Source organism: Abramis brama (genome assembly GCF_963993115.1).
Source record: "Abramis brama genome assembly, chromosome: 8".
Classification (NCBI taxonomy): Eukaryota; Metazoa; Chordata; class Actinopteri; order Cypriniformes; family Leuciscidae; genus Abramis; species Abramis brama.
Window position 1 is genome coordinate 19,333,865 of NC_139970.1, and position 133,290 is coordinate 19,467,154.

Here is a 133,290-nt window from a genome sequence, read left to right on the forward strand (position 1 = left end):
TAGCAAACTGTATTGCTATACTGAGATGAGTAAAAATCGACTGAAATATGTTGAAATAAAATGTAGGCTATTTGTATAAGCAACGTATTAAACTGCAAATTAACATTTATATGCCCTAATATTTCATAAAAACAACGGTACAGTCAGGCGAAATATGAAAGACAAAATTTTGTTGACTAGATTTGGGTACAGTTTTTACTGTAGAATATACTGCCACATCAAATAAGCTTTTGTTTAGCAATTTCTGCTCATATGTTATATATATATATATATATATATATATATATATATATATAAAATACTATTTTTGTCAAAAATAAAGTCATCAACTAAGATGTTAGCTGTTCCAATGTTGGCTATATTCAAACTAATGAATACATATGATTTACATTTACATTTACATGAATACATTTTTTTTACAAAGAAAGAGTACACTTGAAATATTGTTGAAATTGTAATTATTGTTGTAATTGTAACCTTTTTAATAAAATAGCAAAACATATTTACAAGATAGATGTAAGCAAAATCTTAAATGGTCAATATAAGTCTACTTCTAAATATATCTTTTGTCCTTGCATTGTGGCTCAGTCAGTGTCACACCTGAATGAATGGCTCATTATGCAGAGTGGGTGGGACATTGTATTCTCAGGTGTAAACCACTCCTCGTTCACGCCCCCCTCGCATATTGGCTTTCCAAGCAAAACCTGTTTTACACAATTTAAATCAATGTATTGTTTTATGTGAACGATAAAGCAAGACTATTTTCACATAATTTTGAAGCCAGAACTTGAAGCGACAACATCCATTAGTCAAAAGTCTTGTGGACACATATTTAGTATGAGTTTTGTGATCTTATTTCAGCAACTTTCATTTTTATTTTTTCCAATAACCACGCATAAACATTATTCTCTTAAAAATACAAACATCTACATTCATGTTGCTTACATATTATGGTAGCCCTGTTTGTGCTATATAGAGTGAATTTACACCTTTGCCATTATCATGTTTATAAATAACTGAAAAAAGCACAAATGTCAGGGCATGGCAAAACATCCCAAGGGCCCCAAAAACACCTTAGACCCCAGAGGGTTAAGTAGGCAACTGCTGCAATTGCCTTTACTGAGGCGTCAGAAAAGACGCATAGCTCTGTGCCTTTGGACCTAATCAGGGAACATGTAGCATAGGTGCGACAGATGTTCAGATCATTAAGCTCTTGCAGTGAGTCCTGCCACCGTTGCCACTTCTCAAATTTCTCTGGAGGCAGAGGTGTGTCCCAATCTGTACCTTGAGAGACTAGTTCTTGTAGAAGGAGCCTGCCCTCAACCGTCACAGGCGCCAGGAAGCCCAAAGGATCAAACAAGCTGTTGATCGTCGAAAGCACCCCTCTGCGCGTGAAGGGTTTCTGGGGCTTGGGAATGTTAAAGGTGAATGTATCTCTTGTCATATCTCAGGCTACTCCCAGACTGCGCTGGATGGGTAAGTCGTCAACTGCAAGGTCCAGAGTCTCCATACCCTTGGCTCGATCTTCTTTGGGAAAGGCATTTATAACATCGACCTTGTTTGAGGTGATCTTGTGGAGCTTTATGTTGTAATCTGCCAGCAGATTTTGGACTCTCTTTATAGAACATCAACTGCTTCAACCTCAGTCGGAAATTACCGCAAGGCGCCATCCACACAGAAGTCTTTCTTAATGAATTCACAGACATCCCTGCCGAAATCCTTCTCTCCCTCCTGTGCTGCTCTCCTCAACCCATAGGTTGCCACAGCAGGGGATGGGGAGTTTCCAAACACGTGGACCCTCATCCGGTAATCCACCACTTCCCTTTCAGGGTTGTTGTCCTTGAACGACAAAAAGCGCAAAACATCCCGATGGTCTTCCTGGACCAGAAAGCAATAAAACATTTGCCTAACGTCCGCAGTTATGGCAACCGGTTCCTTCCTGAACCTAAGAAGAACTCCCAGAAGACCGTTGTTGAGATTGGGCCCCTGAAGCAAGACCTCATTCAGTGAGACACCCTCGAAGCGAGCACTTGAGTCAAAAACAACCCTGATTTTACCGGGCTTGTGCGGGTGGTAGACTCCAAAAATGGGAAGGTACCACACCTCCCTTCCTTCTGGTGGTGGTGCCAACTCTGCATGGTTGCTATCCAAAATCCCTTGCCTGAACTCCAGGAAGTCTTCCTTCATGCTGGGTCTCTTCTGGAAAGCTCGCTGTAATAAGCCGTTGGTGTGCCTGCTGCCTGTTGTTAGGGAGCGGCTTCCTTGGGTTTCGAAAGGGCAAGGGCAAGTGCCACCCAGCTGCCACTTTCATCCTTAACAAACCCCTTGTCCATTAGCTGTAGGAAGGTCAAATCGTCGATTGAAGGTGCTAACTGATTGTCTTTTTCAGTTCTTTGGAAGACTGTTGCACCAAGGAGGTCCTCTTGCCGCTCCAGAGAACGAGGCCAAGGTGGAGAGCTGTTCTGCTGAAGGGTCTGACTGAAATTCTCCTTAATTTTGACAAGGCTCTCACAAGGACGCATATAACTGAACGTCATGTGGCTGCACTGCACTTTGGTCCTGCTCCAAGAGAGTCAAAGGAGCTGATATCTTACAAGGATAAAAAATGCGCCAAAGAGCAGAGCCATTGTCCATAATGCATGCTTTAAATGTGTTTACTTCTGTAGGGGTGTGGGCTCCACCCAGGCAGACGTCACTGACAATGACCCACCCAAGATCATGCTTCTGAGCAAATGGAGCGTTGTCTGGGCCATTATACTGCCGACGCACCTTGTGGACCTGGAGAATGTCCCTCCCTAACAGGAGCAACATGTCTGCAGCGTCATCGAGAGCAGGTATTTGGTCAGCCATAGCTCGCATGTGGCTGTGGTGGTACACTGCTTCTGGGGTTGGGATTTCTGCTCGGTTGTTTGGCACATTATTACACTCTATTAGAGTTGGAAGGGTGATACATAGCTCTCCTGTGAGTGGCTCAACCATGTAACTATGAGCTCTTCTACCGGTCACCTTGACAACTCCAGCACATGTAGTCAGGATGTATGGTATTTGTGGTCCTTGTATTTGAAAGGTGTCAAAGAATTCTGTCTTGGCCAACGAGACGTTACTCTGATCATCTAAGATCACGTACATCCTTTTACTCTCCTCTGCACGACCTTCAGGATAAACATTAACCAGACATATTTTTGAGCACGACTTCCCTCTGAAGCCTTTACCACAAACTTGAGTACACAGTGGTTTAGCCGCTAGGATTTGTTCATCATTGGGTGTGGTGAGTGGCTCCCCGCCATGAAACTCGGAAGGGCTTTGCTCTTTGGCGCCTTTTTTATCCTTGTAAGATATCTGCTCCTTTGACTCTCTTGGAGCAGGACCAAAGTGCAGTGCAGCCACATGACGTTCACTTCCGCATTCTGCGCATTTGATTGAAGCGCCACAGTCCTTGGCCTGGTGGGAGACTGAAGCACAGCAGCGAAAACACACTCCCTTATCCCTGAGGAATTTCTTCCTGTCATCCAAGAGCATAGCTCGAAAGCTCTTGCACTTCTTAAGTGCGTGTGTTTTTTTATGTATGGGACATAGCGTGTTCACATCTTCTGTTTGGTTCCCCTCTCTATCTGTAGTCATTTCCTTGTTGCTCACACTTGTCTTGCGCACAGACACAGGATTCTTGTAATTGAGATTCCCCATTCTCTCCTTTTTCAGAGCGGGTGCAACTGTATTGGTCACATAAAAACTTGGATCGTTTCTTGCCCTGGCTTGTCTCCTTACAAATTCAGAGAAGACTGAAAAGGGTGGGAAATGTACCCTGTGATCTTCCTTATATTTTGATCCAAATGTCATCCATTTATCCTGTAAATGGAAGGGCAATTTTTCTACAATGGGACTTACTCCCCTTGCCGTGTCCAGATAGGCTAATCCTTGGAGATAACCATCTTCCTTAGCAGCTTCAAGTTCGCACAGTAAATCTCCAAGTTCTCGAAGTCTGTGGTTATCGCGGTTGCCTATTCTTGGGAAGTTGTCCAGTTTTGCGAACAAAGCCTTCTCTATGGCTTCTGGAGCACCATAAAGTTCATCCAGTCTTTCCCAAATGAGGTTGAGACCCACCAATGGTTGACGGACGTTGGCAGCTTTCATCCTGCAAGCTTGATGACTCGATTCGGGACCTAGCCATTTTATGAGCAGGTCAATTTCAATCAAGTCCCTTCACAACACTTGTAAATGTTGACTTCCAGCCGAGGAAGTTTTCTGGCTGATCATCAAATTTGGTCAAACCCCCTGAAACCAGCTGACTTCTTATTAAGAACTTAGCTAAATCTGATGTGTTGCTATTTAGATCCTGGCCAGGAGAGGGATTAGGAGCATAGTGGCTGAACACTTGCTGCTTTTTATGATCTGAAGTTTCAACCTGTTGCCTTTCTTCAACCTTGATTTTTTTGATGTAGGCTTTGAAATTGCTGAATGGAACACTGCTGACTATCTAGCTTAGGGTTATGTTGGTAGCCGTCTGGCTGATATGACTCAGAGTGATGGAGATGTGCATGACGTGGGCTCGAGTGTTTTGGCATCTCACAATCTCCATAAGAGTGCTGAGGTTTAGGACCGAGAGACTCAAATGCTTGACAAATGGAGCCGTGTTCTTCATCCAACGTTAACAGGGCAGATGGCCTCTGTTGACTTATATAAAACTGCTCTTCTGGGTGAGAATCATCCCTTTGTGAGTGCCTTACCACATATTCACTCACTTTGTCGTGTGGACTTTGCGATGGTAAAGACTCAAAGTCCCGCTGGCTCCAGTGAGAGCTTAATTCGACAGCAGCATTTTCCATGGCAATGGCCTTTGCAATAGCTGCCTCTGCTTCTGCTTCTTGCTTGAGCGCATCTAATTCTGCCTCTAGACGAGCCTTTTCGATTTTAATGTTCATTTCCTTTCTGATGAAAGAGGCTCTGGCTTTCGCTGCTTCCGCCTCTGCCCGTGCTGTAGCAGCTGCCACGTTGACAATGGATCGCTGAGAGCGTGTAGATCGACGTGCACTAGATGACGTGTGTGATTTTGCATCAGTGGTCTTCATATTGTCTTGTACTTTTGGGGTCTCACTCATTGAAACTTGAGAATGAGGTTCTTTTTCCAAAACCATCTTCTTCTTAGAGGACGTCATTTTACTGTACTGTTCTCATCTGACATGAAACAGCAAGCTAAACTCATTCCTTCAAAAAGTTTTCCTCCAATGAACAGACGTTGTGTTGTACTTGGCAGGTCATTTTAATGATGAAAAGGTACAACTGAAATAACAAACACATAACAAAATACAGGTAAGTATTTTCTGTATTACCATTAATTAATAAATAAAGTATTTTTTCCCCTTTACAGGTTGCACCTTCAAAATGTCTTAATTAAGATACAGGCAAGCAAACAAATAAATAAACTCAGCACAAAACAAATAATATATTGCTCCTAAATTGGGTCTTAAGTTATTAAATTAAATATACACACTGACGATACCCCATGACCGAACAAAAGATGGATGGATAGAGATGGCATTAACTACAAAATGTGCTTCTTCAACATGACCACAACTGCAGCACAACAGGAAATGATCCCACCCACAAGAAATCCAAATTACAAAATAAAACACACACCTTCAAAATAAAGGTATTCTACAATAAACAGTCTCTTGTAACTTCTTAATTACACCACACCTTTTCAATTACAACTAATGTGCTAACTAGTTTTGATTTGGTATTGACTTTGAAGTGCTACCTATTGCAGTACAATATCGTCACTCTCTATAGCAACGCTCTCCCACATATTAAGCTATTGTAACTGCGCTTATTTCCGTCATTGGTATAAGTGGCAGTGGGTGGAATAGACAAGAAATGTGCAGTTTTCTACCATCTTGCTAATAACGTTTCTTTAGTCATTCGGCAGTCTTGCAGCTTGAACTACTGCAGGAATCCACCCTTACAACTGCATCACAGACACCAAAACCAGCCTTTTTTATCTGTTTACTGACATCACTGGTAACCCATTGTTTCCAATAGAAAGCTTTAATGTTATCTGACTGATGTGAAAGGCATCAGTATTTTTATGATCATGTTTCTTTAAACTATCTTGTTATATCTAGTGTATATATATATATATATATATATTTAAGTTAAGTTTTTTAAGTTAAATAAGTTTTTTCTTTCTTTTTTCTAATAGAGAAGAAACATGTTTATTTCAGTGATTTACAAATTCTAAACATTAGGCTACTGATGCAGCATGACATTAAATAGAGGTTTAAATAGAGGCAGTCACAAGAATAAGAAAATATAAAAAATGACTGACTTCCTGTTGGGCAGAGCTAATGTCTGTTGTGTGAAAGTTGTCTGGCTTGATGAATTCTATATATGTGCAAAGCTTGGTGACCATAGCTGAAAAGGCCATGGCAACAGTATTTAAGAGATCAAAAATCCATTTTAATCCCTTATTAGTGAAACATCTAAAGTAATTTAGTGAAAGAGGAAATTTTTGCTACAAATTTGCTACAAATGCCCTATTTCCTTCTGCCAGTTGGTGGCACTACAACCGTGACCCAAACTAGCTACATCAGTGGGTGCTTCTCAATATCCCTCCTCATCTCAAGGTTCAAGGTTCAAGGAGTCTTTATTATCCCCGAGGGGTAATTCGTTGTGAAGCAGCATGTGACATAAGTAACACACAGATTATACAAAACAACAACCATACAATCAGTAAAAAAACAAAATAAATACATACTACACAGAAGTCCACAACTCACATTTACTTATTTAAACAACCTAAAGCAGCAGGGACAAAGGAATTTTTATGTCTGTTTGTCCTGCATTTAGGCAGACTGAATCTGCGGCCCGACAGCAACAAAATGAAGCAGCTGTTCAGGGAGTGACTTGGGTCAGCTAGGACTGATTGTGACTTCTTGAGGGTCCTTGTCTCATATACAGAATTCAAGTCAGTCAGAGAATTGTGGGAAATTTTACCACACACATTAACTATATATTGCAGCCTATTCTTGTTTTTAAGTGTAAGGGACCCAAACCAACTCACAAGGGCAAAAGAAAGAATGGATTCAATAAAACAGCAATAAAACATCCTCATAATCTCCTTGCTCCTCCGTCCTCCATCCTATGACCCGGAAACCGATCGAGCTCAGCCATCTTGTAGGACATCTAGGAGGCGAGGATCGAGGAGTGAGGAGGCTTCCAGAGGAGACATGAGGAGTTTTATCATTGCGGAGGAGTTTTATCGACTAAACGTGACGCACATATTAATTCTCCTCCCCCTTCACATCGGTCACAATCATTTTAATTTATATTTTACCTTTGCAGTTTATATAAACCACACATCACACATATTTTAACAGGACATCTTGCTTTATTATTATTTATTATGAATTTCTTAAATAACCAAAACTTCAACATAAGGGCAGATCCCTTGAGCACTGCTGATGACGCTGTGAAGTGACGCTCGAGTGATCAAGTATTCCGATGTATAAATAAGCTTTCCTTCGATTCCTCCATCCTCAGTTTCTTTCCTTGCGTCCTTCCCTCGCATCCTACATGGGGTGGAGCTGAGACGAGAGGAAAGGAAGCGAGGAAAGGAAACGAGGATGCACAAATAAGAATTGAGAAGCACCCAGTGTGATTAGCCCACAAAGTCAAACATATGTGTCCAATCTGAATTAAATCACATGATGCTCGAAAACGATGTGAGACACTCCCTTTCCCTACCTATGTTTCCCTTTTTTGTATCTTTATCGTATCGTTAAGAGATATAAAACATATCTTTGCAGTTTAGCATCTTCAGTGTCATTAGCATGATTTTACTGAAGTTTGGTGGCACTTAAATAAAAGGAGTCAAAATCCACCAAAAATAATGAGAGGTTTATAATCTGGGTCTGTATAAAAGGTGTTTATAGTGAGAACTGGTGAGAATGGTACACTTGCCATTGGTTGACGATCGGGCGAGAGCGCGTCTGCAAACATGACGAAAGAGTGACGAAAGGCAGTGAGAAACGCGTGTGTGTTTAGCTTAATCATTTATACAAATGATTAACCTTGTATTTAGAATTCTCCGAATTCACTAACATCAGATTGATCTTTAAAACAAATTCATGTGTGTTCGTAAGTGTTGTAAATTAAGCTGAGATTGTTCGTGAAAAGTTCTCCTGTGCGTACACATACGAAAAAATAATCCAAGCAATTATTAGTGAATGACACGCAATGTCCCTACCAAAATTCGTGAATATCAGAAAAAATTTGTGGCAACCACAATGATAAATAAATTTGGAAATGTTAGGAGGCGCTATGGAGTCACTGGCCAAAACAAAAGAAAAAAGAATTGCTAAATGTTACTAAGGTACGGTACGGTACAGCTCGGCTCACTTTTTGGCCCTTTTCCACTGCATGGTACGGCTTGGTACGGCTCGCTTTAAATGGTATCACCTCTGTTGAGGTTCCAAGCATACCGTACCGATACTAAGATGTGACGTGAAAACACTACAGATCACTGATTGGTCAGAGAGAATCGTCAATACCAGTGTCATTGGATTTGCAACACGAGACACCAATCCTGCTAGATTTAAATAGTCAGCAACAGCCACCGCAGTTCAAAATATATTTTTATAAACGACTTGCTTGATTTTTTTTTTTAAATAAACTTGAAAAAATAAATGGCTGAATCGTGGTGACTGGTCAGTAGACGAGGTGCAGACGTTCCTCTCGTTGGTAGCCGAGGAGCGGATCCAGCGAGAGCTGGATATTGCGACCAGGAATGAAAAAGTATTTCAGCAACTTTAACGAGCAGTCTAAAATCCCACCCACTTTGAAGCGGTACTAAACTGCAGTGAAAAAGCAAACCGAGCCAAGCCGAGCCATACCGCATCGAGCCGTACCGTACCGAGTCATACCATGCAGTGGAAAAGCGCCATATGAGTGCGCATAATTTTGTGAGTTTTCGTATATATTCCAAAGGGATCAAATATGCATTTTCAAACTAGGTAGTGCTGTGGAGTTGATGAGGCATGTATCTCCTGAGTTGCAGTTTCAAATCAAAATATGTCCTAAGACAAATTTATCTTTTTTTAGATAGTTTTTAGCCATGGTAAGACCCTCAAAACAGTGCAGGAAAATGTAAAAATTGCACATTCCATCCAAGATGGCTATCTTCCTTTTGGGCTGAGTCAGTTAAAACCAAGTGAACTTTGTCCTATTTGATGTAGAGTTCCCTTTCGTGGTCACTACGAGTTACGTCGTGACGACGAATGGGGTTTCGCCTAGAAAGCTTCTCACCTTCGAGAATACAAAACGAGCCAATGGCAAGAAAATGCCATGGGTCTGCGGAATTTTGCTGAGAAAGGACCTCCTTTCTCAGGGACAGGGCACCCTATGGCACCCTCGTCCCGATCTTTGGAACCTCCACGTGTGGCTCCTGGACGGGACGGGACGAGGCAGGTTTGAGTGCCCTACCACCAGCAGTGGTGGCTACCATCACTTCCGCTAGAGCATCGTCCACGAGACATGCCTACGTGTTGAAGTGGAACCTCTTCGTCACCTGGTGCTCTTCTCGCTGAGAAGACCCTAGAAAATTCCTGATCAGTGTCATGCTTTCCTTCCTGCAAGAAGGGTTGGAGCAAAGGCTGTCTCCCTCCACCCTGAAAGTGTATGTTGCCGCTATCGCCGCACATCACGACGCAGTTGAAGGTAAGTCTCTAGATCATCAGGTTCCTGAGAGGAGCGAGGAGACTGAATCCTCCTCACCCTCCTCTCGTACCCTCTTTGGACCTCTCAGTGGTTTTAAGTGCCCTGCAGAGTGCTCCCTTTGAGCCTCTGCAATCAGTGGAGCTTAAGTTCCTGTCACTGAAGACAGCGCTCCTGGTTGTATTGGCCTCCATCAAGAGGGTAGGGGACCTGCAGGCATTTTCGGTTGACGAAGCGTGCCTGGAATTCGGCCTGGCCTACTCTCACATGATCCTGAGACCCCGGTCTGGATACGTGCCCAAGGTTCCCACCACTCCCTTTCGAGACCAGGTGGTGAACCTGCAAGTGCTGCCCTTGGAGGAGGCAGACCCAGCCTTGGCACTGCTCTGTCCAGTACATGCCCTCCGTACTTACGTAGACAGAACGCAGTGTTTCAGGACCTCAGACCAGCTCTTTGTCTGTTATGGTGGGAAGCTGAAGGGAAAGGCTCTCTCCAAGCAAAGGTTGTCTCACTGGATAGTGGACGCCATTGCTTTGGCATTCCAGCAGCAAGGTCGACCGTGCCCCCTTGGTGTGAAGGCCCACTCCACCCGGAGTGTGGCCTCCTCTTGGGCTCTAGCGCATGGCGCCTCGCTAACAGACATCTGCAGAGCTGCAGGCTGGGCGACACCTAACACATTTGCCAGGTTCTATAACCTCCGAGTGGAGCCAGTGTCGTCTCACGTACTCGCTTCAACCAGCGGGTACTAGGATGGGTACTCTTCGCTTGCTCGCCATGTGCTCGCCAGCTTTCGCGTCTGGCTAAGTGCTGCCATGTGCATGATTCCCCCCCAGGACGACCCCCACATGTGTATTTCCACTGTAAGCCTCTCTGAGCATGTGTCTTTCCCTTGGCAAGCCACCTTGCCACCCCTGGGGTTGAAATATTCCACCTGCGGCTGGACACCCCAGTGATTCTCCATATGCAGCCCCCTCCCGGGTCACATGTGTATTCCTGAGTAGGGAACGGAGACATTATGTCTCCCTGCCACTTCCGCTGTACCGCTGGAACACTGGAGTTCAGTCTCGACTCCTCAGCGAAGAAACATATCTGCATGTTGCCAGCGTACTTCCTTATATACCCACGACGTGGGGCGGAGTTACGCTATGCAAATTCCGCAGACCCATGGCATTTTCTTGCCATTGGCTCGTTTTGTATTCTCGAAGGTGAGAGGCTTTCTAAGCGAAACCCCATTCGTCGTCACGACGTAACGTCTCCGTTCCCTACTCAGGGAACGAGGTTTACATACGTAACTGAGATGTTTTCAGACATGACAAAGGCCAATAGGGCTTTAGCACTTCCGGTGCAGGCTGCTTATAAAAGTGTTCCAAACAACTCGTGTTGCACTCCAACGTCATTCCAAATCTTCTGAAGCCATATGATAGCTTTGTCTGAGGAACAGAGTGAAACTGTTAATTACTGAAAATATTACCTCTCTGTGAACACAATCCCATTTTGTTAAAAGAGACATCTGAAATTTAGCATCAAAATCATTGGCACAACACAAGAGAGCTATTGATGTTTGACATCATTGACGTCATGGTGGCTCTTAGGGGAGCGAAAGTTGACAACATAATGAAATAAGCACACAACAGAACATAATTAGAATCAATATAAATTCAACATTTGCCAAATGGCATTTCAAGTAATTCACAGAACAATGCAGATTTGGTTACAGTTTTCACATTTAATGGAATGGTCAGATTATTAGATTAATTGTTGACAGGCAACAGTTGTAAGGACTGAAATACAACAAAATAGTGGATCTGAAACATTATTTGGTTGGGTGACTGTGCAGCTGATTCAATATGTCAGTCTTGTGAACTGTTGCTTCCATTATCCAGGCTCATTCGGCACAGGTCCACAACTAAATTGAAGGTGACAGAGTATGGCAAGCCGTTTTAACATTTAATCCTTAGTAAACAAGCTCCATCGCACACCTGCAGGTAATAGGTGCGTAGGATAATAAGACCAGGTGGATCGTTTCAATAGACAAGCAATTCCCGCACACTATCGTAACTTGCAAAGAAGTAATATTTATTCACACAACGTTTCGGTCACACGACCTTCATCAGGAGTCTGAACATTTAATCCTTAAAACCAACTAGTCTTTATTTTTATGCTACTAGTACTTATTTTTTTAGAGACTAGTATCTATTCCATTAAGTACTAGTACTTATCCATCAGCTACTAGTGCTTATTCGTTAGGTACTAGTACCTATTCTTTAGATACTAGTACCTTTTTAAAAGATACTAGTAGTTATTCATTAGATTCTAGTGCCAATTAAATTGGTACTAGTAATTATTTCTTAGATACTAGTGGTTTTTTATTAGTTACTACTACTTATTCATTAGATTCTAGTGCCTATAAATTGGTAATACGTATTTATTATATACTAGTACTTATTCATTAGTTACTAGTACTTATTATTAGATACTAGTACCTATTAAATAGATACTAGTAACTATATTATTTTGTTACTAGTAACAAATGTAATTTTTTTTGGCATTGACTTCTATGGGGATCTGTCATTCAGATATCAACTATTCAGTTCTTATTATTATCTGATTTTAAGAACAAATCACGATTCACCAAAATAATTAAATCGTAATAAAATGTATTCTAAATTATGAAAAAATATAGTAACAACTGAAACCACACATGCAAAAAGCACTTACTCTGTACCGCCTTATCGTGTCAAGAAGTTATTTTTCATCCTAACACGACTATAATTATATTGAAGTATGTTGCATTAATTGTATTAACCCTCTGGGGACCAGGGTGTTTTTGGGGCCCTTGGGATGTTTTGACATGCCCTGACATTTGTGCTTTTTTCAGTTATTCATAAACATGTTAATGGCAAAGGTGTAAATTCACTCTATATAGCACAAACGGGGCTATCATAATATGTAAGTAACATATATGTACATGTTTGTATTTTTAAGAGAATAATGTTTATGCGTGGTTATTAAAAAAAATTAAAAATGAAAGTTGCTGAAATAAGACCACAAAACACATACTAAATATATGTCCACAAGACTTTTGACTAATGGATGTTGTCGCTTCGAGTTCTGGCTTCAAAATTATGTGAAAATAGTCTTGCTTTATCGTTCACATAAAACAATACATTGATTTAAATTGGGTAAGACAAGTTTTGCTTGGAAAGCCAATATGCGAGGGGGGTGTGAACGAGGAGTGGTTTATACCTGAGAATACAATGTCCCACCCACTCTGCATAATGAGCCATTCATTCAGGTGTGACACTGACTGAGCCACAATGCAAGGACAAAAGATATATTTAGAAGAAGACTTATATTGACCATTTAAGATTTTGCTTACATCTATCTTGTAAATATGTTTTGCTATTTTATTAAAAAGGTTACAATTACAACAATAATTACAATTTCAACAATATTTCAAGTGTACTCTTTCAAATCAAATCAAATCAAATCAAGTATATTTGTATAGCGCTTTTCACAATACAGATTGTATCAAAGCAGCTTCACAGTATTAAAATAAAATAATACAACAAAGTTTGTTTCTAGTGGAATTTATTGATTGATAGAATAAAATTAAATATCCCCAAAATATCCCCAACTGAGCAAGCCAAAGGCAACAGTGGCAAGGAACCGAAAAAACTCCATCAAGCGGCCTAATGGTGTCCTAAAACTCCATCAGGTGACCTAATGGAGAAAAAAAAAACCTTGGGAGAACCCAGGCTCAGTCGGGGGCCAGTTCTCCTCTGGCATTTATGAACTAGAGGCCGGATTGTAGTTTGAAACTGTGAGATTAACAATATTATATGAATGCCTGGCTGAAAAGATGCGTCTTTAATCTAGTTTTAAACTGGGAGAGTGAGTCCGAGCAACGAACAGTATCAGGAAGGCTATTCCAGAGTTTTGGAGCCAAATGTGAAAATGCTCTCCCTCCTTTGGTGGATCTGGATATCCTAGGTATGACCAAAAGCCTTGAATTTATTGATCTTAAAGAGCGCGATGGATTATAGGGTGATAGAAGATCCGTTAAATAGACTGGAGCTAAGCCGTTTAGGGCTTTATAAGTCAGTAGCAATACCTTGTAATTAATACGGAACTTTATAGGTAACCAATGTAGTGATGATAAAATCGGTGTTATATGATCATATTTTCTTGATCTAGTAAGAACTCTAGCGGCTGCATTTTGGACTAACTGTAGCTTGTTTATTGAGGATGCAGGACAACCGGCTAATAAAGCATTACAGTAATCTAGTCTCGAGGTCATGAATGCATGAACTAACTTTTCTGCATCAGAAACTGATAGCATATTACGTAGCTTAGCAATGTTTCTAAGGTGGAAAAAGGCTGTTTTTGTAACATACGAAATATGATTTTCAAAAGACAGGTTACAATCGAGTATAACACCCAGGTCTTTTACTGTAGAGGATAAAGTAACAGGACATCCTACGATGTCAAAGTTGTATTGTGAGAGGTTCTGTGGGCGGTTTTTTGAACCGATAAGTATTACCTCTGTCTTGTCTGGATTTAATAATAGAAAATTACGCGTCATCCAATCTTTTATATCTTTAACACACTCTGTCAATTTGGATAATTTAGCGTTTTCATCCGGCCGTGATGAAATATATATTTGAGTGTCATCAGCATAACAATGGAAACTAATTCCATGTTTCCTTATAATATTTCCAAGTGGCAGCATATATATTGAGAATAATAGAGGGCCCAACACAGATCCCTGCGGCACTCCATAGTTTACTGGAATTATGATCGATTTTTCTCCATTTAAATAGACAAAATGGTAGCGGTCTGATAAGTATGATCTAAACCAGCTTAATGCTTGTCCTTGAACACCAGTATAATTTTGTAGTCGATCTAAGAGTATTGTATGATCTATAGTATCGAACGCAGCACTTAGATCAAGTAAAACTAGTATTGAGAAACAGCCTTGATCAGAAGCTAAAAGTAAATCATTTGTGATTTTAACGAGCGCAGTTTCAGTGCTATGATGCGGTCTGAATCCTGACTGAAACTTTTCATAGATATCATTTTCTTGCAAGAAAGAGCCCAGTTGAGCGGACACAACTTTTTCTAGTATTTTAGACATAAAAGGTAGATTTGAAATGGGTCTATAATTTGCTAGATTATGCGGGTCTAATTGTGGTTTCTTAATGAGAGGTTTTATCACTGCCAGTTTAAATGTTCTTGGAACATGACCTAAAGATAAAGACGAGTTAATAATATTGAGGAGAGGCTCTTCTACTACAGGTAACACTTCTTTCAGTAGTTTAGTTGGTATAGGATCTAATAAACATGTTGTTGTTTTAGATGAAGTGATAAGTTTATTTAACTCTTTTTGTTCTATAGTTGTAAAGCACTGTAATTGTTCTTGCGGGGGGAAAATTGAGGCTGAATTATAAGGTGCGATTGAGGATTGAACGTTTACAATTGTGGTTCTGATGTTTTCTATTTTCTCAGTGAAGAAGTTCATGAAATCATTACTACTAAACTGTAACGGGATATTTTGTTCGGGTGACGTCTGTTTATTTGTTAGTCTAGCCACGGTGTTAAATAAAAACCTAGGATTGTTTTGGTTGTTTTCTATTAGTTTGCGGAGATGCTCAGCCCTGGCCGCTTTTAGGGCCTTTTTATAACGTGACATACTGTCTTTCCACGCGATTCTAAAGACCTCTAAATTAGTTTGTTTCCATTTACGCTCTAAATTACGGGTTTCTCTCTTTAGAACATGCGTAGTATTATTGTACTTGTTTACAAGGTGCTTTAATTTTCTCTGTGACCTTTTTTAATCTAACAGGTGCAACAACATCCAATGTTCTAGAGAGAATGGTGCTCATAGTGCTAGTTAGTTCTTCTAGTTCATCTGTTTGTTTGGGTTCAGGCAGCAGCTGAGACAGATCAGACAAGCAATTCCTTTTCCTCAATTTCTTTCTTTGTAAAAAAAAAAAAAAATTATTATAGGCCTACATTTTATCATATGTTTTGCTATTTTATTAAAAAGGTTACAATTACAACAATAATTACAATTTCAACAATATTTCAAGTGTACTCTTTCTTTGTAAAAAAAAAAAAAAAAGATTATAGGCCTACATTTTATCATATGTATTCATTAGTTTGAATATAGCCAACATTGGAACATCTAACATCTTAGTTGATGACTTTATTTTTGACAAAAATAGTATATATATATATATATATATATATATATATATATATATATATATATATATATATATATATATTTGATGTGGCAGTATATTCTACAGTAAAAACTGTACCCAAATCTAGTCAACAAAATGTTGTCTTTCATATTTCGCCTGACTATAACGTTGTTTTTATGAAATATTAGGGCATATAAATGTTCATTTGCAGTTTAATATGTTGCTTATACAGACATTTTATTTCAACATATTTCAGTCGATTTTTACTCATCTCAGTATAGCCAAGCATTTTAGTTGATTAAAGCGGTTTATTCTTTCACACACAGACACGCGATTCATATTTAGGTCAAACAGGCAAACATTCTGTTTCAAACAGGCAAACATTCATTCGCGGTATTCAAACGCAAATTCTGAGAACCCGAAGGGTACATATCTTTACAAATATGTACCCTTCATTCATCTACAGAAACGCGATTCATCTTTTTGCGGTTTACATAGGCCTACACTAACGTTATTCCATAACGTTATTCCACATTAACACTTGAGAAAAGATAAATTAGCCTACCTCACTCCTCAGCGGGATCTATTACTCACTGTTTGTTATGTAGGCTATATTATGCATCACTCGCGGCGCGCTGTGTTTACAGCTGACGGGCGTTTCACAGGACTGAAATGGTTCTCAGAATTTGCGTTTGAATAGCGCGCGCTCTCCGGGGTGTGGTCACATTACATTTGAATGAGCTCTAATGAGCTCAACTGGAATCGCTCTCTTTTAATACAGATTTCACAAGCTGGGAATATTTGTTTTTTACAAAAATTACTTCATTTAAAAGATGCCATCTCAAGCTTGATGCCCGTGGGTATGTTTGCCTGTTTGACTGAATTTTCGCGGAGTTACAGATCATTTTCGAACGCGTTTCAAATTGGAGTTCGCGGACAGAGAGAGTGCAGAACTCGCATCATGTTAATTTTTCTTTATTTGGCAAAAAGCAAAACACTTTATTTTTATTGTGAGTACACAGAAAAAAAATAGAAACTGAACAGGATTGATTGATGTATAACACGAAAATGAAAGATCAAAATTAACAGAGCATTATGAACTTAATTTACATTGCTAAAAAAAAAAACGAGCAAAACGTTTTTGGTCCCCAGAGGGTTAATATTTTATTATATAATCCATATATAAAATTATATAATAAAATTATTAAATGATACAATTTAACTTCATCTTAAATAGATTCCATCATTTAAATTTAAAGAGTAAGAAAAGCAGCGTTATAGCTTCAGCTGCAAGGTACTGACTAGTATGTATTCCAATTGTGACTAGTACATACTGTATATATTAGATACTAGTAGAGCCCGACCGATAAAGGATTTTTAAGGCTGATACTGATACAAATATTTGGTGATTTAAAAATCCGATATTCCGATATATCGGCCGATATATATATATATATATTTTTTAAATCCAGAAACGTGTAACAAAACATGAACAGATTTTCCCTAACATTAGTTATTTGTAGTTATTTAAGAGTCCTCAGCCTTACTAAAATAATATAATGCAGTTTAAAAATATTATTTTATTTTTTTAAATTAACTTTATTGTCACAACAGAACAGAATATATTAAAGTTCTGATAAATATAATGTATATTAAAAATACAAACTTAAGATACGAAACTTAAAGTCCTTTGAACAAAAAAAATCAACTATTATTATTAATATTGACAGTAATAATAAATAAAAAATCAATGATGATGATATTATTATTATCATCATCATTTGTATTATTATTAAACAAGACAAAGGTCACTCCTAATTCTATCCATCTATTCCATCAAGCTACAACAAACCATTTTCAATCATCATTTGCTGCCTGCATTCTAAAATCTACTACTTAGTGATGTACTAAATACATTATGTGAGGTAATTAACACATGGTTACTGAGTCGATCGTTCCCTGGGATGCGTTTTCATTAAAATCGAATGTAAAGAGTTTTATCTCTAAAAACAGATTAACGTTAGCTTATAACGCTAGTATATAAGAGTAAGTAAAAGTAATACCGTGTTAGTGTGAGGCTATTTTGAGCCTTGTTAGTGGTATTAACTAGCGATTTACTTTTACTTACTCTGTGCCCCATATACTAGCGTTATAAGATCATCTGAGATATAACTCTTTACATTCGATTTTCATGAAAACGCATCCCAGGGAACGATCGACTCGGTAACCATGTGTTAATTACCCCTACAGTAACGCACACTTGGATTTCACACATTTGTGAAAGAAAAGCTAACTTTTATGCACAGGCTAGCTGCTATGTTTGATACTTTTTCTCTCTGTCTAAATATTCACTCCTCGCGTGCCTAACTTACGTTTTACAATGCAGGGACTGGAACTACAGATATGCTAGTTATAAATACAGTAATCATTACTTTATTTAGGCAGAATAAGTTCGTTGTGATTTCCAAGCTCATTGATGTTAGCAGTATTCCTTGTAGAGTGCGCTCTGGTGGACAAACTATGCAGCGCCAACACTCATAACATGGTTGCAGGGTGTTTCGTCCGCTTTTATTTTATTTTTTAAATATTCATTTATCGGCCGTTATAAATGCTGATACCGATAGTTTGAAAAATGCCTAATATCGGCCGATAATATCGGCCCGCCGATATATCGGTCGGGCTCTAGATACTAGTAGTTATTCATTAGGTACTAGTAATTATTTTTTAGATACTAGTACCTATTACTAGTATTATTCAATACTTATACTATATTTATCCAATAAATACTAGTACTAAGCCATTAGATACTAGTACCTATTAAATAGATACTAGTACTTATTCAATAGATACTAGTACTTATTCATTAGATACTAGTACTTATTCATTAGATACTAGTACTTATTAATTAGCTACTAATACTTATTAAATAGATACTAGTACCTATTTATTAGATACTAGTATTTATTCCAAATGTTACTAGTAAGATTTTTAATTGAACTCTACAGTGGCCGTTCTGACTAGTCATAACATAAGACGAGTAAAAAAGCAGTTGTGGCTAGTAAAATAAGAATAGTTACTAGTAACAATTACAAAAGATACTACAAAAGTACTAGTATCTATTGAATACGTACTAGTAGCTAATTAATAAGTACTAGTATATTGTCACGGCTCGTCGCAATGAAGAAGAAGAAGATGAGAATAATTTCAAACACTTTAATAATACAAACTCAGGAACAGGAGATCAGGTGAGACATTGACAAACAATACCGGACACTGAACTGAATACAGGCAGGAACTTAATACACAGTGGTGATGAACACAAACGACAGGCAGCTGTGAGGAAGGTGATCATTGTCCATGGTAACAGATTGGTGGCGGGAAACAGACAGGGAAACACAGGTGATGAATGAAAACAACTGAAAGTCTATGAACTGAACATAATGGTGACATATATATTTAATAGGAGCTAGTATCTATTTAAAAGGTACTAGTATTTATTGAATAAGTACTAGTAGCTAATGAATAAGTAATAGTATCTATTTAATAGGTACTAGTTTCTAATGAACAAGTAGTATCTAGTAGGTACTAGTATCTAAAAAATAAGTACTAGTACCTAAGGAATAACTACTAGTATCTAATAAATATGTACTAGTCACAATTGGAATACATACTAGTCAGAACTGAATAGTTGATATCTGAATGACAGATCCCCATAGAAGTCAATGGCAAAAAAAATTAAATGTGTTACTATTAACAAAAGAATAGTTACTAGTCACTATCAAAATAAGTACTAGTATCTAATGAATAAGAACTAGTATCTAATGAATAAGTACTAGTATCTAATAATAAGGACTAACAAATGAATATGTACTAGTATCTAATAAGTAAGTACCAGTACCAATTTAATAGGCACTAGAATCTAATTAATAAGTACTAGTGTCTATTTAATAGGTACTAGTATCTAATGAATGAGTACCAGTCTCTAAAAAAATAAGAACTGGTATCTCATGAATCACTACTAGTATCTTTTAAAAAGGTACTAGTATCTAAATAATAGGCACAAGTACCTAAAGAAGCACTAGTACTTAATGGAATAGATACTAGTATCTAAAAAATAAGTACTAGTAGCATGAAAATAGATACTAGTAGGTTTTAAGGATGAAATGTTAAAACGGCTTGCCATAGACAGAGGAGCTTGACCCCTTGCGGGTTAGACTCTATTTCAGATAAAAATAACCATTTCCTCCCAATGTTTCATTACAGTTCTGTTAGTGAAATGAATAAATGCATGTCTTCTGTTAAAAGTAAGCTGTGTTATGCATAATTAACTGTATGTAATGATAGATTTCAGTAACAAAATTTAGAATCTAGAAATATTTTTTATATTAATATTATTGTAATATTATTATATTATTGTAAATATCAAATATATTTAAAAATATATGAATATGTTTAATGTGCCTGCTAGACAAGCTGAGTCTAACCTTGCCTGACACTGGTCTCAGTGAAGCTTCAAGTTTGTTCAGTCCCTTGTCTCCACTTTTGAAATGCTAAATGCCAGAATGAATCTGCGGATTTCTGCGGCAACACTAGTGACGCTCATCTAGATGGATGGGGCAAGTGCTAACATGTAATAATGACAAATTTGTGCAAATGAGGTTCTTGGAAAATACAATGTTTTTGTTTTGTGTTCCACTGGAGTGTCTGTTATCTTTTTTTTTCGTCTCATGGGTGAAATTTAACTCTACATTAGTATTAATTTCGTTAACAAAAACTATTATAAAACTAAAACTATTATATAACTAACTAATATACCTTTTTTCCATGAATAAGACGAGACGACGATGAGACAACATCCACATCATTAAACACTATGACTATATCAGCATGTAATATTGTTGACAGAAAAGACAAGACTAAAACAGCTTTTGCTGTTTCCTGTGACTAAATCTTATGGTTGCTGAATAAATGCACTTACGCAGCCTTTTTTTGTTGTTGACTTTTTTTGTTGTTGTTTTAATAGAAAAACATTAAAGAAATGCAGAATTATTGGAATTACAGTAAGGAATTTCACTGTTTTCTAAAACAGACATTTGACACAGGGATAAAGCTAAATTAAAAAATCTATCACTCCATGCAGCTCACGAAGGAGCAGATTAATAGAGAGAGACAGGGAGAGTTAAGACAGTTAAATGAGTACAATTATTGTAATTGCACCATTATTACCGCAACATAACAACAGCATAATATTCACCGTCAGATAACCCCATACATAATTCATACAGGACAGAACAGGTTCCGATTGAATTTATAATCAGACACTGTATCATCTTAACTGAGCACTTTATCAAACAAGCCCTGGTCAGAGATGAGGATCTGCTCACCTTTTCTCCAGGCCCAAATGAACAGAACGAATGAGCCCGAGCGTGGAGAAGTGACATCATGAAAGGTCACCTGTCAGTTTGGGCTGTGTGGATGAAAGGGGTCCCCTAAATAATGAGAATCACTGCTGCTTCAACAACACCCACCTCAATCCTCTGAGCACTGGCCGCTAAATGAAAGGAGAGAGGGAAATGTCAGATTTGTTCCACCATGCGAGTTACTCTCAAGTGGAATGCCCCATCATGAATTTTAATGAGTCCCATAAGTCATTAATAATTTCACTTATCAAATTGGATAACCATACTAACTCCATTTAAAGGCTTTTCAGTTCTGACTGGTTGAGCGGAGATAATGTGCAAACCACACAAAAAATGAACACTTTGGCTTTCAAGAGTCTTTATTGTCTCAGGTTCTCTGTTACAGTCTCTTTTAGCTCAGAGGCAATTTCATGCAGACCTACAATTCACGAATTTACACTCACAAATAATCAGTATTTGGAGTATTTGGCGTACTGTCCAAGGAGAGGGTTCCGAGCTCAGTATTTTGGTGGTGGAGGGATACTGAAAGCTGTTGAGGAACATAGGTGAGTGGGCTACGTATATATAGGCCTTCTCTCATGCTGATTGGATAGATCATTTGAACATGTTCCTCCCAAACTTTGTTAATAAAACATCATTTCACAAGTTTACACTTACATATAATCAGATTGAGTAAAAGAAGTATGCGTATATGGTGTGCTATGCGGGGAGAGAGCTCGGAGCTCTGTATTTTGGCCCAAACCCAAAGTACTCCCCCAAAATTTACAAACCAATGCAGGACAGCAGCCAAGAACATTACTGGCAACCCCCAAAAATTGTGGAGTGCAGGGCTGATAAGTTCGGAGGGTTGAGGCCGTGGAGACGGCGGGGTGAAATGGCTAAGACGGCTGAGCTTGCTCCGCTAGCGGAGGCAACCTCACACTTGGGTGAAGGTATTTGTCGAGAGGGGCAGGCAGTGTTGTGGCGCCGGGGAAAGCCGCGGTGTGTGGCTGAGCATGGGAGGAGGAGAGTGGGGCCTGGCAGCGGCGGAATCTGAGGAGCAGCCCAGAAATGTATTCTCAGTTCCCATTGTTTCCATGCTCCCTTCCTGTGTTTGGTATCTGTTTCCCTCGTTGTCTTGCCTGCCTTCTTTTCTGCCATAGTTAACCTCATTAGTTCCCATGACTACTAATCACTGACACCTGTCCCTCTTCAGTCCCTTGTTAACCTATCTGTTTAAACCTCTGTGCTTCAGTTGTTTGTCGGTTGTTGCTCCTGTATATGTCTTCTTGTTGTGGCTCTCCTGCCTTCTTTGTGTGGATTTCTCTCTTGTTTTTAGATTGGATTATCTGCGTTTGTGTTTCTCAAATAAACTGGCGCTTGCATCTAGATTCTCGCTCTCTGCCTCGTTCCTGCTCACGTTACATATATATTATTGTCACGTTCAGTTTTGGTTTCTGTTTCTATTTTCGTGGACTTTTAGGCCACGTACACACTGTAATGTTTCAGGAGTGAGTGCCCTAAACTATCGTTCCATGTGTGTACTGAACATGATTGACAACAAGTTAACAATAGCAACGTTCTGGCATCTTGCATCTTCAATTCTGACCAAAAAAATATTACAGCAACAAAAGTTCATCCAATATTAATTAAAGCACAGGCAAAGGAGGCGTCATATTTTGCTTCACAGATCACACTCTTGCAGTGTTGCCTTGCCCACTTATTATAAGCGTATTTGAGCTTGTTTAAGCTTGGCTAATAAACCGCATTCTACAACCGAACAAAAACTCCCAAAAACTCCCAAAAAATGCAGGTAGTGACAACCGCATTTTGGTGTTTCTGCAACTACGGGCACTTTTAAGTCCCAGTAGTGAAATTTTAGATTTATGTTAAAATTTGTCATTTGATGCTTCATAAATATAAACGTAGTGTCAATACACACCTTGACATAAAAAATAATGAATAAATAATATGATTTAATGTAAAATTATGAAACATTTATAGGTCCAAACATCATTTTTGCTCATGTCCCACACCCATGGTTTCAATGTTGAGATGCTTAATTAGCTCATTCTTTTATAATATGACATTATTTCAAATGAATTAGTTTCATATACATATGATTTTACACCATCTTTAAGTTATTTTTTTGTTTACTAATTGTTTATATGATTTTTTTTTTTTTTATCTAAATAAACCTGTCCTTACCTCAACACTGAAAAAGACTCTTAATGACATTCGTTCAAAGCCAAACAAATCTAGTTTCTATGGAAACAGAAATTAGCATGTGAGCACATGTCTGACAGATTGGTCCATTATCACTCACAAGATCCAGAAAAAATAAGATAAAGATCATCTTTTCTTCTTAAATATTTATTGTGCGTCCTTACCATTCAGCTTAGTAATTGTGTATTTTGAATTACATTTTAAAAATTAATTTATATTACTGTTGAATACATATATATTTGTTGCTAAAAGTCAAAACTGATGTATCAGACCTTGCTGCCAGTTATCTGCAATATTAGCAAAAATGTCATTTCCGCAGCACGTCTTTACCACAGAATTTTTAGGTGTTGTGGTAGAGACAAATTCAAGGTTTATACTGTATATTACATTGATCAGCCACAACATTTAAACCACTGATAGGTGTGGTGAATATAATTTATTATATCAGTACAGTGGCACCTGTCAAGAGGATATATTAGGCAGCAACTGAATAGTCAGTTCTTGGATTTCATGAGTTGGAAGCAGAGAAAAGAGTAAGTGAAAAAATCTTGAGTGACATGGACAAGGGCCAAATGGTGATGGCAAGACAACTGCATCAGAGCATCTCCAAAAAAGCAGGTCTTGTGGGGTGTTTACGGTCTGTAGTGGTGAGTACCTACCAAAAGAGGTGCAAGGAAGGACAACCGGTGAACAGGGTCATGGACGCCCAAGACTAACACATGCACATGGGGTGCAAAGGCTCGCCTGCCTGGTCCGATCACACAGAAGAGCTACTGTAGCTCAAAAAATTGCTGAAAAACTTAATGCTGCCCATGATAGGTGTCAGAAAACACAGTGCATAGCAGTTTGCTGGTTTGCAGCAGACCGGACATAGTGCCTATGATGACCCCTGTCCACCACCGAAAGTGCCTACAATGGGCATGTGAGTGTCAGAACTGGACCACCCGACCAAGAGACAGCAGCAGGATGCACTATGGGAAGAAGGCAGGCCGGTGGATGGAGTTTGATGCACAGGGCAATGTTCTGCTGGGAAACTTTGGGTCCTGGCCTTCATGTGGATGTTACTTTGACACGTATCACCTACCTTAGATTGTTGCAGACTGTGGCAATGGTGTTCCCTGATGGCAGGGGCCTGTTTCAGCAGGATAATGCACCCTGCCACAATGCAAAAATTGTTCAGGAAGGGTTTGAGGGACATGACAAAGAGTTCTAGGCGTTGCCTTGGCTTCAAAATTCCCCATATCTCAATCTGATTGAGCTTCTATGGGATGTGCTTGATGAACAAATCTGATCCATGGAGGCAGCACCTCACAACCTGATACCACAGGACACATACAGAGGTCTTGTGGAGTCCTTGCCTTGAGACATCAGAGCTGTTTTGGCAGCATGAGGGGAAACTACATGATTTTAGGCAGGTGGTTTAATGCTGTGGCTGATCAGTGTATATTGCAAATATTAAATCTATTGTAAACTAAATATAAACATGTCATTTTTGCAACCCTTGATGATACCAGATTAACCTACAATAAGATGACAGAAGAGGGGTAATGAGAAAAGACCCAAACAGATATGAAGAGTTATGGAAAAAAAAGACAGTGGAGGATAAACAAAAGAAACCAGATGACAAAACAAAATACTGAAGGCCTCATATTAGGTTTGTTGTCATCTGTTGTTATCTATAACAAACTGTCATTACCGCAGCAATGATTTATTTGAATTATTAATCAGATTTTTGTTTGCAAAAATTATTTTAACACTTCAGTAGAGATGATTTACACATTAAAATGATAATATTTGTCATCATAAAAAGCTAAATGTTTTATCTTTGGCACGTATGAAAGGTTAACATCAACATTTTCCACGGCCTAAAGAAAATCATAAAACCCCCTAATTTTAAATTACTTTTTAATATTAGTTTTTACAAAAATCTTGAAAGTAACTATGTAAATGTATATTTTTTTTATAGAAATTAAAAAAAGAAAAGTTAAAATTGAACGTTATTGTAATGTTGCGGTAAGGACATTTTGTAAAAAGAAGATGAAAACCATAACATTTACATTTTACATTTATTCATTTAGCTGACGCTTTTATCCAAAGCGACTTACAATTGCTATATATGTCAGAGGTCGCACGCCTCTGGAGCAACTAGGGGTTAAGTGTCTTGCTCAGGGACACATTGGTGTCTCACAGTGGATTCGAACCCGGGTCTCTTACACCAAAGGCATGTGTCTTATCCATTGCGCCACCATCACCCTAAAAAATAAATATGTTCCAGATTAAAACCTTAACGACTACATTCAATTTTGTCTACATCTTTTTATGTAGGCCTATTATGGACTGTGATGGTTAATACTGAAATTCATAGGGTTTTATTTTTTTTTTAATTTGGGAGAGTCAAAAGTGTCCGTAGTTGCAGAAACACCCATTTACAAATAAACTCCACAAACTCGATTGCTGTATGAGTCGAGCTTAAACAACAACTCCAAAAAAGCGTATAATAATGGCAACAGCCTTGCATGAACTAAACTCGACGCCTCCGTTGACTGTGATGCTTTACTTAAAATTGCTGAACACAACAAGTCTTTTGTCACTGTAATAATATTTTGGTCAGAATAGCAGATACCAAACATGCAAGACGCCATAACGTTGCTATGGTTACCACGGTGTCAATCATTGCATTTGTGGGAGTCAGTCACGTTCCATACACACTGAGAATAGAATGATCATTTAGGGGACTCACTCCAGCATTTTGCGATTGTCACTCCAGAAATTGTACAGTGTGTACATGGCCATGAAACCCTCAGTTTGTTCATTTCTTTGTCTTGTGTTTATACTGCCACATGTTTTGCTCCTGTTATCTTATGCCCGATACACATTGTATGATTTTAGGCTGTCCCAGACGAAAGATGACCAATGGTGTGTTTGCTGCTATGACCTACGTCTACTGAATTGCAAGTAAAAATGCAACATGAAATAGCGTATTAATCAACGTGACATGGTGCTAAAACTTAAAAATACTTACCTCAAAATATACCAAATATACCATTTATAATAAGGGGTTCGGGTTATAGAATAATTTGACACGTACTTGAAAATGTACTTCCGGTTAGTAAAATGTCTGTTGGGGGACCATCAAAATAAAGTGTTTATAGATATTAAGCAGACAGTCTACTAATACTCTAATGACTGGTAGTTGGCATGTAGATTAAACGTTACTTATAGGCTAGTCAAGAGAATGTCTAGGGGACCATCAAAATAAAGTGCTACCAAAAGTGTTTCTGTTGCTACATGAAAGCATCTGTGTTTGACAAATATTGTATCTAATCCACTTCATCTGTAATAAAGTGTGCAAACACTTTCAGGAAGCAGAAAGTCTCAGTTTTCAACTCCCCCGGCTGCAAGTGGCAGACCTCGCTGATCGGTCAAATCGAACACTCCTAATATTTTAATAATTTAACAACATGTTCACGATTCTCTTATGCTAGTTAATGGTCACATAACATGCAGATAATAAATAAAATATATATATAAAAAAAATAGAAAATATTTGATTGTTTTTATTTTAAAGTTATTTGTTTTAAATTTTTATTTTTATGATTTATATATTAGCTTTTCATGAACTTTCGAACCCCTATTTGGGAAACCCTGTTTAGAGGCCATAGCTTTCAGAATACTGCACTTTTATACACAATTGTACGCAAGGTGCTGAATGTTGTCTTCATGGTTGTCCTAAAGTAAAATATGACACACAGAGGTTTAGTTAACAAAGTAACCTATTTTTTTTTATTTTTTTATTTTTTTTTATATTGAACCAATAAAATCCACAAAGAACCTCCAACACCCCAATGTAAAAAAACAACAAACAAACAAAACTTTGGTTAACCTAATTTTAAAGGTTAATGATTAATTATAGCAAGACCGTGAAAGTAACTGCTGACTCAGAACGTGATTGTGAGAGGGTCAATCATATTCACCCATGGCCAATTTTCATTGTAAAGGAATATGAATTAAATTCATTGGTGTGATTTCAAGAGTATTTCTCCACATGATTTCCTTTGAGGGATGTGTGAGGGATAGCTGTTTATCTCAGAGTCACTCCAGCAAACACTTTTAATCAGTGTAGAGAATTTCCTGACAGCTACTTTTATCAACAAAATCAAATAAAGAACATCCACTACAGTATCACGTCTCTTTCATAAGTATTCTCTCCAACCAGCTACTGGACAGAAAAATAGCATCCCTTAACACTTCCTTTATGATTATTTTTTCACATAATCTCACATAAGATGTCAATTGTGCTGTAAATTTACTGTTAATATCTATCATTATGGAATATTTTGATATTCATTTTTAATTTCCCACATGTATTTGGCTTACTGCCCAGTGGCCAAAAGTAATGTCCGGCCTAGGAAAACTAACATCCTTACCCTATATTAAAATATTATTCATTTTCTTAATTTATTTTTTATTGTAAGCATATTTGGAGTCAATTGTTTTATTTGCAATAATGCAATGAAACATGCCAAATTGTGCCGACATAATTTTTGGACAGGCTGTTATACAAAGAAATTATGAACACATGCAAAAACAAGAGAGAACCAATAAAATGTAAGATTTTTCCTGTGAGCTGTAGTTTGCCCTTTTTGCCAAATAATTTTGTCAGATAAATACCTTAGCCATGATTAGTGTTGTGTTCTTCCTTCATATTTAAAATATTTAAAAAATATAAGATATTTTCCTCATATTTTGACGGTTTAATCGAACTCGTAGGGTGATTAAAAACAAATATCACTTTCTGTTCCATAGTGGTACAAACCAGTACAAACCAGTAAATTCCAGTAAATCAGACACAGTCAACAGCTCCATAATGGAAACCCTGTATTGTTAAAGAGTCACCGGCTTATTCTTTCCCCTGAGGTCCACTTATAAAGTTTGTTTGCACCAAAATCAGTCATAATCTAGTTAATTAGCTAAATGAGACAAGCCATCCAGAATATCAGAAAGAAATATAAACGATTCTTATGTTGGCTGTAATGAAGTGTTCATTTTATCTTCTATATTTCTTTACAAAAAATGTTAAACTGCAAATTGACACTGAAACTGAAAAGAGAAAAGCCTTCTCTGAGGGATTACAACTAATAACATGAGCGTAATATGAAAATAACTGTTTCTACAATGCATCCACTATGGTACTACTGTGAGCTCTTTAGTTAGTATCCACACTAATGACGAATGAATCAATATGTTCAAAAATAACAAAGATGACAACATTATAATAGTGAAAAGGAAATATATTTAAATTGTGCTTATTTTGTAGAGCAGTGTGTTAAGTAAGCAGGCTTGATAAACCCTCATCTTAGTGTTAATTGTTTACATGGAGTAATCCCAGACCCTCTTTGCCAGGCGAGCCATTGCTGTTGCTGCCTTTCTGATCCGTATGTTCAGCCCGGCATCTAGAGAGAGATTGCTGGAGATAGTAGAGCCGAGGTATGTGAAATTCTCCACCAGCTCAATGGTGAGGTCACCAATAGAGATGCTTGGGGCACTGCTGATATCTTGTCCCATGATGTTGGTTTTGAGGAGGTTAATAGTGAGTCCAAACTCAGTGAGTCCAAACATGTGTGAAGCAGTTGATGAGGCGCTGTAATGCTTTTTCATAATGTGCAGCATTGTCTGCAAATAGCATTTCCCTTATCGTTACTTTCTGTAAACTGGTCTTAGCTCTAAAACGTGCGAGGTCGAATAGATTATCATCGCTTCTGGTGTGGATGTATAGGCCTACACCATCCTCTGACTAACTGTGTCAGGTTTGGCATAGACGAAGCAGGCAAGATGGTAAGTTTGATATTTTAATAGCAGAATGGATCGGACACAGCGTGAAAGGTGAGTAAACAGGAAGTAGATAATTGGATGAAGCTTAACTGAATGATAACAAAGTCTCTCTTTCTCTTGCAGATGCAGATGATGAAGATTATCTGAAGATGGACTGAAGACAGGCTGAAGAAGATCGGGATCAACGGTAAGTATGCAGGTAGGTGTAGGAAGGGAGTCTGTGTGTCTTGTATAGACGAGACCAGACCATGACTGAAGGTTGAGTGCTGAATATAAAGGGGTGAGAAGACGAGGTACAGGTGATGATGATAATTACTTAGAGGAGAGAGAGGAGAGTGAGTGCAGGTGTGCGCCAAGGAGGACTCTGGGGAGTGTAGTGCAAAGACAGATGAGGAAGACAGACGGTGGATGTGACAAACTGAAGGCATACGACAGCAGCAGAGAGGAAATGCCAAAGAGTGTTGGTGCCAGAAACTATTCTTGTTTCACATTCTTGGAAAAGGGTCAGAGGATGAGCCATCATACTGGATGGTCCCATGCATGTTTTAATGGAAGATTCATGAAAATCCTCTGAAGTAAATTAAAAAGGCTATTCCTGTTGACTGAGTCAAAAGTCTTGGTCAGATCAATGAAGGCAATGTAGAATTGTCGTCTCTGCTCGTTGCACTTCTCCTGCAGTTGCCTTTCGAGCTCCGAAAGAACACCACCATGGGAAAATCTCAGAGTAAACCTGGGAGTTGTAAAAAATATGATACACCGGAGTTTTGCCAGATGAGAAGTTTATCTATGTATCATCTTTTTACTCTTTTAATTCATTTTATAACTGTATCATATATCTCTTTTAATTTCTTTTATAACGGTTTTAATTTTCCTTGCTTTTATTTTGTGATTATTTTAATTATTTTCTGTAAAGCACTTTGAATTGCCATAGTGTATGAAATGTGCTATATAAATAAACTTGCCTTGCCTTGCCTTGCCTTAATGAGAAGATCATGTCCATTGTTGATCTCCCTGCTCTGATTCCAGACTGCGCCATAGGATATACATGTTCTACGAGTGACGGCAAACTGTAGAGAACTACGCTGGCAAAAGCCTTCCCAACAATGCTGAGAAGGGATATCTCTCAATAGTTTTTGCAGTCACTGCATTCCCCTTTATTCTTATACAGCGTTATGAAGTTTGCATCACACATGTCCTGGGGCACTGTCCCTTCCGCCCAACACTGTAAGAGAAGTTTATGGAGATGACTGAGGAGAACGCTCTTCTTGTCAGCCTTGATGACTTCTGGAGGTATGCCATCGTTTCCAGGAGCTTTGCTGTATGCTAAAGATTTGATGGCTTTGCTGAGCTCTATTAAAGAGGGTGGAACATCAAGCTCCATGACAGGCAGGAGATTTATGTTCTCATCTGCTGTGTTGGTAAAAATATTCTGTTTCGAGTAGTTCCAGATAGTGCTTCGCCCATCTCTTCATTTGCTTGCCACGGTCGGTTATGATGTCACCTTAGGTGGATTTTAGGGGTGGGATCTTGATGATGTTTGGGCCCTACCTGAATGCAGCCAGTGTTTTCTCTGAAAGCTCCTTTTTGTTCTTAACCTCTTAAGCTTCACAAGGATAACGGCACATTGAAGCATTATTTGTTTATATTAGTTATGTAAACGATTGTAATTACCTCGATGAACTATACATCATATACAAGATCTAAGACTCAAGCTTCAGTTTTTGACTTCTATTTTATTCTGAAAATCTGATCTGTCAGGACCTCTATCGTCAAATACAATTGGAAATTGCATACAGTTAGGATTGGCGGTATGGTTCTGTTCTGGGCAAGAACTCCCTGCGCATCCATGCAGCCTAGCATGGATGAGGGCAGAGTGAGTAACAATAACCCCCTTAGGGTAAAATAACAGAACCAACATGAATGTATTGCAGATATCATTAATTCACGATTTTAAAGTACAACATAATTAGAGAATTTATTCTGATTCAAGGGGAATCTGAATGACATACTGACTGACGAGAGGAGGAACTGGGGATGGAGAAGGGTAATTAGCTCCTGAGAAACGCGATAGCTGCTGATAATACTGAAGGAGCTTATACAGTGATAGGCGTCGTATTCCTATAGGTAGACGTGGATCAGCTGAGAGTCACTGATGCGAGCTTGACTAACGTGACGTGCCAGAACTGATGCTACGCTTTAGTTAGGCTAAGTCTTATATTTGTGTCAGGAGTTATGAAAATGAAAAAAGGAGTCGACACCTTTAATATGAATTATGACCGTCTGCCCCTCCCATTCAGAAAAAAAAACTCATGTAACGTCCCTCAGGGCTTTTAGTTCAAAATTGTGCAGATTTGGAGAAATATTGATAGATTCTCATGTTTACATAAAATTTCTATAGAGAGGAGTAATATTTATTAAATTTTTACCCAAAATGCGGTGCTTTGACTGTGCAGTACCATTTAACACTTTAATGTACTGTTATTTATTCATACTGAAAACTGGAGGACACTCTATGCATGTTTAATCCACAAACAAGACTTGTGTTGAACAGCCATATCATGTGATATTCTAGAAAATCCTTTAAATAAATAAGGCTTCCAGAGCTTGCTGTAACATGCAGATAAAGATGTTTTGGAGACAATAAACACCACGATTGCAATGCTATGTTCTTCAAGTCATGTCGGGTATTTTCATAATAATAAATTATTTTTATAATGCAATGCTAATCGACATATATCATTGAGCAGAATAATACAAAAGAATATATTTTCTGTCCGATTTTTTTATCAGAAGCCACATCAGATTCAGATCACAGAAGGTTATTTAAAGCACTTGACTTGCGTTATAACGTAAGTTTGGAGCAAAAACATGGTTTTAATCTCATAAATTGTTGTGTATTGATGGTGTGCCAAGCTAACATGCTAGCTAGCCCTACAATCATGGTTCGAATTACGTGGGAGCCAGTGGGAGCTGAGCTCCCATAGAGAGAGGATGAGCTCCCATGAAATCAGTAAAATCATCCACCTGTGGGGGTCTCTAAAAATCATCAGCACCATTATTTTAAATTAAAAATAAAGCACTTTTTCCTTCAGACTACTGTAGCATGACTTAAAAGATAGGACAAGATGCCAAACACATGGATCTCGCGGGATCTCGGATCGTCATCACACTACGGTAGCCTACATCCTTATGCTTAAATCAAGTGATAAAAGTGCCGCTGCGATCATTGGCGCGGATACTGTGTTTGTTTGTGGCTCGCGCACAGTCTTCACTCGGGCGCGCTTCAATCCGTTGTGGAGACTCTCTATTCGTTCCAGTAAAATTACAAAACAAAATGCACACAAACGTGTCTCTGCCTGATATAGAACCACTTATAAACATAATCGGATTTGATGGAAAAAAAACAAAACTTTTATAAGTGCGGATTCGAACCAAGAAACTCTGCCGCGTTAGACAAATGTTCTACCACTGGACCACTGAAGTACACGGTCGAATCTGTCGGATCTATCTCTTTACTCACGTGAAAAACGACAAATTAAACCAAATGTACTATTTAAATTGAATTGTTTTACCAACGCTTTTTTTATTAAATTTGTATTATATTTACAAATTTTTATATTTTTATATTACATTATTAAGCTACCGCGCCTGCTCATAGGCTACTTTTTTTTCTTCTTTTTTTAAAGAGACCCCCACAAAGATGAAATCATAATTCGAACCCTGCCTACAATACACCTGCCACCTAGCTGAGCAAATATGTTATTTTTATTAATAATTTTGAAAAGTAAAGCTTACTGAAATGTTTATTTTTTTTTTTTCAAGAAGGGCATTTGATACAGTTATAAGGAGAAGTCAGAAGTTTGATTTAAAAAATTAGGGATTAAATCAGTGTAAATAGAAAGTCATCTGTAGTTATAATGAAGAAATGTTGAAAGTTACAATGTTTTCATGGTACAACAAAGTATTTTACCTCAAAAGATCAAGGGCAATTTTATTCCTTATGATATAACCCCTTTAAAGAAAACAGATTTAAAGTTGACATCTCATATTTCACATATGGTGTGTACCAGCTCAGGGGAGATTTACCACAGCTGTGGAGAAAAGGAATACAAGTCTGAGAGGACTAGAGCAGTTTTTATAACCCTTCTCCAAAACCCTGTACAGTAACGTTCCCTGTCTTAAACTATTTTATTAATTCTTAGTTCTGACTTTACTTCTGACTTTTTGGGACTTTACCTTATTCACAGTATCCCCCAGAGTTAGATAAGTCCATACACACCATTCTCATCTCCGTGTGTGCCGTTACTCTGTCTGACGCACCCACCGCTAGTCTAGCTTAGCACAAATACTAGAGGTAAACGGCTCCATCTAGCCTACTGCTCCCAATAAGTGACAAAATAACGCCAACATTTTCCTATTTACATGTTGTGATTTGTATAGTCACAGCGTGTACAAATAAGGTCACATGAGACACATCCATCTTCTAACTGTATACATAAATGGGAACTATATTCTCAGAAGGCGAAGCACTGCTACTTGGGCGGAGTGATTTGCTCGCAGCACCTGAGAAGCCCCATGGTGAGGAGCAGAGAGTTCGCTCAGAGTTAAAATAAATCACTTCGCAGAAGTAGCAGTGCTTTGCCTTCTGAGAATATAGTTTCCAGATCTGGAGAGCGTTTGCAGGGACAAGGTCCGTCTTCTCTTAACACAACTCCGTTTTGGCCGGCCAGAGTATGGTTCGTGGATCTCGTGTGTCTCCTTGACGGCTCTCCTTGGGAGATTCCGGTCAGATGGGACCTTCTGTCCCAGGCTGTCCCAGAGAAGTACAAGTGTGATGATTTTTTTTCAGAACCATTTAATCATTTTTGAATCATGTCCATTACTTTTTTTTTTCTGAGTTCCCATAGCAAGTGCCAAAACCTTTACCAAGTTTGTACCAGTCTGATGAACATAAAAAATAAAACATAAAAAAAAATTAAAAATTGTTGTTTACACCCCTGGATGGTAATTGACACTATTTAATGAACTTGCATTGAATTTGTTTAGAAGCCCATTTAAAGAACTGTTTGTTCTGTTACAGGTGCTTTTTTAGTTTGTGTTGAAAATAATCTTTACAGCTGCATTGGATGTGTTACAAATGACTTTAAATGAAAACAATCTGTCAGGTTGGCAAGTATCATAGAGATGTGCCAGGTAGTAAACTGGATTGTTTCTTTGATTTTGGCACTTTTTCAACTATATTTACCCAGTATCTTGAGTAATACTGATTACAAAAATAAAATGCTTAAATGTTAAAAAGAAAATAAACATTAAAGATATTTATTTATCACAATCATTAACCAAATGTAGCCTACTTCAATCCAGTGAAATAAAATTACTTTATTGTATAAGAAGTTGTACTTTGTAAAAAATTACATGCATGGACTGCTTTTACATACAATGCATTTATAAACACTTCATTGCACTTATTTCAAACCTGTCAAAAGATAACAATAAGGAATGTAAACAAGTCTCAAACTTACTGTAAACATAGTCTTTCATAATGTCATTTTTTCATATTATTATTGAGTGGAACATGCTGTACTCAGTCACTTATGCCCAGAGTGTTGCAATAGTTCATCATCAAATTTTTCCATTTCAAACTTGATCTCACTGTTTAGTGTAGACAGCAGCCTGGTCTAAACAGAGGCCTCAGGATATTGTCTTGCGGTGGTGTGGGATATTACCCAGCCATGTTGCCATCCTGAAGATATCTGATAGTTTATCTTTGATGGCTGATCTTAAACTTTGGTGTACCAGCCGTAGCAGGTCCAGTGTTCATCTTATTTCCTAGATAGAAACTCAAATTCTACAAATCTTTTTAAATATACAAATAAATAAATAAATTAATAAAGAAATAAATAATTTTAACTTACAGTTTTATGTATTTATATGTTTTACATCTTTTAGCGTCAAACCATTACACTTATGCATAGACAACAGTTCGGTACATTATTGCATCTCACTCCTTCTCAGGGTTATTTTCATTAACTAAAACTAAAACTGTTCAGAACATGTTTATTAATTGAAATAAAGGTTAAATAAAATAAAATAAAATAAAATAAAATAAAATAAAATAAAATAATAAATATTATATGGAAAATATTGCCTTGGCAACAAACTAAAATATATTTAAGCTGAAGCACTAAAAAATAACTAACTGGAAATAAATATAAACTAAAACTGGACTAAAACAAACCACAACAACATAACTAAAAATTTACTTAACATAAAAAATAAAAAATAAAGATTTTAAAATTAAAATTAATTCAAAATAGCAAATGCTGTCGGAAAAGTGCTTATCTGAAATATTCTTATTTAACATCATGATAAATGCTTGATTTTAGACATGTTTTCAGCCCTTGTTGAATTAAAGAGCAAAATGAGTTATTTACCCTTATTTAAATCTTGTTTGCATCGAATGAAATCTAGTTAATAATTTATTAAAATAAACATTTCAAAGAAAAGTTTGCATTGGCTGCATGGACATTGAGATTTTTATGTATGCATTTGGCGGACACTTTTATTAAAAAATAAAAAGTTATCTTATCTATAGTATAAAAGTATACTTATCAAACGTTGTATCAGTTCATGTAATCCTTAGAATCGAATCCATGACCTTGACGTTGCTACATGAATTCTTTATTTACCCTTTATAAGGTGTTGTCATCATGGTGTGCTTTGATTAGGTGTGGTAATCGGCCTGAAGCAGTTGCTGAAGAACATCTGTTCTTGATGGAATACTAGGACTAAGTTTCTGTATGTGCAACAAAAGCCAAGAATGTTCTTGGTGGATTATGGTTATTACATCATATTTGATCTCTGATCTGAGACAACAACAAAAGCAGTAAAGCATTCTGCACTCATTTACTTCTTAGAATTTAAGTGCCTTATTTTCCATTACTTTAATAGGGAGTTCATTAGTCAAATGCTGTCAAGGCACCATGAAACCAGATGGCAGTGCCACGTTGGCAGTCTGTCATGATTCTGTCCTCTAGTCCTCGAGTTCTCTAGTTCTGAGACAGGATCATGGCAGACCCATGTTTGTGTACAACACATGGTCTTTGGTTTGGGCCATGTGCTTGTGTCTCGTTACCTTACCCCGCCCCCGTTATCCTCGTTTGTCATGATTGTCTAGTTAGCATCACCTGTTCCCCTTAATTGGTTCTCCTATTTAGTCTCCTTGTGTTTGCTGTCTTGTGTCGGTTCATTGTGATCTTTACCTCTGTGTGATCATTGTGAGTTTTAAGACTGTGTGATATCCTGTGAGTTTCCTGTTCCAGAGTATTGTCTAGTTATTGTTAGTTATAGTCTAGTTTAGTCTCTTTGTGTTCTGTCTACATTTTGCCCCCTCGTGGGTTTTGTTTTCCCTGTTTGTTAGTCAATAAACTATTTGTTATACATCCTGTTTGCGTTTGGGTTCATCCGTATTTATCGTGATACAGTCCTGTTATCTGGGACTTTCACTTGCGACCATGGGGGAATGCTGGGAGTTTTTGTTTTGCTCTGTCCTATTTTTTTATTGTTTTCTCTCTTGGAAGTTTTTATTTTGAAGTATCTCGTGTTTAGCATGGCCCTGTTAGCTCCTGCTGGTAGATGCTAGAACTTAAGCAGTAAATTCTGATGAAAACCATATTTGTGCAGGCAACATATAAATCAAAAATGTTTCTTTGTTATAGCAGATGTTTTAACAGATAGTAACAATGGTAGATGTTTTTGTGGGCTCTTGAACACAGGACTTTTTGGATATGTATCCCTGTCTTCTGCATTTGATGTCAGAACTCAGGATTGATGCCATTGAAGGGTTTGAGACTGTGTTTTTGTGATCTCATCAGAAATGTATGCTTTCTTGTGGCTCCAGAGTGATTACACTTGTGAAAAAGAAGTACACTTTAGCATGCTTTAAAAAAAGAGTACTTTATACAAAAAAAAAAAAAAAAAGTTAAAAAGAATATACTAAACTCTTGTAATGCATTAAAAAAACTGTACCTGTTGCATTTCCGGATGTCACTGGTTGGCTGTAGCTTAATCTACAGATGATGCGTGATTCAGAATGAGCAAGAAATATATATTTTAATTATTTGACGCATAGAAGTGGACAACTATTCAAAAAGTTTTATTTTGTGTGTTTGTATGAGTTTTGATGGCATAGCTGCACTGCACATCAACCTCTACAGAGGACACTAGTGCATCATCCTATACATTGCCACCAAGTGGCAAGCCATTGTACTGTATGAGGAATTTTTTTCTCCAAACCAAGATGGCCGATGGCCAGTCAGAAATGCCAATTTGCTCCAGAATATCAATCCATTTTTTTTAATCCTAGGAGACTCTTGCAGGTAAAAAAATGTTGTAGCATCAAGTAACATCTAAAGCCCTATTTGGACGGGATTAGTTTAACATGGAGAGGTGGGGTAAAGTAATTATTACCAGAGCTTCTCTGTGATTTTAGTCCCGTCCGAATGTGCCATCTCAGTAATCATTACGGACAATGTCAGTAAAGATTAAGGCGGCTTTTACCTTCTGTAAAAAGGTCCGGAAAAATTACCTCAGGTAATACTAATCCTGTGCGAATAGACTGCTGTAAATATGTACTTAAATATTCCGTCATTTCCTGTTTAAACGTAGTTTTCTGCGGTTTTTCAAGTATGCTTGAAAAAGCAGTTGCATTCTAGGCGGTGGGAAAAGTCTGTGGCAAAACTCAAGTGTTTTCCACATACCATTCAGATCAAAAAGAAGGTCCAAAGCACTTGTTAGAGACATGAAACTTCTTTTAGTGTAAGGTCAGTGCATAATACCAACATAATCCAATCTGAATTTAATCAATACATCGTTCGACCGGACCTAACTGTTTTATATATATATCCATCCATCCATCTTCTACCGCTTATCCGGGGCCGGGTCGCGGGGGCAGCAGTCTAAGCAGGGATGCCCAGACTTCCCTCTCCCTAGACACTTCCTCCAGCTCTTCCGGGGGGACACCGAGGCGTTCCCAGGCCAGCCGGGAGACATAGTCTCTCCAGCGTGTCCTAGGTCTTCCCCGGGGTCTCCTCCCGGTGGGACATGCCCGGAACACCTTCCCGGGAAGGCGTCCAGGAGGCATCCGGAAAAGATGCCCGAGCCACCTCGACTGACCCCTCTCGATGTGGAGGAGCAGCGGCTCTACTCTGAGCTTCTCCCGAGTGACCAAGCTTCTCACCCTATCTCTAAGGGATCGCCCAGCCACCCTGCGGAGAAAGCTCATTTCGGCCGCTTGTATCCGGGATCTTGTCCTTTCGGTCATGACCCACAGCTCATGACCATAGGTGAGAGTAGGAACGTAGATTGACTGGTAAATCGAGAGCTTCGCCTTGCGGCTCAGCTCCTTCTTCACCACGACAGACCGGTACAGGGACCGCATTACTGCAGAAGCTGCACCGATCCGCCTGTCAATCTCCCGTTCCATCCTTCCCTCACTCGTGAACAAGACCCCAAGATACTTGAACTCCTCCACTTGAGGCAGGAGCTCTCCACCAACCTGAAGCGGGCAAACCACCCTTTTCCGACTGAGAACCATGGCCTCGGATTTGGAGGTGCTGATTTTCATCCCAGCCGCTTCACACTCGGCTGCAAACCGTCCCAGTGCATGCTGGAGGTCCTGGTTTGATGAGGCCAACACGACAACATCATCCGCAAAGAGCAGAGATGAAATCGTGTGGTCCCCAAACCTGACCCCCTCCGGCCCCTGGCTGCGCCTAGAAATTCTGTCCATAAAAATTATGAACAGAACCGGCGACAAAGGGCAGCCCTGCCGGAGTCCAACACGCACCGGGAACAAGTCTGACTTACTGCTGGCAATATGAACCAAGCTCCTGCTCCGGTCGTACAGGGACCGGATAGCCCTTAGCAAAGGGCCCCGGACCCCATACTCCCGGAGCACCCTCCACAGGCCGCCGCGAGGGACACAGTCGAATGCCTTCTCCAAATCCACAAAGCACATGTGGATTGGTTGGGCAAACTCCCATGAGCCCTCCAGCACCCTGTAGAGGGTATAGAGCTGGTCCAGTGTTCCACGACCAGGACGAAAACCACACTGTTCCTCCTGAATCCGAGGTTCTACTATCGGCCGGATTCTCCTCTCCAGCACCCTGGCATAGACTTTCCCAGGGAGGCTGAGAATAGCTCCCTATAGTTGGAGCACACCCTCCGATCCCCCTTCTTGAAAAGAGGGACCACCACCCCGGTCTGCCAGTCCAAAGGTACTGTCCCCGACCGCCACGCGATGTTGCAGAGGCGTGTCAGCCAAGACAGCCCCACAACATCCAGAGACTTGAGGTACTCAGGGCGGATCTCATCCACCCCCGGTGCCTTGCCACCGAGGAGTTTCTTGACTACCTCGGTGACTTCAGCTTGGGTGATGGACGAGTCCGCCTCCGAGCCCTCAGCCTCTGCTTCCTCAATGGAAGACGTGACGGCGGGATTGAGGAGATCCTCGAAGTATTCCTTCCACTGTCCGGTGATATCCCCAGTCGAGGTCAACAGCTGCCCACCTCCACTGTAAACAGCGTTGGTAGGGCACTGCTTCCCCCTCCTGAGGCGCCGGACGGTTTGCCAGAATCTCTTCGAGGCCGACCGATAGTCCTTCTCCATGGCCTCACCGAACTCCTCCTAGGCCCGAGTTTTTGCCTCCACAACCACCCGGGCTGCAGTCCGCTTGGCCCGTCGGTACCCATCAGCTGCCTCAGGAGTCCCACAAGCCAGCCAGGCCCGATAGGACTCCTTCTTCAGCTTGACGGCATCCCTTACTTCCGGTGTCCACCACCGGGTTCGGGGATTGCCGCCTCGACAGGCACCGGAGACCTTACGGCCACAGCTCCGAGTGGCCGCGTTGACAATGGAGGTGGAGAACATGGTCCACTCGGACTCAATATCTCCAGACTCCCTCGGGATCTGGTCGAAGCTCTGCCGGAGGTGGGAGTTGAAGATCTCTCTGACAGGAGATTCGGCCAAACGTTCCCAACAGACCCTCACAGTACGCTTGGGTCTGCCAAGTCTGTCCAGCTTCCTCCCCCGCCATCGGATCCAACTCACCACCAGGTGGTGATCAGTTGACAGCTCCGCCCCTCTCTTCACCCGAGTGTCCAAGACATACGGCCGGAGGTCGGATGAAACGACCACAAAGTCGATCATCGACCTCCGGCCTAGGGTGTCCTGGTGCCATGTGCACTGATGGACACCCTTATGCTTGAACATGGTGTTCGTTATGGACAAGCTGTAACTAGCACAGAAGTCCAATAACAGAACACCACTCGGGTTCAGATCAGGGGGGCCGTTCCTCCCAATCACGCCCCTCCAGGTGTCACTGTCGCTGCCCACGTGGGCGTTGAAGTCCCCCAGTAGAACGACGGAGTCCCCAGTCGAAGCACTTTCCAGCACCCCTCCCAGAGACTCCAAGAAGGCCGGGTACTCTGCACTGCCGTTCGGCCCGTAAGCACAAACGACAGTGAGAGACCTATCCCCGACCCGAAGGCGTAGGGAAGCGACACTCTCGTTCACCGGGGTGAACTCCAACACATGGCGGCTGAGCTGGGGGGCTATAAGCAAACCCACACCAGCCCGCCGCCTCTCACCATGGGCAACTCCAGAGTGGTGAAGAGTCCATCCTCTCTCGAGGAGTGTGGTTCCAGAGCCCAAGCCGTGCGTAGAGGTGATCCCAACTATCTCTAGTCGGAATCTCTGAACCTCACGCACAACCTCAGGCTCCTTCCCCGCCAGAGAGGTGACATTCCATGTCCCTAGAGCTAGATTCCGCGTCCAGGGAATTTGGCCCCTTACGGTCCCTCCTGCAGGTGGTGGGTCCACGGGAGGGTGGCCCCATGTCGCTCCTTCGGGCTGAGCCCGGCCAGACCCCATGGGGGGAGGCCCGACCACCAGGCGCTCGCATACGAGCCCCAACCCTGGGCCTGGCTCCAGGGTGGGGCCCCGGCTGCGCCATACCGGGCGACGTCACGGTCCTCGTTATTTTTGGCATCATAAGGGTTTTTGAACCGCTCTTAGTCTGACCCGTCGCCTAGGACCTGTTTGCCTTGGGAGACCCTACCAGGGGCATATAGCCCCAGACAACATAGCTCCTAGGTTCATTCGGGTACTCAAACCCCTCCACCACGGTAAGGTGGCAGTTCAAGGAGGGGTTTATATATATAAATATAGGTTATATGTGTTTGCGCACATGAAATCAGGAAGGTAAATCATGATATAAATCGAGTTACCCCTCCCACTTCTGCTAGTTTTACTGAGATATCTTATCCCGTGTGAATTATTATTTCATTATTATGACCGCCGCTAGCGTAGCTAGCGAAAGCGGTCATATAGGGATTGTCAAAGTTTTTTTTTTTTTTTTTTTTTCGTCATCTACTGAATTTTTCGTCAACGATACCAGGGACACCGGAACACCGGGGAACATGAAATTTGGTGGGCATGTAGCCCCACTAGACTTTTACGGAAAAATTTCGTTTGGTCCCCGGGGGCCACTCCCCCCCCGCGCTGGGCCCCCCCAAATCCAAAAAATGCAGTTTTTCCTAAATAACTACCTGAACCGTGGCACCGAGGATGAAGAAATTTTTATGGTATGTTGGTCTTAAGGGCCCACATCAACCTAGCCCATAATCGATTGTCAAAGTTTTTTTTTTTTTTTTTTCGTCATCTACTGAATTTTTTCGTCAACGATACCAGGGACACCGAAACACCGGGGAACATGAAATTTGGTGGGCATGTAGCCCCACTAGACTTTTACGGAAAAATTTCGTTTGGTCCCCGGGGGGCCTAATTTATTTGTCCCTTGCGTGACCTCCCGTGTCCCGTTTTTTGACAAGCTGATAAACCACTGACTGATACGACAGCAACAGCAGCAGTGCTGACCATGACACTTGAGAATGATCACCGACACCTGTCATCATCCAATCACAGCTTTTTTTAATCACTGTTTTGAGACAAATCATTGTTTGATTTGCGAACATCCTCTGCCGTCTGGTCGCTTCCGCTTCAAGCCGGACTCGTCTCGCGCTAACGGTAATTTCCTTTCACTGTCCACGTTTTGATTTCGGCTAATCAATTTTGGCGAATGCAAACAACGTGATTATTGTTCAAGAGTCTAACATCCAGCCACGCAAGAAAACATGTAATCTACCTGAGGGAATAATATGCTCAAAAAACATTTCTGATTATTATTAATGTTTTAAAGCTTTTAGAAAGTACATAGAAAGCTTTTGTAACATTATCTTAACTGTCACTTTTGATTAATGTAATGCATCCTTGCTGAATAAAAGTAGGCAATTACTTTCTTTATTTTTTTCCCCAAAAAATAATCTTACTAACCCCAAACTTTTGAACTGTAAGCCTAGTGTATAATGTTAAAAAAGCTTTCTATTTGAGATAAATGCTGTTATTTTGAACTATGGTTTGTTTGTAATGTGACTTTTTTTCATGTATGACATTAAAATTATTTTTAGAATTAAATACATAAATAGGTTAAGCAATACAAATGTGTTTATGTCTGATAACCTTTTAAACACAAACTTAACTGCAGACACTGAAATGACGTACACTGTGTGATACAGTACAAATATTTTGAGTGTCCCTCATTTTCCTATAAATAACCACGATTGTCCCGCATTTTCCTTTTCTGAAGTTGGCAACCCTAACTGTCACACACACACATGCAGGAATACAAACAAACGCAAGCATGCACACACACTGACATCCACACGCACAGACACACACCCATACACACACACATACAAATCCACATGCACATGCACAGACACACACACAAACACACACGCCCACACACATGTACGCACGCATACATACACGCACAGACACACACACACACACAGACACACACATACACAAACACACACACATACACACACACACAGACAGACATGCACATACTACTACTTGTTTTAGGTATATACATAAACACGCAATACAGCCAAATTGCTCCACGTCATTTCTTTTTGTGGAAAGCCAGTGCAGGCCTGAGCGGCGGTCATATTTTGTACCGCCATGCGGTACATCTAGTTATTACAGACATCCTGTGGTAAAATTGTGGTAAAAAAAAAAACGAATCCCATCCGAATAGGGCTTTAGCCTTGCTCTGTTCTCATTGCTCAGGACAAGGGCCGAGCAATGCCTTGCCACAACCGTATTTCTTCAATTAAAAACAAATACTGTCCACTCAAGTGGACATCTGAAAATCTCTTTGAAAAATATGACATCACACTTATTTTTTTACAAGGCTTACAGCTTACAGCGTCAGTGATTGGCTCAAAACAACTTGGCTGAAAAACTGAGCACACACAAGCATAGATGGCAGTTTCGAATCCTGTCAAGCAACTGCCAATGAGATGGCAATAATTTCTCCGGGTATTATAGACCTCTTTTATTATATAAAGTGTATAACCTGTTTTATGTATTATTTTACTGATCTTGATTGTATCATGATGTCCCTGGTGAATCTGAGCTTGAATCTCTAAAGGTATCTTGATGTAAGTCCCTGTTATAATGATCATCCTTGTGTTTTACTTCTGAACTGCTGCACTTTATGTTTGAGTCATGGTAGTCCATTAGGTAAAATTAGGTCACATCTTCATTCTGGTCTCATAACATTGGATGTCTCATTGACCATGTCTCATAACAATGGATGGCCAAGGTAAAATCTCTCGGATGACTGGCTCCTTTTCCTCCAGACTACCATTTCTTACGATATGACTTAGAGACAGCCTATGTGAATGCAGATGGCCTCTTTAAAATGTATGGCCTCAGGTCAGATCTGAAGAGTGCTAATCCGCCTTACAATTTCCTCCTCCGCTGTCTTTTATCTTCTGGTGTCCAGATGCTTTGGGAGTATGAACGTAAATGTCAGGCCGCAGTGCACTATCATCCAGTGTTTCACATATTCTCCCAGTCTTCGTCTTTTCAGGTCTCTAACAAGGTGGTTTGATGACATCCTCCAAATCTTTGATGTTTGTGATGTTTTGGCTCAAGACTGCTCATTTGATGTGCAAGTCTTCTAAGCCAGGAAAGTTCAGAGATAATGGGAAAGGACACATTCTCATTTTTACTTTTGGTGATGTTTTCGTCACTGTGTCTGATCTCCAAAAAGCTTGATAAAGACAAGTGTTTGATGTGTTTTCTTCTCTTGAACTCGCAATATCTGATCTCCTTCAGTATCATTAAGTCTCCAAGCTCCCTTGAGGAGTTTGTGTGTGTGCATGCTTGCGTGCGTGTGTGTTTGTACAATGCTTGAAGTACAAAATATCTTCCAACAGTATAAACAGTTACAAGTTATAAAGCAGATTTCATTTTCATGGCCTTGAACATTGCGACCCTCATCTAATCTTACATGAAAAGCAGGACAGGCCTAAAACTATTTATTATATTTTATATATCTGTGATATTTTATTAGCAGTAAAAGTAATTTTTCAAGTATGACAATTATTTTCTACTGAATAGAAGCATTTACTTAGTACCAAGTAGACCGTCTGCTTAAAATACTGTATGATAACACTTTATTTTGATGCTCCCCCAAAATACATTCTACTGACTATAAGTAACTTTGCAACTACTGTATATGTCAACTTATTCTTCTAATCTACTCTAATGAGAGTTAGTTGACATGTAATTGCAAAGTTTTTTTCTTTGTGCTCAAATGGGTGCATTACACTCTGTCCACTTGTTCTAGTTGTATCAATCAAAAGTTTGATCCAGAACATTTAGTGAGGCAAAACTGCTTAGATGGCATAACATTGTTTTGAGTGTGCATTTTCCTCTATAATCCTTTGGGGCATGAGATCAAAACCTTCTAGTACTTTAGGGTCATATTTGCTGTTAGAGGGAGTGAAGTAATCAGCTAGAAATGTACAGCAATGCTGTTAGTTTGAAATATTAATCAATATCCTTCTGCATCTCTTCCTCTCTGAAAGGTTTTGATGCTCAAAGTGAAGAACATAGTAAACAACTTCCCGATATGACACAATGGAAATTACTCTTTAATATCACATACCCTTTGCCCCTGTCCATTAAAGCTTGTAAACATATACCGCTATGGAATTTATCTCTTATTCATATCTTCGATTTTGGCAAACGTACATTTTCTGATAAGCTCCAAAAACAAATTCACAACCTTGAACTTAGTGAACTTTTCAACTGTTTTGAACAGAGCCAACAACTCAAAAATAACCAAGTTCTGAAGTTATCTATTGTGTTGAGAACGTTTTTTATTATGGTAATCTTCACAGCAGACACTACAGAGATGATAAGCTTTATTATTTGTTATATTATTTATTATTTGTATATATATATATCAACAACAACATACACAGCATCAGTGGCCCCAGACGGACTCACTGGTTCACATATTCATTTACACGCTGTGAAAGCAACAAGCGTCATTCTCTTGGGTTTGCAAGCGCAATTTATACTCGCAGTGGAAATACAGAAAGGACATGATTCTGCAGCTGAAGAATATTGAGACTATGAGCAAATATGCCATATACTGCAATATTATTAAATTGAGTCCTCATATACTCGTGTCATTACTTACTGTTTATACTCCTTCATGGTGTTAGATATATAGAATGTGTCAAATATATATATATATATATATATATATATATATATATATATATATATATATATATATATATATATATATATATATATATATATATATATATATATATATATATATATATATATATATATAATTATAGCCATATTCTTTGTATATACTCTCTCAAACAAACTTTTATACAATTCTGGAGAATGAACTATTCACCAGCACAGTATAGATTTAATTCATTACTTCTGAATTAGCTTTTTTTTCACTGTGTTGAAGGAGCATTGAGATAAACCATCTTTCAACAACCAAGGCAATAACACAAATGGCTGTCACAACAATCATAGTACAGATTATTATAGATTATAAGTAATATCAATACAATGAACACAAGCCTAGATATGACATCCTTTAAAAACCAACAAAGCAAATTCACGACAGTGGTAAACAGATTCTAATGTTCAATTTTCAAAGAAAATAAAAAGAGATCACAAGCTCACGAAAAACTCACAAACACATATAATATACGTTTTAAGGCATTGGTGGCCTAAAGTCTATAATGTTTCACTTTTTCATGTAGTCTTGTTTTCTTTTCTTTTTTTCTAGTCTTGTTTACACAATACATAGATCAAATTTGAAATCATTTTAAAGTATCATTAAATCCTATTATAGTATTACACAAAAGTAATGAAATGTAACCATAGAGTAGATAGCATTCATTCATTCATTCATTCAAAAAAATAATAAAAATAAATAAATATTAATCTTCTTTGAGTTGTACAACCTGAAATACATTTCAGGCATACAGACCAGCATAAATCACTGCAAGCTGGAGGGAGGGCACATTTTTTTCATTTGCTTGGTTGCTTTTTTTTTCTTCTCTTAATCAGAAACACTAAGCCTTTGTATTTCAGCAATGACTTGTAGGTAGAAAAATCTAAGTCTGTGACAGGGTAATGAAATAAAAGCTATATGATGTACAGTACATACTGCAACACTAGTGGAGGTAGTGAGTTTTCTCCTAGGACTCTATACATAACCTACACAGAGACCCACTTCCGTAGGGCATACAGCTATGGGCTTTCCTATGCTTTGGTGGCAGCATCCATCTTTTAATTCAGGATTTGCTGTATGGAACATGTCACCACAGTTGCTGGGGTGGAGATATCAGTGTATGAATGTCAGTAGATGTAATAACTTATTTTATATGTCTCGCTTCAGCTTGAAGCCTCTGGAGGTGGTTACACCTTTATAAAACTTATTTGGTTTCACTTTATTATGATGATCCCTTTAACACATTCTGTTGACTATAAGTAACTTTGCACCTACATGTCTTCTAACTCTCATTAGAGTGTTAGTAGAGTATTAGTAGACTGTAGGGTTAGAATAAGTTGACTTAGTCGCAAAGATAGTCAGTACAATGTCTGTTAGGGGAACATCACAATACAGAGTTAGAAGATATTAAGCAGTCATCTAATACTCTAATGAGAGTTAGTTGACATGTAGTTGCAAAGTTACTTATAGTTAACAGAATGTTCAAAAGGAACCATCAAAATAAATTGTTACCACATTTTGACCTCAAGAGCATATAACATTTCTGGATTAGAGTCACTTTATTAGGCATCTAACTATGTACTTACACATAAACATGTTAGGTAAGCTACAACACACTTTGCTGCTATTGAGGTGGGATACGCGTAAGTTTAGGGATGGGTTTGGTGGTATTAAGGATTAAGGGAAGAGTCAACTGTATGCTCGATGGTGTTTTAAGCCCCCAATGGCTCCTTAGAGGCAGCTAACCCTACCCTCAACCTTAAACCTACCCATCCCCTCGCTGCCTGGAAGGCGCCGTTGGGGGCATAAAACACCAAACACCCAACTGTATAATGATACAGAAATTAATAACAGCTGTAATTACATGCAGGTAGTTTTTACATACAAGTACAGTGTACAATGTACACAATAAGTGCATCAAATCATTATTAATATTTATTACATGGCTTGGTTGAATTCCAATGTAGAATGCGGTCTGTTATTTCTTGATAACAGACCGCTGCAAAGTATAACACACCGTTGCCATGAAAAACAGAGCGTTGCTATGGACGCAGAACAGACTATTTTCTTTAGCGGAAGCAATACAATCGTTTTTAAATCAATAAACTCCTTTTTAAATCAATATTTTGTGTCAAATTATTGATTTATTTTGTAGGTAGCCATGTAATAATCGATATAATGTATAGCGAGGCGGTTGTTATAGTGAATAACAACCCCTTCAGGCTGATTCAAGTCCAGTTCAGCCTGTCGGGGTTGTTATTCGCTATAACAACCGCCTCGCTATACCTTATCCCTTACATATATATATATATATATATATATATATATATATCAAATAATTTAAATGTTAGTACATAGTAAAAGTAATATAAAATTGGGACCACATTTATTTTACTACTACTTCTTTAATATATTAATTGTCGGTTATTCTATTAAGAATAAGTATTTAGCATATTTATTTATGCATGATTAACATTTATGTTCTGTTGAGATTTAGAATTTATTTAAAAATGTATATATAAATATGATACTGTATGTAATTTAATTTATTTCCTATTAAGTAAAATCTTTCAAGTTATTAAAATGGCCTTGTGATATAATAGTACACTGTACATTTTTTTTTTAAATTATGATGGATCTCTCCACCAGTTGCTTTGCTCTGTACAATTTATTTAACAATCATTCACAAGGAAAATACAAGTCCACTAAATATAGAAACTAAGAAACTATGATTATGAAAGATTAAATTAACATATGCTCTTCATTTGTTTTTATTTAAAACTTTTTGGTGACTGGGGTGAATTTTGGAGAACGTCACTTTAATTAAATGTATAAAATGTTGACGTGGTGAGCATAGGTTTGCTATTTGTTTTAGAAAGCACAATCTGTCATCAGTTTTCATGAGCCAGCAATAGATCATGATGCTTTCTGAGTGAAATCTGTCCACTGCCTTAGTAACAGATGCTGCTTAATCCTGGTTACAAGGTCATGCCTGCAAAAGAGATGAACGTTTTAATACATCATCAAAAAAAAAGGTTTAAAAGGACATTTTGGCTCGACCTGTGCACACTGCACATAAATCAAATCCAATCTTTCAGACTGACCGTCATTGTGTAGGTGATGTAATTTGATTTGTTTGTGCAGACAGTTTAGTTCATATCCAGTGTATCTAAATCATCACTTGCTATAAGTGTCAAGAAAACCTAAAATGTCCATCTGCTCATGTCCATCATGACATCTTGCTGTTATTCTGAACTCCTGAGGCACATCAGAGCGACATTTTGAGTGACATTTTATACATTCATGCAAATACATATGTCCAAAATCATTGACTTGATCAAAATAGCGAATGTCATATAATGGGAAAAAGTGAGAGCAAAGTCTATAAGCACAATATTGTATTTGTTTTTTTCTGACTACAAATGCTCATCTGACTAAACACATTTTAGGCAAGTATGCCAAAAATCTGTTTTCTGTCTGTGTGAAGTTCTGTCTGCCTCTGTGTTTCTTGTCATCTTGACTGATGATGCTGTTAAACTTGTATGTTCATCATGCTAACTTTGTCCGTACAGAAGTGGCAAGGTGAAGCATTTCGAGGAAAGACTACGCAGCATAGCCGAGAAGAGCTGAGAGGATGTGTATGTAATCTAATGAGAACACTTGAGTTGTCTGTTGGTTTAACACCATGAAGAATGTGGTTAGTTTAGGCTTCAGATTATATCCTATTAATCAGAAGAGAGCTGTGGGCCACAATAGCACAATGTGTTCGAAGCTCTCGCCGTAGACTTCTCAAACACACCTCAGGGAAATCAATGTTTTACAGCCTTACCATTTTCAGCCCTAGCACCCAAGTCTGAAAGCATTAACAACAGTAAAACGCCTCCAGGCTGAGGCAGGCGTTATGATGTCCGACTAATTAAAGTGTCCCTCAGCTCATTTATGAAATGACTTTTCTACAGTTGTTTGCCATCTCTAAATGCTTATTGTTTCACTGGATTAACATGGCAGATGTTGTTGCTGTCTGTTCGGACGTATTCATTTAAGTGTTTAGAGTTTAATTGATTCCATGTTCCGCTAATCCAAAAACATTACGTCAAATGTTTTCTTCATGAGAGTATTTCCTGAATGAAACTAGCCTGTTTTGTGCAACAAAAAAAAAAATTGTGGGCTATGAAACATTGAATACACAATAGGGTCGTATCCATATTATCTTTCACAAACGACATATGTGCCACCTACAGCAGGCTGTGTTACATTTTACTATTGCTTTCACACTTCAAAACGTATTCAAACTTACCAAGTTATGGTTTTTTCTCTTGCTTTGTGGACTTCTTTATACTATTAATAAGAAAGCATTTTGTAGCATGCCAGTTGTTTTTCAGAGGGAACACATGGTTTTAGTCTGGATCCAAACCTGACGTTTGCTTCAAAACGTCATTCACATGAGGATCTGTAACACTGGCTATACATTGGTTTCATTGGTCTCATAAAAACGGAGTCATGGTGGGCTTGGAAAGGTCAGAACTAAATGCATCTGCTGACCTAATTTCTCTTCTAATTAGAATAAAACTGAAACATCTGCCGAACAGACATCCATCCAAACCCTCTTGAAGAGTGATGCAATGCAATTTAAAGATTGGGTCATATAAAAGTATTTCGATCCTTTTTCAAAGCTTGCAATCAGGAAGAGTTCAATTGGTCAGTTTCAACCACAAATGCCATCACCTTTTCCGATTTCAAAATACTAATGGGATGCTGTTTAAAAATGTCAGAAACAAGCGAATCTGACAACATTGTCTGGGGGATCCAATAAAACTAATCTTTGTGTGTGATCCTGAATACCAACCCATTATCCAAGGCATGAGCAACGCAGGGGAAGGATGCTATTAAAACCCTGGCTGGTGCATCAGGGAAAGTTTGGATGGCCAAGCAGCATACATTTAATGGGGGAATTGGCAGGTTTAAAAGGGGTGCTGTGTGATGGGCGGCCATCAGGGCTGGGGAGGAGTGTGGATAACAAGATATCAGTACATTATTGACATTGTTCACTGCAAAGTAGGTTCAGAGAGCAGATGCACATTGATTAGAATGCCAAGGGGAAAAAAGAGAAACATATAAAGCAGGGAAGAAAGGGACAGACATTTGGAAAAGAGAAGATAGGTGGCAAAATAAACAGAAGGGAGAGTAATAGGAATATTCCAGGGAGCATGTATGCCGGTTCCTGCTCGGTTAAGATCATGCTCAACTGGACCTACGGTGTAAAGAAACCTTTTGCACATAATGATGTTTGAAGTGAGCATGAGCAATGTAAAGTACACAGACAGAAGTAACTCAGTGCCATTTTTTAAAACCAGAGTTTCCCAAGCATTTTTGTGTTATGTATCTCAAAAGCCCTATCAGTAGAGCTTCATCAACACCAAACCAGAAATGTGAATTTTGGTGAAAACAAGTCTATGAAAACCTCTATAGTCATCAGAGTTGTAAAACAAGTCTTATTGCTGAAATGTATGCAGTTCAAATCAGTCGTGTGAGAATTGTTTTATGACCAATTTACCTACATTGTTTCATTAATGGTGCCTATTATTTGGTTTTCTTTCATTATAATGGAACTGAAAAGCATCATGACATGAATCAAAATTAGCTATTCTAACTAATTACTGCTTTATATGTTTAAAAACTCCCCTGGGATTGGCTTACAGTCAATGTGACTACTTACTAATACGTTAGTAATAATGTGTTATGTTTGGATGCGAATTGCAGATGAATAATTTTTCAAAATAAATGGTGTACATGCAAATTTATGAATAATTATATATAACAAGATACCATAACAAGTATGTCATAACCTCCTACTTAATTTCAGCTTAATTTTCTTAATTTTTTCTTTAATTTTCAAAGTGGCTGAGAAAGTGCAACATACTTATCACTGCAGGTTCTCACTTTGGCAGTAGTTTAATTTTACTTAAAGGCAGCCATGAATTTGATGTTTTAAATTTTAGTGGCTTGACCATTTTTACTGACTCAAGTCTCACCTCCCATGGGCATCAAAAATATCTGACATTAATTCAAGCCCCTCTCTCTTTCTCTAACCTTTTTTTTTTTTTTTTTTTTCTAAAAGAAGGAGAAATGAAACCATCACAAATCAGGTTTGAATGATCCTATTTGAGGACCATATATAAGGACCTTAATAAGTTTATATCTATACAATTTATGAGAGCATGTAAAAGCAGTCATAAATCAGTCTGTGAGATTATGACAGATCGGCATGAGTTTAACCTAATCAGGTGTCTTACGTTCTCGTTCAGTTGAAGTGACCTGCATTTACCGCAACTCAAGACGATGAGTCACAGATTGTGAAGGCAATGAAGGACATATTTAAAAATAAAACAAAACCTCTTTGGCTCCAAAAAATGGGATGAAACCAATTGCCAAAATAATTGTCTTGTCTAGCAACAGACCATCATTAACCACCACATTAGGTGTTTGTAATACTGTAGAATATTGTGACTACAAGCATGCTACCTCAGACTTTGGAGAGCTGTTATATGTCTGTGTTCAAGAGTTCTGATCATATCACATAAGTGAAATATTTTACATTATGCGACTACTACTCTGAAGAAAACCTTGAACTCAGAACAGATTTTAAAGAATTATGCAGGCACTTAAATCTACAACAAAAGGATAACTTCACATACAATGTCTAAGGCGTGCATTCCACTAGCTATTGTCAGTCATTTACATAGCTGTATGAGAATCATAGGAGATCAGTGCATGTAGCCATCCCTCGGTGAGTGCTAACGACTCCAGAAACTCTGCTTCCTGCTGAGTTGATGGTCTAGCTGATTCTGACAATCGCATTTTTGACATTATCATTATCACGATAAGGCCGACCAATGAGCTTCTTCTCATCCTGAAGAATCGTTGTCAGGTTTGAATCTGATCCAAACTTCCTCTCAGCAAACTCTAAACCACATGCATCAAACGCTGCTTGTTATTCATTGTGGTTGCATAAATGAGTGTTTTTCTGGGGTTCTGCAACACCAAAATGACTTCCTAATTCAGTCAGAAATGAATGTTTCTTCATTTAGTCTTTCTTTTGCATTCTTAATGAGTGAGAGTAACAAGTAACAGACCTTCAACAGAAGAGGATGAGGTTGGTGTAACCGCTCCTACCGAGTTGTTTTAGGTCGGACTGTGGGACGCCACCTTAATTATATACATTTATACAAGTCTCTAGCGAGTTTGTCATGGATCATAAAACAACGACCAATGATGACGTAGCACGTGGTTTGCTTGGTTGCAAGTAGGCGATAAACAATCTAAGTCTGTCCATTTGAATACAGCCGCTCCCTTCTACCAAAGTGTAAACCCTGACAATATGTCAACATCAACCCCAGTTCTCCTCCATCTTTCCCAGCCTTGGTCCTCTGAGAATCAGCACGGCCCCATTGTGCTGACAGTGGTGTAGTTGAACTTAGACATGGACGCTCCGGTGGCAGTGACCTCATCGTCACCTTCCCTGAAGCCTCTTCTACGGCAGGGCCAGCAGCAGCAAGAGAAAGTGGTGAGAAGCGCCTTTCGAAAACGCTTGTTCATAAAGCAGTAGATGATGGGGTTGACACAGGCAGATGTGTAGGACAGGAGGTGGATGAACGAGATGGGGGCTCCAGAGAGAGCCCTGTGGGCGGAGGGAAGGTCAAACGCTTTCCAGGTGTTAACGGAGTATAGGGGCATCCAGCAGATGAAGAACATGGCCACGATGACGATGAGCATACGGATCACTCGCTTCTTTGCCATCAGTTTAGCCTCGGAGGTATTGCTACGGGGTCGGTCCACCTTTGCGGAGCCCGTTGGGGTGAGGGCTGACATCTCCATGGAGTTGGGCCTCTTGGACACCTGGATGTAGCAGCCGTCTCCATCATCGCTGGGACATAAGACTGTGGCGCTAATACCATTTTTCATTCCTGTAGAGAAAACATTGCATTTTCCTTAAAAAGAAGCTCTGAGTACTCAGATAAACACACATCAAGAGAATGTTTACATTTTGAAGCAGATTTGCATTTGCTGAATGTACTGTAGTTCTAAGGTGGCAGATATAAAAAAAAAAAAAAGTGTTAACGTTTTAGGTAAGCTCAGGTTTTAGGCTTTTTTTTTGTGAATGAAATGCTGCATCAAAACCGCTTTGTTGTTGTCATGACATGCAGCACACATCTTGTTTTCTATTGGTCATGTACAAAAAATGACCATCTTTGCAGTATAAATGTGGCCATATATATATATATATATATATATATATGCTTAAATAGATCCAAGAAGGAAATAAATCCCAATTCAGTATGCAAAAAAAAAAAAAAAAAAAAAGAAGATAAATATCATATGGTCATTGTTGGTTTCACTTTTTTAATGAATGCATGTATCAATTTAGATCAATCTGAGACTTTCTATTTGAATTAATCATAAAATATAACATTTATGATGTCTGACTTTACTGATAAAATGTCATTTAAATTTAGGCAATGTGGTAAGCAGTGTGGGTGAATTAATTGGAGAATTTTTTTGGAGAAAAAAATGAATACAAATACACTTTCAAAACCTGTAATAATGATTTACTCATGATCAAATTACTCTTATGAACTGTTATTTTTAGACAAAACGACTCACAAATCAGTCTCAAACTCTTTCACCAAATTTTAGTCTGAATTACTCTATAGAGGTTCACTTTCCTGCAGAGTTTTGCTCCAACGTTGATCAAACTCACCTGCCTGTAACTTTATGTTAATCCTGAAGACCTTGATTAGTTTGTTGAGGTGTTTTATTAGGGCTGGAGCAAAACTCTGCAGGAAAGTGGACTTCAAGGGCCAGAGTTGAGAACCCCTACCTTAAGGAATCGTTAAATGGAATCATAATTGTTACATTTCTTATTACATTTCACAGCTCTTGTTTCTTTCGCTAAACAATAACATTTATAAGACCCTACAGCAGGTTGTATTTTGACATTCTTGAGTTTCCATCTTTTGCACAAATTATTAGCAATAAAAATGGGAAAAGAAATTTCATTTTGCTAATTCAACTGAAAACATCTTAATGGGTAGAGTGGCGACTCATCACTGGAGAGTTTGAATGCTAGATTACTGCAGCCCAGGGGAAATGGGGCATTTTTATAACATTAATAGAATGTGATTTAGTTAGAACAGCAGAATTCAGGATGGGACATAATCAAAGCAATCCAGCATATATTAACTTCTAAGGGCTCCATTAATGAGCAATTTCAAGGAAATATTCAAGTCGATATTGCCTCCTTTTTTCCTTACTTTTTTAGGGGCAGTTACGGAAATTTTTCACAGCTGCAATTATCTTTTTGAAAGTCCTATAGGTCACATTTCATTACTTAGGACTGGCCACGAGACAATTAAATCCTCAGGGCAGGTCATGCAATATGGTCACAGCGACTAGCACGGTTAATACCCTTTGGGATGGTCTGGGGCTTACTAAAAAAATGACACTAAATCAGATTGTACTGTGTTATCGCCTCCATAGGTCTCACCGCACTGTCCCTTCTTCTGTTCCAATTCAAACTGTATTCCACGGTAGAGCTCACGAGATATGAGCCCATAAGCGATGATCATCACCACTCCAGGAATGAAGAACAGAACAAATAGCAACAGGATGCACCTGAAACAAAGATAAACCTTTTGAAACTCCCAATCATCACAAGCTTGCTCTTCAACCTACATTCTCTATTAGACTTGAAAAATCTTTCACCCGGATAATTCAAAAGATTTTAAATTATATACAGATTTATTCTAATTATAATTATTTTAAATATAAGTAATTAACATCAGAAGTGCATAGCCATGCATCCGCACATCTTGAAGGAAACATATTTGTGCCTAACAATGCCTATTACAAAATCCCATGCCTAGCCTATATTCAGAAAGAATAAGGAAAGTGTACAAGCAAAAGAGAGAGAGAGAGAGAGAGAGAGAGAGAGAGAGAATACTGTTGTCATCCCTTGCTGTCTACATAGCAGTAGCTGTCATAAAACATGAATGTGTCGCAAGAGGCAGCCAGCTGATTAAGACATTGGCTCCTTCTTTATATGTTTCTCTGTTTTTGTCTTGTATAGAGACAGACACAGACAACCAATGATGTTACATTATGAGTAATAACGGGATGCTTTTCCCATTAAAGGGATGTTCCAGGTTCAAAACAACTTAAGCTCTATGGACAGCATCTGTATCACGCTCTCAATTACCACAGACAATAATTTGAATCTGTATGTCAGTTTGAGAACAAACATTGTGTTTACAGGTATGCAGTTATAGTATAAGAGAAGTATATGCGGGCAATGCATTCTGGAGGCTTTAAAAACAGAAATGTGCAACTTATGTTTTAAATAAAGCACTTTATTTTGAAGATGGTAACATCTGATGTTCTTGTACTTTATCAGGTGAAAGTAAAAGGGTAAAAGGGTTTAGCAAATGTACGTCATGACTGGAGCTGGATTTAACTTTGCATAGACAAGGTTAGTAAGTGATTTTATCTTGTTTAATGCTTAAAGCTGAAGTGTTTTTTTTTGTTTTGTTTTTTTACAATGTTAAATTATTTTTTTCTTACCCAACATAGGGCCAGATTTACTAAACAGGGCAAATTAGCATGAGAGCGCAATTCCAAAAAAACGCAGATGGGAGTGGAAAGTTCTGAGTGTGATCTACTTATGACGCAAATGAAAGAACACAGACGCAGCTGGATCATTTCCATAATGACCAGCGTAATATACCAAGAGCAGTGCAAATTAGCGTCTGGTTTAAAACATTACACAAATTGACGAGCGCAAACCTTAGTAAATCACCTTGCATTATTCATTTAAATACTTAAATTTTGAGTCTGAAAGGGAAACTCCTACAAATGCAATTAAGGTGCCTTTTCAGCACAGATTTTTCACTTCGTGTCTGTATTTGTTCTTTAACACCAAAAGAGGGTTTGCGATGGCGCAAGCTGTTAGTAAATCTGGCCCTTAGTATGTGAAGACAACTATAATGTGTAAACTAGGCAATTCTCTAAATGTACACTACTATTCAAAAATTTGGGGTGAGTAATATATATATATATTAATTATTATTTTTTTATTATTATTTTTTTTACACATTACTAATCGCCTGCCCGTGTTGCTGCGATCCTCACAGTCGTAAAGGAGATAAAGCTAGGCCAGTCACTCACTGTGAAACCGTTCCAGATGGCAGCTGCATCCAACTTGATTGGTTATATGGAGGAAACATTGGTTATTGTCCCAAGGTCCCGTGTTAGAAGCTCATTGTCATCGCGTCACACTCATGACAGATGCTTCTCTCATGGGCTGGAGGGTAATGGAAGGCCGCTCACCTCAGGGTCTTTGGAGGAGTCATCATGTCTCTTGGCACATACAATGCCTGGAGATGATGGCTGTCTTCATGGCATTAAAGCACTTCTTCCCAGACCTGAGAGGCCATCATGTGCTTGTCCGCACAGACAACACATGGGTGGTCTCTTACATAAATCACCAGGGGGGTCTGCGTTCGCGTCCACTATGCAAACTGGCGCACCAGATCATCCTGTGGTCCCTAGGGAAGATGCTCTCTCTGAGAGTGGTATACATCCCGGGGTACCAGAATGTAGGAGCAGACATCCTGTCGAGGCAAGGGCTGAGGCCCGGGGAATGGAAACTTCACCCCGAGGTGACCTTGGACCACAAAACCAGTCATATGGGTAAATTTTCTGACATTGAGATTTATACATAATCTGGAAGCTGAATAAATAAGCTTTCCAATGGTGTATGGTTTGTTAGGATAGGACAATATTTGGCCGAGATACAACTTTGGAAATCAAGATACAACTGGAATCTGAGGGTGCAAAAAATCAAAACATTGAGAAAATCGCCTTTAAACTTGTCCATTTATGTTCGCGATTGTGCTGCATTCACTCATAAAAATAAATGTTTTATATTTACGGTAGGAAATGTACTAAATATCTTCAAGGAACATGATCTTTACTTCATAGCCTAATGATTTTTGGCATAAAAGTAAAAATTGATAATTTTGGACCATACAATGTATTGTTGGCTTTTGCCACAAATATACCTGTGCTACTTGTGACTGGTTTTGTGATCCAGGGTCACATATAGGAGGTTTAGGGCCAAGCTGAAGTGGATCTGTTTGCGTCTCAGGTTACGCACTGTCCACTTCTCCCTAACATCCTATTGCTCTGGTCCGCCACCAATTGCTCTGGTCCGCCGGGACGGAATAAGTCTACTCCTAGTAGAACCGTATTGGCCAAGCAGAATATGGTTCGCAGACCTAGTGTTCTCCCCTAGATATTCTGGTCAGGAGGGACCTTCTGTCTCAGGCGGGAGGTGTGATCCTTCACCCCTGCCCTGAGATATGGAACCTGTGGGTTTGGCCTCTGAGGGGGCCCAACATATAGACTCAGGTCTCTCAAATGTTGAGACCATACTTCACTCCAGAGCTCCCTCCACAAGGAAGCTTTATGCCTTGAAGTGGTGAGTTTTCACTTCTTGGTGCAGTATGTGACAGTGGGATCCAATTAACTGCCCGGTTGGTTCAGTACTAGAATACTGGGCTATCCCCTTCCATACTAAAGGTGTATAAGGCAGCCATAGCTGCTTACCACGTCCCTTTGGCTGGTGTATCTGTGGGGAGGGACCCGTTAATAACACGTTTCCTTCGTGGCACTTTGAGGCTTAGGCCTGCAATTCGTACCAGAGTTCCAGCTTGGGATCTGGCTTTTGTGCTAGAAGGTCTATCTGCGGCTCCCTTTGAGCCCCTTCAGACAGTTTCAGAAAAGTTTCTGATCTTAAAAACTTAAAGTGTTCCTTCTAGCTATATCTTCTCTAAAGAGAGTAGGAGATCTTCAGGCCCTGTTGGTATCCCCCAGGTGCCTTGAGTTCAAGGTCAAGGCATTCCTATACCCAAAGTCAAGCTATGTCCCCAAGGTGCCGACCAATGTACCTCTGTCTAATGTTCTGCAGACCTTCTGCCCTCCTCATTTCGGAGATCAGGACCAGGAGAACTGAACCTTATGTGTCCAGTAAAAGAGCTGGATACTTGTGTCCACAGAGCTACCCTGTGGAGGAAAACCGATCAGCTATTTGTTTGCTTTGGATCATCCTAAAAAAATTTGTCTCTCTGTTTATCCAGAGGTTTACTGTAGTTAGCCGGATCCGGGCCATTTCCAGATCCGATGGTGGACCTGCGCCTAGACACGACCAAAACGCATGATGTAGTCAGCCAGATCCGAGCCGTATCCTGATCCGATGGTGGACCTGCGCCTAGACACGACCATTGATACATTTTGATAATAGTGTAAACCATTGATACATTTTATTTCAGGATTCTTTGATGAATAAAAAAGTTCAAAAGAACAGCATTTATTTGAAATAGCAATATTTTGTAAAATTAATGTCTTTACTGTCACTTTTTATAAATTGAATGTGTCCTCACAGAATAAAATAATTTTATTTCATAATAAAAGTATTCAATATTTAATTAAAGTATTAAAAAAAAATCATACTAAGCCCAAACTTCTGTAACCTCTATGGCTCTATCGAAATAGTGCTTCAAAATATTGTTTGCATATCAGAGCTGTGGTGTAGTGGTCTGTACACATGTTCTGGACACTGTTGACTCAGGAAGAACCAGATATGAGTCTGACTCTGGTCCTGTCCTTATCCCACTCAAGTGTCGCATGTGTCAACACACTAATTTTGACAGACCTAATTTTTATATAATTAAACATAAACATATGTATTTGTTATATTCCTTTGCTCACTCGGTTCCTCCCTGTCCACACCTGTGCTCTAGTCATCAGTTGTGTCTGTATGCTGGCTCGTTGGCTCGTCATTTTCACCAGTATCCTCACCCTCCACACTTTGTTTTTTAAAGTAATCAGCTATTGACCTTTTCATTTTTAGACGACATTCGTAAATTTTCTGAATTCCTAATTTGTGCATTTTATCATTTGTGCGCGTGTACATGACTGATAATTGGGACTTTGAGCAGCAGCTGCTGACACAACGGCAACAGCGTTTTGGTTTTCTGTTGTGCATGCATGAATTTAACAACTACTTTTTAACTCAAATGCGACCACATCAGATTTTGACTCGCTCATTCTCAGAAAATGGTCGCAGTCTGAAGCCCTGATAAGTGTGTTACTCCACACATTAGCACTTACCACGCTTGCTCCACCTCGATCTTCGGCCAGTCATGGCGGCACATGTGAGCCGTGATGTTGTTGGGTTTGGTCAACTTAATCAGGGTGCTGAAAATGGGATAGGGTATCATAATAAGGAAGGACAGAACCCAAGTGGAAGCGATGACTTTGTAGGCGTGGGATCGGGTCTGCCATGCACGTGACTTCAGCGGGTTGCAAATGGCACTGTACCTCTCAATGGCTATAGCCACCAGACTGAAGGTAGATATGCAGACGGAAATTCCTGTGATAAAGCAGAATGACATTTTTGATCAAAATCGGTACATTTACAATGCGCAAACTGCAGTCAAAAGCTTAAAGATCGTATCTAAATAGTTTATCCACCAGGTTTTCTGATTCAGTTGCTCTTATCGTTACATGTATTCACTGCACATCTGTTATTTTTTCCGATAGCTTGATGCATTGCAAAATTGAAAGCGACAAATCCTTAATACGTTCTCCTAAAAGTACAAAGCTTTGTGAAAAACATTCCGAAATGGCATTCTTGTTGGTGAACGCCGTAAAGCGAGATTTCTGACAACCCCTCATGTTTGAGGAATTACCCCGATACCCCAAGAGCTTTGATCTGATCTCGCCCTCCGCACCAGAGCTCATCCCAGGGAAATTGTTCTTTGCTTTACAAATCCCCTTCCTTCTCCGCCTCATCAAAAAACAAACAGTGGGGGGGAGGTTGTGTTTGGCACTGCGTGTTGGATGTGCTGCCCTGTCGCACTCCGACACTGTGTGGGCCGCGGGCCGCTCGCACACACTCGAGCAAATAAGATCTGCTCTCTTCTGAACTATGTCATCTCCAGGGCCTGTGGACAGTGACCATAATTCTGGAGAAAAACACCCTTTAGAAACTCTATCTGATCGCCATGCGTGCAAGGACAAATCATGACAGTGTAATTGTTTTCGAATCACCATAGCTGATTAGTTTCTTTTGACTTTGTGCCCATGATTTTTTGCAAATATGCTACAATATACAGTAGTCCGCTGCTGTGAACTGTCTCAAGGTTGTTTAACTGTCTCAATTTATTGTTGTTTTTCCCTTCAATCCAATTGCTAGAAGCCCTTGTGTGTCAAATCTGACCTTGGCATTGTATCGGTTGGTACTGGATGGGCATTGACTTTCAATTAGGGAGGTAGTGATCCATGAAAAAGTGCAGATCAAGCTGGGTGCATTCATACATATGCCTACATCAGTGGCTAATTTCTCAAAGCGAGAGTCAGTGCCAATATCTGAAATCCAGGTAATTGTATTACAATTTAACAGTAGTCTCACATAGCAAATTTGTCTTGAATCATATAGTTTGGTTCACTGGTTAATTTTTACAGTATGTGCAGTTTGGGAGCCACAAACTGAAATACATGAAACAGTGAAACAGTTTCTGCAAAGAGATGTACAGGAAATACCAAATAAATTATTGGAAATGTGTGTAAACTATAGACGACACATTGGGAAACACTTTATTTCACAGTGTCTTTGTTACACGTTACATGTACTTACTGTAGTAATAATAAATTATGCTAATTACATGCAACTAACCCTGAACCAAACCTGGTAGCAGCACTTTATTTTACAGTCCTTTCCCACACATACATAATATGTACTTATTATAGTGATTACAATAACTGTGTAATATAACTAGATACTAACCCTGAACCTACCCTTAAACCTAACCTTAACCCATGTAGTTACCTTAAATTACCCAGTACACGTAAGAGCACGTACTGTAAAATAAAGTGCAACCCCAAACCCTAATCCTAACTCTAAAAATATTTATAAATGTATATAAATGTATAGTTACACTGTAACAAGGACACTTTACAATAACCTAATGTATAGTTAAATGCATTAAAATACCTAAATGTATAGTTATACTGTAACAAGGACACTTTAAAATAAAGTGTAACCACACTTTGTTTTAAAAAGTAACTGTGATGTGGATGATTGGCTCATGAATATTATTTAGATCATGGATGTTAAATATGCACACAATTCTTTTAAAAATAAGTTTGACTGTTTTGATGTATAGTTGACATTAACTGCTGTTCATCAGGTCTATAACAGAGTATTGTTCATACAGCTAGAAACTACTTGCTCAGTTTACTTTTTAAAAATGAAATAATGCAACACAGGCCTACTTGAACATTTTGTCAAAGATTAATTTAATTGTGCTAACTTAGGCCTGGTTTCATAATCATTAAGCCAGGTTTAGGCCTTAGTTCAATTAGGATATTTAAGTAGTTTTTATAAAGGTGTCATAGAAAAAAAAAAAAACATTACTGATGTGCATCTTAAGACAAAACAATGGCACTGACATAATTATTTTAAGATATGTCAGTGCAAGTTGCTTTCAGTTTAAACATCTTAAAAATGCACTTTAGTCTGAGACTAGGTTTAATCCTTGTCTTAGCAACAGGGTTTAAATTGGTAAAATAAAAGTTACTTAATCCATTTGTGTTGGTACATGAATCATTGGCGTTAACTGAACATGGGCAGAATATTTTTAAGAGAGGGATTTTTTTTTCTTAAGATTTACTTTTTTATTGGGCTTTACTTCAGTTCATTTAGGTTCCCCATATGTGGAATTGAATTATTTTCAGCTAGAGTTATAGAGTTGTTGAGTGAATAACATAAATGTCCAAAATAATAATACAAGCAATAATTCTTAATCCTTAGGTGTGGCGAGCATCGGCCACTTTACCACACAGTGCATCAATTCAGTTATAACGCTTTATTCCATCATTGATCATGATGAATTACTGCTGCCACGATTGAGAGAAAATGTATTCAAACACGTCTTTTTTCTTTAAATCAAGGAAGGCTTGTTTGCACAGAAAAGACTGACTTAATTTAAATATTCATGCCACAGCAAGCAGTTCAATGACGATTGCACCTGGATAGACTAAATTGAAAAGTATTGAATTGAATATCTTTCAACATTTTGAAGGCACATACATTTCTGCAGATTTAGGGAATAGTGCTTGAAGCCACAAGCCAGTGCAATTGAAGAAATGACAGTCCATCTTACCCATAAGATAGGCCACAATCTTGCACATAGCAGCTCCAAAGATGAAATCCTCCAGCAGGTTGGGAATAAGAGTGAATGGCATGCAGAAAATTGCCATCATAAGATCACTAATGGCCAGGGAGAGCAGGAATGAGTTGGTCACCGTCCGCATTCGCTTATTCGCCATCAAAACCACAATGATGAGCAGATTACCAAACACGCTCAGCAGGAATATGAGGGAGTATAGCAGTATGCGCAGCGAATCCATGTCTGAAAGACAAAGATCAAATAACAGAGCAGCATATTAAAAGACAGATCCCTGCTTTTGAAATGACAAAATATCAACAATTGAACCTATAAAACCTACTCTATCATGTTTTATACGCAAATTTCTATGATGTCTGATTGATAGTTTATGCTTTTTTAGCAAATAAAAGTCGTTTTAGTATATTTCTACAGATATGCCTTTGCGGTATATGTGTCTTTTTGCTGTGAAATCTTTACTGATTTTTATCATTTTTATATTTTTAGTAATGTTTTAACATGAACATTTACTGGACTGAAGCAACTTGATTATCCATAAAATAAAATAAAAATTAAATCATTGTAAAAGAAATCAAATTTGATAGATTAGGCTTTTGAGGAATGTATATTTGTTCCTTATCATTGTACTGCTCTGTATTATATGTTTTGTTCCCCAAAATAAAAACTACAGACCTTTGATCATAAAAAATATGCATTTAAATATCATCTTTCTAGGTAGGAGACATAGAGTGACAACTGAAACTTACATAGCATTTTATGTAAATACTGTAGTCTGTTATTCCGTTACAAAAATCTGGAGATATAAATATCAGCAACGACACTAAATTGCATATTTTTGCTTTTGGGTCTAGTGAAATTGATTAAATAAAATTATTTTTCCCCCTCAAATATAGATCCATATTCTTATATTTCATACAATAAGAGCCATAATGGATCAAGTAATGATACTCAAGCAAACACACATGCAAACTATATATATATATATATATATATACAGTAGTCAACATCTGAAGTGGATCAAAACCTTTCATCAAAGATATACATGAATTTTGAACAATAACCGTTCTCTTCTTAGGACAACTTTGATGAACTTTTTTGATCCACTTCAAATTTTGACTACTGTTAGAGCTAACTTTGCACATATATTTAATTACTGAAATTGTTTAAAAGGTCTTATTTAATGAAAGCCTCCACACTCTCCTTTGATTACTTTTTGGGTTTATTTTTCCTGATGTAAATGATATATTTATATATGAATCACAGATAAATGTAGATATTTCTAAATTGTGCAGAGAGGAAATACATGACCTAAGAAAAACATTTTATCAATTTGAAGCTCATTGTGACATGTTGGGTAGAGTTTTTAATTAGCAAGTAATGGGACTGGGATTCGTATTAGATTAATAAACGGAATGCCTCTAATGGTCCTCAATGCAACCGTGTGCTGATAATGGAAAAATTCCAGCCATCATTAAATAACATCTCCAGTAAGTATAACAGCTCACACAAACACTTGCGGTGTGTTTTTCAGACATGGCTGATGGATTCTGTTTTTTTAGCTGATCTATGTGGCCATAAATCTCAATTTTGACACAGAGAACCATTCTTCATGCTACAGCTTGTCATTTCATTTAAGCAATGAGTTGGAAACTTGATGTCTGTAACTGAAATGCTGATGTGTAATTGGGAAAGCAGAAGGAACTGCAGTGATTAATTGAGAAAAATTGCAGAATTAAAGCAAAACAATATTAGAATATGAATCGTAATTCTGCACGAACGTCAAAAACTTCCAATGTATTCATTTAATGGGATCATAAACATGGATCCCTTAATTTGCCACTTCATATTTATATGTTTGAACCAAAAGTTTCAGAGTATTCAACCCCTAAATCTACGTGATCTATCCATATGGGTTATAACATTATTATATTTACATAAACTGGCTGTGTTGCTAAAAAAAAAAAAAAAAAAAAATACATTTTAAGTCAGGATCAGATAAAGTTTGCATAAATGTTTCATTCCTTTCATTCAGAATTATTATGCTAATACTAGACTGTATGTATCTTATCAGAATCTGTTCAGTTCCTACAGAGCTGACATGGATTCAATGCATTTCCGCTGAGTTTAATAAAGACATAATACTTCATGCTAGACAAGATACACTCATTGTAATGCCACAGAATAAATAAAAAGAAACAGCAAAACATATTAATGATCAAAGTAGATATGTTATTGTATTTTATATGACATTTCATATAATACATAATAAAACAAATATAATTATTTGTTTAGTTGGACAGGAAAAAAGGAAAGTTCAGTGATGTAACCAAAGATTCAGGGTACCAAATGTAGAATTGTAAGAATCAGCTACCACAGAAACCGAAAATTCTCGGGCCAGCAGCATGTGTCCAAATTTCAATCTTAACCGTTCTATTTAATCATAAACGATCTGAAAACAGGGCTTTAAGTGTAAAATACCAAACTTGTCCTTTAAAACATCTTCCCATCCCTCTTGCATCAACAACTCATCTATTCTCTTATGATCTGTTTACTTAGCCTGACTACGTCAGACTTCGTACTTCCGCTCAATTTCATTTCGCTTCTGTACTCAGTCTGAGACAGCGTCAGAGCTTTCCGTTTTCCTCCGGCCTGAAAACAGCCGGCCAATCAACGAACAGAGGGCGGGCTGAGAGCCGTGACGTAGATGCTGATTGTACCGTGGATGCGTAGATTTACTTCACATAATCTGCAAAAGTCGTTCACAGCCATGTTCACTCCGGTATTTCGCTCGATGGTTTTGTTTTCGCATCATACATGTGTTTACAGTGGAAGTTAGATGCGGCTGAGCATGCGCATAACACACGCCATAACCAAACGTTATGTGATTGGCTTACGGGTAACCAATGATTTTAAACTTCAGACAAGCGCCCCCCCCCCCCGCCGCGAGAAAGAAAACGCTTTTCAATTATGCCATGTCAGACTCTGTCTACGAAGCAAAGCGAACTGTTTACTGGCGTGAGGGCGGAATCAATCTGTCACTCACATGACATCACAGCAATAGCAAACCACAACCATCCAATGAACTCCCGCTGTATAAAATCAAGTCCTACAGTCATAGGCTATTTTTTCTTTTCTTGTTTGAGAAGCCGTTTCACTCGGATATACAATCCCTTCATGCTGACTTTGTCAGGAACAAGTTCAGTAACACTTTAGTTCAAGGTCCGTCAATGGTGGGGAAAGAGTTAATAAGCAGTAATCAGAAGTTTATTGAGGCAAAAGTTGTAGTTAATAGCAGTGTTGGGAGTAATGCATTACAAAAGTAACGCCATAGTACTATGTACTTACATTGAAATCAATAATTTGGTACAATTGACATATTGTGTACATACATGTTTTTACATTGTATTTATATTTTGAAAATACCTGCATTCAATTACAGCTGTAATAAATGTCTGTAATTACATTAGTAATTACACTGTTGACCCTTCCCTTACACCTTATATTTTTGATATATCAAATATTTTGATTTGATTGACACCTTATATTTTTCTATATTTGACATAGAAAAGCTCCACAAACCTTACAAAAACAGAACTGAATACTAAGCCTTAATTTTGGGGCCTAACTATCAGACATTGACAAGAAGCCTTTTTTTTTTTTTTTTTTTTAAGTTCTATATATTCCAGCTGTTTTCCATTACTGCATCTGCAGAGAGCAGTCAATGTGAGCCAGCATGAGCAGGGAGGCTTATGGGATGTGAACAGTCATATCCTGTTTGTGGCTTAGTCAGGCTAAAGCAATCAATTGAGGCCACCTTTGACTACAGTGCTCCATTACTGATAGCCTGTAGCCTCTAGTCTTAAAGGATTAGATCCGCCAAAATGCTGCTGACATCCTCAGGACTTTGATCTCATGTGACTGGCTCGACTAAAATCAATATAATCTCTCACTTTCCTGTTGTTGCAAAGAATGCTTCCGCGTTTATCAAGTACTCTCTGCATGGCACTACTTTCTGTGGGAAGCTTTAGCCTAACTATGTGGGAGAAGCGTGAACTAAACTGTTTTCTGTAAATTCTGTCATAGTTGTGGGCTTCACTGGCCTTGGGATTGACTTGATTTAGGGTTAAAGGCAGGGACACACCAAACCAACGCTAAAGAACCAGCACTGATGAAAGCTGACTGTGTTGTCGCCTCGTGTCACCTGCGTCAGGAAAAAAAAGCTGTGCTTGGACACACTGAAAGGACTGCAGGCGACTGTCAACTAGCATTTATGCATTATGCGCCTCTTTGTAAGGAGATATTTGTATAAAAAGGGAAACCAACACTGTGGGCTACAGATACACAAACCATAACAAAGCACCACATGCTTACGATGATGTAAAATAAGAACAGCGGTGTCTTGACTTCTTTGCAAGCTGCTTTGCTATTATTCTCGTGCACTGACTCGTTCGGTAAACTGAACAGCCAATCAGAGTTCTCTCTCTCACCGACACCAATTCTACATGTTGAATCGGCCCCCAAAAACACAGAAGCCGTCCAAATAGAGTCAACGGTGCGGAACACACCGAACACACCAAGTCGGTCGATGTTCAAAACCGGTCCGACACTGCCAGATGGACAATCGTCGACTTGTTGTGTCCCTGGCTTTAAAACAGCATGTGTCATCATTGCTGGTTGGATTAATTTACTTTTTTGATCTCTATGATATAATCTATTATATTGTGCGTCATATTCCATTGTACAAGCTTTACGAGTTCAAGTCATTGAAAACCCAACTAGAGCCCTTCATTACGTTAAATTCGTGTTAAATACACGTTGTTTTTGCGATGTTTTTGGCGCTCTTGGCTTTCCATACATAAGAGTCTAGTGGCTCGGATTACAGGTTTGCAATAAGAATCTAGTGGCTCAGATCTCGCGTATATCAAGGCAGCGTGCAGATTGTGGGTCTACATATCTGCAATAAGAAACTAGTGGCTCAGATCTTGCGTTTGCCGAGGCAGCGCATAGATTTTGGGTCTGCGCATCTCTGCAATAAGAATCTAGTGGCTCATCTCACGTTTGCTGAGGCAACGTGTAGATAATGGGTCCACAATGTATATGCAGGGAACTGAGCACACTGGAATTCCCTTTCTCTCTTTCTCTTATGATTGTGTGCAAACTAGTGTTTGCATACTATTATTTAGGCTATGGTTCTTTTTGTTTGATATTATAATAGAAATGTTCAGAATATGCAGCCTGTCATTCAGACCATGTATTCAATTGTCTGCTTGTTTCTGGCTGCATTTAATTTTGACTAAATTAAATGTTAAATTCTCTTCTGATTTGAAGTCTATATTAATACACTATACTGTATTCAGCATTTCACCTAAACCGTTTCTACTTGTCTGGTTGATATTTGGCTGCATTTAATTTTTGAGAAAATTAAATATGTACTCATCTTATCTTTGAGGAGTTAGATGTCTGTATCAATATACTATTGAGCTTTTTCATCAAGACCGAAATTTGGCTGCATTTAATTTTTGAGAAAATTAAATATGTACTCATCTTATCTTTGAGGAGTTGTTTGTTGTCTGTATTAATATACTATTGAGCTTTTTCATCCAGACTGAAATTTGGCTGCATTTAATTTTTGAGAAAATTAAATATGTACTCGTCTTATCTTTGAGGATTTGTCTGTTGTCTGTATTAATATACTATTCAGCTTTTTCATCCAGACTGTGTTTACTTGTTTGGTTGATATTTGGCTGCATTTAATTTTTGAGAAAATTAAATACTCATCTTATCTTTGAGGACTTAGATGTCTGTATTATTATACTATTCAGCTTTTCATCCAGACTGTGTTTACTTTTCTGGTTGATATTTGGCTATATTTGATTTTTGAAAAAATGAAATATATACTCATCTGATCTTTGAGGAGTCATTTAATTCTGAGGAAATAAATGGGTAATTTCTGGGGGGGAATGGATAACACCTCATTATATGGTGCCCATCTCCCTTCAGTGCCCTCCAGTGAGTTCTAGTCTCAGTGACGATCCTCCGAGGAGTGTCGTAAAGCAGTCAGTTCGGTTGTTTCCCGTCGGTTCGCCGCTTCAGGGCGCCGAGGTGCCTGCATTTCCCAGCGATCCTCCGAGGAGGGTCGTAGAACAGTCAGTTCGGTTGTTCCCTCCCGGTTCGCTGTTACAGGGCACCAAAGTGGCTGTTCGACCAATACCAGAGGCCAGTCTCGAGAGGCTGGTTCCTTTTAGTAGTCTCAATAGTCTCAGCCGTAGACGTCTTGGGATAAGACAGATCTGAGGACAGTCGTTATCTCGAAGAAGGCTTCGACTAAGAAGAAGTCCTGACGCTGAGGCCGTCAGACTTCTGAGGGCAGTCCCCTCCGGGGAGAAACGGTTTCCATCTTATCAAAATACAGTGCCCGTTTCTCTTCGGCACCCTCTGGGAAGCGACTCTTTGAGGAGTGTTGCAGCGCTGCCAGTTCGGTTGTTCCCTGCTGGTTCGCCGCTTCAGGGCACCACGGTGTCAGCATTCCCGAACGATCCTCTGAGGAGGGCCGTAGAACAGTCAGTTCGGTTGTTCCCTGCCGGTTCGCCGTTACAGGGCACCTAAGTGGCTGTTCAACCAATACCAGAGGCCAGTCTCGAGAGACTGGTCCCCCTGGTAGATTTTCTGGCAGCGTGGAAGCTACTGCCAAATATATCTCGTTGGGTCCTGCTTACTATAGAAAAGGGTTCAGAATTCAGCGGTTCTCATCCGCCCATATTTCTAGGTGTCCTCCCTTCGGTGGTGAACCCCTCGCTCTGATAATGGAGCAAGAAGTACAGACTCTCCTGCGAAAGGAGGATATAGAAAGGGTTCCTCCTCCCAGCAGGGAGTCAAGGGTTTACAGCTGTTACTTCATTGTTCCAAAGAAGGATGGAGCCTTACATTCAAACAGATTGTGTCACAGATTCAGTCTGAGGACTGCTTTGTCACTATAGATTTGAAGGACGCATCCTTCCATGTAGCCATCTATCCTCCTCATCACAGGAAGTCCCAGAGGTTCGCTTTCGGGGGCGAAGTGTACCAATATCGGGTTCTTTCCTTCGGCCTAGGTTTATCAAAGCTCAATCCGAGCAGGTGGCGGTTCGGCATCGAGATGTTGTTTTGTCTCACATGAGAAAGTTTGGCTAGGCCAGTCATTCACTGTGAAACAGTTTTAGAGATTGTTGGGTCTCATGGGCCTGTACTGTACATGAGGCCCCTGCAGTGGTGGCACAGAACCAAGGGGTTTTCTCCAAGGGGAAAGTTTTGCATGATCAAGGTCACGCGGTGACACCTACATGCTTTAGTCATGTGGATGAAACCTTGGTTCCTAGCCCAAGGCCCAGTGTTGGGGGCTTCTTGTCATTGTGTAATGCTGGGGGGCGATCATGAGGGATCATGAGTGGTTGCTCTGCGCAAGGTCTGTCGGCGCAAGGCAGGACCATCTACTTTCTTGGCACATAAATCGGCTAGAAATGATGGTGGTGTTTCGAGCTCTCAAACACTTCCTCCCAGACCTGAGGGGCCATCATGTGCTTGTCTGCATGGACAACACATCGGTGGTCTCTTACATCACCATCAGGGGGGTCTGAGGTCACGTCACTTATGCAAACTGACTAACCAGATCCTCCTGTGGGCTCAAGGGAATTTGCTCTCTTTTTTAGGCATTTACATCCCGGTTTTTAAATCATTTTCATAAATCAGGGAGCAGACATCCTGTCGAGGCAGGGTCCGGTGCCCAGGGAATGGAGACAGTGGAGCAGTGGAGCAGTGGAGCTCCTATTAAAAACTTTGGTGCAGACGTGGCCGAGGTCACGTCTGTACGCATTTCCCTCTTTCTCTCTGTTCCCGGGAGTTCTGGAGAGAATCGTTGGGACGGGGCCCGTCTTCTGTTAATAGCCCCGTTTTGGCAGGCCCGAGTATGGTTTTCGGACCTAGAGTCTCTCCTCGTCTGCTCTCCTCTGGAGATTCCGCTCAGGGGGGACCTTTTCTCTCAGGCAAGCAGGTGGATCCTTCAGCGAGCAGGTTGAGCTCACTTTGAGTTGGAAACTTTGGGCTTGGCCTCTGAGGGGGCCCAGCTCATAAGTTCAGGTTTATCAATTGAGATTGTTGAGACCATCCTCCACTCCATAGCTCCCTCCACGAGGAAACTCTACACCTTGGAGTGGATATTTTTCACTTCCTTGTGCAGAGAGCACTAGCCAGACCCAGTTATCTGCCCAGTGGTTGCAGTGCTGGAGTTGCTGCAGGAGCGTTTCTCCGCAGGTCTATCACCCTCCACACTAAAGGTGTACATGGCGGCCTTAGCTGCTTACCACGTCCCTTTAAGTTGAGGGAACTTAAGTCTCGTGGCACTGTGACCAAGAGACTAGGAGTATGGCTGCTTCTAAAACATTATCGCCAGGAGTTCCCTCCAATTTGTTTGTGATGTAGCAGGATGTTGCCTTGCCGCACACATTAGTGAGGTTTTTGACCTTGACCTCGGCTACACTCCAGGGGACTATATTCTCAAAAGGCGAAGCACTGCTAGTTCTGCGGAGTGATTTACTCCAACTCTGAGCAAACTCTCTGCTCCTCACTACAGGGCTTCTCAGGTGCTGCGAGCAAATCACTCCGCCCAAGTAGCAGTGCTTCGCCTTCTGAGAATATAGTTCCCAGTATGTATACGGTTAGAAGATGACTGTGTCTCATGTGACCTTGTTATTTGTACACGCTGTGACTATACAAATCACCACATGTAAATAGGAAAATGTTGGCGTTATTTTGTCACTTATTGGGAGCAGTATACTAGCTGGAGCCGTTTACCTCTAGTCTTTGTACTAAGCTTGGCTAGCGGTGTGTGCGTCAGACAGAGTTACGGCACGCACAGAGATGAGAAAGGTATGTATGGACTTGTCTAACTCTGGGGGATACGGTGAATAAGCTTAAGTCCCTAAAAGTCGGCATGTTCCTTTAAAGTACAATACAAGTGCACATTCAGTGCAATTAAGCACACTTCTTTTTTCACAAGGGTTGTTAAGCTAACTTAGATGGACCAGCCACAAAGACCAGACAAACAGGCTGAGACAAAGTAGAAACATATAAAAGAAATCGCTGGTGAGTGCTATCAAAACTTAGTTAGGTGAAAAGAATTATGAGGCAATAAGTTAGATTACAGAGAATGAAACGATTGATCTCCTTTCACAAATGAAATGTTACAAAGGGACCTTCTAATCCAATTCAACTACCTCTGTGCTCTTCTCCCTGTGGATAAATGTCTTCTTCGGCATATTTCATCACGCAATCTTGGCATTTGTGACAGATGTTTGCTTTAAGATGATATCTCAACACGTCCTTTCTCGCACAAACCTGCACTGTCAACTTTCGCAAGTCACATCGCTATTCAAACCATCCAAGACAGTATGGTGTGTCCAAACACTGTCTTGGCGTTTGTGACAGATGTTTGCTTTAGGATGATTTCTCAACACGTCCTTTGTCGCACAAACCTGCACTGTCAACTTTCGCAAGTCACATCGCTATTCAAACCATCCAAGACAGTATGGTGTGTCCAAACACTGTTGGTCATTGATCATTTATTTAACCCTCTGAGGCTAGACGACTTGTAGATCTTTAAAAACATGTCTAACCATTTAGGGAGTGATATTACTTTCAAACCACCATATGTGAGGGCCTTTTATTTATTGGGTATTTCAATGTGAATTTTCAGTCAGCTCTATTAATAAATAAAAAACATGCAACATCTATATTTTAATTAAATAATATTCAAGGCTTTTTGTTGACTTCTATGCTTATATTTGTAGAAATAGGGACAAATGGGGATATAAAATACCCACAATATGGACATCTAGAATATTTTAAAGAGAGATCATAATTTATTATGTTATTTTAAACCACAATGTATGTAGGTTAATGGGTTAAAAAGGGCATATTATTGCTTGAAGTGCCCCTATTATGCTATTTTAAAGGTTCCTAATTTTGTTTTGGAGGTCTCCTACAATAGATTTACGTGAATCCAGGGTCAAAAACATTTATTTTTCTCATAATATACATTGCTCACATTTTCTGACAGTTCAATAAAGGATTCAGTCTCTCTAAACCCCTCCTGTTCAAGAGCCTACTCTGCTCTTATTGGTCAGATGGCCCAGTCTCTTGTGATTGGTCTACCGCTTACTGCATGTATCGGAAACGAAATAGTATATGAACAGTAACGATGGCATCGTTTTTAGCATATCAAAAATCATCATTTTGAAGTGACTGTAAAGTGCAACCTTAAATGCATAGTGTCTTCTACAGTAGACAGACTCTCTCAAAATAAATAATTTAATAATAATTGTAATAATAATAATAAAGGTTGAAAGTATATATTTTTGTGATGCAATCATTTATGTATCAGAGGGTTAATGATCCATTCTCATCAGTACAATGCTGTTGTATGCCTTTGGGGTGTTTACACTGTGAACCCAAAAAAACAAAACTTATAGCGTGATGTATACCACACTTAAAATTATCTAAAATGTGTATGCAAGATATACAGATCGTTAAATCAGATGGATATTGTTTAAAAGTGAACTGAATATTTGTTCTAAGATGGGATAAACTGCAGCTCATGTGATTAAATGCCTTGGCTCTGTGTCCTGTAAACAAAACATTACTATGATTTCTCATCATCCCTCATCCATTTCCATCTTCCAACACAGCGCCTCTAGAGCCGCATAGCCATTCAGCTGTTGAACTTCCCCTTTCCAAAACCCTGTTATCATCAATGCTTTTGGCCTCATAATCAATTCATGGGGAGATTGAACTGGGTTATGAATACAGGTATGGCAAGCCGTTTTAACATTTAATCCTTAAAACCTTCTAGTATTTTTTTTTTTATACTAGTATCTATTCCATTAAGTACTAGAACTAATTCATTAGCAACTAGTGCTTATTTTGTAGGTACTAGTGCCTATTTGTTAGATACTAGTGCTTATTATTTAGGTACTAGTACCTTTTTAACGATACTAGTACTTATTTATTAGATACTACACTGTAAAAAATGATCGTAATTTTAACGGTAAAAGACTGTAAAAATGCTACAGTGAAAAACTGTTAATTGGATAACAGAAAGTTTCCGTACTATATACGGTAAATAATTGTGATAGATCTAATGGTACATATAAAATACCGTTAAATTTACAGTTTTTGAAAGTGAAAAAGAACAACTCATTGTATAATTTACAGTGAAAAAAACGTAAATTGACATTCCCACAATTCCCTGTGTGACACTTCACATTTGATGTATTTTTGTTGAAATAACTATGTTTCTTCATAGTTTTCTTCGTTTTTTCTAATCAGTTATATACATTAGGGTTTTATGATACATTTATACGCCCTATAATCCATCGCGCTCTTTAAGATCAATAAATTCGAGGCTTTTGGTCATACCTAGGATATCCAGATCAACCAAAGGAGGAAGAGCATTTTCACATTTGGCTCCGAAACTCTGGAATAGTCTTCCTGATACTGTTCATTGCTCGGACTCGCTCCCAGTTTAAAACTAGATTAAAGACGCATCTTTTCGGCCAGGCATTCATATAATATTTTTAATCTTACAGTTCAAACTACAATCTGGCCTCTAGTTCATAAATGCCAGAGGAGAACTGGCCCCGACTGAGCCTGGGTTCTCCCAAGTTTTTTTTTTTTTCCATTAGGTCACCTGATGGAGTTTTTTCGGTTCCTTGCCACTGTTGCCTTTGGCTTGCTCAGTTGGGGATATTTTAGGGATATTTAATTTTATTTTATCAATCAATAAATTCCACTAGAAACAAACCTTGTTGTATTATTTTATTTTAATTTAATACTGTGAAGCTGCTTTGATACAATCTGTATTGTGAAAAGCGCTATACAAATATACTTGATTTGATTTGATTTGATTTAATGTTGTTAAATTAATGCTTATTGCATTTTTAAAATTTCATGTGTGTTACCGTGATGGTGTTTAATGTTTGTGTGAATGACACTGTGCAGCTTCTATAGTATTAACTTTCTTGTGGAAGAGCTGCTTGTGATGAGCTTTGATTGATCATGTGACTATCATCACTGCTGTGATTGGTGGTTATCAGTGTATTACAATGGTACAAAACAGATATTAATACTTCAGTAGGACGGTAAATTCACATTATATCAGATAATAAAATTCGGTTTATTACTGTAAATTTTAAGTTAAAGGTAGGGTAGGTAGGTAGGATTTTTCTAAAAAAAAAACATTCCAAATTTGTTTAAACTGTCTTTATATACCAATACATAATTAAAATATAAGTACTCTGGAAAAGAGAGTATAAAAATCGAGTGTCTGTAGACCTCTCACGACTGTTGTAAACACAGCTAATTATTTCCATTCACTCCACCCCCTCCCTTCTGGGCTCCTTCCAAAGCCACGCCCCCAAAACACATGAACGCACGACGCCAAATGCTCAGGCTCAGCTGGAAGACGCATTTATTTACCTGAGACGAGTGCAGAGGAAGGAGTGCAGTGCATGCAGTGACATCATGTCAGAATCACATGTAATAAAATACCTAACTTTATCACTAGAAATATAAACAAATAAGATGGCTTTTAGTACTCACTATCAAGCTAGCATATCGATACTGGTAAAGTTTAAAATATATTTTGTTTGATTCGGTAACGAGCTATATTTAGGCTATAGGTAACGAGCTATATTCATAAGGCAAAGCTAAAAACAGGTTGCATTGATACACGTTTTTCCATTACCATCAGTTAAACTGTGATGAAGGTGAATTTCGTGTAAGAGTCATAACATATACGGTGTTTTGCATGTAAGAGTTTACATGATGAAAACATTGTTGACTCTGATGAGGACTAACGTTACACTCCGGTGACAAGTACCGCATCGTCGGTTCAAGGACAGGTCCGGGGTCGAGGGCGAAGCAGAGGAGGTCGTTCAAGAGTGCGGGCAACCAGGGTCCGAGGAAGTAGTTTTTGTCTTGTTTGCCTTCGCTGACTGCATATGCAGGTGCTTTGAATTTTGAATGCTCTTTCTCTCTGCCATAATTTTACTCTTCGTAGGTTCCGCGCCTCTCTTGCACTCCCCTCAAATCAAACGGGTGCGCGCGCATATGGGCAGATCTAGCAACAGTGGTGGTAGCCATGGTTGCAAGAGTGAGTGACAGTCACCCAAACCAATCAATTGTTTCGTCCTGGATGGAAATAATGAGCTGTGTTTATTGCAGATTAAAAGGTCTACAGTCACTCGATTTTTAAACTCTCTTTTTCAGAGCACTTACATTTTAATTATGTATTGGTATATAAAGACAGTTTAAACAAATTTGAAAAAAAGTTTTTTATAAAAATCCTACCTACCCTACCTTTAAGTCTGTAAAACCAATAACGGGTTGCTACCGTATTTTTGACGGTAAAGTTCTGGCAACCACAGCTGCCATTTTTTTACCGTAAAAATCACGGTTACATTTTTTACATCTAATGAATAAGTACTAGTATCTATTGATTAAGTAATACTAGCTAATGAATAAGTACTAGTATCTATTTAATAGGTACTAGTATCTAATGACTAAGTACTAGTATTGAACAAGTACTAGAATCTAGTAATAGGTACGAGTATCTAAAAAATAAATACTAGTACCCAATGAATAACTACTAGTATCTAATAAATACGTACTAGTCACAATTGGAATACATACTAGTCAGAACTGAATAGTTGATATCTGAATGACGGATCCCCATAGAAGTCAATGGCAAAAAATTGAAATGTGTTACTAGTAACAAAAGAATAGTTACTAGTCACTGTTGAAATAAATACTAGTATCTAATGAATAAGAACTAGTATCTATTTAATAGGTACTAGTATCTAATAAATAAGTACTAGTGTCTATTTAATAGGCACTAGAATCTAATTAATAAGTACTAGTAGGTACTAGTATAATGAATGAGTACCAGTCTCTAAAAAAACTAGTATCTAATGAATAACTACTGCAAAAATGTACTAGTATCTAAAGAATAGGCACTAGTACCTAAAGAATAAGCACGAGTACTTAATGGAATAGATACTAGTATCTAAAGAATAAGTACTAGTAGCATAAGAATAGATACTAGTAGGTTTTAAGGATTAAATGTTAAAACGGCTTGCCATAATATGGGTCTCAAACCAGAGAAGGATGAATAATGAATAAAAAACAATCAAGGGGAATCAAGATATCATGAAAGTTGGTTGCGTGAATTATGAATCTGAGGCCAAATGTGAGTGCATCAATATTTTACACTTGCATAAATTTGTTTCCTTGCACGTCAGTTGCATTTTACATGCTCCAAGTCATTGTTATATAGGACCAGTGCTATAACTTGAGGGGAATAACTAACTTGGTATTTTTCTTAAAGTGTAATTGTTGTCATGAACTATTTCTATTTTTTGACTTGAATAAAATCAATTAATTCTAAATGTGTTACATTCTTACATTTTTTAGTTGACAGTCACAGTATAGATCAGCTGCTTTAAGTGGCATGTCTCTATGCTTTCTGAAATGTATGTTTTTATATTCTAGATTTTCAGTTGTATTCAGTGTGATTTATTTAGTTAGTTTATTTTTGTAATTTATTTATTATTACGTTTAATGCTCTCACCCTAACTGAAAACTAAAATATAAATGATAAAATCCAAGAATAATATATTGACCCATTAAATAGTGTCTTATTTTTGTTAAAGTGCCCCAATTATGCTATTTTAAATGTTCCTAATTTTGTTTGAAGTCTTCTACAACATGTTTGCATATATTAAAAGTCAAAAAACACTTTAATTTTCTCATAATATAGATTGCACATCACCTCATTTCTCAAAGAGCCTTAAACCACTCATTCGAAGATTCAGGGGCCGTTTACACGACACTCTTTTTCAACTAAAAACAGAAAACAACGCGTTTTAGGGGCTTGAATATGCTGACTTTTTTTGGTGAAAATGATACCGCTATCGTCTCCGTGTATACTACAAAAATTGTAATTTGTGAAAACGGTGACGTCATGTGCATGTGTGCATTATGTGTTCAATATATAGATGCGTAGTGTTTCTTTACAAAGTGACATCGCCAATTACTGGCCCGGTATGAATAACTCAGCGTTTTTTGTCGTTTTCGCGCATCCGTGTGAACGGGGATCATTTTGACAATGACAATTTTCAGTGTTTAGTACAGGGTTGTCATGTAAACGTAGCCTCAGTCTCTCTAAACCTCTCCTTTCCAAAAGCCTACTCTTATTGGTCAGATGGCCCAGTCTGTAGTGATTGGTCTTGCTGCTTAAAGCGCATGTAGGAAACGTAACCAAAGTCATTTAGGCCTCGGCTACAACTCCAGTGTTTGAGGGCGGGTCAAAGTAGATGTTGTTTGTGAGGACCCAATGAAGACTGCATGGAAGACTTTTGGGAAACAATAACTCCAATTAATGTGTGCTTTAATCTTTGAAACTTTGCAGGCCTTTTACATTCATAAACAGCTATAGTACACACTATATGAAAGACAATATTAGAAAAAGCATTATAGGGCACTATAATTAGATGTAGGCCTATGTCTAATTATGGATTTTGGTAGAAAGCACGACGGTCAGAGAAAGTCAAGTGGTTATCAGTCCTTTTAGGCTGCAGTCAATATTCCCAAAGCAGAGAAGTAATCCATGCTATTTCCTGTTTGTAATTGGTGTCCACAGTGAGGCCAAGTGCCTGTCCGTAATTGAAATAATCATCTGTTTGCTAATTAAAATGCAGGAAAAACACAGGATAAACATTCGGCCAGTGGTGGTTCTACACGGAGGCCTACGGAGGCCCGTGCCTCTGTAGACATGTCCCTGGCCACCCCTGTGGCCACCCCCGCGTTGTAAAAAAAATATATGATTTTACACGCGAGCGCCAAAAAGCGGAACTAATGCGACGCAACGTTCTACACGGGTAAATTAGTGCAGCGCAGTGAGCGCACCCAAACACTGTTGCCTGCTTTGCTTTCAGTCCGTATGTTCAGTATTCAAACAGCGCGCGCGCCTCGTCAGTTTACAGCAGGATGCACGGTAAAACTCTCTCCAATATGATATATTCACATTATAATGCTTGATCTGTAGATATAAAGACTATGGATTTGCATAAAATGACTTTATTTTGTGTATTTGTATTTTATGTTTGTTGCTGTTTTTAAACGACTCGCTTGTGCCTGTTAGATCACACACATCACAAGGACTATGAATCGGCATCAAACGCACAATAACTGGAATTTAAAACTATGAAGAAACAAATGATCAATAAACTGTTGGACAGATATAGGTAACTTAGGCCTACACTAGGATTTGTGCGCTCGACATTTCTTCGCTTTGTCCCGTGAAATTTTAAATGTTTTAAAAGCCGTGAACTTTTAAAAACGCTTTGTGAGCTCTGTTTTAAAGTGTTTCATATTATAATGGTTTTGTGCACTGAAAGATTATTAAAAGGTAATGTATTTTTAGCCTGCACAATACATTTAAAATAAGCATAATTTAAACGAACCGTATGTAAGATTGTGGCCAAAACTGGTACTGCAATCACTTTCAAATTACTGTGCAAAGTCTGAACGACACAACAACACTGTTGAACTGTTGCCGCCACTGCTTGACGTGTTTTATTTTCACATATAATTGACACCCTGTATTTGTACCCTGTACTGTATTTTAAAAAAAATGATGGCCTACCTCTTTTGCACCTGCACTCACTCTTGTACAAAATGAATGTTAATATGATTTTAAAGTAAAATAAAGTTTATAATCTTTAAATAAAATGTGTTGCCATTTTTAATGTGCCCCTCTGGTTAAACACTGGCCCCTCCTTGGCCCCCCTAGTAAAATTTGTCTAGAGCCGCCACTGCATTCGGCAACAGATTGTTTTGAGTGTGACCTACTGCATTTGCCAAAAGTATACATCAAAGAACACTACACTGCATACTCTATCCCATAATGCAGTGTGCATGGCTTGGCCTTCTTTTTTTTTTTTTAAGTGAACCGTTTCTTTTCTTAACCCATTTATTTTGACTCATTTTTTGATCAGACTGTCAAAAGAAAAACAAGAAAAAAAGCCTATTGTTCACTTTCTATTTTTGAAGATCTCGTTTAAGTGTTGCTGTGGTGTACAGAGTCCTTGAGCTGTGTCCTAGGAGAAATTAATGGATGTGGCTCATTTTTGCAAGCCAGTGGCCTTCAGTGATCCCTCAGTTTGCTCCTCTCCATCTGGATCATTCTGTAAACTGTTGTATAGTACTTCTGTATTTACCAGAATGGGCCATTCAAGGACCTGAGAGACATTCTGTTAGCAAAACACAACATAAACTAATAGTATTCACCACCGCATCATGATATCAGCTGCTAACAGTCTGTGGAGAATCAGGGAGCCTTGCAAGTGTTAACTGTAAAAGTGTCAGAGGATGAGATTGCATGTTGCTGAGTAGAAGAGATAAGAATAGGACAGAGGCCGCACTATGCATAAACGTTTTTTATTCGTTGCACAAACGCGTTTCGGCGTGTGCCTTCTTCAGTGTGCAATCAAACAGACATTGTGACCAATCTTATATGCCCCCACCAATGACACACCCATAAACTCGTAAGCCAATGAATTCAAAGTATGCTACACACATATCAACAAAAGCCAATTAATTAAAGACAATAATTCTAGGCTGCATACAAAATGACTTACAATACACAGATGTTTCATAGACAAGAATAACCCCAGTTTTACAATTATAAAAAACAAGAATCATCTCAGTTTTATATTTATAAAAAACAACTCAGTGACAACTCTTCATTCAACCCATTGGGAATACATGTGTTTAGATTAAAAATATACCAGGCTTCTCGCTGCAAGAGGCGGTTTTCACGGTCTCCCCCTCTTGGAGCTCGATTAACCACCTCTAAGCCCATGAATTTGAGCATACTGACGTCATGTCCCACTAGATTAAAGTGCCTTGCGACTGATGATTTCTGAGTAGAAGAGTAGAAGAGCCCACACAAGTTTACAACTCAACAGTCTGAAGTGTCAGGTGAAGTCGTTATAGATGGCAACACTTTTATTTACATTCAGAAAGGTTATTAGGAACATTCAGAAAACAGGTAAATTTGTTTATCCAATTAACTGTAAACCTTTGGGCAAGTGAAATCAGTGCAGTGTAAGAATTTAGCAGGTATTTGGGAGGAAATGAAAAAAATTCCATCAAAAATTTAAATGTGGAGAAAAAAAAAATCCTGTAGTGGTTTCCTCCATTTTAACTAACATGTTATAATTCATTATATTCTATTTAAGTGTTATTTTTGTATTATTTTAATGTTATTATGGTATTTATTAATAGTTTTAACTTTTTTTTTTCAGTTTTAATTTTTATTTTGTCTTAACTTATTTTAGCTTTAACTTCTTTAGTTCAGTTTTAGTAATTTTAGTACTTTCTTCATTTCTAATTTTTGTTTACTTTTTGTTAGTTCACATTTTTCATCCAATATTTCTATTTTATTCCATCTTTAGTTAAATTAACGAAAACAATGTTTAATAGTTTTAGTTTTAACCCTGTTCTATTCTAGGCCTGTCTAGTTATGGGTTAAGTGTCTTTTTAGTTACTTTTCAGTTTTATTAATTGATTCAATTAATCTGTTTAACCCTTAAACACACACCTCAGGTCTTTAGGGACCCGGGACGTCATCCATTACCCTCCTCCTCATTAATTATTTTTAAAGTTAGACATCAACTTTCTTAGTATTCCTCAATCAATTCATTATAAACAATATAACAAGAAAAAATATATAAAAGAATGCCTGTTTTCCCATTCATTTTTTGTACAAATTGTATAGGGTTGCTAATGACCCGAATATGTAACAGTGTATTTTTTTTCTGCACAACAGTAATTTAATCTTTGATGACTGAATAAGTGCAATTCACCTTTATTCCACAAAGTGACATTGTCTGATACACAATGATGAAGTGACGTTTCACTTATTGTTACCGCAGGCAGAAAACAAAAGAATAGGAAGTATCATCAGCAAAACTTGAAATGACTCAGTGATTTACTGCAGAGCAAGTACTGAAAGCAATCAAATGTTAGTGTCACTGTCACTTGATGGTGGATCTGGTGAAGAAGCTGTCAGCAATCAAAATATTGATTTTGAAGATAATGTGTTTGAGATCATGAATATAAGCCAGATGCTGAATGTACTGGGAAATGAGCTCTGATGAGGACAGTGATGATGTTTTAAAACATTTGCTCAAACTGAACCCTTCCAAACTCCAAAAGGGAACAAAATATGCATTATTGTTCTGTAATTGTTACTCTAATATCAGGAGAGTTTTATATTATTGCGACAGGTAGAGATCCATCCGTGTTAGATATAGATCCGGGTCGCTAAAGATCCAAATATGTAATAATGATTGGCGAAACATTTATGCATTTAAAGTTTAAAAAATCAATGGCATGCTGTATGTTATTACATGGTTAGAAAAATCCCATAATAAAGGTAAAAAAGCTCATGTTAGTCAATTTCAGGAATGAGGAAAGCATGTCCCTTTAAAAACAATTAATAATTTCTAAATTAGTAATTTCTCACTATAAATTACATTAAAAGTAGAAAACGTTAGTCAATTCTTTTTTTTTTTTTTATTTACACTCAGTGACAACCAAATGCAACTTTTAGACGCCATCTATTTTTAGCTTAACTGTCACAGAATGGAAAGCACAGGATTGTGGGATATCATAGCTGCGAAGGAATTCAAAATTTGATCATATGAAGATATCTCAGGAGACGGGATGTGAAGCTAACATTGGATTTGGACATTCTCCGAAGGCAGCATTTTTTAGCTTTTGGATGCAGCCACAGACTCTTTCCAAACACAAATATGTAAGGAAAATAAGTAAGTAATGCAGTGTGGACACAAAATTATAATAAATTTGCTCTTAAATGCAAATGTTCTCGAGTTATTTGCTTTTACATGAAAGCCAGAAACATAGGTAATGCCATCATTTTGTTTCAGATCAATGTCTGTGCTGAAGACAACCAAACAGCACATTTGTCAATTAAGACCATTAAACCCATTTAGGCACATCGTACACTGCAATAATACAATCACAATTTCTTTCTTTTTTTTCAGTGAACAATGTGAAAAATTTATTCTGATTTGCTGCCTGCTGAATCACTGTATGAAGCCATATAGCATCCAAGATGTAACCAAGATATATCCAAGATATGTATAACCCACTATGAAGAGAAGTGTAACAGACAGGCAGTAAAGCAGTAAATTATCTCATGATTGGATCCTAAATATGTAAATATGTGTGAATCATCATCACGTCAAGAACTGTCAAGGAAGTTTATTAATCACATAAAACGTTTCTATATTAAGCAAAAGCATGACGTTCTGCTAACCTTTGTGTCCTTTTAAATTACCCAGGCGGAGCTTCATCTCTGGAATCTAAATGTTAAGGGCTCATGACTGATGACCTTATCCTGAGAAGACTCAATGGGGGTCTTAACTGAGATCAGAGGTTGCATTGCTTTAAGCCAAATGACTTATACTACCTGCCTTGTCAAGTTAACACAGCACGTGTTTAAACATATACTATAGTGCTTCCCAACTGGTGGGTCGCAGGTAGTGTTAATTTCGACATCAGACGACACTGACTTCATTAAGCACTAACTGTGACTACTAACTTTACCACTTGACCAAAAACTGACCATTTATACTTATTGGAATTACTATTAGGAATTTCACTATTTCAGCTCTTGAGAGAAACTTTTGAAGTAGAGAGTGTTCATTTATACGATAATATTATAAATCAGGGGACTAGATGATTAAATGTGTCAAATGAACCATGCGAGTTTGACATTCTCTTGATTTGTGCTTAGAGGGGAATTCAATTTAATTAAATTAAATTCAGTTCAGTTCATTTATAAAGCACATACACCTACAAGTGATCTGGATGGGTTGTGAGTAACAAGTCGGAAAGGTATTTAGGTGCTAGATTGTTGAAAGCTTTATAAACAAATAATAGAATTTTAAAATCAATTCGGCATCGGACTGGCAGCCAGTGCAGAGAGCTTAAAATGTGTGTGATATGATGTAATTTGTGGCTCCCCATGAGCAGACGGGCAGCTGCATTTTGGGCCATTTGGAGACGAGAGATGGATGAGAGAAGTAACCCGACATACAATGAATTACAGTAATCGAGTCATGTTGAAATAAAATTGTGAATAACAGTTTCAAAGCTATCCCTACTAAAAAAAGTAACTACGGCATTCATTTGTTTGTCTAATTTAAGACTACTATCTTGGTAAAATCCTATATCTTTAACGTCAGATTTAAGGTACGGTGTGAGGCCCTTTAGGCCCAAATTAGATAATTTGGGTTTTATCATCGTTAAGTGGCATAAAATTGTTAGTGAGACACAATTTGAGTTTGTGAAGACAGGCTTTCAATCTCTTATATGCAGAATTATCTTTATGTTCTATAGGTATTTATTACACGGCTCTGTGGAATACTAGATTCTGATTGGTCAATCACGCCATCCAGCGGTATGTTAACACAGGCTCATCCAGGTTACTGAAGTCAGCAACGTTATACGCTTGCTAGGAACAGTTTTTCTTCCTGGAAGTTTTGTGTTTGGTGAGCTAATAAAAACTTAAAACTCAGTCAAATCAATATTTTGTGTACAGTTATTTAACTATGTCATCCAGTATTGTGGACTCGCTCGCTCTTGTTTCATACAAACGCAGCTGCTGCCATTTTGCGACTATTGTTTTGTACACTGTAATGGATTATAAGATAACAAACCGGTACAATTTTAAAACAGTTTGATCTCAAATAAATATCTGTTATCCCCATAATTATTTATGTGGCGAAATGCAGTGTAATAAGTCGTATGACTGTATCCCTTAAATGTCAGTCTTGCCTCGCTAGCAACTGCTCTCTCCGTGGAAGCTTTGTGTTTAAAGACTGTATAAAATATTTTGACTCAGATCAGTATTTTCGTGTCTATTTATTTTCTTATGTGGCAAGTAGCCGTGTAATAAGCTGGATAATGTACATCCAGACGGTTGTTATCTCAGAATAAACCCCTTCAGGGTGATTCAAGACCCTCATCAGCCTGTCAGTGATTATTCTGAGATATGTATCTCCTTATGATATGTAGCTCCTTATCCCCTTATGTAGAGTTTGGTGTCGTCCGCATAGCAATAGTACGACACACCAAATCTAATTATAATTGATCCCAAAGGAAGCATAATGAAAATAATAGGGGTGCCATATTCGATCCCTGGGGTACACCACAGATGAGGTAAGCCACAGAGGATGAATGAAATCCTAAAGTAACAGAGAAACTTCTATTAGACAGGAAAGACTGGAACCATTTGAGTACCATACCTGTGATACCAATAGAACGTTCCAGATAAGATAAAGGAATACTGTGATCTACAAAGTGAAAGCGCAATAGATGACAAAAATAATGCTCAGTACAAAATTGAGCAAAATAATTGAGATAATCAGTTTAACCATTACACAGTACACACCATGACTAAGTTTTCACTGACTAAAACTAGACTTAAATTCCCAGACTTTTACCCCACCACACACACCTCACAGACAAGGCTTAAGCCTAGCCTCAGACTAAAATGCATGTATATGTGCTGTTTTAACTGAAACAACTTAAAAAAATAATAATAATAAAATATATATATATTTAAATGTCCTAATTAAACTAAGGCCTAATTTTGGCTTAGTCTAAGCCCTGTCTGTGAAACCAGGATTTAGTCAAATAAAACTTGACTAAACAAACAAATAACCAGGATTGGTTGACTAAAATATACAAAATAAAAAATACAAATAACACTAAAAAGGGCATCTGACACAGGACTAAGACTAAAACAATTTAAATAATAATAAAACATAATAAAAACAAATAGCTGACACCAGTCACAGGTTTGTTCTGATGGGGATCAGCAGAAAAAAATATGCTAAAGGAGAAAATGCTCCATTTAGATGGACAATATTGCATTGCCAAGTAAAGAGATTAACTAAGATTAAAAAAATAAATAAAAAAAATCACTGAGATGATACCAAAGTAAGCATGTGCATTCCATATAGACTCATCATGAAGAAGAATGAATGTGCAGTGTATGTAAAGAGTCCAAAATCAGTGGATTTGAAGAGGCTGTTGGAGCACTATGTGATGGAGATAATGACGGACGTCTGTTTGATGATCAGGGTTCATTATGGACCCAATGACAGAGAGCCCAGCGGCCTCTGCTGATGGAGGAAATGGACAGCGAATATGTGAATTGTCGAGAAGTCTCTGATTAGGCTCCTCAGTGGCAATGCACTAAATTTAGCCTGGACCCCGGAGGTATGCTGAACGCTTACTCCAAACCACCCACAGAGAAAGAGACATTGCTTGTTTTCGCTGTAGAATGTGAACATATGTAGCGTGTGCCTTAAGAGCTGTTTCGACATCAACTGACTCTTTAAAATGACGTTCATTGGTGTAACTTAATAAAGGCGGGTTCAATAAGTCTTTAAATAGCCTAGTATTTTTGATATATAAAAAAAATAAGTATATGAAATAATAATTAAAAGCAGTTAATTTAGATGTTGAAATAATCACATGAATTGTTTAAAGCATTTTTATACTGCGATGAACAACGATTGTTTTTGTTACCAGTATGATTCATTATTTATTTTTGAGTCACATCTAATTACTGTTGTTTTGTTTTCTTCTGCTTATGTTATTTTAACTTCATTACGATTAGGGCAATTTGTCTAGAAAGGCTCTAAAAGTGATTAATTTAATATTCAGTCTTCAAATTTTAGAAATCCAATCACAACCATGAAGTTTACAATCCTGTTAAAGCGCACAACAGCCTGAAGCCTTGGGGACACTGTTTTTATGGCTTCATGTTGCAAAATGGCAGTTGGAGCCTGTCATGTAATGTCCATCACTAATCTAATATAAGGAAAATTTAACTTCTGCTTTCTTCCAGTAAAGCACCCTTTAATGCTTTGGGATATATTTTATACTTTGATAGTTTACTGTTTTATGTTTTAACGTTAACATTTAAGGTGATGTTTTTATATAAGTCTTTAGAATTACTACTACTGTACATTTTGCTTCTTCATGTCATAAAACGTCTCTCGCGACATAATGTCCAGAGGATGAACATCCAGTGAATGCAGTAAAGTCTTCTGAATTATTTACATGCTTTGACTGTGATTCTAATAGCAGTGGAAATGCTGCAAACTCTATTTCCTGAATAGGCACCGCTGGCGTCATTTAGATCTGTAAAATTTTCTTGTTCAATCCAAATCCAATCTTGTTCAAAACTTGTTCAATCCAAATTCCCATCAACGTGAGCACATGTGTGATATTTCTTGGATAGCTTAATGAAGCAACAGCATGCCTTTACCAACAGTAAAAGTGTGTTTTATTGCTAAATTTTACAAGTGCCAAACTAGTAAAAAAATGCGTGTTTGTTTAAAAATACCCAACAGAATGTTGCAAATAAACTAACTTTATTTCTGTCTTTCTTTATTTGATGATAAAAAAATGCATGCTTCATTTTACTTTAACTGTAAAATGAAACTATTGCAGTTTGAAATCTAAATAATCAGATCTCTATAATCAGTTTAATGGGGGTTTTTTGGGGGGAATTTTTTTTTTCAAAATGTTGCTCTGTGTTTCTGTGTTTCTCAACTGGTCACCACTGTGTGACCACTGATGTATTTACATGTGTAATCATGATTTACTGTATATGAAACAGGGCATATTCAGACATTTTAAAAATTATATATCCTAAATATGGCACTAGGACACATGTAGCACAACCGAGATTCACATGAAAATCAATGCTTTGATTACAGTTCACACTAATGCACTAACAAGTCTTCTAGGTTACTAACAAGGTTCTTCACTCATATGTAAATGTTGGTCACAGGTGGGATTTAAAGGGCTAAGCTAAATCGGGTTTCCACATACTTCATTATCCTTTTGTTGTATCATCTCCCGTTGACTTAAAGGCACCAGAAACCAATATACTATAGGATTATAAAACAGTATAATTCAGATGTCACACTGACATCTGAATTACCACTCTGCAGTGACAAATCAAGCTGTAGTGATGCTGCCAGAAACAGTTTACAGTTTTCCAAGATATAACAAGTATTGACCTATCCCCTACACCCTACAGTGATAATCCTTTAGTAATTTGATATACACCATTTGATATAGTACACCAATTTGATATACACCAGTGCTGAATGATTACCATATCAATGCCATATTCTAGTTATATACCATGATACAGGACATAAACATCCTGGAGTCATGATGAAGAAGAATGAATGTGCAGTGTATGTTAAAAGTCCAAAATCGGTATTTGAAGAGGTTGTTGGAGCACTATGATGGCAACAATGACAGACGTGTTTGATGATAAGGGCTTTTTCTTGATACAAGAACAGAGATCCCAGCAGCCTCTGATGGAGGAAATGGGTAGCAAATATGTGTATTATCAACATGTAGCCTAGAAGTCTCTGAATAGGCTCCTTGCAGGCTTACGCTCTACCTAACTATCTAACTTTTGTGGTTAGCTACTGAAACGTTTTATTTTATTTTGTTTATTGTATGTGTATAGGCTATAATCTTTAACGCCCCAACCACTTCAAGCTTTTGGGGGGTTCTCCAACCTCTCCATAATGTCAAAGTCAAGATAAGCTTTTGGTACGTCTTTGTTTGAGTGAACGAGAACGAGTGGCTTTGAACGAACGATCTGAAACGGCTGTCTGGGGTGTCGAGAGATCCTCACCTTTGGCGCGCGCTGGTTCCGTCTTGGGCAGCGGGAGCGCGTCTCCGCAGGTGCCGTTGGGAAACTCCAGACTTCCGTTTGAGGTCCCGTTCTGAAGCTGGAGACATGCCCAAATTCCAGACGTATCATTTAGCGTTTGTAAATCCATTTCGGACCTAACCACAACTATTTTAGTTGTTCCTCGCAATCATTAGTCAACAATACGTGTCTAATGAGAGCGCAATAGTAGTTAAGTGGCTTAGAGAGTATGTTACGTTTAAAGAGGATATTTAAAAGCAATAAAAACAACAAAACAAAAAAAGGTAATCAGGGAGAAATAGGATTCGTTTATGCAGGTTAAAACGTTTCAGCCGTTGTTGCTCAGCAGTGTGAAGGCACAGTTGCTCTGTATGAGAATGTGATGAAGCGCGGAGCGGCACTGAGTCTCTCGCGCGTGGACTGAGGGTTTATTGATGAGCTCTTAAACAGCAGGGGTGGGAGTTTGGGGGTGTGTCGGTGGGATTCAGGGATTTGAGCATCCTGGAGAGGTGGAGACATTGAAAGGAGTTTGTGGAGTACGTGCGCAAAAGGTTTAGGGAAAGTTATGAATGATGAGACAGGTGGAGTGGAGCATCAGCTCCCTCTTGTGGAAGCAAAACTGGTTGCAAGACGTCGATTTTCCAAGGCTGGGTATTATGTTTGGACACTACTGTATATATACTGTATATATCATATATGACTAAGAATTTAGAATTTAATTGCATTGTAATTTTAACTGCAAAAGCCTCCTTCAAGATATATGTAGTGCAATCTGGTTACTTGGATTTCGATATGGTGGACTTGACAGTACCTAAAATGAACACACTCTTTTTACAGCCATGAAATAGCCATGTAAACCAAGTAAATAGAGTGGATAAGAGATATCCTTGCAGACTTTATAGATTTACAAATAAAGGTGCGTGTCTTGTTAAAACAATATCTTTTTTTATAAAAATTTATTTCGGGTAGAGTATGGTCACATAGCAACAGAGAATAACCCTCCAGCCACGGGACATGGTTAAATAACTCACCTTTTAGATCAACCTTTGGCCTTTCAAAGTCCTTCACACACACTTACACAGTGCTAGATAACACCTGAGCAGAAGCAAGCAGCCACCTCCTTTAGACTGGGACACTGAGGAGACTGCACCTGGTGAGTGACATACACTCCTTTTCAGAACATAGATACATATACGTTTAAATATTATATGCTTTGAGGTGTAACTTACAATCTGGAAAATAGATTCAGAGTCATGCCATTTGAAAGTTTTTATCAGAATAGAATAGAATGAAAATGTAACTTACAACTTGGAAATATATATTCAGAGTCATGTCATTTGAAAGTGTTTTTTTTTTTTCAGAATAGAATAGAGTAGAAATTTGACTTCCAATTTGGAAAGTATATTTAGAGTCATGTCATTTGAAAGTTTTTATAAGGATAGAATGGAATGGAATAGAAATGTAACATACAATTTGGAAAATATATAGAGTCATGCCATTTTAAGCTTTTATCAGAATAGAATAGAATAGAACAGAACAGAACAGAACAGAATAGAATTTAACTTACAACTTTGAAAATATATGCAGTCATGTCATTTGAAAGTTTTTTTTTGTTTTGTTTTGTTTTTTTTAATCAGAATAGAATAGAATAGAAATTTTGTACCCGGACCCCTAAGTTCTCCTTTGGAATCTTAAGAAATGTTATCATGCAACTTCCTGACCCGTTTGACAGCTTAAGTGAAATTCTTGTTTTCAAATTATTTGTACCAGACGAGAAACTTGAAGCAAGTAGCATTAATTATTAAACAGCAGAAAGGTGGTAGTTTTAGGCATAATGCGATGGTGTGAAAGCATTACCAGCTCATATAGCAGTTCATGAAGCGCTCAAGTGTGAGAAGTGTACTTCAGCTCTCAGCTGATGTGTGAGGTATTATGTAATTGATATGGCATCTGTGGTGCTTTAATCTACAGCTATGTTTATGCAGTTTTCCCTGGTAAAACATTTATGAAAATGAACAAAGGCTGTAGGCAATCTTGCTAAAGCCGTGGAAGCCTTGATGACGGTTCCTCACATTTGAGTCTACTGTTTTGTAAAGATTTTATGATTGACATTCGTAATTACTAAAATAATGTACAAGCATTTTAGACCAAAACATAGTTTAAAATAAATACCTTCAGCCACTTTGATAACAATGAACAATTACAGAATCAGAGCGCTCCCTCACTCACTCACTCTCTTTCTTTCTTTCTTTCTTTCTTTCTTTCTTTCTTTCTTTCTTTCTTATTTCATGATCTGTAATCGTAATTGCAGAGACAAGGTACAAGCGTTTTAGAGCAAAGTTTACTTGGACATAAAAACATTTATCCTTTGTTAACAATTAACAGTTGGGTCAGAGCGCTGACTCTATTATTTATTTATTTATACGTTATTTCTTTCTTTATTTTACACATTCCTGGTATTATTGCGCATGATTAATTGGTGTATATAAAAATCAAAATGTTAATACATTTAATACTTGCTCTAATCATTTAATTTGAGCTGATATCTAATTAAATTTAGTAACTAATTTAATTCTAATTTATATTTAATTAAGAAAACATACCTGCTCTGAAATGATTTTATATTTTATGTGTTTTTAGCTAAATAACCTGCTCAGAAATATAAGTGAAATATGTTGACTTTAAACCTAGATTGGCAAATGCACCCTAACACAGGTCGATGATTATATGGCCTTTGATAATTCTATATTACCCCAGTTATCACCTCCATTTCAAGAACATAAGATTACATAATCGTGTCAGCTTGGATGGGTTCCTCTTTGTTTAATCTGTACTTGTCTGCTGCCATTGATTACTAACACCTGTGATTTATCTCACAACATTTTGTCATTATAACTCTGCTGCGTATAGTGAGAAATGAAATCAGTCCCCCCTCACTTCATTGATACATTCTAGATTGTAATCACCAATTTGATAACCAAATGACTGGTATATAATGAATTGTGAGCATCTGATAAGATAACATCAGATGTACCAAGAAGAGCATATTATCACATGTTAGATGAACTCGACGTGAAGGCAACACTGATCAATAAATGTTTCCAAACAGGAAAAATGGCTGGGCCAAAACCACGTATTATTTCTCTGACCAAGCGAGAGGGACAGGGCTATGGCTTCTACCTCCGAGTGGAGCACGGCGAGGAGGGTCACCTGATCCGAGCCCTGGAGATGGGCGGCGTGGCTGAGCTGGCTGGTCTGAAGGATGGAGACCGCATTATCAAAGTCAATGGAACTTTTGTGGACAATTTGGAGCACAGACAGGTTTGACATATTTGGAAATGGCTTTTCTAAATGTTAAATTAATCTCATGATTGTGGCTACTGAAAGGAAAACAATGTTTTATTCTACAAGTTTTACCTCGCACTTGACTTTTTCTCGGGTCAGGTTGCAGATTTGGTGAGAAAGAGTGGGATGAGCGTCACATTGCACGTTCTTGGAGAGGAGCCATATAAGACAGCCAAAGCCAAGGGTGTGAATCTTGCCGACCCTCAGTCCCAGTCAGGTCAGAGCCAACCCACCATGAATGGAGTGTCTGCACCAGCTGCTAAAGCCAAACTTTGTTTTCTGCAAAAATCCAGCAGTGGATTGGGTTTCTCCTTAAAGTCCACCAAAGGTAAGCTATAAAACTCCCATAGACAGATCTTTGACTAACAGCATAACACCTGGTCTAAAATTTAGGCCAAGGATTGACTACTTGAACAAAATAGACCATTTGACCAATATGGGACCATGCTAGAAATGAAATATCAAATGTGTGAAGAAAAATGTGTAATGAGTACACTTCAAAATAAAGGTTCCAAAAGAGGGATTTCACACCCTTTCCACTATAATGAACCTTCTGTACAATGTTACAAAAAAAACGTTATTTTTTAAGAGTGTAAAAAGTAGATTGTTCCACAGCTATAACACACACACAAACACACACACACACACACACACAAAAGCAATAAATCTAGTTAAATTTCTCCCTCAGTCTGAATATCTTTTAAAGATTTGCCTCTAAACTGGCGAACGCTGGTAAATCCAGTCATTAGTTCATCCTCAGAAATGCTCATGGTCAGCAAGTCAGGTTGCCAACTCAAGAACATGTTTTCCAGTGCTGTCAACAGTCAGCAAATGGTCATCTGAGGCTGAGCAAATTAAAGGTTAACTCATTTTCTCAGGCCTGTCTTGGATAAATCAACCAATATGTTGATAATTCTCTGAAGTATTTGGAATGGCTTGTGAAATGAAGTACTCACAGTAGTTATTTGTTCTAACCCTGTTTTCTCTCAGGTACTCATGGCATGTTCATGACAGAAGTGGTGTCAGGAGGAGTAGCTGATCAGGCGGGTGTGAAGCTAGGTGATCGTTTGGTGGAGATAAACGGCGAAAATGTTGAGAGTCTCACACATGATCAGATTGTGCAAAAGGTAAGTTAAATAGTCATCCTAACTACAATCATTTCTGTCTAACATTTCCTCTTTGTCAACAATTTTATAATACAGTTGCTTTAGGGTTTCAGAAAAGCTTTAAAGGGATCATTCTGTCATCATTTACTCACCCTCATGTCGTTCCAAACCAGTAGCCTTTCTTTCTTCACAGAACACAAAAGAGGATATTTTGAAAAATCTTGATAACCATACAGTTTCGCTTCCCATTCACTTCCATTGTATTTTTTTGACCATACAATGGAAGTCACTGGGACCTGAAACTGTATGGTTACCGACATTCTTCAAAATATCTTATTTTGCCTTCCACATATGAAAGTCATACAGGTTTGGAGCGACATAAGGGTAAGTAAAAGATGATAGAATTTTCATTTTTAGGTGATCTGTCCCTTTAAAGAGGCCATATAATGCCCTTTTACAAAGTCTTGAATTTCTATTTACTAGAATAGGTTTTAATGTTTGCATGTTCAAAAACACATTATTTTTCACATATTTTACATTGTTGCAGCACCTCTCTTCCCAGTCTGTCAGTAATGCTCTGTTTAGTGCCTTCGGAAGCCCCTCCTTCTGAAATGTGCTCTGATTGGTCAGCTGGACCAACGTGTTGTGATTGGTCAACCGTTTCAAGTGTGTTTTGGAAATGTCATGTCCCTTACCATAACCGCGAGTTTCAACACACTATTAATGTAACTCATCCAGGCTTCAATTTTTTTTTGCATGCCTTGCAGGAATTATATTAATGAAGAATATTGTGACGTGTACGTTACCGGAAGAAAACTCAAGACTACAATTGAGGCATTTCAGGGAGTTCAGAAACAGTGCTTAGTGATATAGCGAAAAAATCCCTTTGGAGTGACTTTGTGCTTTGTAACTTTGCAGGCCTTTTTCATGCTCATACAGCAACATTAAGCACTAAAGTTGTAAATGTAAATTGATTGATTGATTGATTGATTGATTATTATTACATTATTATTATAATGTATTCCCTTTGTTATTGTAGGTGAAAGCAGCCGGTGACAGAGTGATGCTTCTGCTGGTGGATGAGGATGCTGACAAATACTTCAAGAGCAAAAGCCTTCGACCAGGGGTGGCTCTTGCCACGGTCAGGCACCTCTCACATAAGCCACGCATTGCAGACATGATCAAGAAAGCAGATGGTTATGGCTTCATCCTGAAAGAAGATCCTAAACGTTCAGGTGAGTTGTGCCATCTGCCATAGTATATCAACATGAAATTCACATTTACCCTTTTACACGTCACTTAAGTCAAATGTGTTATCATGCTCATATTGACTTTTAGGCCTTGTCAAAGTTAGATGCAGTCTAAATCTGCTTCAGTTGTCCAAAAACTCAAAATAGGCTATTTGTGAGCTTTTATTTGGGGTAAATGAAACTTTTCCAAGTGTCTTGGTGGCTTATCTTTTGCTCTCTGCTGAGGGATGTGTTATAGCATTCCACTTTTTTTTCAACCAGCCAATGTAAAAGTAGTTGTAGATTTGAATATTTAAGGTCACAAGCTATTTATTCTTTTTGTAAGTAGTAAGCATTTCATCCTTTAGATAGTTATTTTGCAGATGCATTTCATTATGCGCATAAGTACATTAACTGCATGGACGGACGTCTCACTGGACCAACCTAAGATTAAGTGCACTGCTCACAAATACAGCAGGATTATAATGTTCTGGGTCCTGGAAATTTGATGTTAGCAGCCCAGATTATATTAACCATTGCATTACTACCGTTTTGTTTAGCATGGTGGTGCCAACTGAACTTACTGAAGTGTATTGCAATGTAAGGACAATGTTTTTATGTTGTAAAACTGACATTACGTGACTGAGTACGTAACGTACAATGCAAAGGTTATCTACTGTAATGGCTCTATTATGCTGTAAAAAGCATTTCAGTGTGATTTTATACCTTGACAACATGGATATTTGAGTTGACTAAACTTAAAATGTTAAGGCAACATGAACATTTACTTTCAATTCTGCTGTAAAGCAGCTCTAAAAAGACAATACTAAACAGTCATTGTTCAATTGAAATCAGTTCAGTGTTGATACATTTCGGTTCAATGCCTGTGTAAATTATGAAACCAGTTCAATTCAGATAAAATAGTATCTACTACAGCCTACTAATACTCTAATGACAGTTAGTTGACACGTAGATGCAAAGTTACTTATAGTTAGTAGAATGTCTAAAGTGGACTATCGTGGACTTTAAATTTAGCATTTAACGCTAGTGCAAATACCCGCTGCCTAAATAAATTGGTTAAATATGCATATTTTATTAGTACTAATAAATTAATTCCAATACTAATAACATACTTTGTGAAAAGATAAAGTGAGAAGTAGAAAAATGTCTGTCATGTTTCAATATTTGATTCATATCATATGTTGTGCCATATCTCAGGTCATTACATTGGAGAAATAGACAAAGGAAGCTCTGCGGAGAGAGCAGGATTGAAGGATATGGACCGACTTGTGGCTGTGAACGGAGAGGAAATTGATAACTGCACACATGACCAGGTGGTGGACAAAATAAGTAAAGGAGGAAACAAGTGCTGCCTCCTGGTGCTGGATGCTGAAACCATGAAAATGTACAAATTGGTGAGTCCTTTTCATTCACTGACATTGCTGCAATACAGCAATAAACATTAATTTGAATGTATAATGTCTGGTGACTGCGTACTTGAATTAAAATTAAAAATTGGGTACACTTTATTTTGATGGTCCTCTTTAGACATTCTACTAACTATAAGTGACTTGCAACTACATGTCAACTAACTTTCATTAGAGTATTAGTAGACTGTCTGCTTAATATCTGCTAACATTTTATTTTGATGCTCCCCAACAGACATTCTACTAACTATAAGTAACTTTGCAAACATGTCAAATTATTTTAACCCGAACCCTACCACCTAACCCTACCACCTAACAGTCTACAGTCTACTGATACTCTAATGAGAGTACACATAGTTGCAAAGGTAGTATTGTATGCATAGTATGTCTAATGTGGACCATTAAAATAAGTGTAACCAAAAATTGTAGTCTTAAATATTCCACTTGCATTTGTTTTGTATTATACATTACATTCTATATTAAATTATTGAATAATACTGTAATGTCAAGGGTGGTGCTTCTCCACTTCTGTACTGGGAGGAAATGAGAGGATCCCTGCCCGGCTATCCTGAGCATGAACTTGCTCCAGCAGTGCCTGAGCCTGTCCCAGCTGTACCTGTCCCAGCAGACGTGGACCACAAACCCAAACTGTGCCGACTGGAGAAGACCGCTGCTGGATTTGGTTTCCATCTCAATGGCATCCAGGGAGTTAACGGACAGTACATCAAAGAGGTCTGAGAAATGCCCTACACTGACATTTATAGAAAGCTTTATAGAGATCTATCTATTTTTTACAGGTTCAGAGTTTCAATAGGTTCACTCATGACATTTCAAACTTGTATGACTGACTTTCTTCAGCACAACCCAAAAGGAGAATATTTAAAGAATCTCCCTGCTATTCTTGTCCATTTAATGAAATTGAATTGGGTGTGGTGTCTGTCAAGCTCCATCATATCAGGAAAGCACCATAAAAGCATTATAAAAGTATCATAAGTGTTGTCCACAAACCATATAATCCAATGTCATATACTCAAAATGTAGTTATTAATGTCAGATTTAAAATATCCATCCATTTGGATGGAACGTTAACCATAATAAACTTAATGTGGTGCATATTTGTCTGTAATACATACATTAAACAGGTAAAAAAAAAAAAAAATGAAAATAGGTACGATTTCTGTAATAGTACTAATCAACTGAACGTGTTTTAAATAAACAATAACCAAGTTTCTACATTTATCATCAACAAACCCAGTTTATTTCAATCTCACGTATTTTAACTAATTAAATATTGCTCATTCTACAGCTAGCCATATTTTAACCATGTTCATACATGTTAACTGAATAAATGTAATCGTTTTCATGACGAACAGAATTATGCTGGTTCAAAGCTAAATTAAAAGCAATTTGAAAATATGATCATTTAAATAAAAATCTCAGTTTTGTCTGAGAATCAGAAATATTGACTGCAATTTAATTTGTTATTCACTTATAAGCTATATATGATGCATTTATTAGTATTAGGATTTCAGTAAATGGAGACTTAAACCACTTGTATGATACTTTTATCAATTTGGAGTTTAATAGACTCACTAGGAAAACAAATTTAAAATAATCTTCACAAATATCCTTCAAATATAGAACATGAGGGTGAGGGTTTCATTTGGAGAAATATAATCCTTTAATGAATTTTTCTGCCAGGTGGTGAAAGGTGGAGCAGCAGACAGAGCTGGACTGGAGGATGAGGACATGGTTGTGGAGGTGAATGGGGTGAACGTGGAAATGAGCACACATGAGGAAGTTGTGAACCTCATCCGCAAGAGCGGGAACACGCTGGTCCTCTTAGTGGCTGAGAGGACAGCCTATGAACACCTGAAAGCACAAGGGATCGCCATCACCCCTCAACTGCTGAATAAAGAGCCCTCCGCTGATGTCCCAGCACCAGCTTATACACAAGAGGACAAGAGGAAAGACTCAGAAAGTGACAGTGAAAGACCAGCCACTCCGCCAGCTCAAACTCGTTCAAGGGTCAGTACTGCTTTTCAACATTTCCCATTATCAGCAGACAGAACTACCTTATAAAAATAAGAAAGGGTTTCAACATTTACAATATACCTCACAATACTTTTTTCCCATTCTGTCATCTTTTACTCACCCTCATGTCATTCCATTTTATTTTTATATAAGAAAGTATTGCCTGCTCTTTCCCATATAATGAAAGATAAGAGGATTCTGGGTTGTTGAGCCCCAAAAATGTATTTCTAAAAGTAGTCCATACAAAATATGTGCTATATTTTAAGTCTTCTGAATATGTATTTCTATCTGAATATGCTTTTTGTTTGGAATGGCTTAAATGTAAGTAAATGATGATAGAATTTGAATTTTTGGGGTGAACTATTCCTTTAAAGTGATTAATTCAAAAGATTGGGGGTCAGTTACTTTTTTTACTCAAATAAATGCTGTTTTTCTGTCTTTCTGTTCATCAAATAATTCTGAAAAGACAGTGATTTCCATAAAGTTAGATTAGATTAAGTAAATTAGAAGATTTCCATATTAAGCAACACAGCTGTTTTTAACTGATAATAATTATGTTTCTTGAGCATCAAATCAGCATATTAGAATGATTTCTGAAGGATCATGTAACACTGAAGACTGATGATGCTGAAAATTCAGCTTTGCCATCAAAGGAATAAATTACATTTTAAAATATATTCAAACAGTTATTTGACATTGTAAGAATATTTCACAATATTACGGAAATTTTGATCAAATAAATGCAAGCTTGGTGAGCATAAGTGACATCAAAAGAATCCCACAAACTTTTGAACAGTATACAGTATATTTTGTTATTGTATTTGTTTTGTCATATTCTAAACCTGAGGTATATCTATATACTATATGACTAAATCCCCCCCAAAAAATATACTAAATCCAGCATCTATCGTTTCACCCTAGGCTTCTTCATCATCATCCTCATCCTCATCATCATCTTCAGCATCAGATGCGAGTGAGGACGAAAGACTCTGAGCACACCACACTTTCCTGTAACAACAGATACTTTCAATAATATCACTTTATTTTAGTGTCCTTGTTAGACTAGACATGTTACATGTACTTACTATATAGTCATAAAAGGAAATTATGCATAATTATATGCAACCAGCCCTAAACCAAACCTTTTAGTAAGTAAGTGTTTATTATTTTACTCAGTACTTAAATATATAATTACACTGTAACAAGGACACCTTAAAATAAAGTGAAATCCTTTCAATACTGTGATTTAGTGACAGGTCGATGCACTTACCTGATAAACTACTGCACAATCTATTAAGAGAGGAAAAGCCCATTTGAACAAGACTGTAAGAACATTGATTAAAGAAAGGAAAGGAAGGATATTAAATACAACAGATTATTTCTGTACTGCTTTCATTGGGATCTACAACAACAATAATCTATTTAAACTTTATTTCACTTTTGAAGCATGAAATATTGAATTACAAGCAGTTACAGACTTTCAGACAATGCATACTTCTTGATGTGTAATTTATTCTAGTTTTTTTTTTTTTTTTTTTTTTTTTTGGTGGATGCCTATTGAATAAAACCTGCTCTTTATTTGGTGCAACATCAAATCGAATTCTGTGTAACCCATTCTTTTCATTTTAAAGGTGCATTTAGCAAGTTCTTTAGCAAGTGTTGGCATCACTGTTCTTCATGTACCAATTACAGTGTTGTAAGACAATGTTTCTTGAAGAGTTTCAGAGCAATCTACACAATAATTAAAGTCGGCATGTAATTGAAGTTGCGAAAGTCTTTTATTCCATATTGTGACGTATTATTCAAATTAAACATTGGACTTGATTTTGTCCATTGGGAATTGATTGGATGGTTGTGGTTTGCTATTGGTAGATCTCATGTGTGACAGGCTGTCCCGCCCTCACGCTAGTTAACGTCATCAGAGAAGAAATGTTGGGGCAAGAGGGAGGGGAAGTTATTTTGATTACAGAGGTACATGAATTTTAAAACAAATAATGAGGTGTACAGATAAATCATTAAAATTAAATACTGCAATTTTCCATAAAAAATAAGAATTTACCATTTTGTGGTGACTTCCATTTTACCTGTCCCGGTTCAGCGAAAAAAGGAGGAGTGTTCCAGCGCTAACGTTCCCTGGTGCCATTTTGCAGTTTCAGAAAACAATTCCACCACTGACCAGGAAAAACCTAGTCTAAAGTCAGTGGTGCGTTATTCAGATGCTATTTTAAGGGCGCATGCTTGGCCATAATGTAGCGTGCACAAGGCGTATACACTTTGCATACACAGACGCAGCAGTTCCAATTTTTGCAAACCATACATAATTACAAGGAAAAATATTACCACACTAGGGAAATCATTGTGGTGTCCATGAAGATGTGAAAAAATAGGCATAAATCCAGCTTACACATTTACCCAAATTATTATACGCCTGTTTAACCGAAGCTAATTTGGGTGGGTTTCTCCCATCCCCATACAATGTCACTTCTCTGTCTTTTACGACCCTGACGAGAACGTCGGTCTCCTCGGCTGTGAACCGCTCCTGGCGTGCGCCTGGCAAATCCGCCGGTATAATAGCAATCCGCCATGGAACAAGCGCGCCTGCTTTTAAAGGGAATGTGAGATGACGCTCCGATTGGTTTATTTCACGTTACGCCCAAACCACACCTATGAGTAATGTAGCTACTTCAGACCAACCCATTTTAGATTTGCGTCGGGCGCAAGAGTCATTTATCCCGCCGGTATAATAGCAACAGCGCCAGAGATCCGCCCACAAAGTTACTTGCGTTTCGCGTTTGATACTTGCGTTTCAGATCATTAAAAAAGGGCCCTTAGAGAAACATCAACATCAAACATCAACAACACCGGTCACGTCACTTCAAAATGGTGAAATACGCTGAGGGGAGAGACTTGCAACATGCATATTTAAAACACTTTTTATAAAAAATTAAAGTATGCAGAGTATAGCCTTCAGCTCATGTGAGTGGACACAATTTAGATGGTTCTTCACTAAAACACTTTATCTCCTAATATGTAAAACCTTTTAAATCAGCACCAAACTACTAAATGCACCTTTAAGAAACTGGAAATGCTTGAAAAGCCTTTTAATTGAATTCAGAGCTGACTTCATTTGAGCATAAACCCCAGACAGTTACATCTCTGGCAGAGCCTTTTTAGTAAATCAAAAGCACCCGTCCATCTAACACAAAAGAATAACACAATAGCCCTAAACTAACATATATGCCAGTGTGATTTCAGATTATGACTCTCACTCACTCTATACAGTATCAACATGTGAATCATTCTTAATGTCCCTGGACAAGACATGAAATGATAGTAACGATTAACAGGCTTGTAAGAAAAACAAGAGTCCAACAGTCCACTGTAACATCTCTGGGTGTTGCTGAGATATATACAGTATGTGTTGTCTATTAATGATAAAAGATGGTTCGAGGCTGATTTCATGCCAAACAAACTAGTAAGATGGGTTATTCCACCTACCGTGGAAAACATAATAACACCTGGTATGGGAATTTTTGTGCTCTTTATAAAAAATTACACAAATATTGTATGCAGTTTTGTTCCCTCCAATAATATAAGTCTATTCAAATGATACAGTGAACCAGCATCACAGTCTTTAAACCCAAAGTCAAATAAACACTGTCTCTGGGCCCCTCCTGATTCAGGAAATACAGACCCAATAATGCTCATTACAGGATAGAGGCATGAAAGTCCTTCAAAAGAAAAGGCACATTTCAGTCCTGTGCGTTTGTCTCTCTGATGAGGTCACTTGTGAGGTCACAGGGTCATGTGCTTCTCAGGTGCCTGTTTATGGGCCAGGTAGAGGAAGAGGATGCTGGAGAGAGCGCTGACCAGGAAGATGACGTCAAACCAGCGGTGGTAGAAGTTAAACTGCAGTTCTCCCAGTACCTCAGTCACTATAGTGCGGTACTCTAAAGGCATGCTCATCCGCATCAGGAGCACCGACGACACAAAATACATGCCCTACAAATAGACAGCAGAGAGAGAGAGTGAGATGCCACACCATTTTGCGTATAGTAAGGATTTACAATATTAACAGTTTGGAATCAAAAACAGTTGCACTTTTTTAAACAATACTGGAACCAAAAGTTTTTATGACTTTTGACTCTTTTAATGGTTCTTGAACATATATTGGTAAATTAATTTAGAATTGAAACCAGGAAAGTTTCTTTAATATATAATTAAAACAATTATTAAGCAGTTATCTATTATTTCTGCTGCACACTGAACTGTTTTTACACTTCAGTCAGTAAAAAATTTGTTTTTGAAAGAAATATCTTATGCTCGCCAAAGCTGCATTTATTTGATCAAAAATACAGTAAAAAAAACTGCAATATTACAAAATATTACAATTTTTAATTTTTAATTATTTATATATATATATATATAATATATTTAAAAATGTAATTTCTTCCTGTGTTGGCAAAGCTGAATTTTCAGCATCATTACTCCAGTCTTCGGTCACATGATCCTTTAGAAATTATTCTGATATACTGATTTGCTGCTCAAGAAACATTTCTTATTATTATCAATGCTGAAAACAGCTGTGCTGCTTAATATTTTTCTGGAAACTGTAAAACAATTTTTAATTTTTTTTTTTTTGATGAATAGAAAGTTCAACAGAAACAGTATTTATTTGAAACCGAAATCATTCGAAACACAAATGTCTATCACTAGCACTTTTTGATCAATTAAATATAAATTTTGTGGAAAAAAACATAAAACTAAATATTTTGTGGAAATTATGACATTTTTGTTCAAGATTCTTTGATAAATAGAAAGTTCAAAAGAAGACTGACACTTCTTATTAATTAAATATAAATTTTGTGGAAAGATTTTGCATATATATTTATATATATATATATATAAATGTATTATATATATATATATATATATATATATATTGACATGACTGTAATGTACAAATAATTATCAGTATTGGCCAAACTTCCGCTGATGTATGAATGTGTCTTATATTAACAAAAGTTGTCTTTCTAAAATAGTGCAGTTATTTCTGGTCTATTTTATATTATGTCTCACCATAATCTGAGCCAAGACGAGCACAATGACATTGGAGGACTTGCTGCTGGAGATGGCGTAGAAAAACTGTGAACAAAAGAAAGAGATTACCCAAAACTGCTTTTTATGAGCTTTGAACATCATTAATGCTTCTCAGAAACTGAATTCAGTCAATACCATGTTGCAGTTGCTCAAGGATATAATCTTCTCCCTTTACACCGGCTGAGCCAACACGCCTACGCACATGTAATACGTGACTGTTTTCCGCTAAGTGATAAGACTGAATGAAAAAAAAACATGTTCATCCTTCATTACCTTTGTGAGTGTGATTAAAAGGCCTCGAATGGACGTGACTATGATGATTCCCACCAGGATAAAGGAAATGTGCTGAGACCAGAACTTGACCTGTGGGAAAACAGAGGTTTAAGTTCTTCTGCACATAAATTAAGAGGCTTTATCCATTAGAAAAGGGATGAGCAGCATTTGCGCTTAGCAGTAAAGAGCGAGAGTGAAGCCGGACCAAGATTACATGTTTAAGAGGCTGAATCATTACCTTCTCATGGGGAAAGATTAAACGTCATTAAACAGGCTGGGGAACAATTAACTGCCAACCAAAGCAGTAAATGTCAGCTGACACAGCACACACAATCACAGCTTGCATACAACCGCAGTCATGAGTATAAAGTCTATTAGGGCGGATACTAGTACACAGCGATTATGTATATGATTGTGGAATAACAAATGTAATCATTTACTATCATTAAAAAAAGTAAACAAACAACTGGTGTGGTCATTTGTGTCACAATGCGATTTAATCTGTCTGATCAGTTTTATATATTGGCCAATAGGAGGCAGAGAAACACAAGATGAAGAGACATTAAAAGTGCAAAGGTGAAGGGATGATTTATGCACCTCTAGCATCACCAAACGTTATCCTTGAAAAAAGGATCAGTTTTGTGTCAGTAAGATTAAAAAAAAGGAAGTTAATACTTTTATTCTGTAAGGATGCATTAAATTGTTCAAAAGTGACATTTATAATGTTACAATAGATTTCTAATTTAAATAAATGCTGTTCTTTTGAACTGAAGAAAAAAAAAACGCCTCACCATTTCCACAAAAAGTTGATAGTAATAAGACATTTAAGAAATGTTTCTTGAGCAGCAAATCAGCATATTAGAATGATTTCAAATATGGCTGCTGAAAATTCAGCTTTGCCATCACAGGAATACATTACATTTTAATTTATATTTGAATAGGAAACAGTTGTTTTTAAATTGAAATGATATTACACAATATTATTGTTTTACTGTATTTTTGATCAAATAAATGCAGCCTTGGTGAGATTGAGAGACTTTCAAAACATAAAAAAGTCTAACCAACTCCTTCACAATTCAATGCTGAGTAACAAAATTTGAGCAAAAAAGAGAAAGAAAAAAATGAAGTCTAATGGAGATTTAGTTAGCCAGTTTAAGTTAATGGTGATAATAACGTACATCAAACTGAATTCCGAGGTAGTTGACTGTGATCTCGATTCCTCTTGTCACCGGGTCAGTCTTCCCAACACGGTCAAACACTATGTTTATAGTGGCCTACGAAGAACACATTACATCACTGATTGAGATTCATTTTTACAATACTCTATTAGTACATGCCAAACATAATGTGAGAAAACTATTCTTACCATGAATATTTTCCACACACAGTAGATGGAGAAGAAATAACCCAAGAAGTTGAAGTATTTCCCTTGAAATGTTTTTGAGTATTCTATCCGTTCCTTGGGATACAGAGACATAAGACTGTTCATGTAGTGCTTTTAATATTTATTTTTATTTATATAAAGGGCTCCCACATATTTTGACCAAAAAATAATTAATTACTAGATATTTTAAAGCCAATTATGACAAAAGACTAAAACAAATAATTTCAAATCATAAAGTTGCACTACAAATAATCCGTATCCATCAGTTTGACTGTACTGTAGCTGTACAATTTCCTTCATGTTCTCATGTTCAGATTACAATGTCCAGTTAATTAACATTTTTGATTAAGGCAACGTGTTACATAATACAGACTTTTAACACGTCCGTAATGTTGCTGCAGAAATAATCGGGGGTAATTCATGGTCTGTGGTAGAAATGTGTTAATGCTTTTACACTTTTTAAATGTCCTTTTAATGTTCCATAGTTGAAGGTTGAATAGAATAATGCCATCTCATTGTATCCAGTCTTTGAAAATGCTTATTGCGTTCATAGAGCAAGCCTTTTGTTGATTGTTTACAGTTTAACGGAAGTTGCTCCCATAATTTATGCAAAGCGCCATGGGGTGTAGGAAAAAGGTGGATATAAATAAATCTCAGGCACTGTATTTCATTTGATAAATACCTTGGTGGCCTGCAGGTCCACGGTCTCCAGAAAAAGCTGTCTACTGAGTTCCTCCAGAGCATCCACTTCCTGCTGGATCAGGGAAAGATCTGCAGTGCCAGAGTTAAGAAACATACCTCAGAGGAACCACAAGTCATAGCAAACTAATTTTTAGCCTGTGGTTCTAAACCAGTGAATCACAACCCCCAAAAATGGGTGCTCTCAGTGTCGAATACAACAAATACTGTAATACAACATGAAGTGAAAGAAAATACAATCCTGACTACGTTAAATTTAGGTTTATTGTGGAAGCTTGTTTCTGACACGGAATACAATTATAAAAAAAAGGTAATTGTGACTTTGTATCTCACAATTAGTACTTCATAATTTGCAATTGCGAGTTTATATCTCTCAATTCTGAGAAAAAAGTCAGAATTGCAAGACGTAAACTCACAATTGCAAGAATTGTCAAATAAAAAGTCCTTTTTTATTTTTTTATTCCATGGTGGAAACAAGTTTTAATAGTTTATAACCAATTTGAATTAAAAATATGAATACATTTCAATGTTTGACTGTGCAAATCATTGTTTGCTTTTGTCATAAATAAAAATGTGTATTTCAAAACCAGTTTTTGAGAACCATGGCTTTTAGCCAGCAGGTTAAACAGTCTATTTAACATGCACACACACGTTGTGTTTCCATGTTTTATGGAGATTTTCCATAGACATAATGATTTTTATACTGCACAAACTGTATATTCTATCCCCTTACACTAAACCTACCCATCACAGAAAACCTTCAGCATTTTTACATTTTCAAAAAACATCACTGAGTATGATTTATAAGCTTACCTAAACTTTCCCCACAAGGACAAGGATTTCAGATTTTGCTATCTTTGTGGGGCCATTTTGTCCCCATAATGTAGGATTTACCGGACCACACACAAACATATTTTACTGCCCATTAACTAATGCTTTAAAGTAAATTGTTGAGGCAGTCCTCTAGGAGTGAACAGGGGTTAAGCTCTTTGCTCAGACACTTGGAGCACAATGATGATTAATATACATGATCTCAGTAACTGTCCAGTTGCTGGGTCACTCCTAAATGAGACAGAAGAAGGCCTGTAACTGCTGTCTCAAATAAACCGTGTCATTAAGGATACTCTCACTGCCTGATGGTGAGGAGGTCACACTCTTTATCATCCCCCAAAATCCTGTCTGTTTATTCTGCTCCTCTCCACGCTGGTACATCTGCCTTCTTACCATGGCAATCCTACAAAGAGAAATTAAAAACGTATTAAAAAGAAAATTATAATTCTGTTATCTGACTCTTGAATACAAAAACTTATGTTCTTAGATTATTTACTTTGTATGTTCATATAACATCCATATGTGTTAGGTCAGTAGAATTTTCTTTGTAAGAAATACATATTTTTTTTCAGGGTTCAGGTGGTCAAAAGTGACAAGAGTAATAAAGTTACAAAAGAGTTATATTTCAAATAAATGCTGTTCTTTTGACCTTTCTATTCATCAAAGAATCTTGAAATATATCACTGGTTCCAGAAAATATTAAGCAGCGAATAATAATAATAAACGTTTCTTGAGCAGCAAATCAGCATATTTGAACAGTAATAGCCTTTATGTTATGGGTGAGTAATGTTGAGAGTGAACTGATTGGATCACTCTCTTTATATCGCTTACCTTTTCTTTTTACTGACAATCATGTCCATAGTCTGGAGCAGTCTTCTCTCCAGGGCCAGGATATCACTGTCCGTCACATTTCTGAGCAAACAAACCAAACAAATATCTAGCATAAAAAAAGAAAATACAATACAACACTCTTTTCTATGTTATTGAATGTATTATATGTCTCTGAGAGCAAAGTTACCTCAGAAAATAAGACATGTATGTATAAGGACAGTTTACAGCACCAAAGCCAGACAGAAGAGCCATCAGTGTGACCCCAATGACCCCCACACGACTGATCAGCTGCTCTATGGACAGAATGCCTGAGAACACAAGAAAGAGATATACATCTACATATTGAGCTGGAAAACACAATTTATATTATTAATATGTTTATTTTCTTAATGCACACTTAATGTGCATGATTCACTGATGTCCATTATTCAAAATAAAACAAATGGTTGTTCTCATAATCTACTTTGAAAAAAAAACTTTGCATATACCAATATATTCTATGTTGTTGTTTTTTCTTGTTAAATATCCTGTTTCATTCAAAAATACATAGTAGGGGTGGGTGATATACCGGTAGACATTATAATTAGTAGAAATTTGTTAACTGGTAGAGATTTTGGACAATCGCCTCTATCGCAGTTATGCTCATGTGATGTTGCTGTTGTGCATGGTCACGAAAGCTTAGCGTTTACATACGTTTTCAAGCATTGTGGTTTAACAACCAAGTGATTTTAAACCGTTGAAACATAAGCAGCGAAAGACAACTCATTTCGCTTTATGCGCTCGCTGTCTGAGACTGGCTGCATCTGAAAACGCATTCCCTACTATATAGTAGGCGAAAAACAGTATGTGACAAAAGAAGTATGTCCGAATTCACAATACTCATAAAAAAGCAAGCAAAAAGTACCCGGATGACCAACTTCATCCACCAAGATTCTAAAGTGTGCATACGATGGACACTTTACTATCCCATGATGCCACTGGAGGGGATTTATTAATGGCAATGAAGTGACATAGCTGACACTGGTAGGTCACATGATAATATCAACATGGTGGATGTAGTATGTCCGAATTACATTCATACTACACACATATACTACATAGAACATACGTTTAGCGGTCGTTAAGAAATTACTTATTCAAAATAAGTACCTACTCAAGAGAGTATGCGATTTCGGATGCAGCCACTGTTTCTGAGCGCTGTCTGAGAGACGTGCGCACATAAAGCCGCTGCTCATAAAGCGTGTGAGTACTGAACTGAGTTCTGTTGGCCGCATAATTGGGCTTGAACGGTTAAATACACATACTTAAGTGTCAAAATGGCTGTCTTTGTAAGCATCCTCGTAAACAGGATCATTTGTGTCTTAAGTGAACGTGAACAGTTGAGAAAGAAACGCATGTGTAACAGTATATTGGATCCATGCATTCCATCTTAAAGTGACAAGAACAGTGCCTACCATGTTTTGGACTAAGAATAGGGAAAGGATCGCCCAGTTTCCAGAAGAAATACATGAACGTGAACCAGACTACACATGAAAAAAGCAACCTTTGTCTATGCACTGTAAGAGAGAAGAAAGCAAACATATGCGGTGCATGAGCAAACTTTGAGAAAATGGAAAAGTTAAGGAATATAAAGTGAAAACTGAATTGACTTACATAAACGTATATTACTGACCACAAAGTAGCCAATGTAGAAAGGCACCACAAATATTAGAACTAGTAATATTACATACAAATTCAGCTTCCAATGGAAATACCTGGACCTGTTTAGAAACAAACAGCATGTGATCATCTGATCTACAGTTCTCATCAATGATGATTTCATCAAGTAAATCATGAATACTTACGTGCTGCTTAATGCACCAAGAATCTCAAAGATAATGAGCTCAAACATAGTGCAAGAAAAGGCAAATGTGACAGAGAACACCACCTGCACAACATACTGTCGAACCTGATGAAGAATTGAGAAAGATCACCTGTATGAGAAATACTGAGAGGCCAGAGTCAACAAAACTGGGTTAAATATACACTCTTATGCACAATACCTCATAATCTTTAAACAACTGCCGCATGAAAAACAGCCACCCGAACCCGAAAAACAGCACCTGTGTGTAGAAAACTATGTTAGCTGGAGCATTAATACATTCTTCAAGCTTTTTTTTTTGTGGAAAAATAATATATACAACACAAACCAAACAGCTTCAAAACTCCTTAAACAACTACTGAGAAGAATGATGGCCGGAGATGGGAGAACTTGTACTAAAATGGAGAAGATCCACAACCATAAATTTTATATACGTTTTATATATATATATATATATATATATATATATATATATATATATATATATATATATACTGTTTTAAATACCATTGTGTTTCGTTCAAATGTAAAAGAAAAAAAGACCTGTAATTAGGAATACATTATCATTATCATTATTAAGCATATGTTATATAGACAAACGGACACTGTCATAATTTGAGCAATTAATTTAATCCATTTAAACTTTGTAACATGTTGTTCATTGTACAATTAATGAAGAAATGACATTATGGGATCATTGTTCATGTTGATATGCATTTAACAATGTCAGAGAGATAAGACTTACCTGAGAAGTGAACATAATCACGGAATCTACGAAGAAAGACATGGCGTAGCATGTGGTACCAAGTTAATACACAGAAAATGGCAAACGCGCTCTCAGCTCATAATGTCACAATTCTCGGTTAATACAGAGAAACAACTATTGAACAGAACAAGTGGCTGTCTGACCAAGCTGTCAAACTGCTGACGTCATGACATGGGACACACAGGTTTTCCGGCGCACAGTAATGTCATCATCGATTGTTTCGTAATGCGTTCACTAGAGGGCGTCACCACCTCAAATATTAAGAAAGCGCAAACTGGAGCAGACAGACGAGACTGTTATATCATAGATAGATAGATAGATAGATAGATAGATAGATAGATAGATAGATAGATAGATAGATAGATAGATAGATAGATAGATAGATAGATAGATAGATAGATAGATAGATAGATAGATAGATAGATAGATAGATAGATAGATAGATAGATAGATAGATTTCTTTTTTCTTCCTTTTTTTACAAAGAGAGAGAGAGAGAGAGAGAGAGAGAGAGAGAGAGAGAGAGAGAGAGAGAGAGAGAGAGAGAGAGAGAGAGAGAGAGAGAGAGAGAGAGAGAGAGATCATGCTGCTCTTGTGTGTGATTGAGGCCAGGGCTGGGTGTTTCATTATTAAGATTGAAAGTCTCATCAGACTGAAGCAACATATGGAACAGAGAACATGGCTGTCTTGGCTAAATCACATCCTGTGAAAAGCTGTCACCACACAGCAGTCCCAATGGCCCATTCAGCCTGTGGTGTCATTTTTATAACATGTAATATCAAAACGTCACTTACATCATTTGAAGATCTTTTTCCTTTATTAATTTTAGTTAAATGTCAAAATTCAATCAAATTGTATTTTGCATATTGTCAGACCTTTATGGTAATAATTATAAATTTCACCCACAAAAAAGGAAAAATTACAAATAGGATCATGTTATAAAGAGCAACAATTTTAAACAGTGATCGTGGCCTGTTCACAGTGGTTAGATTTTTGTGATGCAGAATTCTCATGTGTCTCCTCAAAAGTTTCAGAAGAGAAGAGAGATCAGTTGTAATGAACGTCCACTGAAGGCAACTAGGCAAGTTGAAGTAAACATACAAACAAAGTTTGCATACAAGGAGAACAGATCAACGGAAGATGCCATTGCTAATTGTGCTTCATAAACTTTTGGAACATCTGGATCAAAAAAACACCTATGCACGGCTGCTGGATATTGGACTTTTTAACCAACCGCTCTCAATGTGTGAAAATAGGCGAGCACATTTCAAACACCATACATAAATACTGGTGCCCCCCAGGGTTGTGTGCTCAGTCCACTACTCTACACACACATGACTGTTCCGCCTCCTTTGCCACTAATCACGTCATTAAGTTTGCTGATGACACAACCATGCTCGGCCTCATAGCAAACAACGATGAGACGGCATACAAGGAGGAGATTGAACTACTGGCGGAGTGGTGTAAAAAGCATAACCTGGTACTTAACATCAAAAAGACAAAATAAATCATATTGACTTTCGTAAATCAAACCACCTCAGTCACTCATCCCTTAACATCAGTGGGGAGGCAGTAGAGAGAGTGAACAACTTTAAATTCCTGGGTATCACAGTGTCAGATGATCTGTCCTGGGGCAGTAGCATCACTTCAGCTGTGGGGAAGGCCCATCAGTGACTCTTTTTTCCTGAGGAAGCTGAAAAGAGCGGGGCTCCACCAGAGGCTCATGATACATTTTTACAACTTTGCAATTCAAAGTGTGCTGACTTATGGGCTGTTTGTGTGGTTTTCTAGCTGCACTACAGCTGAACAGCAGATGATTCAGAGGGTGGTGAAAACTGCAGGCAAAATCATCGGGTCTGTCCTCCCGGAAATTTCATCTGTGTACACCTCCCGCTGTCTGCGTAGAACACACAACATCATGAGAGATCGGTTCCATCCAGCACATGGCTTGTTCTGCCTGCTACCATCGGGGCAGGAGGTACAGGTCTCTTCAAGCCAGAACCACCAGAATGGCAAACAGTCTCTACCCCCAGGCAGTTAAACTGCTGAATAAGAACTGTTCCCCTCTCACTTAATCCACTCACTTAACATTGTCCAACAATTCCAATAACTGCGAACTGGACTTTGTATTGATGCAGCACACAATTCAATTATACACATTTTCTGGTTAATAAGGATTCTTTGCCTCATATGCCCTGTTACTTGTTTGTTATATGTCGCTTTGCCCTGTTTTTGTGCAATTGTTGATCTCACTTAATCCGTCTATTATGCATATTATCCACCAATGCAATAACTGTGAACTGGACTTTGCATCGCTGCAGCACACACAATTATACTCATTTTTCCTGGTTACTAATGATTCTTCGCCTCATATACTGTTTTTCTTGTTGTTTATTTGTTGCTGTGCCCTCTTTACAAAATTTGCACTCCATGAAATTGCACTGTCGATTGATGCAATAATTAATGATTAATGTAATCTTTTTGTATCATTGCAATGACAATAAATTATTATTATTATTATTATTATTAAACCCAAGTGGAGCTTTTATTTACAAAATATGAACAAATACAAATAAAAAAACACGACAGTGGCATGACTTAACCTGAACCTGAACCTCTAAACCTAAACCTGAACCTGAACCTGAACATAAACCTGCTGAACATAAACCTGAACATAAACCTGAACATAACAACAAGTAACCGACAGCAAGTTAAATAAAGCTAGACAAAGAACAATGGTAACATGAGGGCTATTTATACACAAAGACTAATGAATAACAAGAAACACCTGAACACAATGAACCAATAAAAAAATGAGAGCATGACACATAAAACAAGGGAACCGATCAGAACATAACACGAGACAATGGCTGCGTCCGAAAACTTAGGCAGCTGACGTGTTACCTCTGCAGGACTCTGCAAGCAGCATCTGCACACGAAGGTACCTCACGAAACTGATTTCGGACAGACTTCTGAGTCAGTGTTACGGTTTAATGATCTACAGCAAAATAGAGCGAGCTAAGGTGAAAACTAAGTGAATATTTAATGACTACAATAGTAATTCCTCACTAGAAATGGCATCATAAGTGGAAAACATTGATCGAAAATGTACATTTACACACAAACTGACGACCAGCCGCAGCTTTCAGACGCCATATTTATTTATAGCTCAACTGTCACAGAATGGAAAGCACAGGATTGTGGGATATCAAAGGCATCAAAGGATACATCTACACTGCCTTCAAAAATCTATCAGCAGAAGGTATCTCAGGAGACAGGAAGTGAAACATTCGGATGTGCCTTGATGCCTTCCGACCTTGGAATGTGTCCTCCGAAGGCAGCATTTATCAGTTTTTGGATGCAGCCTATAGGAAAGCATAAGACAGGATCACATGATGGGATAAGGGAATCACATAACAAAATCAAGAAATAAAGGAACCATGAATACTACAAGACATGAACTACGAACATGCAAAACAAAAAACAGGCATGACAGGGGGATCTGTAATGCCTGTTTTTGGTTTTGTTTCATGTTCAAAGTTCATTGGTTCCCTCTATGGGTAACCCCTGACACCCTAACGGAACACCCACCCCAAAACAAAAACAATACAAAAAGCCCAGAAGGGTGGAGGAGCGGAGGCATTCAAAGGGGAGAGATGGAGGGCCAGGCCCGTGAAGGGGAAGAGGAACTGGATCATGGCCTGGGCTGTTGAGCAGTGGTGGGGCCCGGACTGTGGAGCAGTGGGACAATGTACAAGACCATGGTGGATCAGGTGGCCATGGGACAGCCATCAGTGAATGCGGATTTGAGGACCACCATAGCAGCAAGAGATGACCTCTGGGAATCAGGAGGCCATGGTTGAACACAGGCCTGGACAGTCCTCCTGGTCGTGAAATAGTGTGTGGAAAGTCTGTTAACGGACTGTGTGGTTGTAGCATGGGAGACAATGAGAGAAGGGATGGCCTCCTTGGCCATAGCAGTCGCCGACGACTCAAAGGGAAGTGTTTGCGGCCCATAACAGGAAGTGCGGCTGATTGTGGCAGGACCTCAAAGACTACTGGACTTGAGACCGCAGGATTTGGAAGCACGGTCATGGTGTTCAATGCTGGACCAAGCTCCGAATCCGCATGCAATATATTATATAATGGCTGGAGGCTCTACCATGGCGGCCATGACATGACGAGGCCTGGCTAGTACTGAAGGATTGCTGGGATTCTCATCCGCAATTCCTACAGTAAGAGAGGATCCACTCAGTAATAAAGCTAGGTCAATATATTCCTCAAGGGTTTCTGGTCTGTTGCTTTGGAGCATTAGATAATCCATTTCGGAAAATGCCCTTAAGTGCCACAACATTAAAATCCACCTGGGAACATAGTTCACAAAAACCTCCGCCATAATCCTCAATGACGCGATCACCTTGACGGAGGAGCAGGAGGCGAACTGCTGGGTTAATTGTTGGCATTCTAGCTTTATGTAATAAACCTCCACTGAAGGTAAGTTAAAGTGAACCCAAGTGCAGCTTTTATTACAGAACTTTAACAAATAGAAATAAACAAAACACGAAGATGGCATGACTTAATTATAATTTAACTTGAACATGAAACCTGAATATAAACATGGACTTGACACTGACTCACTGACAGTAGGTTGCATAAACAAAGCTAGACTTAAGAATTAGACTTAGACTTATAATTAAGGGGGATTGTACTATATGTAGGTTGGTGGAGTAAATCATAGATTGTAGGTAGTGTCAATGGTTGTGGCCTTTGCAATGTTTCACTCATTTCAATTGAAACGGGCCTCACAAGGAGCTTCCACTTGCACTTGAAAAAGAGCCCTGCCATCCCATCATCACGGAAAATGAACGGGGGCTAGGGGCAAAAATGACACCAAAATTAATAAAAATGTCCCTAAAATTCAAGATATATGAATGAAAAATGTCCTTGTATGAGCTCTTGTTTTTAGTTATAACAGACCATATAATGCTGTTGTCCCGAATATCAGCACAATTGCAAATGTGACAGCCTATTGATTTCATACAACAGTTCAATAAACAAGAAGTTAATGTTAGGTGACTTTCATTTTAGTCTTATTATATTTCACCAATGAAAATAGTTCCAAACAAATCCACCGAGGTATTGTCCGTCTCCAAGCAGACTCCAATTGCAAAGGCCGCCTCTGGGTGGTGGTAATACACTTATGTGTCTGTGATCCACCATAAAACAAGAAGAAGAAGAAGAAGAAGAAGAAGAAGAAGAAGAAGGACATAGGTGTGTTCGACTTCGGCTGGATGTAACCGATCGGAACTCTTGCAACTCTTGTCGCTTGTCGGAGACGTGAATCGGACACCAGCATGCACTGCTTTAAGTCAGCCACCGATCGGTCTGCGCAGCGCTGCATGAAGTCGAACAAGCCTCATGACACATGAGACTATGGAAGCACATGACAGGATCACATGATGGGCTAAGAGAATCACATGACAAAACCAAGAAACAAAAAGCTTGTTTGACTGATCGGCGGCTGACTTGAGGCACTGCATGCCAATTAGAAATTTTTTAAGACTTGAGACGGCGCCAATGACATATGCCATCAAAGTACTTTCTCAAGAGCGGCTGCCCAAGCTCTGATGACGTTCTATGATTGGCTGGAGTCCAACTTCACATCTCCATTTTCAGTTCCTCCCCTACTGCAAGCGGCAACTCTTGCCGATTGGTTGCATCCAGCCACAGCTGAAGTCAAATGCACCTATTGGAACCATGACTACAAAATAAAAGGCATGAACCATGAAACAAAACCAAAAACAGACATGACAACAGCTCCTCATATGCATAAAGTCTGTATTGAAAATTCTGAGATTTCACTATTAACTCAAATGTATCAGATTTTTGGGACACTTAAATATAATGATTCCAAAAAGGTGTTTTTTTTTCACAGCGATACCATAGAATAATCTTTTTGAGTTCCACAAAGAACCTTTCAGTTCTTAAAAGAACCATTTCATTTCTTAGATTTTTCCTCTATAGAACCTTTTGTTCAATGGAAAGCTTACAAGTATGTTAAAGGTTCATTGTGGAGCCGTATATGCCAATAAAGAATCTTTATGTTTGAGAGTGTATGCTATCCACATTAATATTTTAGCACTCTACTAGTACTGTGTCAACATTTGTCTAAAAAAAACTTTAGGAGAAACATCTGAGAACATCTGAGTTAATACTTGACTAAAACATGACCTGTGAGCTTCAAAAGACCAATAAACATCTGATTCTTGAAGTGAAACCCGTTGAGAACAGCTGCTTTAGCCAACCAACCACCACTCTTCTTTTGCTACAACTTGCCGAAAGTAAATAAGACCTCCCACAACACCACAAAAGGCTTGACTTCTTCACGGCCCCTGACAGTGCTGAGGTGTAAATTGAAACAGATGCTCAGGTGTCCCTCGGCACTGTCAGCAGACAATTGGAGGTGACAGAGAGTTTTCTAATTCATTGGCTGATTTATTTATATACTGTAGGAGTCCATGTCTGATGTGTGGGGAAGCATCCGCCGTGGAGACTATGAAGCAATGCATGCTTAGTGTTAGTGTTTCTAATGAGCTTTTGGGACTCTTGGGAAGTCAGTATTCTTTGAATGTGAGAGAGCTTAAGAAATACAGATCTCTCAGGCCTCTTTCAGATCCTATCTTTTATTTTCATAAAAGATATTTCTCCTTTTTACGTGAATATGCTTTATGTTTTTTCTAATTGAGAAAACACTAAACACAACAAAGCATTAAACCCTGCAAACAGTATTAACATAATCCATTTATAGGGAGTCAATGAGATTAATTGGCTCTAATGTCACATAAATATCAGCATCTGGGTTTCTCATCCTTGTCTCAAAAGAGGCTCATCTTTGACCTTTTACCAATTTCACACATTCTATATTTATTTATTTATTTCACTTATTATTTTGAAATGGTATTTTTTATGGTAATGTTTTATCTCTAAAAGGGTTGTGTGTCTGTGTGTGCATATGAGCGAGAGGGAAAGAGAAAGTCTGAAAGCATGTTTGTGTATGTGTGGGAGGAAACAGCTGTCACACACAATCTGTGTCAGAATCCTCTTCTGTGAGAGCTAAATTAAGCCTGTCCCACATGGGCGCTCCTTAAAGACACCTCCATAGCAGTGTACACATAGCTCAAACGTCCATTTCATGGTTCAGGGCATCAGTGTCAGCTTTAACCTTCAGCTGTAGTGATTAATGTTATAATTCTACACAAATCTGCTCATTTTGCAGTCTCAACCTGTGCAAATACAACCCACACATTGCACAAATAGTGCACAAATGCTTGAAATATCATTGGTTGAGCCAGTGGTTCTATTCTATTCTATTCTATTCTATTCTATTCTATTCTATTCTATTCTATTCTATTCTATTCTATTCTATTCTATTATATTCACCTTACAAATTATTCTATTGGTCTACACAAAATTATAATTATACATTCTAATTATAATTAAATATTTACTTCTTATTAATTGTTTTAACAAGACAATTAATATTTAAAGGTGCAATGTGTGATATTTCTGAGGATCTATTGACAGAAATGCAATATAAGATCCATAACTATGTTTTCAGTGGTGTATAAAGACCTTACTTAATGAACCGTTATGTTTGTATTACCTTAGAATGAGTCATTTATATCTACATAACCGCGGGCACCCCCTTCTATGAAGGTCGACATATCGTGACGTCATGTTTCTACCGTAGCCGACAGCGAACAAACAGCGCTACAGAGCGCGTTTCGTCACTAACTTGAATGAGAAGCAGCAGAAAAAGACGCAGCAGAATACTCAGGTTGTCCCTGACTCTGCAAACGTGGAGAAAAACATGCTGTCTGAACGACGCCTCGGACATAACGTTAGCTATTTCCCCTTACCTAGCTGCTTTGATGCTCTTATCCATAGCTCTTATCTTATACTAACTAGCATGGAAACAGGCTATGGTAAAGTCAGTAAATAAAAGACTAACACAATGATGAACAAGTAAAAATAATCGCAATAACATGTGGTTTTACTGAATAATTAAGTAAATATAATTTAATATAAAATATAATATAATATAAAGAAACCTCATTGCTTGACTTGCTACTCTCTGCTGACTCAGACGACGACATCTTCCGATACTAAGTCGGCCACCGTAGTTTCTCATTCGAGTTTGCAATTTGAAGGATTGGCCTTGAGTGACTGACTGTTTGCAATTCGCAAATCTCACCACTAGATGCCGCTAAAAATCACACACTGCACCTTTAATATACTATTTCAACATGATTTGTGTGTGTGTGTGTGTGTGTGTGTGTGTGTGTGTGTGTGTGTGTGTGTGTGTGTGTTCACTACTTACTGTTCCTAATGTGTGTGCACTAACTTGGAAGGGTTAAATGCAGAGGACTAATTATGAGTATGGGTTGTGGGTTACCATACTTGGCCATCACCTCACGTTATGTCAATCAATCAACAACTTTTAAACGGTTGCTGAGCCACTATTTTGAGAAAGAATTGTTTATTCTGATTACTATTATAAATAAATTGTACTATTTATTCATCATATTGCTTTTAATAGCAAAAAGCCATTTGAGGTTGTGTTTACATTGATTGTAAGGCCCGAACACTGTTTTGTATGCTTGCACATTTCATCACACAGTACTTGAAAAAAGAGCTCTTACAGCATCACAAATATGTAATCGTGATATGATTCTTTTATTTAAGGTCTGAAAATATGAAACGTTGAGATGTGTTTATTTTGGCTACAGCACTGGGAAGCTGTATGCTTTACAACCTCTACAGAGTGTGACAGTGGACATGTTGAGGCAGAGAGAGAATACCCCGCCACAGACAAATGGCGATACTGAACAGAGATAGATGTGATAAGGAGAGAGAGAGATCTCTAAAAGAGAGAGAGACAGAGATAGGTTCTGCTATTGCTTTACACATCACAAAAATAAAACATTCCCCAGGGCTGACACTTCAGAGCTTCATCAATGCAGTGTGGAGGAACTCTCTTCCCCCAGGCCACACACAGAAAGGACGAGATATTTCGATCTGCATGTTTGTGGTAATTAGAAGCCAAATGAGTCTTGTAAATTCTTTAAGATGCTTCAAGGGGTTTAAGAGGTCAGGGGAGGATTATACTAGGTATTGGGCGAAGGTGAAGACTGCATAGATTGAGTATATGAGTACAGAGAGGGTGTAAAACTGCACTACAATTGTTAATTTTCCTTTTCTTGTTTACCTGTTCACCTGAAGTAAGTGATTTGCATTTTTCAAAGTCAATTGTGATTCTTGACATGAGATATTTGCATTTGGTATATGGCTACATGCATTAGGTGTAAACAACAATGAACAAATTTTTCCACATTTTTTACAGTATTTACCAATGTTCATTTATATCTCTTTTTTTTAATTAGTATAATTAACATTAACCTAGATTAATAAATGCTGTAAAAGTGTATTAAGTCCATAATACGTAATACATTAACTAATTAAATTGTGTTGTAAAGTGTTACCTTCAAAAACAATCACTAAATGAAGTGAATACCTGAAATCACAGCCCGTTCTCATCCCAAGGCGTCATATACTGACGCTTTTGAAATTTCTTCAATATCCGACGCACAGGGCACCCTTAGGCGTCAATATGAGACACAGATAAATATGAGTCTAGGAGGCGCCTCCTAGCGGTCTAACCCTAAACCTACCCCAGACCTAAACCTACCCATAACCGGCGTCTCATATTGACGCTAAAGGGTGCCCTTTGCGTCGGATATTGAAGAAATTTCAAAAGCGTCAGTATATGACGCCCTAGGATGAGAATGCGTTGGAAATCATTAGGCTGTTTCTCAGTCTATTATCTAAGTGCTCCTTTATGTATCCTTTCTGCTATAAAAGGAAATGTCCTGAACACTGCACCGGATCATTGCCTACCATGGGACTAATCTTACAAGGATAATGTCCTCTCTCTGTTAGGATTAAAACCATTTCTCATCTTACTCAAGGGATTAGTGCACCCAAAAATTGAATTCTGTCATTAGTCACCTCATGTTGTGCAGAGCCTGTATGACTTTCAGCGGTGGAATAAATCGTGAGTTTATTTATTTTGCATTGTTTTGACTATTTGTGCTGGTCACTCTTTCAATGCAATTCCAACGAATGGAGACCAAGGCTTTCAAGCTTCACAGAATAGTGTCATTAATGTGATCTAAACAACTTCTGTTACAAAGCATAGGAGTCATTCAGATCCAAGTGCAGCTTGTCTTTATTAAACAGTAGTCACCAGGCAAGGGTCATACACCAGCAAACACAGCAGAAAAGATCAGGCAAAATTGTGGTCAACAAACAGGCAGGATATCAGGGCAGGCAGCAAACAAACAGGTTACAGGAACCAGGCAGAAGATCAGGAACAGACAAGGTCAAAACAGGCAGGTAAACATGGAAACCGCTTGGAAATGTTCGCAGCAGCAAAACAAGACTTCGCCCAGAGTGTTGTGGGAGTGTGGCTTAAATGAGTGTTTGAACATGAGGTGCAGGTGTGTGTGTAATCAGTGCAGTGCAGGCGTGTGGTGTAATCAGTCCAGGGGAAATGGAGTCCGTAATCACCCAGGGAGAGCGTGGCTAATCGTGACAACTTTAGCTTCAAGCCTCCTGAAGTCAAATCATGGTTTTATATATATATATATATATATATATATATATATATATGTGTGTGTGTGTGTAGGTTGAGTTTCACTTTATTTTGATGGTCCCTTTAGCACATTCTGTTGACTATAAGTAACGTTGCACCTACATGTCTTCTAACTCGCATTAGAGTGTTAGTAGAGTATTAGTAGACTGGTAGGGTTAGGGTTAGAATAAGTTGACATGTAGTTGCAAAGTTACTTATAGTCAGTAGAATAGGGGAGCATTACAATAAAGTGTTATCAGATATTAAGCAAACAGTATACTAATACTCTAATGAGAGTTAGTTGACATATAGTTGCAAAGTTACTTATAGTCAACAGAATGTTCAGAAGGGACCATCAAAATACTGTACCAGGAACTGATTTAGGTGTAAGGGCTGAATGCTGATTGAATTAGGGTAGTTGTGGCTTCATGGTTAGAGAGTCTGATTTGTAACCCCAAGGTTCATGGAGTCAATCCTCAGTACTGGCAGGAAATGTTGGTACATAAATAAAATTATGTAGTTATATTATTGTTCATTTAGTGAATGAACAGGGCTCTCTTCCACTCTCCTAACCCACAACTGAGATGTCCTTGAGCAAGACACCTAACACCGGTGAAATGCAGACCACAAATTCCATGTATGGTTATGAATACACATACTTGGCCTCACGTCACTGTTTTCACTTCATTTACAGGTGTGTGTTTGTGTGTGCGTGTGGGTGGGTGTGGGCGTTTGTGCGAAGACCTTGTGAATAAAGGGTGTTAGAGGAGCATCACAGGTGAGAGTTCCAAGTCATTCTCATGCCATTATCGTGAACAGATTCAGTGCACAGGAACTCTTTCAGGCAAAGAACTGATAGATCACACTTTCAAACAATACATTACAAAGACAGCTTTTTTAAGTTTTAAAAAACAAAACAATAGAGTATTTGGACATATATGTATATACTAACATAATTGAGTACTCTGTAAGGACACCTGTGTGAACTTGAAGAGAACTGATTTCATCCACAAAAATACACTTTGTACAGGCATGTGAAATGACACTGAAACAGATAAGTTACTACTGAATATGTAATGTAAAAGTTTACTCTATGCTGAAGTTGAGTGATCCTCTATAGATAAGACCAATTTATGAGGGTTATCAGACCCAATTTGAAATCTGTGTGGTGAGATAAAGAAACTGTAAGTGGGCAAAAGTAACAAGGGAAGAATAGACTGGGAAGATTAGAGATGAGGAAATGCAAGAGCTGAGTTCAAACAAAGTTCATTCAAATGAATCGTAGATAAGTTTCAAGTGAAGCGTTAGACATCAGGCAGAAATTTGCAAGGAAGTGATTTGCTGACATATATCTGAGAGATTATAGGCCAGGGTCAAAAGCTGCCTGCTGTAAATTGTTCATCTCTTAGTGATGAGTTACGTCAAGCACTCATCTCACTATAAGCCTCATGCCTTAACCTTTGTCCATCCCTCAGTCTCTCTCGCTCTCCTCCAGATGTTGAATGATTTCTCTAATACTCCCTCTGGGCCAGACTCATATCAGTACACAACTCATATATATCTAACTGTTGGCTCTTCAAACAAGCAGTAAGGGAATTAAATAAAAGGATAAAACTGCATTGATTCTTCAGATAGTGGATAAACCAGCCTTATCAGTTTATGAGGAACAATGTTAGTGCTGTCAATCGATGAAAAAAAAAATCTGATCTGACATTGAAGTTCTCTCACAATCACTAAGTAAAAAATAATGATATAGTAAGGTAAACAAAACTAAATATGGAAATTAAATAAACACTGCATGTGTTTTGTTTTGCTAATGTCTGCAAGACTTAAAATTTGCCACAGCAGTTTTTGATTGTTTGTTTTTTAATTAAAATGAAAATGCCTATACTGTAATGCAAAAAGAACATTTCTTACACTTTATGGTTGTCAAATGTTAATGCAACATGTTAATGTGATGTATTGCATCCACTAAAATAGCATTGACCTTTAAAAGTTATTTAAAAAAAAATAATAATTACAATTGTTCAGAAAAAGTGGTTAGTTCTAAAAAGATCTAGACATTTAAGTTTGACTAAAGTATCCAACTCAAATTATTGCCCACTCGTCTTAGTCTCTCTATTAATCTGTTCTCTCTTTCTCTCTCATTTTGTGTTTCTCTCTTGGTTTTAACCAAAGTCAGTCGGTCTTGGCTTTTTCAGGTAATGAGAGGGCGTCTATCTCTTGATTACAGGAGAAATCACCAGTTCCATCTTGATCTTTTTTTCCAGCCTCCATGACTGGATTTTTAAATATACATAGTAGTGAATATGAGATTGAATCCTGATATTTCTTCTGACGTTTAAGCTGCAGGAGAAAGAAGAGATTAAAGCCACATATTTTACTGTGATGAATACTGTCTTACACCATAGGTCACAATGAAGCCAGTTTTCTAGATCCTTATATCACAAAGCAGAAAGAGAAATCAAGATCAGGCCAAAAGGGAACCATCTTTCACTATCTTCATCTTTCTTCCTCCTTAGTGAAGAGGGAATATTAGAGCAATATTTATAGTAAAAAGTGTTATAAGAATTAATTTGAGAAAATTTTGGGTTATGCACACTAAAAAATGAAATTAATCTCAGAGTCTGAAATAATCTGAAAAAATACACCTAAAACTTTAAAAAAAAATCATAGGAAAATCTATTGTTTAAAATGTATTGATATTTAAATTGTATTTATTATGGATATTAAAATGAACAACTATATCAGCTGCAAATTGTCAGATGAAGAATTAATTTCAGTTGACTGATTTAATTAATTTCCTTTCTTTTTTTCCCTTTTTTTTTTTTTTACAGCCACTGGAAATCAATTCCAGGGGGCACTAACACTGATTTGTACACATTAAGTTTTCTGGAAGGGTAGTATGCAATACGACTTTATTAAGCCGTTTAGTAGTATATGATCCAGATACTTCAGAGGCAGTGTTGGGAGTAACGCGTTACAAAAGTAATGTATTACAGTAACTTATTACTTTTTGTTGTAACGCAGTAGTGTAAGGCATTACTAATCAATTTTCAGTAATATTTTACTCGGTACATGTTCAGTAACGCTTGCGTTACAACACACTTTTAGCCCAAAATTTAACTGTTCAAAAAAACAAAACAAAAACGGGACAAAACAACAGCCAGCCCGCAAGACATTAACGAATGAAAAATGCAAGTAAGTTATTACCTGTTCATGGTCAGTCAATAGCCGCGTGTGGTGTCCAAGTTTGTAAATAACGACTAAATGACAGCTTCTGATATATTTGTATGGCAATTTATTTCATTCATCTCCCTCTTGCTGGTGTACCTTTGTATTGTGTGACATAGTCCAGTAAAAGCGTGTTTAGGGCAGGTTTTACAGGAGTGCCGCGAGGCATGATTTCTGTCTCTGTGCTCGCGCTGGCCAGTGGAAAAGCGGTTAATGGGAGAATATGGTAGAAGAAGACTGTACATTCACGGGATGGATGTATGCGCATTACTCAGTTTGTTCTGTATTTTCTTTCTAACCAGAGAGCAGTCCGTTTTCTTTCGTTTTGAATTGTTCTGTTTAAAAGTAGACATGTCTGACTGTGAGGCAAGTAGACGCTGAGTTTCGGTTCATTTATGAGACGCCGGCGCCTCCGTGTCCTGGTTATCTCTTGTCTACTATATTTACTTCTTACTTATTAAATCCAGGCAGGCCCGGGGTGGGTAATCAGGAGAATCGGGAGAATTCCCGGTGGGCCGCTTCACTTTTGGGCCGGTCGAGGATTTTTTTTTCTTTCTTTTTTCACGTTAGTTACATTAGGCTACACACGTTCCGCATTCTGACACCGCAGCGCGCAGCCTCTGCATGGGTTGTACCATGTGAGGGAGTTCTCCCCTCCCCTCCTATAGAGTTGGTTGGGTCCATAGCCCGTCTTTTCCAAAACGTTTTCTCAGGTAGGCTACCACGGCACCGCCTACCGATAGCTGGGCCGGCCCTACCGTAACGGTACGCGTCAGGGAGGATGGATGGGAGGAAGAGGCCAGGGCTGCGTTCAGCCCCGACAAAACGTTGCACAACGTTTTTTAAACAGAAACGGTGATGCGTTGAACACACTGTTCTGATGACGCAAGAGTTGCAACTATGGCAGCTGAGAAGGCCATTCTTTGTGAAGAATTTTCAGAGCCTGATGAAGTTGGTATAAATATGCGTTTAATACTACAAAATATGCCTGATGTTGCAGTTACTGCACTTGCCGCCCAGAACAAAAGAGAACATCCCAATCGAGTGAAGGGATTGCTGAAACTGAAATGGAAGCACACATCTTACCTAATTCAGACTAAAACACATCTATTTAGCCTCACATACTGACTTTATTTGTAGTTCATACTGTTTTAATACCCTGTATTTTCTTTCTCATTTTTAGGAAAAGCACTTAATTACCATTGTTTATTTCTATACCAAATGTCATACACTTGCAATGAAGCTAAAAATATAAACAACTACATCATTATGTTGATATCCTATATTTTTATAATAAAACTTACGACAAACATGTCTTCTAATATCCTCAGTTGTTGCGTATACCGAGCTTCATCGAACACATTTGTAAATTACTTTCCTTGAACCCATTGTGCGAGTTCACTTTAATACCGCCTGCTTTATATACATGTTGCTGCTGATTGGACTGCAGTTCTGACACACCCACCAAACAAGAGAAAACGTATCTCAAACTCCGTTGCACACCGGTGCACGCCGTTTCCAGGAAACATGACGTTCAACCCGGAAACCGTAGCAAAACGTTGCGCACCGTTTTGAACTTGAACGTGCCCCAGGAGGTATGGAAGCTTGTTTCCGCCACAGAATAAAACATTTTAAAAGATAATTGCGACTTTTTATCTCACAATTGCGAGTTTACATCTCGCAAATCTGACTTTATTTCTCAGAATTGCGAGATATGAAGTCAGAATTGCGTGAAATAAAGTCGCAATTGCGTGTTATAAAGTCAGAATTGCGAGATATAAAGTCAGAATTGCGTGAAATAAAGTTGCAATTGCTTCTTATAAAGTCTAAGTGAATTATTATTTAACCTTTACATTATTTGTTGAACCATGGTATTAATACAAACTGCACAATAGAAAGAGCTGAACTGTTACTTCATTTATCCAATTTGAAAAAAAGTGCTAATTTGGAATTCCACCATGTAAAAAGTGGGCCGTTCTTGGGCCTGAAACTCCCGGGCTGAAAAGTGGCCCCACTCCGGCCCTGAATCCAGGCAATTGGTAGATGAAACAGTTATTAAAATTAAGATACAATTAATACAAAACGAAATTCACTTTAAAGAAAGGCTTTGTGCTTTCTGTTTGAGGTCTCCTTGAAAGCTTTAAAGCAGTCTTTTTGTGCCACTTTCAGAGCGCTCACGTCCGTAACTGTGAACTGACACGACCGTAACATCGCTTTTTCCTCATAAATGCGAACACGAAAAATAAAATAAAATTAATATATTATGTTCTGTTCTGTTCTGTGGAGAACCAACCCTTCTTCATCCGGGTATGTAGTATTAGGCCTACTTTTGGTTTGCTTAGTGTAATTCACAGAATTACTAAAAAATATTTTGCTACCTAAAAGTTAAAGATTTTTTTGTGTCACACATGCATGCATGTCTATTTCCCTCATATTAAATAAACGCATGTGTGTAGACTGATATTTTTCTAATGTCTGGACTCCTTTATTAAGGGAGTAGCCTATGGATATATAAACAGTCGTTTCAATATATTGGTATTAAATGCATTTTCTGAGAATTTATATTTCAAGGTTCATGAATCTGAGTGTCGCGGTTTCATATCGCATATCTTTACAGACCTAGTCATTTTAGAATGTTAAGTTCTACTTCTGTAGTTATTTTGGTTAAAGTAACTCAAAAGTAATACAGAAGTAATGTAACGCATTACAATTCTGAGACAGTAATATTGTAAGGTAAAGAATTACTTTTAAATAACAGTAACAAGTAATGTATAATGTATTACAGTTTGGAAGTAACTTGCACAACACTGTTCAGAGGCTGGTAAACTCCTCAGGGAGGGCAGTGAATATCATGTGATCCCACCCTCACCCATATACAACCCTCTACACATAAACACGCATGTTCAGCGATATTCTGTATCCTGTTAGACAACAGAATCAGGGCATCAGATAAACCTCCCTGGAGAAAGAGAGGGACATAAAGAATAATCCTCCTGCATTGTAAATCAGTGAGAGACATTCACTGCCCAAGTGGTGGCCCAATTTATAGACTTCATTTCGGATGGACAGACTCTATCAGTCTTTCTATCATTCTTTTAAGCTGGTTATATTTCTCTCCCTCCCAGTTTCTCATCATCCTTTCTGCTCAGGCCAATATATTTTCTTTGATCTCTCTCAAATGCAGGTCTCAGCATTTTTTATATAGCACGTTGTATTAAAGATTTAAAAAAATGTTAGAATGACTTTTCTTGGATGACCAGGGTCTTCTGGCCAGCCCATCCAACTGTAGTCGAAGGACCCAAAACCACAGCCCAGGCATCATGACTATCTGACTCCACTGTGGTTTTCTGAACCCAATGCTCCATTTCAGACCAATTCGACACATCGACTCCACTGATGACCCCCTCAGCTCCACCATGGTCTGTCGAGTGATTAAAAGGTAGCTAATGTGGCTAACGTGAGTTTAGAGAAATCGTACAAATTCGTACGGATTCGTACGATTTGTCTAAACTCACGTGATGGTTAGGTTTAGGGGCGGGGTCAGGGGTAGGTAATTCGTACGAATTCATATGAATTGGGCAACTCGTAAAATATGTACGATTTAGCAAAAATCGCACTAATTCGTACGAGTGAGGTCGTATGAATTTGTAGAATTCGTAAAATTTCGTATGAACTGCCGTGAGATCGGGTTGGTCATACCTCCAGCTGGTAGCCTATATTTGATTGTATTTTCTAGCTTCCTCCCATCAGAATCAGTGTGTATCAGTTATTGCACTCCATACAACAGGTTCTTGTATACACCTCATTATGGGTTCTGCATCTCACTTCTGTGGTTCGACACTTACTGCTCCCTAACTGTTTTTTTTTTTTTTTTTTTTCGTAGCTTCTTTCAAAGTGTTGTAGCACTTCAAAGTGTTGTAGCACTTTTTTCCTGTTCATGATATTTTAGTTGTTGTGATGACTTTCAATTTCTTTGTCTTCCTGTCCCTCATTCTCCGGTTTAGTGTCATGCCCTACTGTCTCCGGCTCTCAGAAAAGAGAAAAACAGACAGTGCCGCTGCAGCACTTTTTCTGCTGTGTCAGGGAACTTCTCAAAGAAATCACTACACACACACTTTACAACATCATCATTTCATTTGAGTGAATCCACATAAAAATCACAATTATGTCATCATGTTGTTACAAACCAACAACTGTTTTGATTTTCTTTCTTCTGTGGAACAGAAAAGAATGAATGGTAACACTTTACAATAAGGTTCAATTTTTAACATTAGTTAACTATATTAGTTAACATGAACTAACAATAAAAAAATTCTTCTAAGGCATTTATTAATCTTAGTTTATGTTAACATTTACTAATGCTTTATTAAAATTAAATAAAATAAATACATTTGTATCCATTCATATTTTTAATGGACTTGAGCTAAACTGAGCTAACAATAAACAGTTGTATTTTTATTGACTAAGCAATACATTTGTTTAAATAATAAATACTGTAACTGCTCGTTGTTAGTTCATGTTAGTAATGCATTAACCAATGTTAACTAATGGAACCTAATTGTAAAGTGTTACCGATATATCTGCCCTTTCCAATTAACACAAGAATATGCAGTAATCTCAGACAATTTAATCCAGATATTTTAATCAAATCTGCAAATTCGTTTGAAGAACCGAATTAGCCAGAGATCAGATTGGAAGATCTGGCATCTGTCAAATCCTCTCAGATGTATTAGTCGAGGTACAAAGAATGGACCCCTGTTCATGTATTGCCTTTGCGTTTGTAAAGCACGGTGTTCTTTCTTACTTTGGATACCTGTCTTTGTTTTGTTTTATTGTTAAATAAAAACACATTTTGCTGCATTTGGATCCACATCTCCATCTCTGGCTCTTTACACACAGAAAGCATAATTGCGCTGCTTTTTCAGTGTTTTATATGACAACTTGTGCTAGAATAGTCAAGTTCACTCAGAAATGTCACAATATAGGGATGAAAAGCTTATAGAAAATTTGCAAGTAAACGGTCATTATACATGTGACACACAGAATCAGGTAGAAACTGCAAAACTAGGTGAAACAGGACAAAATTAGCCCATCGATCTGTTGTACACAACATGCTTTTGCTCCAGATGTAGCCTAATGCTTAAAGTCTTATGTTTGGAGTAATGTAGCCTTTGGAATAAGTAAAGATTCATGTGCAGTCAATTATAGTTAAATAAACACTGACAGGGTGATCAGGTTTTGTGTCACTGTGAAGGGTGATACTTTACATTTATTAGGTTTACTGCATGATGATGACTTTCCGCTGATTACACAGCTGCTTACTAAATAAATAAATAAATAAATAGACATTAAATATTGATTTGTGTTGAAATGATTTCAATGTGTCAGAAAGAAGGAGTGCCACATGGAACATGAAACTGTGGAGAACATGTAGCCTATAGCCGCGTTTCCACCGAAATTACCTGGAACAATTTGTCCCAGGAACTTTTTTCCCAGGAACTTTTTTTGCCCCAGACCGGTTGCTTTCTGCGTTTACACCGCGGTCTAAAGTACCGGAAAGGTAAACTGCGTGCAACTGCTCCTCCCAGTCTGCGACAGACAGTATCAGTTTTGAGCGCCACATTTATAATAAGTATGGAGGAGATTCAAACTGTGCTGCAGTTATGTATTGGTTTACTAAAGAGGTAATTAACAAAACAAAATAGACGAGCACTGATACTAAAGCGTGTTCAGAAAGCTCGTATGCGTATAAAATTAGACAACGCATGTTATCAGTTATTGTGAGATGCTGGGACGAACACGCAAAAATTCCCTCTTTCGCAAATACGCTTAAAAAAAGCCTGAACCCAGTCTATCAATCATAAATAGTGACAGTCTTGTAAATAGTTGTTTGTTACTAACCTCAAAGCGCTATTTCAATCCTGTTATAGTAAATTTGTAACATGGTTTGGAGTGCCTTGCAATAGATGACAATGTGTAAACATAATGACTTAATAATAAAAGCTGTGGCAGAAAAGAGACGAGCACTGATAAAGCGTGTTCAGTAAGCTCGTAATGCTAACGTTAGATATAAAATTTGTATGTTATCAGCTATTGCGGACATTTGACCGTGAGATGGCTGGGATTAACGCGCAGAAAGTTTCCTCTTCCACAAATACCCTTAATAAAGCCTGAAACTCGTCGTCGTTTTTATTAGATTCCATATTTGCAGACAGACAACTCTTACTGCATGAAGCCACGACACGAACCGCAATAGATTTTTTAAAAAGGGAGGTTAAAAATAAATAAAATGCTGCGTGGAGTCATCCAACCAAAATGAAGCGTGAACACAACCAATCAGCTTGTGCAGCGCACAAGTCCCACCCCTGAAAGTTCCTGAACTTTGAAAAAGTACTACCTCGTGAGCAGGGACTATCAGAGGGGGAAATATTTACCCGGAACTTCATTTAGACCCTGGTTCCTGCGGTGTAAACACATCGAGTACCAGCCCAAAGTTCCTAGTTCCTGGGGAAAGTTCCTGCGGTGGAAACGCAGCTTATGTAGAAAATAAGTTGCCAGTATAGTTGAGTGGCAGGTATACAAAAATATTTGACCGTAGAATGCCACAGCTGACCAATCAGAATCAAGTATTCCAGGGAGTATATGCAGCACTGGAACGAGTTAAGCTATCTTGAAGCACAGAGCTAAAAGACTGACAATGACCCCTGACCCTTGAGGTCATTCCATCTATGAGCAAATGACACAATCATATTTTGCCTCACATCTAATCAAGAAAAGTCAAATATAATAACTGTATGGGACAGTGATTATTTCATCTGAGGTGACTGTTCGTGACAGGCTTCCTTGTCATATGGCCTCTGGGCACATACACACACACACACACGCACGCACACACACACACACACGCACACACAACGTGTTGACGCATATGGTAATATGATGTAAATAGAATGGTTATGCAAAAAGTTTATTTTTGTGGAAACACAGCTGTGTTGTGTGTGAATGTACTGTGTGTTTTTGTGAGTGTGATGATATACTCAACAGCACTTACAAGGAAGTAGGAAGAGCGCAGCTGGGAAGTTAAAAGTATCAGTACATCCATAAAAAGGAAGCTCTGTTTTCATTTACTTGCAACACTTTACAATAAGGTTCAACTTTTAAACATTAGTTAACTACTGTACATTAGTTAACATGATCTAATAAGGGAAAAAAGGTAACACTTTACAAAGGTCCCATTAGTTAACATAAGTTAATGCATTAACTAACATTAACTAACAATGAGAAATTCATTTGTTAACATTAGTTAATAAGGTTACACTTTATTTCAAGGAGACATAGTTACAGTGTATGTACTCAGATAAGTACTATTATAATATATATAATAAGTACTAATATTAATTTACTACATGTACTTACTATTGGGTTAGGGTTTTTTACGGTTAGTGTTTTTACGGTTTAATTTACGGTTATTACTATAGTAAGTACGTAGTATGTAGTAAACTGTAACTACGTCACCTTAAATTAAAGCATTACCGTTAATAAAAATACAACTTTTCATTGTCTTTAGATTTAAATTTTAATAATGTATTAACGTTTACTAATACATTATTAAAATATAAAGTTGTATCTGTTAATAATATATTAGTTGATCTGAGCTAACAAGAACTGAAAAAATGAAAAGTTGTATTTTTATTAACTAATGTTAACAAAGATTAATAAATACTATAACACTCATTGTTAGGTAATGTTAGTTAATGCAAAACCATGATCAGCAATGCAGTGATTGGCTGGCGGCAAGACAGCAACGAAATTACATTATATAAAAAAACAAAAAAAACATCACACACCCGATGAAAACATTTCTGGACCTTTATAAGGAAACAGCAAAGTGACCAAAACGACACAAATATTATAATAAATAAAATAAATGTGAACTGTTTGCTCCATGATTCCTAATTATTTGAACTATTTCACGATTTCTAGAATTCGTACAGGCTTTACATTTTTATTTCAATGTTGTAATTAGCAGTTTATTTAATTTTACCTGTGAAGCAGATTTGTAACATGACAGCATTAATTAACGTTTCAGACATGCATAGCAGACAGCAAGTGTGCTTCATAATAGCTGTCACTGTTCAAATTAATGCATGGCTTAGACTAACTGTACATCATGTGTGCAAGTATAAAACTGTAAGTGTAATAGTGTTGTTTCTCTGTTGCCTTTTGGCCTACATTATGTTTTGTTTTGTAAAAGCTATGACTGCTCTTTTGTTTGTACTTAAAAACTGAGATCAAGTAAAGATTTGAGTTATCTGAGCCTCCTAGTTTGCCTTTCCTTCTGCACATGGGTCTTCTACAAACTGTCTTCTACTGAGAAGTATACTTTCCCTGACTGAGAGATCTGGGTTCAAGACCCGCCTTCAACACCTTATGTCAGTCTATTTTAACAGTAAGACTCCAATAAAATAATTAGGTCTCTCAATGAGTAAAACTCGCTGTGTCTATATTATGATAGACTGCACAACATTATAATAATATTTAATTATTATTTTAAATAATTATTGATCCTAGTTCAATAGGGTACTCTTGCAAGAAAGTAGCAGTGGCCTTGACAGACTTTAAGTAATCCACTGAGTATTGAGTAATCCACATACAAAGAACGGGCCCCAGGAGGAACTGAGGAAAACTGAAGGCTTAAATACACAGGATAACAAAGCAGACTAGAAACAGGTGTGCAACTAAATCAGTAACCACGGTGACAAATGAAGAACGAGAAAGTGGGGGGCAAAGGAGGACCAGAACACAGGAAAACAAGGTTACACAAACTTCATCAAAAAAGTTTATCATAACATATTATGTTCACGCAGAAAGCACTTGCTCTGCTGTTTTTCTTTGACAATATGTGCTAGAATCATGACTCGCATTACAATTTTTTTCATGTTCGAGAAGCCTTTTCACTTGGATATACAGTACGTCACAATAGGGAAGAAAATGATGATGCAGTTTCCATTTCATGGTGACTTTAAAATGCAGCATGTATATTGAAAGAAATGTAATTATTAAAAACCATGTCCCTAGACTTTGCCATTTTTATACCACAGCTTGTCTCGAAACGCAAGAAAATGCATTCTGTGCGAATGTCCCCAACCATGACAACTGGCCTAGTTTGGAATGAATTTGTTTTGTGCGATATTACTCAAGTAAATTATTAATTTGGATGAAGTCA

The 133,290-nt window shown here is 38.0% G+C and overlaps 3 protein-coding genes across 3 annotated transcripts; 1 reads left to right on the plus strand and 2 right to left on the minus strand.

Moving 5' to 3' along the window:
* Positions 1-52,181: 52,181 nt before the first annotated feature.
* cckbrb (cholecystokinin B receptor b) lies at positions 52,182-89,383 on the minus strand (the record flags this gene model as incomplete). Its single annotated transcript, XM_084122916.1, has 5 exons — positions 52,182-54,032; positions 55,613-55,740; positions 60,295-60,556; positions 63,351-63,599; positions 89,236-89,383. The coding sequence occupies 5 exons, from the start codon at positions 89,381-89,383 to the stop codon at positions 53,503-53,505; spliced, it is 1,317 nt and encodes a 438-aa protein (XP_083979042.1). The 3' UTR covers positions 52,182-53,502.
* A 1,011-nt stretch (positions 89,384-90,394) lies between these two features.
* pdzk1 (PDZ domain containing 1) lies at positions 90,395-101,337 on the plus strand. Its single transcript, XM_084121775.1, has 9 exons — positions 90,395-90,406; positions 92,363-92,574; positions 92,698-92,926; positions 93,589-93,725; positions 94,744-94,939; positions 96,152-96,348; positions 96,871-97,092; positions 98,062-98,388; positions 99,316-101,337. Exons 2-9 carry the CDS (start codon positions 92,368-92,370, stop codon positions 99,385-99,387), a joined length of 1,587 nt encoding a protein of 528 aa, XP_083977901.1. The 5' UTR covers positions 90,395-90,406; positions 92,363-92,367; the 3' UTR covers positions 99,388-101,337.
* Positions 101,338-101,480: 143 nt separating this feature from the next.
* LOC311088119 (Golgi pH regulator) lies at positions 101,481-110,333 on the minus strand. The gene is made up of 14 exons (XM_084121776.1): positions 110,119-110,333; positions 109,555-109,614; positions 109,357-109,460; positions 109,166-109,272; positions 108,967-109,068; positions 107,700-107,820; positions 107,513-107,593; positions 106,975-107,084; positions 105,834-105,922; positions 105,134-105,226; positions 104,946-105,041; positions 103,768-103,857; positions 103,474-103,539; positions 101,481-102,396 (listed from the first exon to the last, which is right to left on the minus strand). Exons 1-14 carry the CDS (start codon positions 110,158-110,160, stop codon positions 102,190-102,192), a joined length of 1,368 nt encoding a protein of 455 aa, XP_083977902.1. The 5' UTR covers positions 110,161-110,333; the 3' UTR covers positions 101,481-102,189.
* Between the last annotated feature and the right edge of the window lie 22,957 nt (positions 110,334-133,290).

Bases quoted from the DNA above. Each gene is read 5' to 3' on its own strand.
- LOC311088119 (XM_084121776.1), bottom strand. From the start codon at position 110,160: ATGTCTTTCTTCGTAGATTCCGTGATTATGTTCACTTCTCAG. The intron at 107,821-108,966 runs GTAGGCACTGTT...TTGTGTTCTCAG, and splicing joins TATTCTTAGTCCAAAACATG to GCATTCTGTCCATAGAGCAG. The intron at 105,923-106,974 runs GTATCCTTAATG...CTGGCACTGCAG, and splicing joins CTCACCATCAGGCAGTGAGA to ATCTTTCCCTGATCCAGCAG.
- pdzk1 (XM_084121775.1), top strand. From the start codon at position 92,368: ATGGCTGGGCCAAAACCACGTATTATTTCTCTGACCAAGCGAGAGGGA. The intron at 92,575-92,697 runs GTTTGACATATT...TTCTCGGGTCAG, and splicing joins ACAATTTGGAGCACAGACAG to GTTGCAGATTTGGTGAGAAA. The intron at 94,940-96,151 runs GTGAGTTGTGCC...GCCATATCTCAG, and splicing joins AGAAGATCCTAAACGTTCAG to GTCATTACATTGGAGAAATA.